Consider the following 108,467-nt stretch of genomic DNA (forward strand, 5'->3'; position numbering starts at 1 on the left):
TTCCTTGAACAGGTTAAGACAGACATATGTCTAAACAAAACATGTTCAATACATTTGTTAAATAATGATATTTTATTCTAGCCAGTTTTGCCTATATGAGCTGTTTTAGGGCGTCTTCTCACTTTAAATCCAAACAAGCTGCTGCTGGCCACGCCCCCAACTTGACGTTTACAGCCACACGTGAAAATGGCTGCAGACAAATGCACAATTATACAACCGTAAATCTTCGAAAAGCAGAAGTGGAGCCTCCTGCACAACCAACAAGAATTTAGCAAGTGGTTTATGAATGGTAAGTCCACTAAAAACTTAATCTCTTTTCCAGCAGCCATTGTACAGCGAATACAGCAGTAAAACCAGGTGACCAAACGTGCTGGAGCTGTGCTGGGGTTGCTATGTAACGGCACTTTGCTTGCTGAATGTGACTTAACAATGGAAATGGCTCATTTTCCAGACAAAAAGCAGCTGGGTGTAGTTTTTTTAAGTGCTTGAGTTGTTTCTAGAAGCAGTTGAGACCCAAATGAAAGTACAAAACAAGCAAAATTTGAATTTTGCATAATAGGTCCCGTTTAAATTATCTAAATTTAACCTAAATAAAATATTCCACATTAAAAATAAATGCACCCTCACTGCTTTTGTGGGACTTGAAGGACGGAAAGTGGTTTGTTAGCTTGGTGCTACAGTACATATAAGCATCAGTTTGTAGAAGAAAACAAAACAAACAAAACAGAAAAAGCACGGACCTATAATTAAAACTTAATAAATGTGAAAAAGATACTTTAATGACCCCATCTGTCATTCTGCTTTGCAAAGTAGCCTGGAGTATATCCAGTCTTTACAGATTAAAAATGAAATCCTTACAAATAATCATTTTGAATCGATTGATGAGAAAGTAAAAGATTTCCACCCCTATTAACAATAAAGCCATTAAATGCATAAAGACAGATGATTTTTAAATTCATAAACAAGATTTATTTTTGCTTTGATTTTGCAGATTGTTTCAAGTTAAAACATTCAGCGATATTTTAAAACGTAGAAAGTACCTACATCTGTTTGGAAGTTTTGTGCTAATAGAGCAGTGGACGTTTTGTTAATAACCGACTAGAAAACTGCAGATTTTAACTTGGTAAAGACCAGATCACTTATTTTATACCCTGACATTTAAAATAAAAATTTAATTTTTACCATGACTCTACGGTGAAATAAAGCCTCGCTCTTTAAAAAACACCTTCCTACTTTCTGACACGCAGACATGTTCCTCAAACGTCACATAGGAAGCTAAAATCTGAATCCTCTCACCTTTCAACCTGAACAAAAACAACCGAATGCGCCCTCTGCTTTGCGATTGTTCTAGTTAATAAATCTGAAATTTGCTGCCATAAAGACCCTCTTATGTTCACTGAGATGAGGTTTAGTTAGATTGTGTTGCTGTGGTTGTGTTTGGATGGATGTAAATCAAGGAGCACCAGCCGGCGTGTTTACAGGTCATCAGCTCTTCATCCTCTCCTTTCTTTCCGTGTGAAATCTGTGTGAATCCTCCGACATGGACTTCAACCACTCCCTGCTCCTCCTTTGCGGCCTCAGCTCCGACTCCCGTCGTCCCTCCTCCTCTCAGGCTGCCCTTCCCGAGGAGAGAGGACAGAAATGGGAAACGGGCTGCTGGACAACCTGAGGACAGAGAGACGCAGGACATTTAATATGTGTTTTCAAAAAGCTTTTCATCGTAGAACAGGGATTAAAAAAAGAAGTGGGAAACATAAATTTTCTACAGAGTGAATTTCAACACTAACAGGAAGAGGGCGCTGTTCACCTGTTAAAATAAATCCAAAGTACTAAGGGAATTTTCCCTTTTCCTTGGGAGTTTAGGGCAGAATAAATAAAACAAACACATGAAACAATTCAAGTTTTTTTGACTTGTCTTAGATTCTAAAAGTTTAAATTATATTTGCTGCTCAATTCTTTACAGTAAGAGTGTTCAAACTGAAGCCCGGGGGCTTTTGCAGCCAATCGATTGATCTTGTGATGCCCCTTAAAATTGGCCATTGCCTTTCCATAGTATTCTGATTATCATCTCCCTTCTTCTCCGACTTGGCTTTCTCCCACTGAAACGGATTCCTCCAGCACAATTTCCATCAGGCCAATCAGCAAACAGAAGGAAAAGTCGTGAAAGATGTTGATTTTCTGTTTTGGAATTGTAATCTGCCCGTAGTTTTAGCAAGAGCAGCGTTCAGTCCGTGTTAACCACGCTTCCAAATATTGAATTAATATTTACTAGCCATCTTGTTCGGATCAACTCTTCTCTCTAGAGGAGGTTGGTTGTTTACAGCGCAGGCAATTTGGTTTGTTAGACAGAGTGCAATCTGATAGCGAACTGAAAATGCAACAAATGTTACAATTTTGCTGTGCAACCGAACCAAATCTATCGGACTACCAGGTCCAATACATTTGTTAAATAATGATATTTTATTCTAGCCAGTTTTGCCTATATGAGCTGTTTTAGGGCGTCTTGTCACTTTAAATCCAAACAAGCTGCTGCTGGCCACGCCCCCCAACTTGACTTTTACAGCCGCACGTGAAAATGGCTGCAGACAAATGCACAATTATACAACCATAAATCTTTGAAAAGATTTAAAGAATTGGTTCAAAGTTTCACAAAGTTTTCGGACTTCTGAGAGCAAATATCTTCCACAACTTACGTTTGATTACGTTTAGGAAATGCAAAAACATGGTGGAAAAGCTTTAGGGTTTTGTTTTTCTAATGGTATAAGTTCAGACTAGAGATGCACTGATCCACTTTTTTCACTTCAGATACCAATATCTGAGGTTTAGTATAGGCCAATACTGATTCGATTAGCACATTACATTTTAAAAAAAGACCTAAATGTATTGAATTACAAATTTATCTGATAACTTTACACCAGTACGGCACACTTAAATATATCAATAGTGTTACAGGTTTGACCAAACCTGTAAAAACAACTTTAATTTATTCAGTTTTTTTTTTTTAAATGTAAAATAAACAAAGAATGGAAACTGACAAAACAGTAGGTTGCCTACCTTGGTCAAACATGTCCAAAATAAACTAACAAAAATTGAAATAGACCAGAAAGTGCAATTAGTTACTCTAAATATAATGTGAAATAAATAATACAGCAAAGGCTGTATATTGCAATAACCAATACATCAATTAATTGCATGATAAATTAAAATGAGCACAATAAATTTTATTTGCATGATTTATCACTTTTCTCTCTATCAAAAACTGGATGATAAAAGTCTTCAGTCTGTTATTTTGGTCCCAACCAGCCAATTTTTCTTCCAGAGACTTAATGATTCCTTTTCTTTGTTGTTTTGTTTATTGGTTTTTGGTATTTAAAATGTTCGTTAGAATTTAAAGTTAATTGATCTTTGAGAATGTTTTCTGGCGTTATTATGACATTATTACAATTATATTACTTGAAAATGGTCTCAAAACAACATTATAGTTTATCGCAAAGACTTCTGGGACAATTTATCATCCAGAAAAATTCTTATTGTGGCAAGTCTAATAAAGCATTACGTTATTAAGAGCATAACGCATAGAATTAGACTGAACAGATCTGCCCTTATGGATCAGGCACATTGTCTACCCAGTCTAGAATTGTTTTCAATATTGGGACCGATACAAATATTAATATTGGATCAGTGCATCTCTAGTCCAGACAGACAGGTGTAACCTTACCTGTCCATTACACTCCTTAGGGCTCGCTCTATGTTCATTCTGTGTCCTACTCTTGTCACCCCCAGATCCAGATAGTCTTCCTTGGTCAAAGAGGGTAAATGGGTGCCATCTATCTCGTTATCAAGAAACCGTTCTCTATGCTCGCCAAGGTTGAGGTACGCCAGCCAGTCTGCAACATCATACTTGGTCCAGTAGGGCAGCGGCTTGGAAGCGAAAGGCTTTGTGGGGGAAGGCGGCGGTAAGTGGGGGTAACTCAGGCAGGTAGGCGGCGGGTGGGGGTGCAGGGGTGGAGATGACGTCCCGGACAGAAAATGAGTTGGAGAAAGGGATCGTGACACTACTAAGGTGGAGTTTGGAGGTGGAGGAGCTCCAGAGGGGGCAAAAAGGGGAGGAGAGGGTGAGAAGTAAGGGTCTCCAAGAGGATTCCCAGGTGACGGTGGGGTGATTGAACCGCGGAGGTCATAGATGGCACTGTACAGGGGTGAAGTGGGGAGAAGGGGAAGTGACGACGGGCGGGGCGGGGCCACTTTGGGCCTCTCTGATTGGGAGATGAGCGGACTCGGAGCTCGTCGGCGCTGGAGTATGTGTGATTCTGCTTTGCGAGACTCTCGACTGGGGATGAACTGGAATTCCAGAGCTTTGGTCCGGTACACGGGTCTGTGCTTGGGAGACGTAGGGTAAGGGGAGTACGACGTCGGGGACAAGGGAGAATGTGAGCGCGGAGGTTGAGATGTGGCTGGAGGCTGAGGAGATGGGGAACGTCCCCAGTTTGGGTATTGGGAAGCCGGGGTTGGGGACGGCGATAAGGACGGCTGCGATAAAGAGATTGGAGACAGAGACTGGGAGCGGACTGAGGGCGGGCTCAGAGCGGAGGCGGAGTCTTCAGAAAATCTGTGAACAGAATCAGAAAAAAAGATAACACAAAACTACACCAGAGATCAGACAGAAGCGAGATGAATTCCAGAAAATGTACATTATTAAAGGTGTTGGAAAGGTACCACAGCCGCCCGCCAATAGCTAAAATCCACAAATAGTTGAGATCCCTTCTAAAATTGCTCATAATTGCCTGTTTTAAAAGTTCAAACACCAAATATACATTAATAAACACAATGGAGACTATTTGGGAGTTACAGCCAATCAGGCCAAAGGAAAGAAAATGGCGCTCCTGGATTGGCTGCTTTGCAAATGTCAGTCAATATATTATCAAGTAGCATGGTGCCAAGACATTTTAACTTCCCAAGATGCATTTTTTATGACATCACATACCTGCCAAAAACCGGAGGAATGTACAAAGGAATTACAACAGTGCATTTATTGACTGGGGGAGGTGTGTATTACCATTAGCCATGCTACAGTCGAAGGCTCACGAATTAGCGGCTATGTGGCGCTCTCTCAATTAATACACGAGCCTCTGTAATTGCTTAATACAGTGTGAGATTCTGTAAGGAATGTGATGTCACAATTTTACATCACATATTCTAGATATACCTAAGATATACCAATTATCTACCCAAAAGGAGAATCTCTAGAAATCCGAAGAAGCACTGATGATGCTAACAGTAACGTGATATGACAACGTTTCCAACCTGTGTCTGCTCAGTGGTCTGTGGCTGCTCCAGCTGTCTTTACTTCTTTGCTGCAATTTGCTGCTCAGCTCAGTGATAATGCTTGGCTTCATACTGGATGCAGGGGGGTAAATCTTCTTCCCCTCTAAAAGTGACCCCGACTGGCTTCCCATATCGCCGCTCATCTGGCTGTCGCCCCATAGGGGTCTCATCTCAGGAGTGCGTGGCCTATCAAAGTACGGTGACGTGGGACGGCCCAAATTCTGCATATCTCTCATCCCGTACCCGTCTTGACCACTCTCATCATCTCCAAGTCCTTCCTCTATGTCATCCTCTACCTGCCCATCTCTTTGCCTGTGGGAGTGGTAGGCTGCAGGGGCGGTGCTGGTCTGTCGATGCGAGTCACCAGCGCGGCTACCTTCTCTAAACCTGCTGGTTTTTGGGTAGGTGGATGCTGCCACCGTCGCATTCTGCATCTCAAAGGTTTGCCCATCCAGGTAGCTCATGTATGACTCTAGAAAGTCCGCTCCTCCTCGTTCTGTTTCTCCCGCACCTCCTCCCATTCGCCTTGGACCTCCAGCTCCGAGTCTCTCTCCCCGATCCAGTCTGTCTCCTCGGACACCAGCCCCACTTAGGCCCAAAATACTGTCCAGGTGATGGTCGCTGCTACTTCGGCTATCCAGTTCCTCAATCCCAGAGTCCACAACCGTTTCCTGGGACTCTCCTTTTTTGGCAGTGGGATGAGGACGATGGTGCTCGCCTGTCCGTCCTGTGATGGTAGTGGAGTATGTCGAATGAGCAGGGTGTGTTCGCTCTTGATGGAGCTGAGTGGAGGCGCTTGTTGTGGCAGCAGTGGTGGTTGTAGCAGCACAGCTAGCGGTCGTTGCGTGGGAGGCGGTGCCCCTATGTGGGACGGACGTGGCAGCAGTGGAGGATGGAGCTGGGGGACCTCGGTAAGCTGGAGGTGGTGCGACTGCATGTTGGGAAAGTGTTGGTGAGGATCGCCCGGATGCATGAGTGCTGTTGTAAAGGTGGTGAGACATTGAAAAGGGTCTGTGGTAGAAACCGGCTCCAGGGGGAGGTGGGGGTGAGACTGCAGGGGGAGGAGGAAGACCCATGGCTGGCTGAAGGGTTGAGGGTGAGGAAGGGGGTGGAGGATTTGGTGATGTCTGTGAAGGGGAAGGAGCAGACTGAGTCAGATTTGCCACTTCGCTGTCATACGACGTGAGGCTGGATGCAGTGGAGTCACCTGCCTGGGGAGAGGGCAGAGGTGTATGGGCAGGAAAGCTACTTATATAATGCTCTTTCTGAGGAGGGGGAGGAGGTGGTGGGGGCGGTGGAGGCGGTGGAGGAGGCGGTGGGGGAGGGACTTGCTGTTGTCGATGGATCAGGCTGTTGGAAAGCATTGCGTGTTGCGAGTATCCCAATCCCGCTCTGTCGAAGCTGTTTGCAAACTCTAACGGAGGAGGAAGGGGGTCTGCATAAACAAATTCATCGTCCGCGTCAACTGAAGGGGCAGGAGGAGGAAGGACCATCATACCACTCCCTGTGCTTCCAGAAGCCTGCTGGATAATGTTTGGTGGAGGAGAGGGAGGGGTGAGAGACAGCATATAGGCATCGGCTTGACTTTCCATCCTGAGAAAAGAGGGTCTTCGAGGTTGAGGGGCCACACTCTCAGCTGCCTGCTCTGCCCTCCTCATGTCCCTCTCCCTCGAGTGGTCTCTCTCCCGTTCCCGCGACCTCTCCCGCTCTTTGTAAGACGGCTGATATGGCTGAGACTGATAGTGGTGTGTGTGGACAGTTTTGTCCTCCGAGAACCGCACTCTAAGACCCTCGCGAGTGCCTCCCCCATCACGCTCCCGCTCCCCACCTTCTTCCCCCCAAGTACTCCCTACTCCTCGGAGGATTCTGGGCGAGGGTGGGCGACCGACTGTGGGTGTGGTAGCTGCCAGAGAAGAGGAGGTCACCAGGTAAGAGCTTGAAGACTGTGTCGTGTGGGACGAAACCGGCTGAGAGGTGACAGCAGACGAAGGGAACACGACGCTCGACATCTGGCGGGTGAAGAGGTGCTCCGTTCCCCTCCTTATCCTGCTGTCATCCCTCAGAGCACGCTCCCTGGCAGCCAGGGCGAGGCCCAGAGGTGATGTGGGGTCAAGCGCCTTCCCAGTAAGAGGATGAATAAAAGTGGTGTTGGCGGAGGGCGCTGGCTGTCGACCTGCTGCTGTGTACAGATCAGCAGGCACAGATTTGGGCTGATAGTCCAGGGCCGTAGAGGAGTACTCCGGTAGGCCGAAGGCTGGAGGCATACTCCGGGTGTGTTGGATAAAGGTGTCTGCAGAAAACATGCCCTCATCAATTGACTTGGAAGGGCGCAATCGTGTTGACGAGCTTTCAGGCTGAGTGTTTAACTGCTGCTGAGACACCTGAGTTCTTGATACTCCTCCTAGCGCTTCGCTCATCCCAAGACTCAGATCCTCCTCAGCAGACATGAACAAGGAGGCACTCTTTCGTCGGGCTTCGAGGAATCTCTCCCTGTCTCGGCGAGCCGCGCCAACAATGGCGGCCCCGAACTGGCTAGTAAAGTCCAGATTATCCTGGGCTCGAATAGAAGGCAAAGATGGAGGTGGTGGTGCAGGAATGGAGGGTGGAGCAGGTGGCTGTGGAGCAGGAGTGGACGGAGGAGGGCCGTGAGGCGTTTTTGTGTCACCCGTCTCCCCTGACGCGGGGACATCAGCCTCCACGCTGCTGCCCTGGCTGCTCCGTCCACTGCTGCTGGTTGAGGGAGCCTTGACAATGATGGTGGGGATAGGAATGGAGCTTTTCTCCACCGAGTCTTTGCTCCCTAAGCTTCCCTGGCCTAGACGCAGCTCCTCTATCTTGGATTGCTTCACCAGAGGGCCCTTGCCTCTCCTGGCCCCTCCTTTAGGGCCACCTGCTCCAGCTGTGCTCCGGTCTGCCCGCTGGGGTTGACTCTGGGTAGTCTGTTGTTGCTGGGGCATTACAGTAGCAATGCTGGACGGGGGTACGGCTGTGCTGTAGCCTCTCCTCAGGCCTGCTGGTTTAGCGCCTGCGCCAGCCCCAATCCCAGCTCCAACAGGCTCCCCAGTATAGGCAACCTTTCGCGACGCAGTCCTGCTCTGAGCTGTATGGGCAGATGCGTGAACGTACGGTGTCGTGTGGTCTGCTGCTGGGCCAGCAGTGGGCCCACCTGCCCTCTCCCTGCCGCCCTGGCTCAGGTGCCCCGGCTGGGAGAAGGGCTGGTAGTGCGCAGAGCTGGATGTTGACTGGGACACGGAGACAGAGGGCTGCTGGGACAACTTTGTTCTCCAACCAAGTGGTGGAGCGGAGGAGAACGGGGGCTCCGGTGGAGCCGTTGTGGGAGGAGGAGGGATATCGTCCGGACCAGGCACCGACAGACTCCGGGCAAACTTCATCGCAGGAGGATGCAGGAACTGCTTCTCCTCCTCAGGCACACCTGCAGTGCAGGATTCACAAACAACAATCCAGAAAAATTAACAACTATTAAATAAAAAAGTGTTGGATAAGTAAAGTTGTGAGTGTCTGTCTGAATCTCCCTGCCCAAGAAAGTCTGTCCTCAGTTCCTCAGAAGCATGTAAATCAATCAGTGATACTTATTCCTCAACAAAAAGTGAGTCAACACTGGGCCTGTTGCAATAAACAGCATATCAATAATTTGCATGGTAAATTCAAACGGGCTCAATCATTTTCATTTGCATTATTTATCAATTTTCTCTCTACCGGTTCTTTAGTTTGGTGCGTTTTTCGAAAGACAAGTTTGCTTACAGAGGCTTCAGAATTAATTTTATTTGTCGTTTTGTTTATTTGTTTTGGATATTTAAAATGTTCTCCAGTTCCACTGTTAAATGTTTGCTAAAATTTAAAGTTTATTGATCTTTGAGAATGTCTTCCTGCATTATTATGCCATTACCTTTATATCACATAAAAATCGTCTTAAAAAAACAACATTCGCAATAACCTCTGGGACAATTAATGATCCAGCAAAATCTGTTATCGTGCCAGGCCTAAACAACAGCGTTAAATGGTAAAATATGATTTGTTGTTCACATGGAAACATACAACTACAGTGCGTTCCTGTGATATTTACTATTTTATTATGTCATAGCCACAAACTTCAATGCATTTATTCTGATTTTATGACACACAAAAAAATAAAATAGGGCATAATTGTGAAGTGGAAAACAGGAGGTTTGTAGGTTTCACCAACTAAAATTTAAGATTTTTAAAGATTACTTTTTGAAAGAAACTGTGTGTCTCAAAATGCTTGGAAAGTACTTTTCATTTCACTTATAAATGGTCAGGGCAAATTATCACCATAACTCGAAACAACCAAGCCTTATATTGATTATTCTAACATCGCATCACTTTTCCATGAATAAGTCGTTGATGTTGTGCTTTATTTTATTGATGCTGAATGTATATTGTTGCTTACAACTACAAATATCAAACATCACACGAAAAAAAACGGTCACATTTTGGCAGAGGTGGGCAGAGTACCCAAAAAATGTACTCAAGTAAAAGTAGAACTACTTCAGCATGTTTTTACTCAAGTAAAAGTACAAGTCCAACCAGATATTACCTGTCTGAAAGGCTACTCAAGTACAGAGTAACGGATCAGAACATCTGATTTAAAAATTATGTACCGGTAATCAGACAGAGAAAAAATTTATGTCCAAATTGTAGCAGTTTAAACACTAACAGGGAAACAATACAAATAAATATAACAAAAAATAACTGATTCAGGAAGCAAAATAAACAATTAAACTAATACTTACAGGCAGTAATGAAGTTACTCAGAGTAGGTAGATTATCCAGAAATGTTACTCAAGTAAGATGCTTTATAGAAATATTACTAAAGTAAAAATAAAACGTACTGTAGTAAAAATACTCCTAAAAGTTTTTGTTTTTTTTCAAAAAGTTACTAAAGTAACTAAGTAAATGTAACTAGTTACTACCCATCTCTGCATTTTGGGTATATAGGAGAACGCAGCACTGCTAAAGATGAGATAAAATATTGTGAAGTGAAGTTTATCTGCAACCTGCTGGGTTTTTTCAGTGATGTGTGATTTCCTGAGTCTTCAAGCTGCATCTCCCTGAATCTTCTGCATATCACATGTTGACTACTTGTAAATAATCCGCACACACAAACAGAACTGGGAAACAGAAGAGATAAAGTACAACGACTAAAGCATTTTGTACAGTGTACAGATACAGGTGAAGTACATACTGTGAGCCACAGACAAGACACGGGTCAGAGAGTCAGAGTCTACTGGACCAGAGGACGGACAGACAGGCGGACGAGGGGCAGACGGAAGAAACAGACAACCTCACCGATGGATTTCTGCCGCATAATACCGTGCGGAGGGCCGTGACCCGGGCCGTACTGGCCTCGCTCGTAGCCCAGTCCCAGACCCGACATCATCCCCATCCCAGGCTGGTCCGCGTAGCTCGGCTGCAAAGACACGACACGAGTTGGGGCGTTTCCGCTAGCAACCACTAGCATTTGCTAGAACAGCTAGAAACCACTAAAAAACACCAGGAAACACTGAAAACGGCTAGTGATCTCTAACGGCTGCTAGAAGTCATTAGTAACCAGGTTTAAGATTTAAGGCAATGAATGAAGCTTTACTTAAAACAAATATCGATCCAACGTTCCATTTATTAATTAATTCATCCATCCATCCATACATGCAGACTCACCCTAAATCTGCTACTCCTAAATTGTGATTTCTTTTTAGTTGCATTTTTCCTTTGTCATTTTACAATCGTCTCATTCTTTTGTGACTTGCTTTGAAATTTAAGTCTGGAAAGCAGCAGACGTGCTTATTGAATTAGGGATTCATTTCAGAAACACAAATTACAATCAAAGTTTTTTTTCTCTACTTCATCTGAAAAAGTGCAAACATTTCAGATGACTTTCATAAGTAAAGTTTTTCAGTTTAGTCTCAAAGAGTAGCAATTTCCTTTTTTTAAATCGATGTCTCGATGCAAACCTCGTTGCCATAGAAACTTCTTCCCCGGTCCCTCTTCGGCCCGTGTCCCCTTGTCCCGGACGCCTCGTTGGTGCTGATTGTCTGCTGAGCCGCTGCAAGAATTTCATCGAGTTTATCTGAGAGGGAAAAAGGAGGAAAGAGGCAAAAAAAGAGACACAGAAGAGACAAACGGAGATGAAACGGAAAAACGGACAGCTATAAAACAGATAGAAACGTGGAGGAAAAGACGACAAAACGGATGACGGGAGAAGAATCCTTACTCAAAGCCATCTGATAGACTGTCCTCTTCTTCTCTGAAACTTGTGAGGATTCGAACTCTAGGAGAGGGGAAGGAAACGAGGCCGGTGAGAGTGCTGAGTCATTTTGGACAGATAAAGAGGCGTCATCGTTAACCGGGGGAAGGCACCGGAGCGTACCTGATTTTTTTTTCCAAGGGGTAGCAGCTGGAAGGAGGACAAAAGGAGACTTAAGTATTGGCAGGAGTGAAAGTGCGTCGTTACAGCGCATACTAATCATATTCCCCAGAGCCGAACGGACTGAGTCACCCCGTGAAAAACGCACACTCACACCCACGCAGCACAAGCATGCACACTCATGTTACAGTAAATAGGCTGCAGACGCATATGCTGCGCGTTCACAGCGGTACGGATTCCCACCTCTCTCCACTGTCAGACGGTTACGATCCCATCGGCGCGCGGCGGCGAGGGAGAGAAAAAAAACAGAGTTAGTGGTTAACCCAGTGAACAGAACCAGAGGGAAGTTGGACACCACAGGTTCTTCAAATTAAACTAAGTTTCTATGAAACTTTTGTGGAGCTGAAATTTCATTAAAATGTTTCATAAGGTCATCAAAGGTAAACCAGCTTGTCCACAAATACAAAACCAGATGGAATATGGTGTCAACTGTTTGTGATGTTATAAAAATAAAAACAATTAAAAAAAAAAGACAATTAAAAAAATTACCTTTAAAATAAACATATTTTAAAGATTTTTTAGATGTTTGCTGAGGTCAAACATCAACCAGCCTGTCCACATTTACAAAATCAAATGAAATAGTTGATATAATTTTTAAGATAAAAAAAATTCACCTTCCCGTACCACATAAAAGCTGCAGTATTTAACTTTTATAAAATTATTTTATTTATTTATGAGACTATCACTATATTGTGACAGTATGAGATAGATAATCTATGGGAACAAAAATCAAACTCCTTTGTCTTCTCTCAGTGCTATCTAGAAACAACCAATCAAAGTCAGGAGGCGGGTCTTAGCGCTGTCAATCATCCCTCTGTGTCCCTCTTACTCTGCTAGCATAGCCAGTAGTGTAGTTAGCATAGCCACCGATGACGGCGAATAAACGGTTTTCCTGTATCTGTAAGTTATTTCTCTACCATTAGCACATTTAGCAGCAAGTACATGAGGTTGACAGACAGTGCTAAGACCCGCCTCCTGGCTCTGATTGGTTGTTTTTGATCGACAGCGGTTCATTTCTTCAGATGGCAATAGCAGCTCATGGAGAAGGAGGAGAAAATAGATTTTTTCACAGGTTAATCTGTGAAAAAAGGTGACCAGTTTTGTCACCAGTTCGAACAAATATGTAAAAACCTTTTTTAAAGTAAAAGTTACATGCTGTACCCTGCACAGAAACCAAAATTGATTTGTGTGCTAAAATATTTGTAGCACAGTTGATTGACGCCAAATTTTCTTCATTTTGTAAATCTGGACAGGCTGGTTGGCCTTAGACGACCTCTGGAAACATTTATTAGTACCTTTAAAGTGAGAGCGGCACAAAGAAAAATCTTTAACTTGAATTAGGTGGATTGGTGCCAACTTCACTCTGGTGTGAAAAGAGGAGTGCAGAAAGGAGTGGAGAGGAAGAATTTGAGGTGACCCTCACATTCACGGGTGTGACAGCGGTTTGGTTTTCACGTTTTATTGCTACTCTAAACAACATTGTTCTAGAAACTACAGCCGGTTTGGAGATGCTGCAGGATCATCTCCATTTTAATGTTCTTGTTCTCTTGCTGCATGACTTACAGGTGAACTGGGACACTGCAGCAATCACAGAGGTGAGAAAGTTGAACAACTAAATGAATTCATTAGCATCAGAATCAGCATATGGCAGCGGCTGACGGGGTTCATCACACAGCCTGCTCTTTTCACCTAGATTCAAGGAAAAAAACAAGCCTCACTTTGTCTCGCAAATTAGGCTCAATTATTTGAAATGAATACATATATTTAATATTTTATAAAAAAATGTACTTTTTAGTGTTTTGCAAAATTAAACCTATACACTGATATATTTTTTTCCTCAACTACAAACCTTATTGAATAAGAATTTTGTGTTTTGGACCAAGACAAAGCAGCGCACAACAATTATTTTAGTAATCGATTATTCTGTTATTTAATCAATTAATCTGATAAAAAAATGATCACATTCTGCAGATTTTTCACTTAACCACTTAAGTCTTTTTAATACAATATCAAAAATACATTAAAAGTGCAAATAAACACTTAAATTCCCCTATTTAATGAGAAGATAAAATAAAATATTTGCAGTCTTGCAGCTGAAGATCCTTTGCTACAAACACTTCTAACATCAACATGTGAAAAGTTTATTAATACAGTTCAGGGCTGATCTGTTGATTGGTTTTTGATCAACTGATTAATAATAGGAGAGCAAAAAATCTTACTAAGTATTTTTTTGTTCTGTTTCCAGAGCAGATATCTTAGTAAACTTGAAATGAGACAAAACTAACCTACAAACTTTTGGTCAAATGGGCCAAAATTGTCAAGTGAAAATGATTCAAGGGTAAACAAAATAAATGTTCTTTTACCAACATGTAGTACTTCAATTAAACAAATAAAGTACTCAGATTTGTTATTGGAAAGGGATTATAGATTCAAAACTTTAAAAAGTTTTTGAGTTTGGACTCATGTTGCAATTTCTTCAGGTGTTGACTGGAAAAACATTAACAAATTTTAGTCAATTTTGAGCAATAAAGTCAGGATTTAGGTCACTCCTTAAAGGTTTCAGATTATATAATACACTGCAGTTATATTTATTTTATATTATGATTTCATATGAATCTTCGGTTAGCATACGAAACAAAAAAGTATTGTTTACATTAAAACTGGACGGATAATTACTGAAAAAGCAGACTAAGTCCAAATACAAACTTTTTGTCAGAAGCTTGCGAGCAGGACTTTGTACTGAACCTGTGAATAATTTAAGTGGAAATTTCAGGGAGTTCGTGGTGAGAACGGGGTTTGGTGGAGCTCAGGAAACCTGTGGCTGTGCTCATGCTTAGCTGCAGGTCAGGTGAGGTCACGACACCAAGAGAAGGCAGGTAAGACAAAAACAATTAGGTCAAAGGTTCATCTTAAAGCGGCAGCGCTGGATTTCTGAAGCAAGGTTCTGTTGAAGGGTTAGTAGTAGTTAATATCTTACCTGCGGAACATAACTGGATATTTTTATTTAACATAAATTAACATTATTTTGTACAAAAGGAGTCTTCTAATAAACTTGAACCTCAAGAAACCCTCTGATTTATGAACTTTTAAAAGATTTAAATAATTATTTTTATTATTGTTAGATAGTTACAGTTAAAAGCTCTGATTTCAGTGCATGCTTCATTAATGACTAATGATACATTTAATATAATTAACCTTTTGCTTCTTTGTACATAGATGTATAAGATAATTTGCCGTTTCTTTATAGTTTTTTATTGAAAAACACATTTAAATGTTTTTCAATAATTTCAGTAAATCCACAAATGTAGTTTTTTAATTATTTATAATTTATAAAAGAAAAAAAGGTTATGGTACCACACACCTCCTGTTAAATCATGAATTAACTGTAATTAATATTGTTAGTAGGTGGGACACCTCTGCAGACCCCACACATCCTGGACACAGAGTTTACCTTCAGTGTTATTTTCTTAAACCGTTTTATAAAATATCTGATTGAGGTGAAGGTGCATAAACTGAAAAAAGGGACATTTATGTTCAAAAACGTTTCCATTGTGACTAAAAAAATTCTGCAAAGAAAATTACTTTTTTCCCTTACCATAATTTAATTTCCCTAATTAAAAAGTTTTTTGCATCTGCTTGGGTTATTTTTTTCTGTTTTCAAATTTTGTTGTAGGTAAGATGCTAGATAGGGTCGGGATTTTAACGCACAGTAAAAATGTTCACATGATTAATCACCTTTTTCTTTTTTTTTTGACAAAGGTCCCAAACCGGAACCTTTGTTTCCTTTGATCCTTTTGTTTCTGGTACGACCGTAAATCTGACGCACAAGCTACATTAGCAAACAGGAAAAAGATGCCTCTCTTTCCCCAGAGGGGATTAATTTTTGCTTTAATTTTGGATGCTAGAAAAGACTATTGTTGTGTTCAAGCAGTGCTAAAAGGAGTTAGCATACCAGCGAAGATATTTAAGGCTAAAATAGCATCTCAACGCTAAACATATAGCAGTTAGCACAGACGCTAATGCTAATGTCAGTATCAGCAGTCCACATACCTAAAAAAGTCCCTAAAACACTTGGAAATCTGAATGTGTTTACTAGCACTCTGCTCCAATCTGATGGCTGAATGACCTAAATAATAATAAATATCTTTGTTGAGCTCATATGCATATTTATTCAACAATTAAGCAGGAGAAAAGGGTTTTTTAATTGAAAATGTTGTTTATATATTTAATTGTTCACAACCTTTTAACAGAAACTCGCATTCAAAAAGTCTTTAACTACCCCTTTAAGATTTAATGTCAGGAGTTGTGAAAAGCCAGCTGACTGACTCCAGCATCTCTGTTTATCACTGTTCTCCTGTTAATCATCAGGCGCTCACTGAGCATGCTCAGAACCACCCAGCAGAAGCGGTAAACACCAGAAGATTCAAGCGATCCACAATTAAAACATTGGCAGACATTATGATCTGCGAGTGGGGGCGTTGACCCCTCGCTTTGCACTCTCCTCCCACAATTTTTGCCTCAAATAGAGATACTGCTGTTACCATAGGAACAGACCAGGAGCAAAGTTAAATTACTCATCTCAATAATTTTATTCTTGGTGGGATTTCTTCCTGAGGAATTAACAAACATGTTCAACATAAGATTATAATAAAAAGGAGGAATTTGGACACTTAATGCACTGCAAAAACACAAAATCGTATCCAGTATTTTGTCTAATTCGTAGTGCAAATATCTCAGTACACTTGAAATAAGGCAAAACTAACTTACAAGTAACTTTTCAGCAACATATAGGAGCTTGTTTTAAGTCAATAATTCCTTAATACTGATGAAAAAATGCTAATTATAAGAAGGGCAGCAAGTAACAATTATTTTAGTTATCAGTTAATTGATTATTCTGACGATTAATCTATTAATCAGATAAATAAAAATTGGCACACTGCAGATTTTGTACTTAAGCCTTTTTGCATAATATTAGAAATAAATTAAAAGATTAATTTAAGCTTCTTTTTAAAGTAAGAAAATAAAAATGTCATCCTAAGCTGCAACAACATAAAGGTCTTGATTATTAGCAGCAAAAGATGCATCTGTAGTTCATAAAACGCTTTTACCATCAATGTGCTTAACATCAACACAGTGATCTGTTGACTTTTTATTGATAAACCAATTAATAATTGAATAGCAAAAGGTGCTTCATTGGAGAGGTTTTTTTTCAGATTTTGAATCAGGTGAAGCTAAAATTATCAGAAGATATCTACAGTTAAATTTTTTAAATCGTAAATCCAAAAAGTACAGTTTTTGCTTAATTGCAGCTCAGTATGTGTTGTTCTTTCAGCAAATTTCCTTTTTTGAGTCTCTTTACTCCAGTTAACAATTAATCGATTACTAAATTGGTTGACAATTATTTCAATAATCGATTAATAATGATTAATCCAATTAATCAATTTAGCACGAATTATAGGAAAAGATTATGAAATAATCTGCCAGTGGAACTTATAATTAGGATATGAAAATTTGGGCCAATATCAATATCCGATATTAATATTGTTGTTTTGGCCGATAACCAATATTTACCAATATTGTATGTATTTCTAAACTGTTTTGACATCTTTGGGAAAGAAAACAACCAGAAACAGACAGCAACAAGATTAAAACTAATATCGATTGTTAATATCGGCTCAATAACAATATGTTAAAAATGACTAATATTGGCCGATACTGATACTGGTACCAATATATCGTGCATTCCTACTTATAATATGGAACAAATGCCACATAAAACAAGTTCCTACATGTTGTTTTAAGCAGAGTTGAGTAGTAATTAGTTACATTTACTTGAGTACGTTTTTGAAAAGATTTTTTTTTTATTACACTGTACTTGTTACTTTTACCTGAATAATTTTATTATGAAGTATCTCTTCTCTTATTTGAGTAAAATCTTTGGATTTTCTACCCGCTGAATGAAAAACAAACGTGTTTTAACCAAAATTTCACCAGACACAGACACACACCTGCACTTTCTGTTAAAGTTTAATAAGTTTTTTATTGAAATAAACTGATTTAGAAACATTTTATTTTGCCTGATTTTACTACTTTTCTATTACTTATATGAATTATTGTAATTTCAGTCTTTAAAATACCAAAACGTCAACTTAAATTTATATTTTGGTCCATCTGATTATGTAATTTTTTTGAAATTATTACCCGAGTAGACTTTTTTACCAAATGCTTTTTTACTCTTACTTGAGTAATTTCTTGAATGGGTACTTTTTACTTTTACTTGAGTAAAATTTTTTTTGGGCGTGCCGTGGCGGCGTAGGGCGTAGCGCAACCCGTATTTGGAGGCCTTGAGTCCTCGATGCGGCCGTCGCAGGTTCGACTCCCGGACCCGACGACATTTGCCGCATGTCTTCCCCCCTCTCCTTCCCTGTTTCCTGTCAGCCCACTATCACATAAGGGACACTAGAGCCCACAAAAGACCCCCTGGAGGGGTAAAAAGTCAAAAAAAATTTTTTGATTCTTTATTCAACTCTGCTTATTTCAAGTGTATTGAGATATTTACACTAGAAATTAAACCAAAATACTTGGTGATATTTTGTGTTTTTGCAATGTGGCGCCTCTCCTCAGGTGTGTGTTTGTGACTGTTTGGTCGTCCTCAGACGTTAAAGGGCCGCGGAGGAGCAGGAGGTGCAGGAGGTTAAAGGTTAAAAGAAGCAGGGGGTGAGAGGGGGTCACACATGGTGGAAAGCGACATGTTTCTGGGTGGGGTTACCTGTAGCGGGAGTGCTGGCAGTGACATTGTGGCACCTCTGAAAACACAGCGAAATGCATTGAGACCATCATCCGACGCCAGCCTTCTCCGTCTTGTTCCTGCAACTAAATAACTGGCGTCTAAATTTATCCCTCGCTCAAGTTCTCTTCACACTCCCAGCATCTACGTCTTCACACTGCCTCCATCCCTCCTCATTACCTGAGTCTGTTTCTAACCAGCAAAGCTCCTGTCTTCTTCCTCTACATCTCCATAGCAATATGTTCCTCCATCCTCCTGCTTTCTTCTGCCAAAAAAATAAAAAAGAAGCTAATTTGGGCCTGTTTCTTACCCATCTCCTCCAGCTCTGAAGTCATTGATTTGGAGCGCAGGGCGATGGCTGGAGTGCTCAGCCTCTTGCTCTGCTGAGGGACTGGAAAGAGGAGAAGGCAGCCGTGGTTGGTCGAGCCGCTCCAGATGAGCTGTCGGTTATTGTGAGTGATTGCAGTAGCTCTTACTTTTCTTCCGCGCGCCTTCCTCCATGTCGGGGTTGCGGGTTACCATGACAACCTTCACCATGAGGCTGTTGCCACCCTGCCGGATCATGTTGACGACCTGCCGGTGGCCGACCTTCACGACGTTCTGACCGTTGACCTGAGGCGCAGACAGAGCGAAGTTTTTATGAAGATCAAAATTATTCTTCAACCCTCTATTCAGTCACTTTGACTAGGCCAAAGTTAAACTTAAAGGTGACCTAGCATACTTCCTTGTACAGGTTAGAACAGCTACTGTTTTTGCACAAAATCATTCTTAGACAATGAGATTTCAGTCTGATAAGTTCAGAATGAGCTGTTTTAGGGCCTCTTGTCACTTTAAATTAAACTACTATTGCTTTTGATAGTTAAATTTTTATTAACCGTTTTTACTGTTTTATGCTTTGATGCTTTTAAAACTAAACAAATGGATTTCTCTGATTGAATGTCAAAGTTGATATTTGTAAACGGTGCTGCTATCTTGCCAGGTCCCTCTTAAAAAGATATTATAGATCTCAGCAAGGTTTATTATATGGTTAAGTAAAAGGTTATTATTATTATGATAAATCCAAATGAGCTGCTACTGGCTACGCACCTGAAAATGGTTGCTAACAGACGTACAATTATACAGTCATACATGTGAGCAGAAGTGGAGCCTCCTGCACAACCAATAAGAATGCAGCAAGTGGTTTCTGGATGGTAAGTCAACAACAAACCACTTGTGTTTTTCCAGCAGCCGTTGTACAGCACATACACTGCGATAAAACCAGCTGACCAAATATGCTGGAACTCGGCTGAGGTTGCTAGGTAACTGGCGGAACTCTGCTGGAGTTGTTAGGTAACAGGCTGGGCTTCACTGGAGCTGGTAGCTGAGGGACAGCTACTGCTGATTTGTGACGTTATGATCGAGAGGTTTTTGAAACGGCTCATTTTCCAGACACCAAAAAACATTAACTTATTGCCCAAAAACATTTGAGTAGATTTTAAAATGCTGGGCTGTTTTTACATAGAAATCCAAATGGAAGTACAAAAATATGCAAAATGTGAATTTTTCCTTTTTAAAGAAAGGAACTCTTTTCTGGATCTTCTCCTTCAGGATTCTCTAGTAAAGAGCAGATTTCATTGGTTCATTAATAACAAAATAGGCCGATTAGCTTAAAATTCTTTAACTTAATCCAAAATCAACAGCTGAATTGTTGAAACTTTGACACAGTTGGGTTTTCCAACAAGACAACATCAGAACTGGACCAACCAGGCTAACATTAAACTCCCTGAATGGCCTTCTCAAAGCCTGTATCTCATCTATTAAAAATGTATGCCACATATGCTTAAAAGTTGGGCTCCTGCCAGGAAGCCAATCAGTTCAAATGAGTCCTACTAATTCTGCCAGTCAGAGTGGCCCAACATCCAGCCAGAATTATAACTTCACAGAAATATTAAGGTGCAACTTGCTTCAGACAAATGTTGGTGACAGAGTTTGTCCTTACACCCGTTTCATAATTGAAAGAGCCATTTTGCCCTCAGTCCAGCTAAAGAAAACTAAAAGGCTGCAAAAGTTACATCATCTTTTAAAAGAAAAAAAAATACTTGCAGAGTTGTTTTGCAATAAAATGTTTGAAAACATTTTCTATGGGATGTTGATATTTGTGGAAAATGTAAAAATAAAAAATTCTTTCATTTCTCTAATGTTCATATATTCATATCGAATGTCTGTAATGCTTGAAATCAAACTCAAAACTGTGGTTTCAGTGGGTTCTTTATTACATTCTGCCAAGGCTTTTGTGGAAGGTGCAAGGAGACGTAATGAAGTAACTAATGAAAAATTCACATTTCACACGTTTTTATCCTTCCATTTTGGTTTCTACTGCTTATAAAAACAACCCAAGCACTTAAAAAAACAGTTAGTTTTTGGCAATAGTTTCATGATTTTTGATGCCTGGTAAATGAGTTTCAAAAACCTCCGGGATGTAGCGTCACAAATCAGCAGGTACTTCCCGTTACCTAGCAACCCCAGTGGAGTTTCGCCCGTTTCCTAGCAACCTCAGTTGAGCTCCAGTGCATTTAGCCAGCTGGTTTTACTGCTGTATGCGCTGTACAATGGCTGCTGCAAAAGACCAGTGTTTTGTTGTTGACTTACCATTCAGATGCAACTTGTTGCATTCTTGTTGGTTGTGCAGGAGGCTCTACTTCTGCTTTTCAAACATGTGCGAATGCATTATTGCGCATCTGTTTGAAGCCATTTTGACAAGTGAGCGTAAACGTGGAGGTGGGGGGGGGGCGTGGCCAGCAGCAGCTTTAAATATTTAAAGAGACACGAGGCTCTAAAACAGCTCATTCTGAACTGAGCAGAGTGAAATAATTTTGTACAATAAATATAAAAACATGTTTTGTATCTCTCATAGACCCAGGCTAACCTGTTTACGGAAGCATAACGGGTTACCTTTAATCTTCCCATGTTGATTGTATTTATTGAATGTTCTAAATCATTGCTGTACCTCGATGAGGAAGTCCCCCATCCTGAGACCGGCTCTCCACGCCACGCCGCCCTCGTCCACCGATTCCAAATACTGCAGGGCCGGGAAGGCCGGAGTGGGAGTAAACTCTTCAATGGGAGTTTGAGCTGGGGACACCATGAAATATTAAGATCAGGTCGTTAAACGACTTTATTGCAGAGCATGAATCAGTGTGACAACTCCGAGTTCATCTCAGATTTCTTACCTTTGGCCCCTCGCAGCACAAAGCCGAATCCCTCGCTGTCTTTTTTCTGCAGAAGCACCGTCTTCTCCTTGATTATGTAGTCGCTATAGCAGAGAGAGGAGATGAGTCAGACGGTTAGAAATGTTACAAAACAGAAAATAAAGGGAATGCAGAATTAGAAAGTTCTTCAAGTTCAAGTTCCAAGTAAAAAGCAGATTTTTAATGGATGCCTTTGCTTCTTTCCACCAAAACATTGAGAGGAAAAGCAGCGTCTGTACTGTTTTTATTGAACTATTAAACTTCTAACAGCTTTGTGATGGAAAATATTTAGCTTTGATTTCAATGAAACCATTTAGGGAAAATGTTGAGTCTTTTAGAAATGCAGTGCCAGAGTTACTTCATCTAGTAAAACACAGAACTCTGAATTAATCCAGTCACAACATATTATAATAGCTATATATAATAAATATATAATAAAAAATTTATAATAATATATATAATAGCAAAATAAACCAATTTAGCAGTTGGTAAAATATAATGTAAAGAAGCCTGGGTGATTGGATTTAATATGAAAAAACCTCCAACAGAACCCAACTATGCGAGGACAAACGAGGGTTAAAAACAGACGTGTCCCAAATGAGGTCCAAGGAACTATTTGTGGCCCTTGAAAGGATTTTGTGTGGCCCCCAACTTGAGTTCAATGCAGATGGAGACTTACCAGTAAATGTCTTAAAGTTGAAAAAGTTAAGCACAACAAAAAGTGTTCATCTTTATACAATCAAGCTTTTATAACCAGTAGAAACACATCTTTTTGTTAAAATTTCCCAGAACTATTAGAGATATGAAAACTAGATAAACAGTAGAAAGTAAACTGAAGCATGATGCATCTCCAGGTCTTCTAAAATCTGACAATAACTTAAAAAAAAAAACACTTGTATTATGATTTAAAACATTGCTATTTATATGTTTGCATTTCTCTTTATGCGTTTGTTACTCATTCTAGTCATCTGACAAACCAAAGACAGCATTGTGAAAACAACAATAACTCAGTTTGATTCAGCCTAAACTACATCAACAAGCTGCAGCTTTAAGACTGAAAGAAAAACTGTAAAACATGTTGATGCTTTCCTGAATGCCAGTTTTTTTTTTTTTTAACAGAATCGACGGCAGGAAATGCTATATACAGTACAGCTTGTTGCCGCAGCAACAGCTAGAACTGGACACGGGGAAAGTTGGGCAGGTCCTGAGCCGAGCCAAGAGATGTCCTGGTGAACTATTAGTCACCGACAGCAGACCAGAGCTGCAGGCTTACAGGTGGAGCCAACCGAACGACTGAGCTAAACGACTGGTTCCTGTTAAACCAGGAAGAGTCACCGGCGTAAGGATATGGGAATTTATTCAACAGAAACAATGCTAATGTTCTTCAGCAAAAGGAAAAATAAAATGCCTCCTCCAGAGGTCGCACCATACAAGCTCCTGATGTCTGGAGTGAATCTTTGTGCTGAGGACAATCACCTCTGTAGAAATGGGATACACTCTGGACCGGAATGGAATTTTTTCTCCTTAATGTACGACTTTTGGAAATCAGAAAATATTCCAGTTTTTCTTGCAAACATGCAAAATTAATGCCAAAATCTCTGAGTTGTTTGGTGGAAATTTTCTCCTTGGTTGCCATGCAGGGGTTGCTCAACAGTATTATAAGCCTGGCGGGCTGCTAGGCTTATAATACTGTTGAGGAATATTATAATATTCGTTTGTGTATTTATTTTAGGTTTTTTCAATGTTTTCCCTTTTTTAAGGCTTTATAGTTGGTGGTTAGATATTGTTAATAATGTCTTCCTACAACACATAATGACCTAAACTGCATTCACACTGCAACCTGAAGTGACACAAATCCGTTTTTTTTCTTTTTTTTGCTTTAATGCGACCTATACTTGATCTTTTCATGACAGTCTGAACAACACAGATCAGATTTTTTCCTCACTTGGAAATCTGATACGTATCCAATCTTTCCAATGTGACCTGAACGTCATTGATATTCAACAAACCTCACTAATCTAGGGGGAAGAAAAGTAATAACCATGGCGAACGACAATGAGGATTAAGTTGTTAGAGTGCTGGCTCCGGTTGGACAACAACCTCAGAATCATAAAATATACTCCACCGTTAGCATCCACATTTACTTATGCAAACACTGAGGACTACTTCTTCTTCTTCTAGTTTTTTACGGCGGTTGGTAAACACTGAGTACACTCTCTGTGTGTGATGTTACTGCGCCCTCTACTGCGCATGCGGGAGACTTTCAGGTCGTTTGCAGTTCACACTGGAGAACACATACAGCATATATTGGAAACATGCAAAAATAAAACATCTGATTTCACAAAAAATCATAATTGGGTCACTTTAGGCTGCGGTGTGAACGTAGCCTTAGTGATATTTTCAAACTTCCTGTCAACTTTAAATGTTTTTTAACTAAAAAACACAGCAGGACGCTGGATGACTGCTGCAGCGCCCCGACCAACCACCAGGGGAAACTATGACATGTTTTTTCTAATCTGTAAAGAACCTCAATCAATATATCAGACATTAAGTTTTGGCTTTATTTGTAGTAACTTTAATAAATAACAGCTCCTATCATCCTCTTATTGAAACTTAATATAATAGAGTTTTCATTGACTTTACAGTTACATGTCAGCATCTCTAGCATGTCAGCATCTGCTGTGCTTCTCTTGTTATGAATGAACAACATATAAATCAGTAAGTGACTTTATATATATATATATATATATATATATATATATATATGTATCAGCTATACCATACTGTAACCACATGCCGATAATCCCATCATGCACCAAAATAGTCCCAGCCCACTCCATCTGTTCAGGCCGCTCGTTTCCTCGTTTCCATCCAGGCTGCTCCTCCGTCCTGATCCCTCTCTGATCAGTTAGTTTTCCCTCCTAATCACATTTCCTCCTCTGAGATCTTTTTCATTCACTCTATTAAGTGTGTGATTCTGTCTATGAGCTGAGAGAGACACTCTGTCTCTGCCATAGCTGCGTTATTCTTGCCCCCTTTTTGTCCATTTCTGCTGCAGCGGCTCAAATCTGAAACTCTCTCAAGCAGCGACTGAATTTATTTCATGTTCTCAGTGAAACGTTTAATTTTCATTCTAAAAATGTAATTGGAAGAAGGATTAAGTTCATTATTGAGCTGAGGTCAAACCACACTGCAAAAACACAATCTTATCAAGTAACTTTTTGTCTATTTCTAGTGCAAATATCTTATTAAAATAGCAAAATTAACTTACAAATATTTTTTCAGCAAGAAATAGGAGCTTGTTTTATGTAAATAATTCCTTAATATTGGTGAAAAAGTACAAATTCCACTGGCAAAATTATAGATGAAATAATCTATATGTAATCTGCCAGTGGAACTAAAACGTCTTTATTAATATTAAGGAATTATTTGCTTAAATCAGGATCCTATTTTTTGCTGAAAAGTTACTTTTAAGTTAGATTTGTCTTATTTTAAGTAAATCTTTGTTTGAAACCAGTTTGTACTTTATTCAGAAATTTTACTCAAGTAAGAGTAGTAAAAAGTAGAGGATAGTAAAAATATTTCTTTCCAAAATGTTACTCAAGTAAATGTAACTAGTTACTACCCAACTCTGGTTCTGACTTTTAATTTTCTATTTGAACAAATAAATTAGTTTTTAACTGAATTCAATTTGAATTAAAACCAGAATACTGAGGAAAACAGTCAGAATATTCCAAAAAATATTAATAATATAAATTCAGACGAATGTGATTATTAAATTATTTAAGTATATTTTAAAAAATGAATCAATATGGATGAATGCTGCTTTACTCAACACTACTGTGTCTGTCTGTAAGCTAATTAACTTGTTTCACATTTGGAACATTAAACCAATAACTTTGATGTATTTTATTGGAATTTTAAGTGATAAATATAACTCTTGAAAAAAAGGCTTGCAACTGCATTACCTTCTATTCAATCAGATACCCTTAAATAAAACCCGGTACAATGAACTGTTTTCAGAAGTCAGAAAAAGGCACTTCTGCCGATTGCCGATCTTTTAAAAAGCCTAACCTGCCAATTTTGTTTTTGTCTGAAATGTTGCTCAATGTAGGAAGAAAGCTGCTGAACTGGCCACACTGGGGTGACTATTGTTATCTGTAAACGTGCAGACATGATGTGGTGGGCCGGTCTGTCAGTCTCACAGGAGAGCAGAGGACTGTGGCTGATTTTTAGACCTTTGCCAAGGTGGATAATATCGGCTTTGCATGTAAAAATCAGCAGATCACCGATCTCCCAAAATTAAGGAAATCGGCATCGATAAATCAGCTGGCCAATAAATCGGTGCACCCCTAAAAGCATAACATCCTGTGTCGTTTTCCTTCCACTTTTCACACCAAAATGTGCTGATCCCAATAAAACTCCCAATAAATCCCAATAAAACACTGACAAAGTAAAGCAAAAACAATCCTTTTAAATAATCTGACTGAAAAACAACAAAAACTACATGATGCGTCCCTGACTGACAGAATGAGAACACAAACTAATCCGTTGTGTTTTCTTACTGACCAGCAGACCTCCATCTGCATCATACGTTATTCAGCAAGATGACACAATGAAGCAGATCTGTGTGTTGATGCATTCGGTGCTTGGTGAGTGTAACTCACAGGCTGCCACGTGCCTCACAGTGTGAACAAACACTGACAGAAACAGCTTCCGAATATACAACGAGCTGGCCGCTGCAAGGGGAATGTTGCACTTATAATCAGTCTGTTTGTTTTAGCGGCTGCATCACATCCAAACGGCGTAACTCTGACTCAGCCTCTGCTGCTGTCGTCGGCACCGAGTGGCATCAGCTGATCCAACCAACTGGATAAGTCTTCTCGACCAAACGGGAGTTTAAAAAAAGTCTGTGTCACTTTGCTAAACAGATCTTTCAGTCCCAGGGCTGCTGAGTTTCCACTGGGTTTCTGGTAGGGACAGGAATCGAGAACCAGAAGTTGTTCTCAGTAGTTCTTGCTTAATGATTCCGCTTATCGGTTCCCGTAATGCGTGACATAGTTCCATGACGACGTACACGCTCCGTATTTTTGCTTTTGAAAATACCCAATATGGCGTCGCGGCAGAAGCGTTCCAAAATATGTTTGTATTTCACAAAAAAGATGAAACTAGAGTCGGCTGGAACATGCTCAGAACTTTAATCACAATAAAAGCAGGAAATACCTCCAACTTCCTCAAATCGGTTGCACAGCCTGCAACTGATTTGTACGAATGTAAAGTGTTTGATAAGTTGCTTAGCAACACGGTGACTCTGGAGGGGGCGGAGCTTCGAGTGCCGCTGCTGTGAATGTCCCGGTTAGCGGTCAACTCCTCCACATCCTGGTTATTATGTTAATGTTAGTACTGAATGAATAATCTCCATCTTATATTAACATTTACAGTCATATTCAGTAAATTAGAATATATTTTCACACGAGTGTTTATTAAATTAAAATCACACTGTTGATGTGCAGAAAGTTGCAATTCCTGTTAAAATGTTAATTTTATGGAAGGATTTTCATTGTTTAAACAAGTTTTAATTTAGTTTGAATTAAAGAGTTTATTTCCTAACTCAATGAAAATCGATAACAGAAGGAAACAAGCGCACCAAGTACAACACTTTCATCCTATTGGCTGAGAGGTTGCTAGGCGACGGTGTATTTTTTGTTCCAGAAGCAAGCAGAGACTAAGTGTGAGCGTGAGAAGTTTTGAGTACAAGCATTACAAAAGTTTTGAGAAGAAAGACATAAAGTCCTGCTTTCAAAATAAAAATGTAAGCAAAAGTATTAAAAGTTTTTAGAACAAAAGACATAAAATCCTGCTTTCAGACTGAAAATGTGTGCTCTTGGATTATGGCAGAAAAATTCCCCCATAGACAAGCAATTGCCCCACAATACGGTGGATTGGAGGAACTTTAGCAAGGAAAATATTATCAAGACTCGTATCAACGAAGACTGAACCAAAGCTGCTTCAACAATGACTTTTAAAAAGAGTGGGAAAATGTTTGAGAACCACTTCCTGCTCTAAATGGATTGTTTTTTATTAAGTTTAATTTTCTGAAGCTCTCAAGTCAAACACAACCTCAGCTACACTCCATGTTTGAAAAAGTTTTAGCTTCAAAAATTGGGGAATAGCAAACAAATCCACATCTGTCTTTACATTTAGAAGACACAACCACTGACCAGGGAGTAGAATCACAAAAACACTCTACTCAAGAGTAGAGCTAATTCAATATATTGTTAATTAAGTAAAAGTTAAAAGTAGCCATCCAAGAAATCACTTGAGTAAAAAAGTATTTGGTGAAAAGTCTACTCAATTACTGAGTAACTGGTTGAAACATTAATCATTTAATATTTAAAAATTACATCATCAAAATATAAAGTTACATGGAAAGTTTGGTAATTTGGAGACCAAAATGAAAATAATTCATATAAATTATGAAACAACAAATTCAGGCAAAAGAAACATTTTTCCAAGTCAGTTTCTTTCGATATAAAACGTATAAAACTACAACAAAAACTGCAGGTGTGTGTCTGTGTCTGGTGATTTTTTTTTGGTTAAACTTGTTTGTTACTCAATGTATCCAGAATTTTATGCAAGAGTAGCTATACAGCATAATAAAATTACTCGTGTAAAGGAAAACTTTACATTCCAGGCCAAAAAGTATTTTGAGTGGTTTCTAGTGCAAATATCTTACTAAACTTGAAATGAGACAAAACTAATTTATAAGTAACGTATGCAAAATACAAGAGCTTTGTTTTAAGTCAATAATTTAACATTGATGAAAAAGTACTAGTTCCATTTGCAAATTATTCCACTTAGATTATTTCCATATTGTAAGTGAAAAAAATCTACCAATGCAACTAGTACTTTTTCATCAATATCAAGGAATTATTGACACAAAAGAAGTTCCTATATTACACAGAAATAAGTTAGTTTTGTAATACTTCAAAAAAAAAAGAGAAGATAATTGCAGTACAAACAAGATAAAAAGAACTTGGTATTATTTTGTATTTTTGCAGTGTAGTAATTTTTTTTTTTTTTTAATTCCAAAAAGTTACTCAAGTAAAAGTAACTAGTTAGTACCAAACTCTCAACGGGACATAATGTTTTAATTTTGTAAAAGCAAACAAAGATTGGACAGTTTTGGCCTGAGCAGGCTTCCATAGAGAAGTCAGAAAGATGCTGGAACTTGTCACGCATGCCGCATCGCTAAAACTCCCTCACTGAAAGCTGGAGACGTCACACACACACACACGAAAACAACACACCACGCATCAAACCAGACCCAAGTTTCAGGTGTTGCATGTTCCTCTGTGACATGAGAGCAGCTGGAGAAATTACCTTAAAATTTCTTTTTAAAAAATCATCTTTTTTATTTTTTTTTGCAGGATGGTAGCAAATGCGGCACACACACTTTGGTTCAGCACTGACATAAACAAACACGCAATCAGGCAGCACATCAGTAACAGCAGCAGGCATCAGCCAGTGCAGCACCGCCAGAGGACATTTGTTCAGAGCGGCGCGCGAGAAACGCGACACACTCTCACATGTTGGCGGAGCGAATCACACGGAACGGCCGGATCAAACATCTGTCTGCGCGCACGCTCTGCAACATCTGCCGATCCGGTCGATGTTGCACCGCCGCCGTTTCTACATGCATGCATCCCCCCTCTTCCTCTTCCTCTTCCTCCAGCTGCTGGAGGAAGAGGAAGAGGAGGCATGAAAAGCCATGGCAGGTACCTGTAAATGAACCAGACGCTCCTGTTCACAGGGCCCAGCGACGGCCAGGAAGAAGAGAGGGAGAGGGAGAGGGAGACATCCTCCTCGCCGCATGCCCCCATCGCCATTTCCTCCCCTCCCTCTCCTCCTCCTCCTTCTCCTGGTCCTTCTCCTTCTCGTCTTCCAGCGAGACAGCGGCGAGCGCGAGCGGTGAGAGAGGAGGAGGAGGACGAGAGGAGGAAGAGGAGAAGAGAGAGACAGAGGAAGGGAAAGGGAGAGGGCCAAGCTCTCCCAGCCCCTTCATACTTAAGACGGAGAGGAGGAGGAGGAATCGGAGAGACTGAGGGATTGAGATGGTTAGCTGCGACTGCGGCACAGAGAGAGAGGAAAGAGGAGGAGAAAGAGGAGGAGAGGAAGACGGTGGCTTAAAGAAGTAGAAGAGATACAGAGATGGTTCAGAGGGGTTTCCAGCACCACTCATTCAGAGCACACCTCAGCCTCCTCTTTTTCAAGCTCACAAACAATTTGACGTGATTTCCAATTCACTGGAGATCCATCATCCATCGGCTTCTACACCCAGAGGTGGAGTTAGGGCTGGACCTCATCGTATACCATTACGTCTGTCGCCATAATTGTTTTTAGAAGTTATTCTGATGAAAGATTGTTGCTTTAAGGCCATTTTAAAGTAATATAAAATTGCTTTAAATTTTATATTAAAAATTTTATATAATTTTTCTTTTATGTTCTTTTAATGACATAAAAGATCAAATTCTGAAAGGTAAATAAACTTTAAATTCTAATTAACATTTAACACTGGTGCTTTTATCATCCAGTTTTTGGTAGAAAGATAAATAAATTTTTATCCTGTGATTAATTGGTGAACTGTTTGTTCTGTTAGGTCTACATGTCACTTGATTTATCGCGATAGTCTCTCATCAGAATAATAATTTTGATTAAACATCATCACTATAATTCCAATTAATGATGTCAAAAGTCCCCAAAACTGTCCGTATTCTCAGGATTGTTAGCTTTGCTATTTTATCCACTGTTTTCAATGACAGTATCAATAAATAGAAAAATAAACGTGGAACTTAGGGAGACAAATCACTTCTTTATGAGGCTGGTAGTACAAATGGGAATGTTTTTTTAGAATTGCTGTCATGCAGCCACAGTCATATGGTTATACAAAAAAGAAGCAGCAAATATCGGCATGTTTACTGTTATCGTGATAAAACTTTAAGTCCATATTCCCCAACCCTAATGTCACCAGCGACACCTACTGGTAATTTATTGGGACTGTATTAATCGTAACTAAACCCCAAATCAGCTGTCTTTTGCTGTCTTTGCTTATTTAGGGATCTATTAGGGCTAGACAACATGGCTGAAAAACGTGTCAAGATATCAGCGTTTCATATCAGTTGATGGATAATTATTGATTAGTTTTTTGTTTTTAGATATCTGTTTTATCCACAGTTTTCACTCCACGCCGTTGTTTTTTTTATTTTTAAGCAGTCATGAGGAAGTGGAGAAACCGTAAACTGCTGCTGTGCAAGTTACTCAACAGGTCGTTGCTAGGTAACCAAAGAATGACTGAGTTGCTAGGTAACTAAAAGAGAGCGGGTGAGTTGGTTGATTCCACCAACCTAGCTTAGCAAGCAGTGAGAGAGTCGGCTAAAGTCTTTCCTCTGAAATATGCTATACAAATAAAATTTAATTGATTGATTGAGTGATTGAATTAGCAAAACAAATGATCATTAGCTGCAGCCCTAGCTTCCACCAGACAGCTGAAGATGAAGTCAGGTTTTATTGAAAGGATTATTTGAACACTACGGATGAGAGACGTTCACATAATCACAGAAATTTGGAGAATTTTTTAAAGCTAATAGAAAAAAGCTAAAGAAAAATAGATTGAACAAAGTTTTAAAGAACAGTTTTTGGTTGGTAACCTCTAATCTCTTTGTTGTACTCAAACAACATGAACTACTTCCTGCTGCCTGATGTAAACAAAGCATGAGTGAGGCACTGCAGAGGCTTTGGATGCAGATGGGAGACGAGTGGCACTCACATCATCTCTCCGTCGCTTCCTTCCACGTACGTTTAACCCGTCCTCCGTCAACTCACCCTCCCTCCCTCCATTTTCCCTCCGTTCCTGTCATCCTCTCGCTTCCCTCCTGTCTTCAACCGCGGCTCTCGCCCGCTCTCCTCTCACGCCTCTGCCGTTTTGTTTTCCTCCACACTCGGCGCCGCTGTGATTGAGCGAAATGGGGAAAGCTGGGCTGGGTGGAGCGAATGTTGACAGAAGGTCCACAGGATCACATGTTTGTGTTCGCACATGGTGTTCGCTAAACGGATCCGTTGTAAGAGGATCCAGTCTTTAACCATTTACACACAACAGTCCAGAAAGATTAATCTTTCATTGTCAGGACTGCTTTTAAACATCCATTATAAAAGTATGAAGTCCTGAATTTAGTCCAGAACTGTCCAGGAACCACAGATGATTTAGTTTTATACAGTTTGAGCTGAACTTCCTGTAAAGGTTTTGCCTTCAGAGGTCTGCAGGTTGAAATGAATCTCTGCAGAATGAAATACTAAAGTTCACAATGAACTTATAGTAGATATTACTGCAACGGCCAGGCTTTGAATATAGAACCTGGGAGGAAGGGAAAAACTTATGGGACAGACAGACGGACGGACGGATGGATGGACAAACTTATGGATGGATGGATGGATGGATGGATGGATGGATGGACGGACAAACTTATGGATGGATGGATGGATGGATGGATGGATGGATGGACGGACGGACGGACGGATGGATGGACGAACGGATGGATGGATGAAGGGATGATGGATGGACACATGGACGGACGGACGGATGAACTTATGGACAGATGGACGGACGGATGGATGGATGGACAGAAGGAGTTTCTAGATGTCTAGTCAAATCCTTCCATCAGAACAAACTGAGGTTCAGAACCGAAACGATTTTTTTCACTCATCAATATTTTCCCGACAGCAACTCCAGCCTCCACAGAGAAACTTTCCTGAAAATAATCCCAATCCCCAAAAGCCACAGTCTGCTTCAATCCCAGCTCCTCTCTCTCCTCTGCCTCTCGATCGCCCTCCGCTGTCTGACCTCCAGATGGAGACACCGCAGGCGAAGCGAGGGTGATAGAAAGAAAATTAAAAAGTGCAAGGGGGTTCGGAGTGCAGCGATGACTAGAGCGCGAGGGCGGGAAGCAGAAACGGTCCGGAGATTCAGCCAAACATGAACGGATGAACGGATGAAAAGAAAGATAGGTGAAACGATAAAAGTGGGCGGATCTGAGTCAGCCTTAAAGTCCAAAAGAACTCCATCGATGAATGTGTGAATGACGCGTGCGTTCAAACATACATGTGTAAATCTGCAGGTTGTTGATGTTAATATATTAGAGTTTTAAAGTGAGTGATAGGAGGAAAATAACAGCTGAATGATGAAAATATGAATAATACATAAAGTATGATCAGTAATTACAGGATTTCTGCTCAGTGATTAATTGCATGTTGACAACACAAGATAAATTCAATCAGGTCACAACAGCAGGACATAATTATGAAAAGCGGCAAAACTACGGTGCAACTCATAAATCAGGGGTGTCCAAAGTGTGGCCCGGGGACCATTTGTGGCCCTCTGAAGGATTTTGTACAACTCCCAACCATAATCAGGGTTTCTGTATGTTTCACCGAGTCAAATTAAAAGGAGACCTAATGTGAAAAATTCACATTTTGTATGTTTTTCCATGCGAGTCTAAACTACTTTTAAAAACAGCAAAATCACCCGATGGATGGACAAATAATCAGCCGGCTGATTATTTGTCCATCAGAAAACACCCGGCTCTTTTGTAGTGTTGTTTCAAAAACCTCCTCATTGTTAAGTCACATTTGATGGCCCGTCGCCTAGCAACTCAAACTGAGCTCCAGCATGTTTGGTCAGCTGGTTTTACTGCTATATGCAATGTACAATGGCTGCTGGAAAAGACAAGTGTTTTGTTGTTGACTTACCATCAAGAAACCACTTGCCGCAATCTTGTTCATTGTGCATTAGGCTCCACTTTTGCTTTTCAGAGCTGCACGGTTGTATAATTGCACATCTGTTGGCCAGGTGTGGCCAGCAACAGCTTATTCTGATGTGAAGTGACAAGACGCCCTAAAACAGCTCATTCTGAACTGATCAAACTAAAATCTCATTATTTAAGAATAATTTTGTGCAAATAATGTCATGAACAGGTTTTGGTTAGCAAAAATGATTTTTCAAGTTGTGAATTTGGACCTCATGGCAAACAGTTTGGACACCACTGACTTAAATGCTTTTAACCTGATCATCCTGGATATTAGTTTCAGAAATAGGCAACAGATTCTAGATTAGAAACTCATTTTTTGATGAAAGAGAAGATGGAATAGTTAAAATGATTTTATATACAGAGTTTTTTTCATACCGTTGTGATATCACATGTGATTGTAAAACATAAAACCTACAAAAAAATAAATAAATAAATATTCGAATTACCTAACCAGGTTTTCATAAACATTGGTCTTGAGCAAAATTTGATTTATTTTCCTCTTGATTAGAAGACAAAATATATCCATGCAAATCAACAAAAAGCAAGCAATCAAATTATATTTTCTCTTTAACAAAGTACTGAAAATACTCTAGACAGTCATCCTTGACTTTCAGCGGCAACTGAAACTTAATTTTCTGGAAAAGCAGCTTCCGTAATACGGCAGTTTTCAATTATTTTTACAGACATGAAGGAGAAAAACAGCTTTTTGTTCCTACCTTGGAGCATCAAAGCTGTCATATGATCCCACAGTGTAATGGCGGAACAACCTTTTGGCTCGTTCTCCACGACTCTCTGAAACATAAAATGATTTGATTAAAAAAAAAATCTAAACACCTGCTTTCAGCGGGGGGTATTTTTTTTGATTTATCTAATTTACTAAATAGCTTCAAGTCATATATTTAGTTTGAATCTAATGCTAACCAAGAAATTAGCCTTGGCTTCGAGCAAAATATTTAGCTTAAATCCATTATCTTGAAGCTAAAAAGCTTGTTTGCTAACTAAATATTAAGCTTTGCCTAAATGTTTAGCTTGAAATAAAAAATTTGCTTTACATATTTAGGTTTAAGGCTAAATATCTAGCATCAAGCTAAATATTTAGCTAGAAAAAATAAAAAGTCTAAAACACTAAAGCCTCTGCAGGGAATCTTTACCATCAGATTTCAGAATGGGACAATTTTATTTTAGCCATAGCTAATTTACCAATTAGCTCCAAGCGAGATGTTCAACTAGCTTGAAGCAAAATATTTAGCTTGAATCTAATTACCTTGTAGCTAAAAAGTTTGTTTTTTAATTACATAATTAGCAATAAGCTAAATATTTAGCTTGAATGTAGTTATTTTGTTAAGCTAAATTAGCATAAACTGGCTAACAAAGCTAATTTAGCTTTATTAAGCTAAATTAGCCATAGCTAGCATAAATTGTTTTGTTTAAATAAAACAATTTAAAAGACAGCTGTAATTGTGAAATTAATCTAATCAAACATTTCTCTTAGTGTTGGGCTAAACAATATTCAATATTTTTACTCGTGTTTGTTCACCTGATCGGTTGTCCTGACTTCGAAGCACCACTTCCTCCACACAGTCGGAGGGGAACCATCCCGTGCGACCTCTGACTGTCCCCTCCCAGTAGCCGCCCTCGCCGACACTCAACACTAGGAGGAAAAAAGTCAGCAGGTCAAATACAGAAAACCCAACAGACACAAACTAGTCTCTAGCTAGTCTCCCACACAGAAAACAAGAACAGAAATGAAAAGACATCCAGGGTTATGCAGACAGAAAATTAAAAAACACACAGACGGACATGCAAACTCCCTACATACTCACCAAGACATACATACCTGGCGACACTTTAGACTCACTGACAAACACACAAATATTCATACCTGCAGACATTAGATATAAACATATATGGAGACCTTACACTCTCATTAAAGACTGTTCAACAAACTCATGTTTACCCAGAAAACAGGACATATTCCCCCTAAATTAGCTTAGTTGAATCAAAACTCCTTTATCGCTCTCCCTTTCCTCCATTGCCAGCAAAAGTATTCCCACCCTTTTCGCTTTTGGCTACATTAAAGGTAAAGCTGCAAACATTAGGGCTACTAGCTTCTTATATTTAGAGACATTTTCCTTTATGAAATAGCTTCATACTGAGATTTGCTAAATATTTATCTTGAAATTAAAGAAATGTTTGCTAACTAAATATTTAACTTGAATCTATTTATCTTGAAGCTAAAAAGTTTTGTTTCCTAACTGAATATTTATTTTGAATGTATTTGTCTTGATGCAAAAAATTTTGTTTGCCAACTAAATATTTAGCTGTCAGCTAAAAATGTATTTTGCCAATATTTAGCTTCAATCTATTTGTCTTGATGCTAAAAATGTTGAAGTTAAAATTTTATTTGCTAACTAAATATTTATAAAATTTGTTTGATAACTAAATATTTAGCTTCAATCTATGTGTCTTTATGCTAAACATTTTGTTTAACAAAATCTGTAGTTTATAGCTAACTATTTATTTTGAAGATAAAAAAATTATTTGCTAACTAAATATTTAGCTTCAAGCTAAACAAATGTTTGCTAACCTTTTCGTTTCAGTCCAAATTTTTAAAATTTGTATTCATAAAAATAATATGGTGCTAGTGTCACTTATTAAAATTAATAAGTAAAACTCGATGTCAGTGATTGTGACGAAGTAAAATTCAGAGGGTGTGAATATTTCTTCAAGGCATTGTAGCCGCTTCATTCCTACCTTTTTAATCCCACATCCCTGCCCTCTTCAGTGAATTTGTGATCATAACAGACGAGATGCAAAACCACAAACTCCAAAATGGAGGTTCGTGATCAGGAAGTGATGTCACACTGTGGAAGAGCTTCACCTTTGACCCTGTCTCCTTTACTGAAGCTTATCTCGCGCTCGCCCTGAGCGGAGTGGGACCGCGTTGCTACAAAGACTCGTCCTGGGACGGCGCTGTAGAGGCGTCTGCGCTGGCCTGCGGTTTGTATGGTGGTGGTGGAGGTTGGGGGAGGCCTAGTCAAAGTCAGGAGAGGATTAAGGGGAGGTTTAACAAACATACAGGTGTTTAAATGTATCACTTAAACTGGTTTGGTTTAAACAAATAAGAATCTGTAGTAAACTTTACTTGAGCATTTTAAGAGTTTATACGTCTTATTTTATTCGCTAATATCTAAATTGTTACTACATTTGTCCAACTCTATCAAATAACTTCTTTTTGAACAGCAAAAACACAAAATCTGACCAAGTATTTTTTATAGTTTCTACTGCAAATATCTTAGTACACTTTAATTAAGACAAAACTAACTTACAATTAACTTTTCAGCAACATATAAGAATGTTTTTTAAGTAAATAATCTTTAATATTGATAATCTGCCAGATTATTTCACTTATAATACAGAAATATGTTTTGTTATAAGCAAACTAATCTGACAGTGGAACTAGTACATTGTTCATCAATATTAAGAAATTATTGACTTAAATATGTTCTTATATGTTGTTGAAAAGTTACTAGTAAGTTATTATTTTGTCTTATTTAGGAGTGTTTGATGAATGTTTGGTTTAAACAAGCTTATTTTTCATTTAGTTAAGTTACTCAGTGAGTATTCAGAACTTTTACTCCAGTAAGAGTAGCAATACTTTAGAAAAATATTACTCAAGTGCAAGTGAAAAGTACAGTAAAGTAAAAATACTCCTAAAAGTACAGTGTTTTTGTCAATATTTACGAATTATTGACTTGAAAAAGCTCCAATATTTTGCTGAAAAGTAACTTGTGCCTCCTTCATCTCTCATCCTCCATTCTTTCCTTCTCTAAAATTCATCTCTAACTTCCTAAAACCGAACCGTCACTTTTGAGTTTTTATCTCAGTTTGGACTCCCAATAAAACTTCATCAATCTCCTGCAGTTTCCAATATTCTCCTCCATAAATCTTTTCACTCAAGTCATCGTCGGTACAAATCAGAGTCAGGTTTAGTTTCCTGCTCGTCCTCAGCAGGACAGTTTTCAGCTCACCCCCGTCTCTGGCTCTGCCGGCTCCGGTCCTCCTTGTCTCCGATCCGTCCGCGGGACGGGGACCGCGTCCTCGCTCCTCTGGGGCTGCTGGAGCTCCGCAGGGTTCCTGTGTGTTTATACCCCTGAGACAAACAGCAAAATGAAAGGGAAGGAAAGAAAAAGGGGGTAAATATAATTAATATGCTTACTCTTAATATAGATCTATGTTTTACTATTACTGAAGCAAATATTTTCTAAATCTGCCTGAATTTATGTTATTTAGATCTACAAATATTCAATTTCTTTAGATTTTTCTACTTTCTCATCTTTATTTTCTTTGCAATGTTTCAAAAAACATTGCATATTACAGATTACAAACATCAAGCAACCCAGTGTTGTACATTAATGAGGTCTAGTTATTTTTTATTTTTTACTTTCTCTTTTTCTGTACGTATGTCGGTTATAGTGATTTAAATGTTTAAAAAAAGAAATTGGAGAAGTTATGTAAGTTTTGCAAAATGCATGTATTGTGAATAACTATAATCTCCTGATAAACAAATAATAATAATAATAATAATAAAAAAAAGAGATCTAAAGTTGAACTTATTGCTCGACTAATGATGAATTTGTCGATCAATAAGTGGCCGTTTCCTCAAAAAACTGAGTTTTCTCTTGTTTCAAGATGGCCGACCATATTTCCATAACATAAAGGGCAAAAAAATTTAAATATGGAGATTCTACAAGGAGAAACACATCAATGTATCTTAATTTTTGTCAGTGTGAAATAATGACTGAATAATAATTAAAAAAAACATTGTAGTTTTGTCACATTATCAAATTTAGCCATATTTTTAAAAAATGTGATAAAAGAGGAAGCTTGTAGGTTGCTGAATAGAAAAATAACTAATAAATAAAAATAATAAAATATGTGAATCGATTTCAAAAATTTAAAATCTTCGATTTCTAAATGTCATAAATTTCAGTGTTTTCTTCTAGAAAATCTCTTAATCTCAAAATTTCTTAGTTTTTCGGCAGAAATTTACTTTTTTCTTCTAAAATATTTCTGAGATTAATGTCAAACTGAGTTTTTCATCAGAAATACTCTTTTTTATTTTTGTAATGTGCCATTGTAGCGTAGGCGCTGAATCTCCCTGATCAGCGATCGATACCTGCACAGAAACGATGTTGGTGCTCGGCGCGTTGGGAACAGCCATCCAGTCCGGCAGATTCATGCTGCTGTCGCTGTTGGCCCGCAGAAACGGGTGGGGGTGGGGCACAGCCAGCGTCCGGGTGCTCTCTCTCCTCTGGGGGGCGTACTTTGGAGACTCCACAAAGGGAACTAGGAGATAAACATCCAGCAGATCGTCACTCTCATGATCCACAGATTTCTGCAGTTACGGTGATGATCGATCGAAGGATGAATTTCTTTCTTTAAGTCAGAACTTCTTTCCTAACATTTTTGTTCTCCATTTATTTGCTGCACAATCAGATGAGTTCAACAAGATGAAGGACAGAACAAAATCTAAGAGGAAAAACAGACAAAATCCAAAACACCACAACCAAAAACCTTCAAAACATGCGAGGAAGATCATAAAGTAGAATATTACAATAAAGTCTTGCTGCATGGAAGCAAATTAAAGATTTCATCATCATAAACAGATGTTATGCAGCACTTACCCACGTCTGTATCCCGGTGGTTTTTTATAATCTCCCCCAATTCAAAATGCCCGGACACAACAGCCACCTGACCAAAGCAATAAGCAAATAAAACATGACGTATGTAAAAAAAACAAACAAAAACAAAACATTTTTACTGCCAAACTGTCAGAAAACAAATGCATTTTGAAAACATTAAACTCAGAACAGCAGTTGACCCTGATTATCCACAGTTTCAAATAATTTTTTTTAATTTGATTTTTGAAATAAAATGCAGTTTGATAAGGTGAAATATTTTTTCTGCATCGCTGCTCAACACACGACTGTCTGGCGTTTTCTAATCAGCCAATCAGGTAGCACCATTTATTTCCTTGTTGACTTTAAACTTTAGATAATTTATTGATAACATTTTATTATTATTATTTAGGACAGAAATTAAAATTAGATATAACTGAGCTAATATTTTATCATTATTATCAGCCAGGAATATTAAGGTAAATAAAAACATGGATTTCCTCCAAAAAATACATCTGTAGATATTTATTTAATTGGTAATTTAAATAAAACTGTGAAGAAAAAAACACTGAATAATTTTTTTATATACTTATTTTAATGTGCCAGTAATGTATCAGAAACACACACATTTAAATGTTAAATGAATAAATAACACTGACAATTATTAAGTGGTAAAATTAAATATTTCAAGCTTAATTACTTAATGTTTCCAGTTTCTCTGTTCATCATAAAACAATTTAAACTGTTCATAAGGCTCATCAAATACACCCTAAACTCCACTTAAATATCTTACATACATTTATTATGATGTAATGTTTGCATTTCCAGATTTATTTAAATTAGCCTTTATGTATGTGAATATTATTTAGAATTATTTATTATGTTAAACTGATTTATCATGAAAAAATAAAAACATCATGCTTGATACAGACATAATGAATAACAAATGAATCTATTATTTAAGTTTATTTAATGAACTGCAGTAATATTTAGAATAAATATGCATAACAAAAATTTTTTTTAATTAAAGCAAACTATAACCAAACTAAACTGATTGGGAATCATTGGATTTTTTTGTTTATCTCTTTTTTCCTTTTCTGCATTAATAGATTTGTTGGTCAGATATCACCCAGCACCTTCATGTCACATAATGGTTAAAAGTTAATATAGGAACTTTTCCCGGTTTTAAACCTTCCTGCTAATGAACAGTTCATTAGCTGGTGAACTGTTCATTCATTTCCAGTTCACCTGGAACGGAGTCTGGCCGCTGTTGTTCTTCATGTCTTTACTGGCTCCACGGTACAGCAGGATTCGTGCACAGCTTTCCTAAAACAAACATGGCAGGTCTGATTAAAATTCAGGCTGAGAAATACATTTATAATTCACAAAAAGAACAAGGAATAAAACATTCAGGAACATTTAAATGAAATTTGTTTAATTTTTCACACAAATAACATGAAATTTGTCTATATACTAAACAGCTTCATATGTTGCTTTGTTTCTGAACTGAACACTTTTATTTCTTTTAACTGAACACTATTTTATTTTCTTAATCGAATGTTTATTTTAAACCTGAATACCGTTTTGTTTTTTTACATTAAACCCTGTTTTGTATTTTTTTTACCTCAACATTGTTTTTTGTTTATTTTACCTGAACACTGTTTTGTGTTTTTACCTGAGCAGTTTTGTGTTTTTACTGAGTACCTTGTTGTATAAAGCACAGATGTGCAAGGCAGTGTTTCCAGAAGCGTTCTGGGAGGAGGAATCCGCCCCGTAGAAGAGCAGGTGCTCCAGATGCTGCGAGTTCCCGTTTTGGCAGGCCTGCCCGTCGTCAGGATCGGGAAACAGAACCAGAGGAAACACCAAGAGGAGGAAGTCAAAAACACAGAAAACAGGAACAGTTGTAATCTGCATGTTGGAGTATCTTTATGTTAGTTCTGATTTGTTCATTTTACAAACTATTTATTTTTGGACAATAATTTCCAGCTGGAAGGAATTTTCTCTTTTGTATTGTTTTACATTCAGTCTGATATGACGAGTAACCGTGTTAATGAGGCGTTGATTTCACACAAACAGACATTTGAGGAGGAGCGGCAAAAGCAAAGGAGGAGGATTAGCAGAGCTTGCTAATAGTTGATGGTGTCATCCAGGAGACGTCAATGTAGAATACTGAGCTGTTAAAATGTCATGATGGTCGTGAATGACCTGTACATCAGTCTGCAGGCAGAAGCCTTTTCAGATTCACTGTGGGACTGACTGCTACTGGAGATTCTTCTCAACCAAAAACAACAACATCCAGAACGAGTCTCTGGAGAAACGAGTAAGAATGACAGATAGGTTCCCAGACGGATGGAAGGATGAGTGAACGAATGGATGGATGAACTTATGAACGAACGGATGGATGAACTTATGAATGAATGGACGAACGAACGAACGAACTATTGAAGTTAAGAACAAGTGAGTGGATGGATGTATGAATGAGCAAAATAGAACTGAGGAACACTTACACTTTGAGGAATGAACTTATGAAAGAATGGATAGAAGGATGAGTGGACAAATGAATGGATGAACCGGAGTGGATAGATGAACTTACAGATGGATGGATGAATGGATGGATGGATGAATGAATTTATGAACATATGGATAATGATGAGGACGATGCTGATGAAGATGGCGTCTACCTTTCTGCCTCTGCTTCCTGTCGTTCCCTGATCAGTGCGGACGGATGGTTGGAATGAAGGATGAAGGTGGAGGAAAGATGGAGACAAACTGGAACACAGAGCAGATCTGAACTCAAACGTCTCAGTTTCCTTCCAGACTCCAAATGGAGCCGATAAACTCCTTCTGTTCTGGTCCGGGTCGCCTGACCGCACCTGATGCGTCTCGTCCCAGCCGTTTTCGTCCCTGATGCCCAGCTTGGCGCGGTGGTACAGCAGCGTTTCACAGCAGGAGGTGTCGCCCCCTGTTAGCACAGTGTGGTAGAGCGGGGTCAGCCCCCGCCGGTCCTTGTAGTCTGGAGATGCACCCAGAGAGAGCAGGACCTGCAGGAAGAGACGAGGGAGCTCATGATGATGATGTAACACGACGCTTGGAAAAAGATAAAAACAAGAGCATGTAGCTTCAGTTTGGGTCTAAAAGGTTCTTAAAAACAGGCAACTTGATTCTGAATCATGTGGGCAAGTGTGGATTTTTATCATGAGGAACAAATGAGGATAAATCTTGTTTCTGACGCTTTGGAAGTGAAAACTTGTCTCTTCTGTTTGGGGTGAAATTTGTAAAGTTACACTGTAACAAATTAACAGCAGTATTATGAATTATTTAGCCTGAAAAAACAAGTGTTCATATTTTCATCATGTTATTCATACATTTATAATGTCAGAGCTCCAAATTACAAAACTTAGTTCACAAGATAAATATTAAACTTGTAAACTAAAACCTTAGTTCCCATCCAAATGTTTGAAAATAAAATGTTTAGTTTGGAAATTATGTTTATTTTGCAAACTAAATATTTAGCAAAAAAACAAGTATTTAGCTTGCTAACTAAATATTTAAGCTGCTAGCTAAATATTTAGGTAGCAAAGTTAATACTTACCTTCTGTGGTAAATATTAAGCTGGGAAGCTAAATATTTGGTATGAAAAATAAATAGTTTGTTTTGCAAACTATTTAGTTCCAAAGTAAATTATTATTTTCCAAATTAATTTATTTAATTTTCAAACCAAATATTTAGCAAGCAAGCCAAATATTTAGCTTGCTAACAAACAGTTAGCAAATAAGCTATATATTTTGTTTGTGAACTAGAACTGAAAGCTAAATATAGTTTTCAAACCAAATATTTAGCTTTCACATTAAATATTTAGTCAGTAAGCTAAATAGTTAGCTAACAACCTGAGTAAGCTATATATTTAGCTTAATTGCTAAGTATATTGTTAAATAGCAAAATGATTTAGCTTTCTAACTAAATATTTAATTTATTTATATGTTTTGTTTATTTTAAGCATTTAATTAAATGCTTAGTTCTTAAATATTTAGGATGTGAATTAAATATTTAGTCTGGAACGCTAACAGTTCTAAATGCATGAATAACATGTTGACAATAAATCAGAATTGTTTTTATTTTTTACAGTGTAACTGCACCATGCCTCTGTGACGTGGCCGTTTGCTGAGAGCAGGATGGAGACGTTGTGAGTGTTTACCAGCAGGGCTGTATGGCGGTGGCCTCGAACAGCCTTGTGAAGCGGCGTGAGTCCGTCTTTGGCACGGAAGTCGATGTGAGCGCCTCCGTCCACCAGGACCCGGATGGCCTCTCCTCCACCTGGCTCGCACTGCACTGCCAGCGACAGAGGAGTCTCTGAACACAACACAGGAGGCGCATCCAGTCACAGGAGCCGAATCAACCTGTTGGCTTAAACTTTAAGGATTTCAATCAGGATGATCTAAACATGCTGCCAAGAAGCAGGATAAAAGTAAGTTGTACTGTCCTGTAAAGGCAATAAATGTTTCTATTCTTTCTCCCTTTTTGTTTTTCTTTTCCTTTTTCACAGCAATAAATGTCGAACTTTAATAGGAGGACGAATCGATCACATTCATTCATTAACAAACAGGCCAGCAGCAGAAGCAGATGGCTGAAACCTGATTTTCTGAGTTTGTTGTTCAACAGGAATGACTGGTGATGGATGGACGGATATATGGATGGATGGATGGATGGATGAAATAATAATGAATGGATGGATGAACTTATTTAATGACGGATAGATGGATGGACATATGAACGGATGGATAGATTGATATATTTTACAGGAACACTTACACTTTGAGGAACAAAAACATTTAAAGTACTTCCAGCAGAAATGTGGTTGTCATGGTAACAGTAAGTTTCAAGTGTTGCTATCAGGTAAGCAGGAAAATTCTGAATCTTTGTCTTTGCTCATCTTCTGTGGATCTCGGGTAAAAATCTAATAGCTGGCGTGTATTAACTAGACTTCTTCAGGTGTTTCTCCTTCAGAACATTTTCTTCTTCTTCTTCTTCCCTTCGATGGAAATGAGGCGCCTCCACCACCAACCAGACTGAAACCGACAGAAATTAATTATCTCTAATTAAAGACTCTCATTCTGTGGCATCTGGATGTCACGAGTAGGTAGAGTAAAACATTTTTATCCGTCAGTCCCTCACTAAGCTCCGTGCTGGACTTTAAGAACAGCTCTGAATCGCTTCATTATGACTCTCTGCTGCCCCCACGTGTCCAGCAGCGGCAGCACGTCTCACACCCCTGATTACAGGCTTTGACTCCCGTTCCTGGAGCGACTCCGAGCAACACGCCTCGGCTGTAAATGAGCCGTCTGCCGCGGCCCTTAAACACCAGCAGGATCCGGGAAAAGCCACCAGTTTGCGAACCGGCCTGGCTCTGATGTCCAACTAACTGTGGGGACAACAGCCGACAGAGACGAGGGCAGAAAACAGGAGGTTTTATTTCTGCTTGGAAACACTCTAAAGGTTGAGATTTAACAGCTGAGGCGTCAGGTCACATAGGTGCTTAAATCTATTCGCAGCTTTAAGACATTTTGAATTTTTAAAAAGGTACAACTGCAGCTTGTGGCTCTCAAAAATGTAAAATTTTTATGTTAAAACATCCCACATTAGGTATCATTAAGTCATCATTAATGAGTTAATCTAAAGTTAATTACTCTTAGCAATCAACTATTAACTAATAAGCGTAATTTTCTTAAAAACCTTAAGTTTTCTCTTTTCATATGCTGCATTAAAAAAACACTTTAAATTTGAACATTTCTGTGTGTCGACTGAGTGAAATACTGAGTAAATAAATAGAAAATTATGGTTTTCTCACCTTTTTAAACTTAACCAGTCCTCTAAATTAGTCGTGCTTAATGGCGTCTTAATGCAAATGTCTTTTTATATCATGTTACCATATTTCTGAGTTATCCACTCCGCTTTTCTGTCATCACATCCTCCCGCGCTATGAAGGTGATAACTTAAAGAGCTTGTCGAGTGTTTTAATTCACAAAAGAACCGCAAAAGTTCTTTTTTTAATTAAAAAGGATTCGGTTTGGACCGTTACACTTTGCTACACAGAGAAGGCTCCGCCATCTTTGTTTCTGTAGCTCCGGTAAAGGAAGACTACCATCGGCGCCATCTGCTGGACGGAGGCCAAACTACAACATTGAAAGAAGGTTTTAATGACTGTTATTAGTTAATCGATTGGAACTAATTTCAATCTAATAAACCATTAATCGACAATAAATCATATTCCAAATGTATCCTGTACAATTAAATTAAAAGTGAAACAACTGTGAACACAATAAATATTTTTAAAAAGTGGAATAATCAGGTTGAATAACAACTAATCCTTCATTGAAGCAGCTTTCTATTTAACTTCAGAACTCAGCCTCTTTTGGCAGGAGCTCAAAATGTTTCCTGCCACCACGTTTCACTTTGGGTGCGGTGTTTTATTGTTGCGTCTGTGGTAAGCCTACTTTTTGAAAATGCAGCACAAAACAACTATTTTTTTTGTTTTGTCTGATTGTAAACATTTTCTCCCACAAGGTGAATGATCTGGGTGCTTCATTTAAAAAATTGCTTCAGTTTGCAGACTATAGCTTCCAAACAGAAGCAGATTACTAAAAAATGTTACTTCCCGGATGCAATATTTTGAAGGGCAGACTATTTACAGCACCATGCATTAAATTACTGCTTTCCAATAATAAATCTGGGTACTTGGGATGCCACAACTGATAATTCAGGGTTTCTGTAGGTCTTACCAACTCAAATTTAACTCTGTTAAACCATTATAAATGACATTTAATATCTGCTTCACGACAAAAATGCACAAAAAGAAACAACGCCAAATAGCGGCTAATTAAGTATGACAGCAGCTAGTTAGCAGTAGCCTCAACCGCCAAAAAACACAGAAACCAAAGAAGATGGTGACTCAAACTTTTGTCTGAAAAAACTCCTGTGAGGAAAGAAAAAAACAAAAAACTGACGATCCAGGATTGAATAGTCCTGCCAAACCATTAAAAACCCCTTTGGTTAACGTGTTTAAGGCTAACTTTCATTCTGTTAAATGAATTCAAGACATTTTAAGGCCTTATTTAGATATATGAATTTAAAACATTTTAAGGAAGAATTGTGGACACATTATGATTAAAAGTAAAAAAAAATAATGGTTAGAAAAATTGTAAATATGTCGCCTCTGCCACATTAAACACTCTTGGCGGCTAACCCCACCTCTTTCTCTCTAGATCGGCTGTCGCTACATCCAGTGTAACTGTTAGAAAGACGAAGTAAACATCTGCTGTGCAGCTCTCCTCACCACCAGTGTCAGGATCCTGGTAGTTTGGATCCAGGCCCTTGTCTATGAACTTGGCCATCTTGTCCACAGCGCTGGTTTGGATGTAATCCATGAATTTCTTCAGACTCGCCTGAATTAGCAGAGGGAGTGTTAAAACTGTCAGATCTGATGTCCGGTTCTGATATCAGAGGTGAGAAATAAAGGATTTCTTACCTTGGTGTGCAGCTTGGCCAGTTGCTTCTCATCCAGATTGGTCTGTTTGTAAACCCTGGTTTTATAGCGGAACTAAACCGGCGACAGAAACAGAAAAAAAAGCAAACAGGAGAGCCTCTGTTAGCATTAGCATTTTTACCACTGTCCAACTTTTGATACACAAAAATGGGGAGCACAAACTTATTGTAAAGCCAATTTTTTAATTTATTGCCTATGTAAGATAAAAAATATAAAAGAAACTGCCTCCACTGTGCATAATGTAAATATCAGAACATTTGAATAGTTCAGCTCTACTTATTTATAAAGTCAGTATTCAAATTACATTTTGAATGATACAAATCAAAACTAGCCCCAAAGACAACTGCAGTCACTGTTTTTCAGATGTGCTCAGATGAACAACATGAAGCATTATTGATACAAAATGAAAGAATAAATTATAATTTGCTTGGGGATTTCACAGTTTTTAAAGAAGTTCACGATAAATATTTATTTATTCATCTTAAAATATAAAATCTATCAGTTTTTCTCAAGTCACTTCAACAAACTGATATAAAGTTTTTTGTTGGGATGTTATTATATCTAGTTTTCCTTTTTTGGCGAGGAGGAAATTAAAATCAGAAAAGTGTGGCATGCATTTATATTAATGTAAAATACACTCATCAAACAAGATGGCTGCCCAGGGTGCGATAATGTCACTCTGAACTTTGGAAAGATAGGGAGAGCATTCTTAGAAAAAAATCCAGATTTTCCAAAAATTGAATCTTCAAAAACAAAAAATTTGATTTATTGGCCAGCTCTATAACAAACTGTGGAAAAAGTTTAAAGATGGAGGCATCTTATGTATTTCTTAAGCAGATAATTGTAGCTTCAACAGAGAAACTCTTAACTGGTTAAGAATATGCCTCATATTATGATCTTGTGTGGCAGCTCATCCTCTCCCCCGCTTGTTTGTCTGATACACTGCTGCTAGCATAGCGTGTTGTGAATGCTAGGCTACTTAGCATAGCCACTGATAGTGACAGATAAATGGTTTTTCTGTAATGGTTAGTTGTTTCTCTGCCATTAGCTCATTTATCAGCAAGTATATGAGGTTGATTGACAGCGCTAAGACCGTCCTCCTGGCTCTGATTGGTTGTTTTTGAACGGGAGCGGTTCATTTCTTCTGATGATAATAGCAGCTCCTGGAGGAAGTGGGGGAAATCAATCTTTTCAGATGTTATCTCTCTCATATTCCTCTGTCATGACATGGTGACAGTTTTAACAAACACTCCTTATATAAGCTACATACTGCAGCTTTAATCCAATCTGTTTTTGCTGTACTAAAGAACAGCAGTGACATCTTCAGGAAGCACAGCGTACGGCACATCAGGGAGAAGAAGTACCTCCAAATATGGCACCCCTTTCTCAAAGGATTGTGGGTACTCTCTGAGCGGCCTCTCCTCCTCCAGGAACTTGGCGTCGTGTCCGTCTGTGGCAGGCTGGAAGAGGCCGTAGTTCAGCACGTCTCGCAGCGATTCGGTCAGAGAGCAAAGCACCTGCTGCTTGGCCTTCCACACAGTGGCGTCGGGGTTGAACCGCAGACATTTCTGCAGGATAAACACATGAACTCAGCGTTTAAACAGAAATGTGTTTACTATCCTGATTAATCAAGACAGTGATCAATAGTTCTGCTTAATGGAAAACAATGTAGCATTGTTTTATGAATGGAAAAACTTTGAATTAATAACAAATGCATTTTATTTTAAACCTGAATCTAAACCCGACACATTTAGGATTAAATGATCTGTGAAAAAATTCTTTCCTTTCCTTACTGATAAAAGTATAACTTCACAAGATGCTCACCATTCCTCATTTTAATTTTTATATTTTTTTGTGTTGACGTTCTTGTTAAATTACTACTTCATTCTTCCATTATGATCTTATTCTTGTAATAATAAAAGAAAAATCACAGTCTGGCCCTTATAATTGGTTGTATAAAGTCAAATAAATAGAAATTAAATGTCCAAAAACCAAACATTTGATTAGCTATAGTTGTTACTATGTTGATGTTTTTATATTAAACTTTGTCACACTTACTTAGTTCCGTACAACTGAGTATTAGAAAGAATAAAGAAATAAAATTACAAGAATAAAGCCGTAATATAAAGTCAAAATAATATAAGAGTGAAATATTATGAAAATAAAGTCAAAATAATATGAGAATAAAAAATATTACAGCTTTACTTCTGTGTCCTAATAAAGTAAAGTCGGAGCGTTACGTGAATAAAGTAGTAATATGATTTATCCTTGTAATGCTACGACTTTATTCTTACATTATTTTGATCTTATTCTCGTAATTTCACAACTATTTTTGTAATTTTATGACTTGTAATGTCATTTATTTTTATTGTTTTCTCAGTGTGGCCCTAAAACTCCATTGTAGTTTCGTTCTTTGAGCTCAAGCTAAGATGTCATGCAGTTCATAAACGCAGTGACTGCAGGTTTGGTTCCAGACATCCAAAACGCCCAGCGGTTCTGGAGTTCAGTCAGCAAAATGCAGCTGAAGAGCCGCAGCTTGGTGGGCTCAGGCAGGTTCTGGACCTGCAGCCCGGCCGGTTGAGTTCTGTGTTCTGAACCGTCTCTCCCGGTCCGGTCCGGTCCAGTCCGGTCCGCCTCTGACCTTCAGGCGGCAGCGAGACGAATCTGGCCCACGCAGAGTGCAGCCAGATGCTGGGATCGCACTTTCTTCTCTCACGCAATGCTCATTTAGTGTCATTTGTCTCAACATCACACACACTCTCACGCACATGCCCACCCACCCACCCACCCACCCACACACACACACACACGCCCCGACACGTATCACACAGGGGGCGGGGGAAGGGAATGCTCCCAGTTTATTATTCGTTTCTTTTTTTTCTGTGCATCTCCTCGACTCCGATTGAGCACAGCCGACACGGTCGCCACAGCAACCGGTTCATTAGCGGAGCAGGATGCTTGTTGCCATAGAAACCTCCCTGTGTTCCCTGGGATGTGGTACGGCGATGGTGCGCCTGTGTGAGCACGTGCATGGGTTTTATTGTGTGAATGCGTGTGTGTGTTTCTTTCCTCTTTTTTTTTTTACGATTTACAGTACCGCAGGTTTAATCCTAATGTTTGTATTACACTAGGTTTTCATCAAACACACACACAGGCGTATTTACAGTAGCATCAAAGAAGCTGGAGTGAGTCAGTCCCAGCAGGAGGGGATGAATACTGAGGATTCAGCTGTCACACTGGGACGCTACTCAAGCTAATACAAGCTAATAGCGGCGCCTGAAAGTTGAGATTTCTGCACTTAATGAAGCATCAAACTTTCTGGTGAACATACCTCCAGGAAAACTTAAGTTATTCTGCGGCTAAATTGGATTTTTCTCACACTACAGCCCGTTTTGTAGCTGCCACACAAGCTCTTAATTAAGCAGTTCGAGCGCCCTCTGGTGGACCGACAAGGTAATGCTCCTCTGCAACAATCAGAACCGAGATTGTTTGATGCGATTTCTCTTATCTATGAGATAAAATTTCAACTTTAATGTTTTCACAAATTAAAAACACGAGAAGAACAGATGAGTTCAATAAGATTATAGTATTTTAGATGCAAATTATTCAGGTTTTCTGAGCTAAACCAAAGAGGTTGAAGCACAACTTTAATTGAATGTAAATTTACATATTCTAGAGCTGAAGCAATTAATCGTGATTAATCAATTATTTAAGTAATCGTCAGCTAGTTTAGTAATCAATTAATCACTAACTTGCATATACAGACTAAATAAAACCCATTTGTTGAAATAACAACATATTCAGAGCAGAAATTAAGCCAATAATGTTGTATTTAAGATAAAAAATAAAATCGTTATCACTAAATATGTTCTACCCAGAACTCCTCAAGTGGGATCGTTTCAACTTCAAATTTTGCAAAATTCTCATTTTAAGCACCTTTTGCATCCATCATTAATCAGTTAATCAAAACAAATACCGTCACATGTCGATGTTAAATATTATTTTAGCTGCAGATGCATCCCTTGCTACTAACCATTAAGCATACACTAAATGAATGCCATGTTGTTGCATTTTAGGCAATAAAAGATTTATTTTATTATTTAAAAAACAAATTAGCTCATAATTTTAAGCAATGATGTGCATATTTTAATGTATTTCTATTGTATAAGTGGTTAACTGAAATTTTAGGCAAGGCGATTGTCAGAATATCAATTAAACGTCAGAATAACTTATAATCAATTACTAAAATAGTCATTAGTTGAAGTGCTAGAATATAATTCATATATTTATACATCATTTTTATCACTTTAATTAAATCTATAAAGTTTTTAAAAAATGATTCCAGTGTTGAATCCTGTGAGGCAGGTGCTACTAAATTAGACCGAAGTAAGTATGATGAGTTGCATTTATAGAAGAAATCCTACATTAAAACTCACACATTCCACTGTGCATAATGCTTTCAGCATTTGTGTAAAAAATTTCATATGATTTCTAGCTTCACATTAACAGCTTGATGCTGCATTAATCCCAGTTCTTTTCCCCCCGGTGGGTTTTTAATATCACTCAGATGTGAAATCCTGTCTTGCCTCCTGAAGCCGTGATCACAGTTTCCCACTCACAAACGCCCACTCTCTCTGTCCGTGCTGCTCTTCATCTTCCCCTGCCTGTCTCCGTCTCAGACTCTGTCTTCCTTCCCGGAGAGGCTCCGGCGCTTATCTGTGCTGAAATAAAGAGTCGCCCCTTTCTGCCACCGTCTCCATCCCCATGGTCCGTTTTCCTGCAGGTCGAGTGCAGGGGGACGGGAAGCCTTTAATGAGCTCTGCTGGGAAATGCATTCCTGTCAAATACACCAAGAAATTAGGGCTGGAATCACCATTATTTTAGTAATCGATTATTAGATTATTCTGACGATTAATCAATTTAAAAAAACAACCAAACTCTGCAATTATTTGATTGTACCGATGATTAATCGATTTAAAAACAGTCACATTCTGCAGACATTTTATTTAGGTCTTTTTAAAATCTAATATTAGAATCATATTAGAAGACAGGAAATTATGCTTCAACTAACCATTATTTTAGTAATTGATTATTTGATTATTCTGACGATTAATCAATTTAAAAAAACAACCAAACTGCAATTATTTGATTATATGGATGATTTATTGATTTACAAAAACAGTCACATTCTGCAGGTCTCTCATTTAAGCCTTTTAAAAATACATTATTAGAATCATATTAAAAGGAAATTATGCTTCAACTCACCATTATTGATTATTCTGACGATTAATCAATTAATTGGGTTTAAAAATTTACACATTCTGCAGATTTTTCATGTAACCACTTCATAAATTAAAATATGCAAATGAAATAATCATTTAATTCCTTTTCTAAGTGAGAAAATAAATACTTTGTTGCCAAAAATGCAATAAAATAGCATTCATTTAGTGAACGCTTGATCATCTGCAGTAGGGGCGGGTATTCACAGAATATCATTTATCGTGATAAATCTCCTGTCATGATAATAATTTTGATTCATTGTTGTCATGATAAATTCCAATTAATGATATTCAAAGCCCATAAAACTGTCTATGGTGTTGAGATCACTAGTTTTACTACTTTCTCCACTGAAACTATCTATATATATTAATACATTTCAAAACTTGGTTAAATGCAGTTTTAATTTGCAGTTTGATTACATAAATTATAAATATTCCTGTAACTGGATCCTAAATATGCATACTACAAATGGGAATGTTTTTCCAAGAGCGGTATTTGTGTTTGTGGGGATATAATTGCTGTAACACACAGTGCAACCATACAGTTATCTAAATATTTCGTAATGAATAGTTCTCATTGTGACTTATTATTACCACAAAATATTGTTATACATTTTTAAGTCCATTTTACCTCCTGTAGATAATTGGATAACTAAAGTTTATTAGTTATTAAGCTTTTTTAATTTTTTACAGAATTTGAACCAGGTGAAGCTAAAAGTGTGACAAGTGAGTTTTGGGTAGAACATATTAACAGATAAAGAAGGTTTTTATCTTAAATGCTAAATATATATTTTTTGTATTGTTTTGGCTTAATTACTACTCTGAATGTGTTGTTGTTTTTTTTAGCAAATGGCCTTTTTCAAGTCTGTATACTCCAGATAGTTCATTGGTTAGTAGTTGTTGAGTTAATGAGTATTTCAATAATCGATTAATCACGATTAATTCGATTAAATATATAAGAAATCATAACATTTGCTTCTTTTTTTCTTTTCCACATCCTAGTTGTTGTATCTTTCTCCATCAAATTCTGACATAGCTCCTTTTTCTTTGTTCAGAAATCCATTTCTACCGTCTGTTTTTACTGACCTACAATACTTCCCCTTTCATTCACAAAGAACCTCTGCTCTGGTGTGTCCTGCAGTGCCAAGAGGTTCACGTTTCTCACTCAAGAATCCATTTTTAGGGGATAGGTTTGTTGTTTTCAGGGCACAAATTGTGGCTGGAAGCTTCTACAACTACGTACTGCAAAGACTTCATCTCTAGTCACACAGAAAAGAAAAACCCATTTGCTTCATGCTGTTTAATACACTCAGAAGCCAAATGCCGACTCTGCTGCGTCTTCGTGACTTTGACAATCTAATAAACCTGCAGCCAGTTTGGCGTTTACCCCCCGCTGAGGTGGGAGAGTCATGCGAACCAAAGTTGCAACACACACAAACGTTTGCCTGTCGCTGTGCAAACAAGTGAGTCAATGGACCGTTGGCTTTTTACATGAACAACCAGTTGAAGAGGAGGGACTGGTGCTGAGCATCAAGGCCCACAAACCCAGCAAAGCCATGATTATGCATGTCAGTGTCATCAGCTACGGACTGATGTAACACCAGAGTCATGCCTCTCTACAGTCTCACAGGCGTTGCAGTAAAGATGCATGAGTATCTAAGTTGTTTTGCCAGAATGCATCTGCAACAGAGAGCTGAACACAAAAATGGTTCAGAAATGGCGACTGGATGATCTTCATGCTGGTTATATGAGTTAGCATAAAAAACAACCAGAAAACAAATAACTTCTAAATTATTTACTAGTTAGACCAGACTTCAAACCATTTTTGGATATAACAAAACTTTTACTGAGCTACAAGGTGGCACAGCTGATAGCACTGCAGCCTTGCTGCCCTGGAGTCTTTCTGGGTCATCCGACTGGATGGATGGACGGATGGATGGATGGATGGACGAACGGACGGATGGATGGACTTATGCTTGTTTGTGCTTCATTATTAGAGCTTAATTACATAAAAAGTTACATATTTTCAAAAAGCGTCACTGTATTTTTGCAATATATTTCTCTACAATACATTTTATATATAGTTCATATTTTACATTTTCTTATATATATTTAACATAACATAACATACTGTACGTGGCTCAGTGAATGAAGTATTTTCACGGGCAATTTAGCATTGCACGATTTTTCTTAAAATCAATTTTAAAAACAATTATGATTTATCTTTCCCATTTTTCTGAGTTTTCCAACAATCAAAAATAATAACTCAAGATAATAACTCAGAATGGTGGGTCTGTAGATGTTAATGTTCCCATTTCCTCCTGATCAGTGGTGAAATAGGAAATTACACAAATCCGCTACCGATTCCAAGTAACCACAAAGGAGGTTCTGCTCCGTTAAATTGGGAAGTTTTACCTTGAAAGGGGTTTTGTCTAAAGATTGAAGATGTTTTTTCTGGGTTTAGAGGGTTAGCATAGAGCCCTGATTCTCAGATCCATTCTAACATGACTGTCAGTGCAAAATGATGTCCTTCATAAAACCCTGACCTCCAGGTCTCTTTCCCATCCTCCTCTCTTCTCGAACAGCTTTACTAGCAGCGTGTTGAAGCACTGAAGGCAAATGTACTTTTATGAGGACAGATGCAGCTCTGGATATTTGAGATTACTCATGAAAATCCCTGAAATCCACATAAAAAATACAACTCGCTTGAAAAATGCTGCAGTTGAATTTTAACAGTTTTTTTAACTTAATAAATGAGGAAATGATTAATTGGATTAATCGTGATTAATCAGTTACTGAAATAATCGTCAACTAATTTAGTAATTGAGTAATCGTTAACTGGAGCATACAAACTCAAAATAAATTATATTTGATGATTAAAATAAAATATTCAGTAATTAAACCAAAACTGTACAAAATATATGTAGCATCCAGTAAATTTTATATTATATTAATATAATATATTATATATATTTATATATTTTGTATCCAAGATAAAAACACTTGTCTGCAGATGTATTTCACAAAACTCCCCAACAGGCATGGTTTTAGCTCCATCTGATTCAAATTCACTAAATGGCAATAAAATATAATTTTATTGCATTTTAGTAAATTAAATATTAATTTCTTACTTTGTATTTTAATATATTTCTAATATTGTTAACGATTTTTATGCATTTCTGATATTGTATAAAAAAGGCTTAATTGGTAAAATGAAAAATATGTAGAAAGTGCCAGTTTTTTATCCGACTAATCGATTAATCGATAACAGAAATAATCTTTAGTTGCAGCCCTAAAACAAAAACATAACTAATTATCCTCTGAATCTGAAGCTTTCTGTCGCTCCACGTCTTCCTCCCTCAATTCATAACATCTGCAGTCGCTCCCTGGTCTCATTACTACACAATTAGGCAGCAATTAGATTTTATTGAGGGTGAATTAGCTGACATGTAGAACAGAGCAAATATACTGGGAGGATGATGGCATATTAGCAGACATTAAAGAGCAACTGAAGGAAAGCAGGAGGAGGACGAGAAACGGTGCAGGTTTAGAGAGAAAAGAGGGAAAAATCAGACAAAGTAGTCAGAACGTAAACATCAGGGGATCTGGTTTTAACTCCCATTATACCGGAGAGAAAGGGAAATAGTTTGATTACCTCATATTCAAAGTAAGAAAGACAAGGAAACATGCTGTTAGATTATTTAGCTGGGTCTGATAAGCAGGTGTTTTAATGTACCACTAGAGCTGAAACAAATGATTATTTTATTCATCGATTAATCGATTATTGTGGCGATTAATTGATTAATCAGATAAAAAAAATGTAAACACATTCCGCAGATTTTTTAATGAATCCTTTTTATACAATATTAGAAATGCATTAACAGATGCAAATAGACGATTTACTTTCATTTTTAAATATTAAAATAAATATTTTATTTCCTGAAATGCAACAACAGAGAATTCCTTTAGTGAACGTTTGATGACTGTAGCAAAGGATGCATCTGCAGCTAAAAAATACTTCTACAAAATGTGAAAAGCCCTTTCTGCTTATCAGAATTACACTGTAGGGCTGCTAATTTTGGATTAACTGATGAATAACTAGTTAGCAAAAGATGCTCAATAAGAGATTTTTTTAAATTATTGAATCAGGTGACAGTAAAATTGCTACTTGAGTTTTGTACCAAACATTTATACAGATAATTTTTCTGTATTTTAATTGCAAAATGAATATTTTTTGTAAATTTTAGGCATCTTTACTCATCTGAGAATTATATTCTTTCAGCAATTTGTCGTTTTTAGAGTTTGTATACTCCAGTTAACGATTAATCAAGTACTTAAATTAGTTGACAATTATCAATTATTTCAATAATCGATTCATCACAATTAATCCGATTAATTGTTTCAGCCCTACTTAGCATAATGGACTCTTTTAAAAACATCTTGCATAAAAGAAAATAAAGAACATTTTGACAAAATATTTTAATTGAAAATCTTATGGAATCAGAAAACGTCTGACAGAAAACTAAAAAAAAAAGTGTAATCGCTGGGTCATTTATCAGAGTAATAATCCAAAATATGTGACCAAACCAATGCATTTCTTGCTTGCTATGCTAGCTTGAGAAACGTAAATAACATTTAAATAAATTATTTTAACTTTTTTAAAATTTTATTATTATTATTATGAAAATGTTAAGATTAAAAAGTGTATGGGATTAAATTTTTGCCGGTTCTTTCCAAATTCTTGGGAAATTAGGGACCTCAACTTCCTGCGGCCCCAGGTAGGGCCTCAGGTAGGGCCTCCAGGGGGCCCTACCTGGGGCCGCAGCCCACACTTAGGAAAACACCAACTTAAAATACACCGCAAAAACACAAATCTCACCAAGTATTTTTTGTCTAGTTTCTAGTGCGAATATCTCAGTACACTTGAAAAAAGACAAAAACTAACTTACAAGTAACTTTTCAGCAAGAAATAGGAGCTGAAATTAATATTAAGTCAATAATTAATATATATTGATCAAAACTACTAGTTCTATTGGCAAGTTAGGCCACTCATGGGAAACATGTCTTCTCATCAATATTAGGGAATTATTTACTTAAAACAAACTCCTATTTCTTGCTGAAAAGTTACTTGTAAGTTAGTTTTGTCTTATTTTAACTGTACTAAGATATTTCTACTATAAACTAGACCAAAATTACATGGTACGGTTCATGTCTTTGCAGGGAACCTCCTGAATGAACCGTAATTAAAGAGATATTTATTACTTCAGTCTTTTTAGGACTTTTATCTCCGTCTTTTACGCCATCTGCTTCCATCCATCTTTGCCTGCAGCTCGTTGTTTGTGACAGTTCATCTGATTTCTGGAGTTCAACCCCGAGCCAAAGCTCACATCTTGGACTTAACCTCACATTTATGACTTAAATTTAAAGCCGATTTGTTACAATAAACAGAGAAAGGTGAATTATTTATGGCTGGGTTTAAATACGTTGAGCACACACACAACTAGCCAGGCACTGCTGCAAGCATCCAGCGATCAGATCAATAATAAATCACACAGCAGCCAGAGGAAAGAGGTGCTCAGTGAGGCATTTATGATGCACCGGGATGGTAAATCTAAAATATGCTTTTGCTTCTTTGTAAGTTAGCTGATGAACACATCCCAGAGGAACGTAACCTTCAGCTCGTCAAACTCAAAGGTGGTCAGCTTTCATCTACAGATGAGCAACACTTTTCTTTCTTTCTCCACAATTCTCAGCACTCCGTGATTCAATTATGAGCGGAGGTTAGCCTCCAGCCATAATTCAGCGGAAAGAAATCCCTCATCATCAGAGAGACGAGAGCAGTGGGGAAATGCAGGAAGCGTTTGTTTGTGAACATGGAGGCAGATGCATCTCCAACTTGCTCCGCCGTGACGTCAGGCCTCTGAAAGCCAGTCGCTCCCCGAAAAGAAGGGCTTTTCACTGCAACGTTTAAAAAGCTCTTTGGCAACATCGACCAAGTGGCTACACTTCCTCTCCTTCACCCTCTTCTCTCTCGTTTTTTACTCCTTCCTAATCCCCTACTGCTACAGTTTTAGGATCAACTTCCTCCCATCCAGATGGCTCTTTTAAACATTTCATCTTCTCTTTCCTGAAGCTAGGTCACCTTGAAAAGTCTTTTATGTGTTTTAGCAGCTGCTGATGGAATAATCCAAAAATGTTCCCTCAGACTTTGAGTTTTTCTTTGCACATTTGATGGAATACAGTAACTTTAGGGTGCATTCACACCAGCCCTGTTTAGTCTGCTTTAATCCAACTGCAGTTTGTTTGTCTAGAAAGTCATCTTGGTTTGGGGAGGTGTGAAGTCGCAATCGAACTCTGGTCTGCCTACTAACCTAGGTTTCAGTTGATGTAGGGCTGAGCAATACAGCTGAAAAACGTATCAGCGTTTCATATCCATTGATATCAATAATTATTGATTAGGTTTTTGTTTTAAATATCTGAAATACTGTCAAACTGGTGCCTTGCCTTTCCTGTTTTATCCAGTTTTCACTCTATGTAAATGTAAATGTAAAAAAAAAAAATCTTAAGCAGTTATCAGACAAAGTGACAGAACTTTAAACTGCTGCTGTGCCAGTTACTCAGTAGGCTGTTGCTAGGTAACCAAAGAACGAGTGAGTTGCTAGGTAACCAAAAGAGTGAGTGAATTCCACCAACCTTTCTTAGGTTGAGCAGCTAAAGTATTTCCTCTGTCTACATTTCCCCGAATGCTGTGCAGTTCTGGGTTTGAGTTAAGAGAAATTATTGAATATTCAGTCAGATGTGTTGTCTATTGATATTGATCACATGTCTATCGCAATGTGTATTCGTATTGATTTATTGTCGAGCACTGGGTTGAAGTGAACTCTGGTGTGGTTCGAATAAAAAGCGGAGACTGCTCCAAAAGCAGGAAGTGGCCTACAGTGCAGGGCATTCTGGGTAAATGCAACCAGTTTTGGTTGTGAGAAATGGCTCATGGTCTTTTACTGATAAAGACAGATAATCTATGAAAAGATCAATCTTCTCCACTTCCTCCTTGAGATACTGTTGGCGTCTGAATAAAAGTACAGCTCCCGACCAAAAACAACCAATCGGAGCGAGGAAGCGCATCTTTGCGCCGTCAATCAACCTCACGCACTTGCTGCTAAATGTATTAAACAACTGACCTTAAGAGGAAAACCGTCTATCCACCATCCCCAGTGGCTATGCTAACTAGCCTGATTAGCAGCCCCACACAGAGAGTGATTGACAGTGCTAAATCCCACCTACTGGCTCTGATTGGTTGTTTCTATTTAGCACTGGGAAGACAGAGGAGCTCGATTTTTTTCCAGATTGTCTCTCATACCATTCTGTCATGACATTGTGACAGTTCCAACAAATATGCAAAGAAATACTTGTTGCAGCTTTAAGAAGATTTCCAACATTTTGATTGTGTGTATCTCCTTTCTGAGCTGAAGAAGTGATAATAAACTGATGTTATTAGTTATTGTATGACTTGGGACGCCATCTTGGTTTTGAGTGCTCCTGTTCTGTGTGTGGACTGAACTGACCGTTTGCTTTATGTCTGGGATGCCGATGCGAAACACCATCATGGCGATGTGGGTGTCTTCAGATGGCACTGAGTTGGCAGTGCGCTCCTTCAGCCTCCTCTGCTGCTGATTGGCTGCTGCTTGGTGCGTGGGTCCGGGATTGGCCGAGTACGGGTTGGCGGCGTGTCCCGGGTTTCCTGGCCTCATCTGTCGATCCCCGCCGGGTCGTCCCGCCGGTTTGCCCGACTGTCTGTGTCCCTCGCCTCTCCCGATCCGAGGGATGCCTCCTCGCCTGACCTCCTCCACCATCTCCTCGTCATCATCGTCTTCCTCTCCTTCCAGCTCGCCATTCTCCTCTTCCTCCCCGTCCTCGTCGCGTTCGTCCTCTTCCATCTCTTCTTCTTCCTCTTCCTCCTCCTCCTCCTCGTCTTCTGCCCCAGGATAGAGATGTCTGCTGTTTCCCAGCATCCTTTGTTGCTCCTCGTCGCTGGACAGGGGGCTGAATGGCATCGTCATGGCGACAAAGACGGTGGTTCCAGTGGCAACACCATCATTCCCAGAGAGACACTGATGGGGAAAAGAAAGAAAGAAAAGTTTATTTGTGTTTCTCAGATGGAAAAAAGAAGAGTGAGAGATGACGACTTAAGGTTTGAGTGAGGAATTATTCTGAAAGGTTTCCACCAACAAGCCAGTCACTACGGAGCTAAATTGGGGCCAAAATGTTTGCTCAACAAAATTCTCTTGAAACTCAAAAAATATATATTTCAGACTGAAAAATAATTTTGAAGCAAAAACAATTTTAAAACTGGAAAAAATAAATTGAAACTGAAAAATAATTTTGAAACTGAAAGAAAGCATAAATGCTATACGAGCTCTAAAATGATATGACTCTAAAAATTGTGTATATTTAAAATAGGGATAAATGAAATATCAGCATTAACATTAATCCCTATTGACCAATTTTAGCCGGACATTTCTGTATCAGTCTCTATTTTATATTCAATCCTGTTTACTCAAATCCTTCAAACACGTGCGCAGCTCGTTGCTACTATTTGTGCCTAAACCGTGTATTGAATTCACCTTTATTTAATGTATTCTCAGTATAAATCCAGCTGTTTTGTTAAAGTCTGAGAGATTCAAACTAATGGTAACCGTGGAGGAGCTGCACAGATTCACAGCTCAGGTGGGAGAGTCATAAGTCTATTTTTATGGCAGATGGAAGTCAGTTTTACAAATTACCAAAGGAAACACACATTTCACTTTTTGACAACAAACTTTTCAGATTTTCATCCTGTTTCACTTTCCTTCCATGTCACATTTATGCACTTCTTTGTGTTTATAAACCACATAAAATCTCATAAAAATACATTTAGGTTTGTGGCTGTAACCCCAGGTATAAGCCAGTGTCTACACATTAAAAAAGACAATTTGTTCCCTTTTCTTTCACCGGAACTATAAAAATCCAACAAAGCATTTTAACAGACAGATAAAATGATTGGAAATGCAGCAGATGAGCAGCTGACGGAAGCTGAATCACTTCAGTCTCTGTCAGGCCGGAGGAGGTGTTGAAATAAATGCTTTTCATCTGCTTTAGACAGTTGTTCTGTTTTCTGGTTTCCTTTTCCTTCCCATTTTGAGAACACAAACAAGACAATATGCTGTCATTGTCACAGAAACAAAACTGAGCTGGAAATTAGTGAGGAAGCAGCTGGAAGGCAAAGACTTGGAACGCATCAAAGTAACAGGCAGTCGAGTGCAACGGCGTATTAGAGACATTATGGCCAGAAAAAAATGAATTTAATTTCTACAAAGTTTGAGATTAATCTCAGATATTCTCTAGAAAAAAACAAGTACATTTGCAGCCTCCAAAAATAGAGCATTTGCTATTAAAAAGATTCAAATGAATCTCAGAAATATTCCAGAAAAAATTGGTAAATTTCTGAGTTTGAAAAAAAAAAATGCTAGCAAAATTTCAGATGTTGAGCTTTTTTCTCAGAAATTTTCTAAATGGAAATTTTAAATTTCTGAGTTTGAAAAGTCAAACATTTGCTTGAAAAACTACTTTTCTTAGATTGATCTCAAAAAATTCTAGAAGTTTGAGAACAACTTCTTCTAGAAACACTTCTAGAAGTTTTTTCAAGAAAAAAATTCTAGAAAAACAAATTTCTAGAAAATTTTCTAATTCAAATGTGAAATTTCAAATAAATTTGAAAATTCAAAGATTTGATGGAAAAATCTAAATTTTTGTAAAAAAAATTGGTAAGTTTGTGAGTTGTAAAAGTAAAAACTTTAATTTTATTACTTCAATCTCAGAATTTTTCTAGAAAACACTTAAAAATTTAGTAAAGTTTAAAAAATTATTTTTTGATGTAAAATAAAATCTAATACTTGAATCTCCTAAATTTTCTAGAAAAACATAGGGAAGTTTCTGAGTTGTAAAAGTCAAAATTTTACTAGAAAAAAACGTAATTTTTTTTTAGATTAATCTCAGAAAATGTCTAGAAAAATATTCAGTTTCAAAAGTTTAACATTTAAAAAAAAATTTTTCTTCTCTGAATTATTATTTTTTTTCTAGACAATATCTGAAATTAATCTCAAAATTTGAATCTCTAGGTGGAAATTAACTACGACTTTTTATTTTCTTGATTGCCTGTTACTTTCATGCTGTTAAATCAACATTTCCCCCCGAAGGACAATAAAGGATTTCTTTCTTCCATCTTCCGAAAGCCTTTAGTGATGCAGATAACCACCAGACCAGAGCAGAAACTCTGGTCTCCATGTGAACAGACAACCCTGCCAACCCTCACAACATAATAACACACTATTCACACTTCATATGTATAGATGAACCTTTTTGTGCCGCTAATTCTCACCTTCAAGGCCCCAGACATGCAGAATCCCCTCCAGCACTGTGGAGAATGAACCGTCAGACCACTTTTCTAGCCAAAAATCAGCTCAAAAGAAGGTTTTCCTTCAGTAGTAGCTAAATCCTTGGTTCTAACAACAAAAAGAATTGCATTGGCACAATTTCATGTTTCAAAACGGCTCATCAAAAGTCCATTTCAATTTAAAATCTCCTCATTATTGCTCACAATGAGGAAGCTGAATGTTTAAGTAAGGAACCGTCATGTCTCAGTTCCAGATCAGTGATGAAACATTTTTACATCTGCATGGAAAATGCAAAGCTGCAAAGTGGTTTGTAATTACAGCTACTTGAATAAATTTGTGTAATTACATCAAATTAGAGGCTTCCTCGTTTACGTTTTCAGTTTTCCTCTGCAGATATTTCTGACATCTCGTTTCTGATTGGTCGATCCTCCGTGAAGGATTGAGACTGTTTGTTATTCAGCTGTTCGGTTCTGAGGATCCTGATGCGCTGCACCGAGCCAAGAAGAGGCCTTCAGGGACTGATCGGTAGTCTGCCTCACTCTGAAGTGACTTTTTGGCTCTGAGGGGGCCAGAGTGGATGATTTATTTTATTTTTTTAAAGGAAGAGACGTTATATCTACTCTGCACACATGCAGGGAAATGTTACTTCCTTTTCAGAAGTTTGCTAGGGTTACTTCAGATTATTTCTGGTCTCTATTTTGTTTTAGATAACGCATTTACATCATGTTGGATAAATCCTAGAGCATGTTTTCATGTATTTTAAATATTGAATAAAAAAATCCAAGTTGGTTAAATGAAAAATCCACAGAATATGCCAACTTTTTAATCCAATCAATCGATTAATCAATAAAATTAATTAGTTGCAGGCCTAGTTAGGTGATTTTCTGGAGTTTCGAGCATATTAAGGGTATACAATTCACACAATAGAAGCACCTAATTGCAGGAATTAAGTAAAACATAAACATAAGTGTCAGCCATTACATTACAAGTCGTCAGGACTTTAATATGAAGCAAAGCTAACGAGCCCTCCAGTATCAAGCTGTTTCTGAGAAATACCACCAGAGGAATGTAAGAAAACTCAATAAAAATCAAAGCAAGCCTGTAAAACATAACAGAGAAGAGATAACAGGGGAGGAGAGACAGAACAGAGAGATTAAATGAATGAAGGAGACGGGAGCAGTCAGAGCAAACTGAAGGGGATGTGGGGGGAAGCCGGGAGGTTTCTGCAGACCTGTCAGAAATCTGACCAACCAGAAAACAGTGCACACACAAGAGATGATTATAATGCGAAGAAGCCAGCGCTTTGCATAGTGCTGAGTAATCAGAGATAGGCAGAGGCTTTGGAGGAAGCGGCGGGGTGCGGGATGCAGAAGGTGAGCAGCAGAACGAAGCCAGCCGACGGAGTAAAGCAGAAACTAGTGAGGAGAGTCAGTCCCAGACTTGAAGGACAAACAATGAGAGAGACTGCACAGGGATCAAAACAACAAACTGCATTATTGAGCATATGCTGAGTTAATCCTGGGAGGTTAATTAGAGCTGTGACAGCTAATGCATTTGATTAGGAATTAAATAAAGTCATTTAACTTAACTTAGTTATTGATTAATCAACTATTCTGATGATTAATCGATTTAAAAAACTGTCACATTCTCCAGATCTTTTATTTAAGCCTTTATAAAATACATTGTTAGAATCAAATTAAAAGAAAGGAAATTATGCTTCAACTAACTATTTTAGTAATCAATTATTCTATTGATTATTCTGACAATTAATCGATTAATCAAATTTTTAAAAATTGTCAAATTATGTAGATTTTTAATTTAACCACAAGCCTTCTAATATACAATATTAGAAAAACATTTAAAGAAGCAAATAAAACAATTATCCTAATAATTTCTTAAATAGAAAAATAAACACTTTCTTGTCTAAAATGCTGCAAATGATAAATCTGAAATTTAAAAAAATTACTCACTGATTTTTCTGTTAGGCGGCCGTTTGTAAACAACCCACAGATGCTGTTTAATATTCAAAAATATTTCAGAGTTTGACTGAAGAACAGACAGACGGGCCTGCAGTCATGCTGCTTGTGGCTAAAAATAAAAGTTAAAGGGAAGTAGCAGAATGTTCCAAAGAAAAGACAATGACTAAATGCCATAAATGGAAAGAAATCAACAGCAAATGCATTGGAGTAAAAAGAGACGAAAAAGAATCAGACACGAGTAGGGAAGTCATAGTTTGGCAGAAAATAGAAGTCTATCACAGAGCCATGCACAATCAGGCAAATTTAGAAACTACTTCAACAAAAAGTCAAGTTTTGGGCTCTGAGAGGAAGCCGGAGTAACCAGAGAGAACCTCTGGATGAAAACTCCATGTAGAGAGACGCCAGACCGGGAATTTAACCAAGAACCTACTTGATGTCACTGCTAATAAATGCTCCACCATTCAGGCCTTAGAAGAAAAAAATAAACAGCAATAATTTGTGTTTTTTCGCCTGTCATAAGAAAAAAAATAAAAAGTTACTTAATTCTTTCAAAGTCATATTTTCAACATGTTATTCATTAATTTATAAATGTAAGTTTCAAATTAAATATTTAATTAGCAGGTTAAATATTAAGCTTACAAACTAATGATTTAGTTCAAAACTAAATATTTAGTTAGCAACCTAAAGCTTCAGTTTTAAAATACTTAGCTAGTGAGAGAAATATTAAGTTTTAAGATAAATAGTTGTGGAATTTAATATTTCAGCTTCAATCTAAATATTTAGTTAGCAAATTAAATATTTAGCTCTAAGCTCAACATTTAATTAGCAGGTTGAATATTTAGTTAGTAAACCAAATATTTTAGCTTCAAACTAAATATTTAATTAGGGATCTAAAAAAAAATCACGCCAAAGCAAAATATTAACATCTAGCTTCATGCTGATTACTGAGTAATGAAACTTAAATTAAATATTTAGTTCACTAACTAAGTATTTAGTTTGGAGCTAAATATTTAGCTTGTGAGTTAATATTTCATCATTAAACTAAATATTTTGGTAGCAAGCTAAGAAATTTGGTTGAAGCTAAATATTAACATTTAGCTCCATGTTGATTACTTAGTTATCAAACTTGATATTTAGTTTTAAACTATTTAGCTCACTATCTAAAGTTTAGTTTAGATCTAAATATCTAATCAGCAATCCCGTTTTTAGTTTATAGCTAAATATTTACCTTGCTAATTAAATATTTAGTTGAAACTGTTAAATTTATAATGAATAAATTACAGGTGAAAATAGAACTTTGAAAAATGTAACGTTAACTTCTTTCTTATGAGAGGCTAAATAAGTAAAATTATTTCTGTTATTTTTGAGTGTAGCTTTACAAACAGAACTCTACGTGTTTTTACAGAGTGAAATCCACTCACATCCACACCGATTAGATCATCACGCTCGGAAAAAAATAATCCCCTGAAAGGTGCTGGCGTGACAGTCCTGTCTGTCAAGCCTTTTTGGCTCCTTATTCACATCTTCATGGCAGATATTAGTCTGATCCCAGGGGATGTAACAGAGAAAATGAAGGTGCCGCTAAAAGGCCTAAAAAGTAAACTTAGAAGAGATTCCACTCATCGTTCGTTAAGCCGGAACAGGTCAGAAAATTAGAGTGATAATCAGTTCCCAAGAGAAAAGTGGTGAGCCATGCATGAAAGACCTTCATTTCACGTGAGAGCTTTTGTGTGCCTCTTGGAGTGATGATGAAGAGGGTGATGAAGCGATTAGACACTGCCTCTCACCAACAAATGATAATCATCTGCTCATCTTTACATCTGAGTAGGGGAATAAAAGCGCGACTACTCCCCTTGGAGAACGGCTTCTGCTCCAGGTCACATCATTAACCTGTTCAGTCTTCTTACCAGCTTCAAACTGCATTAACCCGGCTAACCTTCACCTCACTGAGCAACCAGAGAGATGAGCTTCGCACGGAGACTAAGAGCATCACAGGCCAGCTTGACTAAATTACATTTCAAATTAAAAGCGGTCACAAAGGAGGGAATGTTTTATGGTTTAAAATGCAACACCAAAATGAAAACTGGACTGTTAATGCTTCTGCCTTAACAGGCATTGTTTAGCTGAAATAAAACAACATGAATTGTTGGTTTATAAGCTAATGCTAAACTAAACCTCAACTGAAAGTGTGACGTTTTCATGTAAAGTCATATCTCTGAGAACTCTGTAGCCGACAGCCATCTTGATAGGTATCTACAACTAACCGTCATGACAGTTGCTATGACAACAATAAACAAGCCACGTTTTCTGTCTCATACAGATCGATCCAGACATCAGCATTTTTGTTGATATAAATGTATCTTGTTGGTCAATATGGTTTCTTTTTATTGGTCTCAAAGTCACGTTTTTTCTGTGCTTTGCATTTGCCTACCAAGATGGCGGTTCAGTGGTGCAAATCACTTCAGGTTCAGGCTTATGGGAACTATGTGTTAACATAAAACAAACATTGTTACCAAGGTAACTGCTGCTCATATTAGAGCAGAAATTAAAAGCATTAAATAAGCAAGATAATACTTTATTAGTTTTTTATTAGACAAGATGTCGGAGACCGCCACCGATTAAGAGAAATGAAAAACAAACGAATAAAAAAACAGTAGTGTAGAAAAAAAACACTATAAAAACTAAACTAGAAGCATAAATATGAAAATATCAATACATGTGCACAAAAAATGCAGATATGTATTTAGAAATAAATATACACACAAATATCTCCAAACACAAGCAAAAAAAAAGTAAAAACCACAAAACTAACAGCATGACAGTAAATGATGGTGTCAGATTTATAATTCTAGTGATTAAATCAAGAAATAAGAAGGAATAAAAACAGTGAAATAAGAAAAAAGCTCAGAAATGAGCAGAGCTGTTGCAACCAGCTGCCACTCACTGGGGGTGCCATGGCAACCATCTGAGCTAATGCTACGAAGTAACATTAGCTAAGACTACAACTTTTTATTTCCTAAGAATCTTTCTAGAAAGTCAAGAGGGAAGTATATATTTACTGGTCTGATTAGGAGTTTGTACACTTTTTGAAATTGTAAATGCAAAAAAAGGTTTATTAGTTATTAAATTCCAGTACTTATAATATAGTCCGTCAATAATTTAAAGTCAAAGGATTTCTGATTTTAAACTGGTTTAAAATCTGTTTCTAATTTCAACTGAAACACCTTTTCCTACTTCAGGCAAGATCTTATTGGTTCCTCCTTTCACTACTTTCCTACTTTTCACTTTTCATTAGTAATGTCAGTTCATGAGCATCTAAAACGGGGTTATGAGGCAGCATTCAAGCCTTTTCTTGAGACAGAAGTGAGCGGTAACTTTTCTGGGTTCCTTCCAGAGTCTTGACCCGGTTCCACTGATCTTCAGTCACAGTGAAGTCTGTGTGATGCCATCAACACAGATTTTAAAAAATAAATAAAAAATGCAACCAGCACAGCGACATTCAACCTTCCTCCACGCTCATCTTTTTATCTCTCCCGAACACACGCGAATCTCCGTATGCTCCGTCTCTCTGCTTCACCCTCTCCTTTATGTAGGACATAGCGTGTATATAGACGGATATTTTCAGTGTCTCGGTCCCCAGGAAATTTCACTGGGAAACTTCCAAAGAACACACCGCCCCAGTTTTGTGCCACGAAACTGGAACGGCCGATTTCCCTTCCCTCCTTGTTTGACATCGACTCACAAATGGACACAAATCGTCCCATCGCTCTTTCTGCTAATGCACACAAAGACTCTGAGGCTCAACAGCTGTCCCTCAGGAAAGAATCAACACAAGCAGATTAAAAACAGAAACTTCTCTGGATGAAATCCGATCCAACGGTCGGCGGATCCGCACATCAGCAGGACCCGAGACAGCCGAGCGAAGGACTACAAAACCACCTGATCTACACATGTTCTTACATAACCAGCCTTTGTGCTATTAAACTAGAATGAGGGCCAGTGGAGGAGCGCAGTTTGAAATGGTTAAATAATGTGATGTTTCAAAAGAAAATAGGTTTGAACACAGAACACAGCTACAATGCTAACAGCTTTTCTGGTAGCTACATGTCACAATCATCAATTCAAATGAAGATTTTAAAGGAAATACAGTCTTAATTTCAGGCTATTACCTAAAGCCAATGCAACACTGCAAAAAAACTAAATTGGACCAAGTACTTTTAGTCTAAAAACGTTTTCCATGTTATAAGTGAAACAATCTGTCAGTCGAACTAGTACTTTTTCATTAATATTAAAGAATAATTAACTTAAAAAGCTGCTATATCTTGCTAGAAAATCTTTGCATGTCAAAATGTTGTTTCCACGTATCATCTCCGCTGGACTTCAACTGTTTGGGATTCCCCTCCATAATTTCCCCTCAGAAAGCACAGAGGGGAATCCGCGCTTTCTGATTGGCTACCCGTCACATTCAACGGGCTGTGTTAACGCGCCCAGTCGGGGAAAACCCCTGATTTGGATCGAAGCAGCATCGACGATCTACCGTAACACACTACAGGATGATCGGTTCTAAAATCGCAAGCGACAATCTTAGAGAACGGCCGATGTTCTAAGATTGTCGTAAGGGGAAAAAAAAATCGTGTAGTGTGAACTATTGCATCAGGTAGTCGGATGTGCTCATCTTCTCTATTTAAATATAATTATTACTGAAGGGCAACATAGTATACAGACTTCATAACTCTTTTGGTTGAATGTAGTATTTATTTCCACTTTGGTTTTATATTTAGTTTTTATTCAAGTGGGGTTTTTTTTAATGGAGACTAAGTGTTCTTTTGAAAATAAAGTGTATCTATCTTTGGCAGGAAATCGCATGCATTATTACGCAATTTCCATTACATCAGTGTACAAAGGTCTTCAAACAATATTATCGTTTATCGCAATAATTTTTGAGACAATTAATCGCCCAGCAAAATTTGTTATTGTGACAGGCCTAGTTGTAAGTTAGTTTTGTCTTATTTCAAGTGAACTAAGATATTTGCACTAAAAATTAGACCAAATTTACTTGGTAAGATTTTGTGTTTTTGCAGTGTTTGCTAAAGTTCGTCTTTTCTCTACAGAACAGAAGAGGAAAATCAATCATCTGGGGAACAGCAGCGAACAGAGAACACATTCAAATAGTCTGCTAATTAATGAGCTTTTTTCATCATCAAATCTCTGCGGGCCGAAACAGAACCCGCTCTGCTGCTCCGCTCGCAGAGAAACATCCTGAATCACACTCAGACCCGTCGGTCTCGACCGGCGGAGCGGCTGAAGTGGCAGAACCAGAAGAGGCTGCATCAAGGCCAAGCTGGGGCAAACAGTTGGCAGCACGTGGAGAGATTTATGAATAAATGAACCACAATGGGAGACGCTGCAGGGTGGAGACTGGCTGAACATATGACAAGCTGTGAAATATTGAGAGTGGATGCTGCTCCATCGCTCTGGGCAGCAAAAAAGAAGCTCAACACCAAATATACAACGGCGTGTTATGGCCACTGTGGATGGAAAAGAGGAGTAAATTTAGGCCAAAAAAACTCAGTAATTTTGAGATTAATTACAGAAATTTTCCAGGAAAAAAAACTTTCAAATTTCTGAGTTTTAAATGTCAAAAATTTGCTTGAAAAAACAAAATTTTTTAGATGAATCTCAGAATTTTTTTTAGAAAACACAAGGAAATTTCGGATTTAGAAAAGTCAAAAAATAAAAAATTTTCTAGCAATTTTTTTTCTGGAATTTTCTAAAAAAAAAAAAAACATTTAAAAAATGTTTATTTGAAAAGCTGAAAATTTGCTAGAAAAAGGCAGAAAATTTCTGAGCTCCAAAAGTAACAAATTTGCAAAAAAAACACAAAAACCTAAAGAATTATAATATTTATCTCAGAGATTTTCTATAAAAAAGTTAGGAATGGAGTTTCAAAAGAAACAAATGTTGACTTTTGAAACTCAGAAATTTTCAAGTTTTTTTTCTAAATGTTTTAGCTTCATATAAAACTGAGTTTTTCCTAGAATTTCTTTTACTTTTAGAGCTCAGAAATTTCATTGGTTGCTCTAGGGAATTTCTGAAAATAATCTCAACATTTTTCTTTGCAAAAATTTTGTCCTCTTTTTTTCTATCCACAGTGGCCCTAATACACGGTGGTATCCATCCCCCCCGGTAACCGTTTTTTGTTTTACAGCCTCATTGAAAGCCAACTTTACACGGATTTTACTTCACCTTGGTCGCTTTAAAGCCTCGTCAGAATTCAGCAGGTTGTGATCCCACCTTCAGGGAGCTGATTAAAGCAGAGCTCAGGAGACGGTTTATAGAGCGGGTGAGTCACAACGCAGGAGACGGATCCATACTCACTTTATAGGATCCCAGAATGAGGGCAAAGGTCAGGCAGAGCTGTCACAGAGAGAGTAAGTCTTGTCTTAAGAAGTGAAGGAGGTCTGACCTCGTTGTGGTCTCAATCAGGAGCTTTTCTCAAAGAACGTCAAGACTTTAAATTTAAAGAAACAGCTGTTTCTGTGACAGCATTTTAGGTAGCTGTAAATTTCTGCCAATTTTTTTTTCTATCTACATTGATCCTAATACACCGTTGCTCTTTCTCCTCCATAACATCTAATATGCCCCAAAGGGTTTTCTGTAGTATGTGTTTAAAATAACATATGCAAATCTAATTTAGTTTTTCTCTATTTCGATAATCTTGGTACCAAAATAAAGCTAACAGTTGGGAGATGATATCACTTCAGAGAATGTAAAGATGAAACATTGAATGATTGTAATTTTTTTTTGCATTTTATACTTTATAAGCCTTTTAGAAATATAAATAAGGCTACACATTTTGATTTGACACAAAAAAAAACAAGCAGAGTTACGCTATACAGGATTTTAGCTAGAAAGCAAAACAAAAACAGATTTTTTTAAAACCTTTTTCTGTTTTCTGCAAATTAAGTGGCTAGAGAAAGGCATATTGGCGACAAATGAGCAGCTAAAAGACTTCAGTGCAGAGAATGAGAACTAAAACTAAAGCAGTGAGAGAAATCTATCACATGTCTGCAATGTAGGCCAATCGATACGACTTCAAGCAGCTCCCACAAGCTGCATCAATGTGCTCCTCTCTCCACCAACCCTCCTCCGATAGGGTCTAAACATCAGCAAAAGACCTTGTGACTTCAGTCATTTTTGTCATTATTTCAAGGATGTGGGTTAAAGTTGATTGGACAGTGTAATGTCCGGCCGAGCTGCCAGGTTGCAGGATGCATCACCTCCCATTCATGCTGCTGTGGCTATAAATACAGCCAGCTGTGTTTCCATTATTAATGCAGAACGACACCCCAAACCTTTTTCTCTGGCCCTGAACACTGCTGACTCATCATCTCCCATGCACTTTCAAACACCCACTGCTGCCTACTGCTGGTGCACACCGACATCATGCAGAACGGTGCAAAGCTTTCCAGCTTCTTTGTACTCTGCATCCAAGGAAACAGAGTATGATGAAATTAAGAAACTATAAGAAAACAAGACAAAAGATTAAAGAAAAACTGCAGAAATGGGTCAAGACTTTAGCACAATATGAACATGAAAAACTCATCGCTAAATGTTTAATTTGCTGGAGGAGGTTTGTAAAAGGTAAATAAACTAAAAATGTAAATATCTTATTTTTAAAACATAACAGCTTATTAATGAGTTTCTGTTATCTGTCACTGAGAGGCATAAAAACTAAAATGCTTAATGATAAACCAATAGATGAACAAATTATTAATTTAAAACATATTTAATAGGATCCAAGATTAGTTGTAACAACAGATTTAACATTTATTTCAGGTGTAAAATGAATACTGTAAAAATACTGTAGGCTGTTTAGTTTTTATAAACTTAAGTAAAATATTGCCACACGGACGTCGCCCTGTTGTTTATGCTGCAATGCATTCTGGGTAGATTACGTTTCTACGCTACCGCGATAGCTTCGTCTAGCCAGAACCATTATTTTTACACAATAAGTAACGTTCAGCGCTTTCAATTTGACCAGTAGCGTCACAGTCAAAATATTTTCTGAAAAATATTATATTGTTGAGTTCCTAAAACTTAAAAATGCTGTACTGTCACTTTAAACATCCATTTATTATCTTCCTATTTGTTTTGATTTCGTATTAGCTTCGGCTAATGGCGCTAGCTCCTGCTAATATACTAAAACAGTAGGAAACAAGCGGATTACGTTTGTTTGTTTTAACAAATATCTCGTGTATGATGCCACATGAAAACTTTACGGCAGTTTACCTAAATTCAGATGTTTTATGTCCATAATAATAACCTACCCGTGTTATGAGCTGCAGGTGGAAAGAATGGCGATCTCCGTAGTTTTTGCAGTAAATGAGTTTTTAGGCGTCCTAATCAGCAACTTTTAGAGTAATGGGAAAATTACAACATATTTAGGCCAATATGTTTGTTTCTCCAGTAATGCATTTTACAGTTTCTGATAAAACTTCATCCAAAACAAAAAATATGTTTAAGAAAATACAAAGTGAAAGGAAAATGGAACCATAGTTTTATTTATATTAATAAGTAAAAAGAAATCGACTTTTGAACTTCCCGTAATACTACTAATACTAACCGTAATATTTATGTATTAAAAGTAGTTACTCTCTCATTTTCTTTGTAAAAAAAAAATACTTTTCAATAATTTAGTCCTCATTGTCCTGAAAGAGAAATACCAGACTCCCAGTCCAAGTAATTTCTGTGGTTAAATACCAACAAAAAATGTAAATAAAATAAGGTTACTTAAATTTAAATTAGGCAGAAACACACTGAGATAAGAAAGCTGTTTAAAGAGGTCATAAGAAGGAGCAACGATTAGTTTTTGTGGTGTCAAAGCTAATCACTGGACTGGAAAATGAAGAGTGAACAGGCCAGAGCCTGTGAACGTGAACACAGCTATTCCACTGTGACAGGAACAAAACGAAGCAGCTCAAACACCTTTCAATCACCACAAGCAAACCTGACACCAGGTGAAATCTGCACAAAACACCATGTCACTCAGAGTGACAACGTCATCGACAGAAACTCTCCCTGCACTAAACACGAGTGTCCGACTAGACGTACAACTGAAATTATAACTGAAACTCAATCATATTAGCCACTTAGCAATAAGAGGACATGAAGCTGCTGCTGTTGTTGGATAGAACAAGAACAACGAGGGGCTACACTCAATGTTTGGTGAGGAAATAGCAATAAGGAAACTAGAAAATTTCGGAAGAAATTTAGCCGGGGCCTGCCAAGGCGCGCCCGTGGGGTTTGGGCCCGGCGTCGTCATGCTACAAATTGGCATCGACGCTAAAGAACGCCGCAACATAATCAATGGCACGCGGAGAACCACAAGAACGTTAAGTAAGGCGGACGTGCACCATTCAGTACGATTTAAAATTTTTGTCAAGGCTTTTATTTTGGAAGTTTAGTTAAACTTCATTTCAAAGGGCCAACCTAATCCCATGAATAACAGTCATTGGATAAAATCAGTTATATAGTGCTCAAAACAGCAATAATCTCATGTAAAAATTCTCAAGGCTTTTATTTTGAAATTTTCAGTATGCTCCATTTTAAAGTTCTGAACGAATCCCATGTGTAACAGTGCTTTGGATAAAAAAGTCACATAAAGCCAAAAAGCGCAATTACCTGATGTAAAAATATGCAAGGCTTTTATTTTGAAATTATTATTATGCTCCATTTTAAAGTTCCGAACTAATCCCATGTGTAACAGTGCTTTGGATGAAAAAGTCACATAAAGCCAAAAAGCGCAATTACCTGATGTAAAAATATTCAAGGCTTTTATTTTGAAATTATTATTATGCTCCATTTTAAAGTTCCGAACTAATCCCATGTGTAACAGTGCTTTGGATGAAACAGTCATATACGGCCAAAAAGAGCAATTACATGATGTAAAAATATTCAAGGCTTTTATTTTGAAATTTTCAGTATGCTTCATTTCAGAGGGCCAAACTATTCCATTGTGTAACAGTGCTTTGGATGAAAAAGTCACATAAAGCCAAAAAGCGCAATTACCTGATGTAAAAATATTCAAGGCTTTTATTTTGAAATTATTATTATGCTCCATTTTAAAGTTCCGAACAAATCCCATGTGTAACATTGCTTTGGATGAAAAAGTCATATACGGCCAAAAAGAGCAATTACATGACGTAAAAATATTCAAGGCTTTTATTTTGAAATTTTCAGTATGCTTCATTTCAGAGGGCCAAACTATTCCATTGTGTAACAGTGCTTTGGATAAAAAAGTCACATAAAGCCAAAAAGAGCAATTACCTGATGTAAAAATATTCAAGGCTTTTATTTTGAAATTTTCAGTATGCTTCATTTTAAAGTTCTGAACTAATACCAGGTGTAAGAGTGCTTTGGATGAAAAAGTCAAATAAAGGCAAAAAGAGCAATTACGTCATGTAAAAATATTCAAGGCTTTTATTTTGAAATTTTCATTATGCTTCATTTCAAAGGGCCAAACTAATACCATGTGTAACAGTGCTTTGGATGAAAAAGTCAAATAAAGCCAAAAAGAGCAATTACATGATGTAAAAATATTCAAGGCTTTTATTTTGAAATTATTATTATGCTCCATTTTAAAGTTCCGAACTAATCCCATGTGTAACAGTGCTTTGGATGAAAAAGTCATACAAAGCCAAAAACAGCAATTACATGATGTAAAAATATTCAAGGCTTTTATTTTGAAATTATTATTATGCTCCATTTTAAAGTTCCGAACTAATCCCATGTGTAACAGTGCTTTGGATGAAAAAGTCATACAAAGCCAAAAACAGCAATTACATGATGTAAAAATATTCAAGGCTTTTATTTTGAAATTTTCAGTATGCTTCATTTCAGAGGGCCAAACTAATACCACGTGTAACAGTGCTTTGGATGAAAAAGTCACATAAAGCCAAAAACAGCAATTACCTGATGTAAAAATATTCAAGGCTTTTATTTTGAAATTATTATTATGCTCCATTTTAAAGTTCCGAACTAATCCCATGTGTAACATTGCTTTGGATGAAAAAGTCATACAAAGCCAAAAAGAGCAATTACATGATGTAACAATATTCAAGGCTTTTATTTTGAAATTTTCAGTATGCTTAATTTTAATGTTCCAAACTAATCCCATGTGTAACAGTTACTGAGTTAAATCAGTTATATACAGCCCATAGCAGCAGGTAGTTCTAAAGGCCAGATCTCAGTCCTGATCTGTTTCAACTGAGGGTAGATAGAACTACAGTGATGCGTATTCGTAGTCCTAACCAGCAGCCAATAGCCTCTTGAGATCCGTTGCTATGGTAAATAATGGTCTCAGCAGGGTGTGAGCTCTGAGCTCTGAGCTCTCAAACACACAATTGTGTGTTTGAGCAAACACGTTTTACTGACAAAAAAGCATTGGAAACAAATCCTTCTTGTTCGGGAACCGTAATACATATTCGAAAAGCGTTTCGAGCGTATGAGAGGGCAATGTGTCTTCTGCGATAGTCCCGAGATTCATATCTGTACCTCACTCAGAGCATTTACAGCGATGAGAGAAAGAAATGTTGTGCCCAGATCTGAACCTAGATCGGCTGTCACTCTAATTTGAGCAAAAATGAGAAACTTTGGGTCGCTTGTAACATTGCTTTGGATGAAAAAGTCATATACGGCCAAAAAGAGCAATTACATGACGTAAAAATATTCAAGGCTTTTATTTTGAAATTATTATTATGCTCCATTTTAAAGTTCCGAACTAATCCCATGTGTAACATTGCTTTGGATGAAAAAGTCATACAAAGCCAAAAAGAGCAATTACATGATGTAACAATATTCAAGGCTTTTATTTTGAAATTTTCAGTATGCTTCATTTCAGAGGGCCAAACTAATACCACGTGTAACAGTGCTTTGGATGAAAAAGTCACATAAAGCCAAAAACAGCAATTACCTGATGTAAAAATATTCAAGGCTTTTATTTTGAAATTATTATTATGCTCCATTTTAAAGTTCCGAACTAATCCCATGTGTAACATTGCTTTGGATGAAAAAGTCATACAAAGCCAAAAAGAGCAATTACATGATGTAACAATATTCAAGGCTTTTATTTTGAAATTTTCAGTATGCTTAATTTTAATGTTCCAAACTAATCCCATGTGTAACAGTTACTGAGTTAAATCAGTTATATACAGCCCATAGCAGCAGGTAGTTCTAAAGGCCAGATCTCAGTCCTGATCTGTTTCAACTGAGGGTAGATAGAACTACAGTGATGCGTATTCGTAGTCCTAACCAGCAGCCAATAGCCTCTTGAGATCCGTTGCTATGGTAAATAATGGTCTCAGCAGGGTGTGAGCTCTGAGCTCTGAGCTCTCAAACACACAATTGTGTGTTTGAGCAAACACGTTTTACTGACAAAAAAGCATTGGAAACAAATCCTTCTTGTTCGGGAACCGTAATACATATTCGAAAAGCGTTTCGAGCGTATGAGAGGGCAATGTGTCTTCTGCGATAGTCCCGAGATTCATATCTGTACCTCACTCAGAGCATTTACAGCGATGAGAGAAAGAAATGTTGTGCCCAGATCTGAACCTAGATCGGCTGTCACTCTAATTTGAGCAAAAATGAGAAACTTTGGGTCGCTTAGAGGCAAATTGTGGACAAACCATAACTGGTATCGACGAGCCGTCTTCACTTTCGAAGAGATCACAGACGTATCTACAAAATGAAATTTGAATGGCATTTCTAGGTGAATTTGTGACGACACAGCAAATCCTCAAAAATAGGGTATTTCTAGGATTTTTCCCATTGACTTATAATGGGTTTTTTTTCGTAGTTTTTTGCGAATTATGTCGCCACGTTAAGCCCAAATCCCACCAGAAGTAATAGCTCCAATGGTGTGAATTTTCTGCACGTTTTGATACCTCATTTGTAGGTGTGCACCCAGCGGTACGAGCCGCATTAACGGTTACGGAAGAAAAATAAAGATTAAAGAGACGCTTCTCTCCGACAATAGTAATAGGTTCCTGCCATTGCTTTGCATGGCAGGCCCCAATAAATATGTTTGAACCTCAAGTGTTTATCCATTCTACTTCTCTATGAGCGTCGTCTGGTGTCCTTCATCCAGACCTTTCTTGGGTACACCAGTTCAATTACTTGCTACAATAAATAATGAATTGGCCAATAACAGATCAGTGCATTTGGGCATTCGGACGTGGTGAGAAGTTGTTCTCCGACTTCCTCAGAAAAAGTGAAAGTATTGAGCTGCAGATATACAATAAAACACCTTGTTGAAAGTCAGGGGAGAATAAGCAGACCAGTTCTGAGATTAAAGAAATGCAACAGTAGCTCAAATAATCCCCTGTAGTGCATAGAAGACCATCTCTTCGTGCCAAGCACATCAATTCTCAAGCTTGCAGGTGATATCATGCCAGTTGAACACTAAGAGCCCCACCTGTCAGCCAAAAGCAGGAAAGTGAGGACGCGTTAACACCAGCCATGTTTAGTACACTTTCATCCAACTGTAGTTTGTTTGTTGAAAGTCTGGTTCACTTGGGAAGATGTGAATGTGTAATTAAACACTGGTGTGGACCACGCCAAGCGGACCAGAGACACCTCCAAAACCAGGAAGTGGACTACAGTGCAGGGCATTCTGGGTAAACACAACCAAAACAAACGTGAGTCCAGCTAGTGGGAGAAATGGTTCATGGTCTTTTACCAAAGACAAAACACAAATCCTACAAACACTTAAAATCTAAAACCACTCCATTTTTGTATGCATTTTGTGAATGAGGAAGTTGTGCTCATGTCTTCTTCAGAGGTTTTTGTGTTGTTTCCTTTAGTAGGTCTTGCTGCAGCGCCCCCACAGGTGAGGAGGGGGATTCCCTCAGGGGAAACGCTGAATGGTCTGAAGGCGTCATATTGACTTTTCTCTGTCACCGTCTTCAGAATGGTCCACTCTGCCATGAGGGACATCAAAATAACCTAAGCACAAATTTACTCCTGTAAATCTTTTAAGAAAAACAGGCAGCTGGCAGCCTAATATCTTTTTATTTAGCTGATTTAATTGTACAAATCGTCATTGGATGCTGTACAAACAGAAAAGGATGCAAACCAAACGCCGTCAGACGTAAGGACTGGCAGTCCTCAGTGTAGCCGCAAATTTGCAGCGAACACTTTTTACAAGGTAAGAAGATTAATGTTGATTAAAATTAGTAAGATGCACTTAAATATTGCATTATAGAGAAGGCATGCGTCTAATCTTTGGTTACAATGGAGAAAACGCTCCACCATCAACTAGACTAGCATGTAGGAAAAACATTGGTTAGCATCTAGACTTTTACGTGTGCTCTGCTGTAAGGGAAAACGCTGTGGTATAAATTATGTGGTCAACACATCAGGTGGGAGGAGGTGAGTTGTTTTCTATGTCCAACTTTTGAAAATACCACCATCTATGAGGCAGAACTAGGTGTGCTACTTCCACAGACAAATTAGCTTGACTCTAACAAGTAGAAAACGTGTACTGGCAAAACAACTTGGGAAAACAATGACAGTTTCTCCATTCGGTACTTACATTCCTCACTTCTGACGTCCATCATGGTGATCAAGTGCAAAGAGTCAATACTGCTCTGCCTTTGAAACTAATTGGCATCCCTTAAACTTAGCCAGAAATGGACAGTCTAGCTAAATTCATGGATGAATGGACGGAGAACCAAACTAACTCTGTATTAATGAGATTCAAAACTACAAATTCATTCATTAAAAGTGTTAAAGGTTAACATGTATTTTTAAGTTATGCTGCTGTTGGATAGATAACACCTGAATGCACTATTAGACCTTCCTGCTGCCTCAAATAGAACCAGGTTGCACCCCATCCGACCCTCCCATCATGGCCACCCTGTGTCGGTGCCGCTCCACCGCTGCCGTGCATTTGCGTCTAAAAATAGACCCCACTCTGATGACGATGCGCTGGAACCCCCCCCATCCCCATGCACCTCTCTGTGGCACATTTAGCCCTAATAAACTTAGAAAGAATCCCTGATGCATGGAGGAGTTTGGCCAAAGCTCCACTACCTTCCCTCTCTGCACTCCACTCCCTGCGATTACCATCAGCGGACAGTTTTAATGGGATAAATGGGATTTGGTTTGGAGAGCAAGTAAGAGTGTTACTGAGTATGTTGCAGTGCCTGAAGACACAGAATCACACTCCGAACAGTCTTTGTGCTGATCAAATGTTGGCTTGAGGCAAACCGCTGGTGCTGAAACTTTTATAACCACATAAAATGCTGCGATTCCTCGTTGGCATGGTTTTAGCCGGAGAGAGAGAGAGAGAGAGAGCTGATAGGTGTTGCACTTAGAAAATAATGATAGATCTGTTCCCTACACATGTTTAATGGTAAACAATACAAAAATACTTCACTTTATTAAACTGCAGCACTTTGGCCAACGTCTCTTGGTTTTATGTGCTGCATAAATAAATTTACATTAACAAAATGTGAGTCAAGATTAGCCATAATTCATCTGAATGGATCGATATTACAAATCAACTTCCAAAAATGTCAATACTTAATTAAATACACAGCAAAAGTATTCAAATCCCTTTTCCACATTCTGTCACCTAAAATGAGTCACCAAGAGGTTTAAAGGACCCAAAGCATCACTAATCAACACAGAAATGGTTCAGTAGAGAGAAAATCAACTTTCAAGGTAATCTCAACTCTGCAGAAAAAATGCTGAAAAAATGAAACATGAAATGATTTAAAAACAGTGAGCACAAAAGGCTGCCCTTTTGAAATGTTTTAGGACAAAATGTAGCGCCATTTTAATGGAAATCGGGATTTAAGACGGCCATTCAATTATGCTATAAAAGTTTCCAGTTTTCTCTTATTTCACTTTCTATTCTTACTGACACTGACTCCGACACCTTCTTATCTCAGATAACCAAGTATTAACCAACAATTTGGAAGCGCCAACTGGACAAATGTCTCAGAAGAGACACCAAACCAATGTGTGATTTCCTTCCTCGCTGACACCAAGAGTTTTGTCCCAAAAATCTCAGAACCATCGTGCTTCAAGGCTTCAATTTCAACCATTTCTTTTCTACCGGAAGTAAATGGTATCACCTGTGTCTGCAAAACACTCCAACAGCCCATTAATGCCAGACAGGACCATCGCTCAGATGTGACGAAGAACCCACAGACGGTGACATGATTAACAGTTGCTGTCGCTCAAAGACAGGTGGCTGCAGGTGAGCGACAGAGGGGAAGGAAATCAGAAGAAACAAGAGAGAGAGGACAGGGCTGAAGTAGGACAAAGCGCAGGGGAGGTCTGTCTGTCCCAGTTCAGAGGCTTACCACCAGTAAGAGCCAGAGAAGAAGTGAGAGAGAGGAAAAAAACTGAAAGGAGTGAGAGATGGAGAAGCCTAAATCTGGAGGTATGAACTGCATCACCCCGAGCTGTGCTGCAGGAAGAAAGCCGAGCTAAACTCCCATGCAGTTGAGCAAATAAACCAAGAGGGAGGCTGAAAATAATAAACCTTAGAGAAAGTCGAACTCTGGCAATGTTTCAACACTAAAGCAACCGAGCAGATGGACGACCAATCCGAAAGAAACAGTTCATTTTCCATACAAACCTGCCCTTCTTTAATTATTTTACTAGAATAATCATGTCTGTAAATCCTTTTTTGTGCTCTTAGGCCCTCTTTGAGTCGTACTCACCAGACCTGAACTAGCGTGTTCTGCAGAGATTGTGGGCCCCTGATCCCCACGGAGGGATCTGCACGGCTGGAAACGCTGATTCGCTGCAGAGTCCTCTCATTCCGGCCTAAACTTCGCTGACCCAGATGATATTAATGGGACTCGAATGTCAATTCCAACTACTGGCACCGAGCGTGGGCTGTTTGCTGGAGTTTGGCGCTGTCTCTTTGCCAAATAATGCTTGAAGCAAAGATGACATGGCAGTCAGCTGTCAGCTGCAGCTAAATTGGTTTGCTGAACCAGATCAGCGCGACTTCCCTGGGCTAAATTATCTCCCATGGAATGAAAGCATAAATTAGGACTGTAAAACTTTAGGAAGACATTGAATAAAGACGTTACAGCAACGACTCACCCAGACATGAAGCTAGAACTCTATAATAAAGTAACGCCACTTATAAGTACGTTTCATGTTTGAAATAAAGTTATTGTGGAAAAAAAATAAAGTAAGAGAATGCGAGGGGAGGAAACTGAACTGCTGCATAAACAATGTGGGATTTATCCAGAAAAAATAATTTAGGGGAAGAAAGGTGAGCTAAAGGTTTTCAAAGTTAGCTGAAGCGCCAAGCAAAAAAATTACCTGCTCTGATGTCTAGCCATCACAATTTGACCCTTGTCAATCTAATTAAGCTTAAGTTGAAATCCAAAAACTTGCTCATTTTTCCTGCTTCTTATTCATGAACAGAAAACACATCAGTCCTTATGTTATGGCTAATTGGTGTAAGTCGGATGCGTGTTGGTGTTGCATGACATTTGCAAATCGCTGCATGTCAGACGTTCATGTACCTGAACTACGGAGTAAATCGGCTCAAACATCACATCTTCTTCCACATTGGAGAATTTGCACAATAACCCACTTAGCTTGATGCATACCCACAATGCATCACTATAAAACTGTCACTTCGATAAACCTTTGATGCCACCACTCAAGATGCCTCCTTTCAAACTCATTAATTCACCTTTAGGTTTGAACTGAACCGCTCCTTCTTGCTTTAGCCAGATACTTTAGTTTTATTTCAAATTTCTTGATTTTATTTCAGTCGTTTAAAGTGGTTTTGTTTAATATCTTTCCAGGCTTTTTGAAAATCTGTCAAAGTTTTTCTTCAAACTTTGGCTGCATTTTTGCTGATTTGTGTCCCAATATCTGCCAAGACTAGCAGATAAATAATCTGGGAAAGTCACATCTTTAAGAAACAGGCAAAAAGTTCATCCATCATTCAGTTTAACTTTCACTATATATCTCACTGAGAATTACTTTGCTGGTGATAAAAATCCATTTTATGTTCACATCTTTGGTATTTTTTATAGATTCAGCTAAAGAAATTGGGTCAAATTGTGTTTTACCCCTTGACTTCTGTGTAAATGGTCAGGCAGAACAGCCAAATAATAGGAAACTTTATAAAAAGACAATCAGAAAGCCAGAAAAAATAAAATTACCTTAAAAAAATACAGCTGAACCTAGGTTATCATAGGAGTTAGTCAACACAACCAAACAGGTAATATGTGAGAATACTTGAGACGCCCTTTAAAATATTTAGAAATGGCTATTTTGATAGTTCAAATACTAAATATACATTAATATGCAATAATATCCAAAATGGAAACCGTCTTAGCACAACTTTAAAAGCTCAAATCTACAGTCTTCCTTATTTCTGTTCTTCAGCAGCAAGGAAAAAGAATGGTGCTCCTTGATTGGCTTCCAAGTTGCAATTTCATTTCAATATTTTAGATAATCTCTATGAAAAAACTGCAAATAGATAAACTTTCCATGTATAATTTGGATTTATGTTCCACAAAAAATCCTTTAATAGGCCGCAGTCAATGTATCTCTATTCCCTATTTTTAAGTAGTTCTTCTTCTCTCTTCTAAGATTTACAGGATAAATATGCAACATTTTTGGTAGTTAGTTTCATTTTGAAGAGGATTTCAAACTTCACACTTGCCGATTGCTAACCCCCTAGTTGGAGCCTGAACTCGACTTTAGGGACCACAGTTAATACGAGAATACTGGGAGTCCATTGTTCCAAAAAGAGTTGCTGCCCTTCCTGACAAAAAGGCAGAGCACCAGTTTAACCACCAACAGGGAATGGTTCCAGTTTGGAAGTAATTTGTTACACCTGCAGACCTGTAAGCGACCTGTTGAGTAAGGATGGTACATCTAGAAAAGGTAAGTAGGATGGAATTGGTTGCAGTGCACTCCCAACATAACCACCATGCTTTCAATTGCACATCGTTATTCCTTGAGGGTTCATTCACTCCAGCCCATTTTCAAAAATGTACTTTCAACATGTTTTCACACCTAATAGTCTGGGCCACTCGGTTCAGTTGGGAACCAAAACTATAACATTTGTTAAATTTTCAGCTGCTGTTCTCTTTCACACTGCATTGTGTCAAACGAACCAAATCCTTTGAGCAACCTGTTCCCCTCCTCGCCTATGGGGGCGCTGCACCAAGAGCTACTGAAGGAAACGACACAAAAACCACTAAAGAAGACGCAAAGTGCGACTTCCTTCTTCACAAAATGTAAACAAAAATGGATTGGCGTCAGATTTTAGTAGTTGGAGGATTTCACGACACATTTTTCCCACTAGTATTAGATTCACATTTGTTTAGGTTTTATTACCCAGAATGCCTTGCACTGTAGCCCACTTCCTGCTTTTGATTTAACACGTAATTAAATTCTGATGCGGACCAAAAAAGCGAACTCTGGTCCACCTACAAACCTTGTTCTCGGTTCGGTTGAAGTGAACTTTGGCGCGATCTGAATGGCTACGTGAACACCAATCAAACCAAAAGCAGGAAGTGGACTGCAGCGCAGGGCATGCTGGGTAAATACAACCCAAACAAACCTGAGTGTCTAGCGCTAGCGGGAGAAATGACTTCTGGTTTTTTACCAAAGACAAAGGAGAAATCCTACAATCCCTAAAATCTGACGCTACTCCCTGTTAGTTTACATTTTATTAAGAATGGAAGTTACGCTCAATGTCTTCCTCAAAGGTTTCTGTGTCGTTTCCTTCAATGGTTATTGGTTTAGCACCCCCACAGGCGAGGAGGGGAACAGGTTTTTCAAAGGGATTGGTTCATTTGACACAGTGCAGTGTGAAAGCTGTTTTCGAGTCTACCCGACTATCAGGTGTGAAAACATACTAAGTTCTTCAGATCTCCAAATTTGACTTTTCTTGGTGCCCAACCGTTAATCAGTTTATGTGTTTTGCTTTTGTTCTCTCTGAGATTTTCCAAGTTCTCCAGCTTCCTCCCACTTTCCAAACAAACCTACGTTAGTAATGCATTTAGTTTGTGTGCTGCTGAGCTGGGTTAGACGGTACATCATAAGAAAGCCTGGCTCTCTTGAGGCCAAATGTAAAGCAATTTGAGTTGGTATGCAACTCTGCCTGGAGTGTAACGACTGCTTGACATCAATGAGTGGAAAGAGTTTTTGAACTCTCTCTTATCTCCACTCCACGGCGACATCAGCTCTCCATCAGCTCTCCATCAGCTCTCCATCGCCTAATGGTGTCTCCACATCAGCGTGTGGCTGGAAGTTCACAGTTTCACTGCTGTAAATTGAGCTGGATGCTCTGCAGTTTGAGGAAGCGCTCCTCTGTCATTACCCTCCTCACATTCAGAGCCTGGAAAGCAGGTGTTGGCGTGGGTGATGTCCCTGCATTGTCGTTATTCTGCGAAAACTCAACTCAACTCCCAGTCACGTTTGAAACACCTACAAGTCCTGCCAAACCTGCTCTAGTGTGTAATTATATACACCTTCAGCAGAGACAATGGCATCTATACACTGCAAAAACACAAAATCCCACCAAGTATTTTTGGTCTAGTTGTAGTGCAAACACTTTAATACACATGAAATAATTCAAAACTAACTTGCAGGTAACTTTTCAGCAATATAAGAGCTTGTTTTAAGAAAATAATTTATTAACATTGATTTAAAAAGTACTAGTTACAAGTGAAATAATCTACCAGTGGAACAAGACATTTTTCCAATATTATAAGTAAAAAAGTCTTGTTCCACTAGCAGATTATTTCACTTATAACTACGATAACAAATATTGCTGGACGATAAATTGTCTCAGAAGTTATTGCAATGTACAATAAATATTGTTCTAAGACAATTTTCAAGTAACATAATGGCAATAATGGTGTAATAATGCAAAAACACACTCAAAGATTAATAAACTTTAAATTTAATGGTAGAACTGGAAGATATTTTAAATATCCAAAATGAATAAACAAAACAACAAATAAAATGATTTTAAAAGTCTCTAAACAAAATTATCCACCAGTAAAACCAAAGCACCAGACTGAAGACATGATAAATCATGCAAATTATTGAGCTTTGCAATTAATTGATTCATTGATTTTTGCAAGTCTTTTTCTACCAAGAAATTAAGAAATTATTAACTTACAAAAAGCTCCTATATCTTGCTGAAAAGTTACTTGTGAGTTAGTTTTGTCTTAGAAACTAGACAAAAGTTTCTGCAGTAGAAACTAGACAAAAATACAAAAGATTTTGTGTTTTTACAGTGCAGAGGCGGAGATCATGTCGGAACATTGTGCAGGAATGAAGCCGTTGAAGTGAGAAACATCCTCAGCAGAAACTCCTGCTACATCTCATATTTCCTCCCATGTATCCGTGTTCATGTTCATTCATGCTTATCCTGCCTCCGTCTGCATGTCAGGGGAATCTCCGTGTGATTCAGGGTGATTTTGTGCACCGCTTGGTGTTTTAACGTGAACAATGAGACGCTCTGTGCCGCACATCCTTTGACAGGCATGCAAATGTATGTGGGTGGGATTATCAGATTGTCACAACGGTAAATCTGCGTTATGATTTTTATTTTTTTTTATCTGGTGCACAAACATTTTCTTTCCCCTTGCAGATGTGGGAAAATATTCTGCATCCTCAGCAGATCCACGATTGCATTTCCTGCATGTATACGTCCTGCATGCACAGAGAGGCAATGTTTTCTATCATTGCAGTTAACTTGAACATTCACGTCCCCCCCCCCTTTCTCTCTCTCTCTCTTGAGGTCCTGCTGCACACAGACAGACCCCCTACTGACTCCCTCATCAAAAACCAAGCTTCCTCTGTCTCCATGCAACTCAGAGATGAAGAACACATTAAAAAAAAGACAGGAAAGAGTCTTACTTTCTTTTATAATTCCTGGTGAAAATGGAGAATTCCCTCTGGAAGAAAGAAAGTGGGGATAAGTGAGGAAGAGGAGGAAGAGGAGGAGGGGAACCCAGTGGCTTCCAGTTGCAGAGAAATGAGGAGCAGCAGGAAGATGCAACAATAAAAACCTTCCTCCTTCAACAACGACCGCGGCGTTGAAGAGGTCACGGTCAGTCCCGGGTGCTGCTGGACGCAGAGGAGCGGAGCAGCAGCAGCATCTTCATCACCAGCTCCTCCTCGCCTCTCCTCCTCCTGCAGCAGCAGCAGCAGCTCTGTAGTAACACTTCTATCTGTTCAGTCCGACACACTCCCCATCCTTCGCCGCACGGCCCTCCCCTTCTCCAGCTCTCCTCGTCCTGATTGGCTGTCCCGCTCCTCTCCCCCGTTACCCGGATACAGGGCTCACCCCTCCCTCCTTCAGTCAGCATACCCCACTCCTGGGTTGCCAGGTTGGGTGGGTTTCCACCCAGTTTGGCTGCTTTTGAACACATTGGGCAGGAAGAAACTGATCTGAGCGGGTTGTTAAAAGTTTGGGGTTTTTATAAAGCGTTCATAATCAAAGTACTGTAATCGTGCGACAGAGAATTAGGGCCATGCCAACAAAAACAAACAAAAATAAAATAAAATTACAAGAATAAAATCAAAATACGAGAATAAAACTGCAATACTGACAGGAATGTCATAATATTCTGAGAATAAAGTCAAAATTATTTCAGTAAAGTTATAATATGAGAAGAAAATTGTAATAATGCGACAATAAAATCATAATAATGATATTCATATTATTACGAGAAGTCGTAATAATACGAGAATAAAATTGTGATTATTTTTTAGAAGTATTATGAAAATAAAGTCATTCAAGTCAAAATAATATCAGAATAAAGTCATAATATTATCAGAAGAAAGTCAAAATACGAGAATAAAATCCTAATAATGTCAATAAAGTCAGTATTACAATAATGTCATTATTACGATTAAAGTATTACCTAGCAGTATTAGAGAAGTATTACGAGAATAAAGTTGAAATATTACGAGGATACAGTCAGAATATTTCTAGAAGTCATAATAACACAAGAATCGAGTCAGAATTATTATTTTGAATTTCGTCTTGACATGCATCATAATAGTGTTGAAAAATAAAAGTTTTCCAACTCCCCCTGAGAAACTTTCCCCTGGTTTCTTCAGCTTTTCTCTTCAGTGACCGCTTCTTAAGCCACTCATCCATTATTATTTCCTTTGGTAAGCTAACTGTAGCGCTGCATTTTGAGCTGACGTAACGGTAATTAAACGGTGGTTTACTCGCAGTACTTGGCGGACCTCCAGTGGTCCAGGGACCACAGCTTGAGAAAGGTCCGGTTAGACAGCTTGGTTTAATCTCATGTTATTAGCTAATCGATTTGATTTGGACGGGTTTCACGTTGCGTTTTGGGCTGGAAACCCTCAGTCAGATCTGGCAACCCGCACCCCCCCACCTCTATCTTTCTCTCTCTGTATCTTTGATGTTTGGGAGTTCAGTCTCTCAGCTGTAAAAAGAATATTATGTTTTCTCATCTTTTACAAGAACAGAGAGGGATCCACCCAACCTTTCAGATACATCAAATAATCCTGTAATCACCGTGTAAAACAACCACAACACAAAGACCTTCCCCACACAATCAACCAGAATCGAAGCACAATGTGCAGGAAAAGCAGGGAACTCACACAGAAATATGAATTAGAAATGAAAAGATGTGGATAAGAGGATGATGAGGGAAGCCGCCGCTGCTGCTGCAACGCTTATTATCATACAGAGAGGAAGACGGAGGAGAGGAGCTCTGTGGGAGGAGAAGGAGCTTCCTACAGACGAGCTGAACTGAATAGCAAAGAGATATTAACTCCATTATTCCATCAGTGGCCACAGTCGCTTTGATGAGCTAACCTTCGCTTTCATAGCTGAAAACTGGGGCGAGCGAGGAGAGTTAGGACGACTGTGTGCAGGAAATCCACCTTCAAACATTAAAACAGATGTTTTTTCAGTCACATCATCGTGATGGGGGAATAAAAGGTTCTGCATTTCTCTTTTCTGAGAAGCTCTTGTTATTTCTCCCTATAATGCTTCCTTGAACAGGTTAGGATCGGTCTGTGGCTGAAACAAAACATGTTTATAAACATTTTTTTGGCCAAAATAATTTTTAAATAATGAGATTTCAGTCTGATCACTTCAGAATGAGCTGTTTTAGGGCTGCTGTCACTTTAAATCCAAATAACCTGCTGCTGGCCACGCCCCGCAACTCAAAACAGAAAAAGAAATGCAATTAAAGCTGCAAGCAGCCTCGGGCGGCCCTCGCAGCAAGCGCCGCTCCGGCCTATTGGCCACCGCGGGGGTTCCAGCCACCGCAGAAGCTCTCGCACGATTTCCAGAGCCGCAGCCCGCTCCCCACCGCAGAAGCTCTGCCGCAGTTTCCAGCACCGCCGCCCGCTAGCCGCCGCAGAAGCTGTCGCGCATTTTCCACGCCCGTCCACCGGGCGACACGCGTGAATGCGTTCGGCGGCGCTCCCCGACGACTGTCAAAAAATCTGGTGCAGATCGGTCGATGCGTCGAGGAGATACAGCCGATGTATTAACTTAGGGGGCGCAGTGGAGCCAAATTACATCTCAATCCCGTTGGGCTCTTTAGAGGTGAACAAAGGTCATACATATCCAGTTTGGAGCCAATCGGATGATCCATGCTTGAATTAGAGCCAAACGTATGAATATGGCGAGGGACTGATATTCGCCATTTGGCCACGCCCACACGGTTCAGCCCGCAGCGAGCAATGACAGAGCTCATCATCCGAATCATCTTGATTAGGTCAAGAGAGCCATAAACGGAGCTTTCCAAGGAAAAAAACGGCACTTCCGGTTCCGAGGGGGCGGGGCTTAGATGACGTCATAATGTGATGACGTAGGATCGACGGGCAAGCCTCCAGGATCACTCAGGCCAAGTTTGATGCAGCTCGGTCAAAATATGTGGAATGTAGAGGCAAACGTATACGAACGGCGTTGCCGCCATTGAAAACTCTTGGCACTTTAAAGCAAGCGAGACCAACTTCCTATCTGTCATCCAACACAGAATCACCTTGATTAGGTCAAGAGAGCCATAAACAGAGCTTTCCAAGGAAAAAAACGGCACTTCCGGTTCCGAGGGGGCGGGGCTTAGATGACGTCATAATCTGATGACATAGAATTTTCAGACATCACACCAGCATCACTCAAGCCAAGTTTGGTGCAGCTCGGTCGAAACATGTGGAATCTAGAAGCAAACGTATGGCATCGGCGTTACAGGTCACTTCGCCACGCCGCCACACCCAGCTGCTTCATCGCAGCTGGTCAGGGCTTGGATCCACAACACACCAACATATCTTCTGTCTCTGGACACAGTTTCATGTTGATTAGGTCAAAGGGCTAAGATAGCGACCGTTCACAGTAAAACATGACACTTCCTGTTCTCAGGGGGCGTGGCCTAAGTGATGTCATCATTTCACCACAGGGTATTTTAGGACACCCGATGACGACCAATCACTGAAAGTTTGGTGTCTCTGTGAGTTTCTGTGCAGGATATATAAGAGTTTGGTGTTTCATGGCGAGTAGGTGAACTTTGACCCCTGGTAACCCCCCTTCAGCAAGCTCATACAGTCACCAATTTGATAACTTTAAATCAAACATGCCTTATGATCAGACTGACCGAGTTTGAAGCCGATCAATCGAAATCCCTAGGAGGAGTTCGATCAAATACGAAGGCTGTAAACGTCAAACTCGAGGTCCAAAATGGACCTTCAACACAAAATGGCCGACTTCCTGTTGGGTTTCGACCATGGCTCTAAGAGACTTTTTTGTACGTCCTGACAAGATACACATATGTACCAAGTTTCGTAATTCTAGGTTAAAGCATGGCTTGGGGCTGTTCATTTAAAATACTCTAGGGGGCGCAATAGATAAATTAGGCCACGCCCACCAAATTTTGTTATGAATTCCTGTCGGTGGGTGGATAAGGATCCATCCTAGTGAGTTTGGAGCAGCTGGGCCCGAAATTGTGGAATTCAGAGCCAAACGAAATTCGACGGCGTTCGCAACGCCGCCACGCCCACCTGCTTCATCGCAGCCGGTCGGGGTTGGAATCCACAACACACCAACATGTCTTCTGTCTCTGGACACAGTTTCATGTTGATTAGGTCAAAGGGCTAAGATAGCGACCGTTCACAGTAAAACATGACACTTCCTGTTCTCAGGGGGCGTGGCCTAAGTGATGTCATCATTTGACCATAGGGTATTGTAGGGCACCCGATGACGATCAATCACTGAAAGTTTGGTCCCTCTATGTGTTTTTATATAGGAAATATAAGAGTTTCGTGTTTCATGGCGAGTAGGTGAACTTTGACCCCTGCTAACCCCCCTTCAACATGCTCCAAAACTCACCAATTTGATAACTTTAAATCAAACATGCCTTATGATCAGACTGACCGAGTTTGAAGTCGATCAATCGAAATCCCTAGGAGGAGTTCGATCAAATACGAAGGCTGTAAACGTCAAAATCGAGGAAAAAAATGGACGTTCAAGACAAAATGGCTGACTTCCTGTGATAGTTGGCTAATAACATTAAATGTAAGTTCTGAGTCTTTTGGTGAGCTCTACAAGTGTGCCAAATTTCATGTCTCTACGATGAAGTACGTTCATACCATTGTGTTAACAGAAAATTGCTAGTTGCCGCCGTTGAGCAATTTTTTTTGCGATTTTTGCAACAACCTTAAAATTCAAAATTTTTAATTTTTCTAGTTGCGACCGCCAAGTTTGGTGAGTTTTTGAATATGATAAAGCCCCCAAAAAGGCACACGAAGAGGTGGGAAGAATAATAATTAAAGCTGCAAGCAGCCTCGGGCGGCCCTCGCAGCAAGCGCCGCTCCGGCCTATTGGCCACCGCGGGGGTTCCGGCCACCGCAGAAGCTCTCGCGCGTTTTCCAGAGCCGCAGCCCGCTCCCCACCGCAGAAGCTCTGCCGCAGTTTCCAGCACTGCCGCCCACTAGCCGCTGCAGAAGCTGTCGCGCATTTTCCCCAAATTACATCTCAAACCCGTTGGGCTCTTTAGAGCAGAACAAAGGTCATACATATCCAGTTTGGCGCCAATCGGATGATCCATGTGTGAATTAGAGCCAAACGTATGTATATGGCGAGGGACTGATATTCGCCATTTGGCCACGCCCACACGGTTCAGCCAGCAGTGAGCATTGACAGAGTTTATCATCCGAATCATCTTGATTAGGTCAAGAGAGCCATAAACAGAGCTTTCCAAGGAAAAAAACGGCACTTCCTGTTCCGAGGGGGCGGGGCTTAGATGACGTCATAATATGATGACGTAGGATCGACGGGCAAGCCTCCAGGATCACTCAGGCCAAGTTTGATGCAGCTCGGTCAAAATATGTGGAATGTAGAGGCAAACGTATACGAACGGCGTTGCCGCCATTGAAAACTCTTGGCACTTTAAAGCAAGCGAGACCAACTTCCTATCTGTCATCCAACACAGAATCACCTTGATTAGGTCAAGAGAGCCATAAACAGAGCTTTCCAAGGAAAAAAAGGCACTTCCGGTTCCGAGGGGGCGGGGCTTAGATGACGTCACAATGTGATGACGTAGGATCGACGGGCAAGCCTCCAGGATCACTCAGGCCAAGTTTGATGCAGCTCGGTCAAAATATGTGGAATGTAGAGGCAAACGTATACGAACGGCGTTGCCGCCATTGAAAACTCTTGGCACTTTAAAGCAAGCGAGACCAACTTCCTATCTGTCATCCAACACAGAATCACCTTGATTAGGTCAAGAGAGCCATAGATGAAAGTTTCCAAGGAAAAAAATAGCACTTCCTGTTCTGAGGGGGCGGGGCTTAGATGACGTCATAATCTGATGACATAGAATTTTCAGACATCACACCAGCATCACTCAAGCCAAGTTTGGTGCAGCTCGATCGAAACATGTGGAATCTAGAAGCAAAAGTATGGCATCGGCGTTACAGGTCACTTCGCCACGCCGCCACGCCCAGCTGCTATCTCAAAGCCGGTCAGGGTTGGAAACCTCAACACACCAACATGTCTTCTGTCTCTGGACACAGGTTCATGTTGATTAGGTCAAAGGGCTAAGAGAGCGACCGTTCACAGTAAAACATGACACTTCCTGTTCTCAGGGGGCGTGGCCTACGTGATGTCATCATTTGACCATATGGTATTGTAGGCCACCTGATGACGATCAATCACTGAAAGTTTGGAGTCTCTGTGAGTTTTTGTGTTAGAAATACCAATTTTTCATTTTTTCCTGTGTATTACAAAATCGAAGAATTTCATCTGCAGGGCAATGCTGCCCTCTGGTGTCGAATTACTGAAATAATGAAACTATTTCAGTGGCCAGCAGAGGGCAGCATTGCCCTACAAACGACGAACATGTACTGTTTATTATGTAATTACACAGAAGATCTCTCTAATTCATTCTGAGGGGGCGGGGCTTAGATGACGTCATAATATGATGACATAGCATTGTCAGGCATCACAACAGCATCACTGAGGCCAAGTTTGGTGCAGCTCGGTCGAAACATGTGGAATCTAGAAGCAAACGTATGGCATCGGCGTTACAGGTCACTTCGCCACGCCGCCACACCCAGCTGCTTCATCGCAGCCGGTCAGGGCTTGAATCCACAACACACCAACATGTCTTCTGTCTCTGGACACAGTTTCATGTTGATTAGGTCAAAGGGCTAAGATAGCGACCGTTCACAGTAAAACATGACACTTCCTGTTCTCAGGGGGCGTGGCCTAAGCGATGTCATAATTTCACCACAGGGTATTTTAGGACACCTATTGTTGATCAATAACTGAAAATTTGGTGTCTCTGTGAGTTTCTGTGCAGGATATATAAGAGTTTCGTGTTTCATGGCGAGTAGGTGAACTTTGACCCCTGGTAACCCCCCTTCAGCAATCTCAGACAGTCACCAATTTGATAACTTTAAATCAGACATGCCTTATGATCAGACTGACCGAGTTTGAAGCCAATCAATCGAAATCCCTAGGAGGAGTTCGATCAAATACGAATGCTGTGAACGTCAAAATCGAGGTCAAATGAAATTCAATCTAAAATGGCCGACTTCCTGTTGGGTTTAGAGCATGGCTCTAAGAGACTTTTTTGTACGTCCCGACAAGATACACATGTGTACCAAGTTTCGTAATTCTAGGTTTAAGCATGGCTTGGGGCTGTTCATTTAAAATACTCTAGGGGTCGCTATAGAGAAATTAGGCCACGCCCACCAAATTTTGTTATGAATTCTTGTCGGGGGGTGGATAAGGATCCATCCTAGTGAGTTTGGAGCAGCTGGGCCCGAAATTGTGGAATTCAGAGCCAAACGTATGGCAACGGCGTTACAGGTCACTTCGCCACGCCGCCACGCCCACCTGCTATGTCAAAGCCAGTCAGGGTTGGAATCCTCAACACACCAACATGTCTTCTGTCTCTGGACACAGTTTCATGTTGATTAGGTCAAAGGGCTAAGAGAGCGACCGCTCACAGTAAAACATGACACTTCCTGTTCTCAGGGGGCGTGGCTTAAGTGATGTCATCATTTCACCACAGGGTATTTTAGGACATCCGATGCCGATCAATCACTGAAAGTTTGGTCCCTCTATGTGTTTTTTTATAGGAAATATAAGAGTTTCGTGTTTCATGGCGAGTAGGTGAACTTTGACCCCTGCTAACCCCCCTTCAACATACTCCAAAACTCACCAATTTGATAACTTTAAATCAAACATGCCTTATGATCAGACTGACCGAGTTTGAAGTCGATCAATCGAAATCCCTAGGAGGAGTTCGATCAAATACGAAGGCTGTAAACGTCAAAATCGAGGAAAAAAATGGACGTTCAATACAAAATGGCCGACTTCCTGTGATAGTTGGCTAATAACATTAAATGTAAGTTCTGAGTCTTTTGGTGAGCTCTACAAGTGTACCAAATTTCATGTCTCTACGATGAAGTACGTTCATACCATTGTGTCAACAGAAAATTGCTAGTTGCCGCCGTTGAGCAATTTTTTTTGCGATTTTTGCGACAACCTTAAAATTCAAAATTTTGAATTTTTCTAGTCGCGACCGCCAAGTTTGGTGAGTTTTTGAATATGATAAAGCCCCCAAAAAGGCAATTCATTTGGGTGGAAGAATAATAAGAATAATTAAAGCTGCAAGCAGCCTCGGGCGGCCCTCGCAGCAAGCGCCGCTCCGGCCTATTGGCCACCGCGGGGGTTCCGGCCAGCGCAGAAGCTCTCGCACGTTTTCCAGAGCCGCAGCCCGCTCCCCACCGCAGAAGCTCTGCCGCAGTTTCCAGCATCGCCGCCCGCTAGCCGCCGCAGAAGCTGTCGCGCGTTTTCCCCGCCCGTCCACCGGGCGACAGGCGTGAATGCGTTCGGCGGCGCTCCCCGACGACTGTCGAAAAATCTGGCGCAGATCGGTCGATGCGTCGAGGAGATACAACCCATGTATTAACTTAGGGGGCGCAGTGGAGCCAAATTACATTTCAAACCCGTTGGGCTCTTTAGAGGTGAACAAAGGTCATACATATCCAGTTTGGCGCCAATCGGATGATCCATGCCTGAATAAGAGCCAAACGTATGCATATGGCGAGGGACTGATATTCGCCATTTGGCCACGCCCACACGGTTCAGCCAGCAGCGAGCATTGACAGAGTTTATCATCCGAATCATCTTGATTAGGTCAAGAGAGCCATAAACGGAGCTTTCCAAGTAAAAAAACGGCACTTCCTGTTCTGAGGGGGCGGGGCTTAGATGACGTCATAATATGATGACATAGGGTCGTCAAGGATCCCACCAGGGTCACTCGTGCAAAGTTTGGTGCAGAAGCTATCGACCGTTCACAGTAAAATACAAGACTTCCTGTTGTCAGAGGGCGTGGCCTACGTGATGTCATCATTTAACCATTGGATATTATTCTACACCCGAGGATGATCAATAACTCAAACTTTGGTGTCTCTGTCAGTTTTTGTGTTAGAATTACAAATTATTTAATTTTTTCCTCTATAATTCAACATTGAACTGTCATTCCGTAGGGCAATGCTGCCCTCTGGTGTCGAATTACTGAAATTACTGAAATAGTTTCATTATTTCAGTAATTCGACACCAGAGGGCAGCATTGCCCTACACATGACAAAGCCCTTTGTATTACACAGTCGATCACAGGGGAACTTTGAGCCTTGCTAACCCCCCTTCAACATGCTCCAAAACTCACCAATTTGATAACTTTAAATCAGACATGCCTTATGATCAGACTGACCAAGTTTGAAGTCGATCAATCGAAATCCCTAGGAGGAGTTTGATCAAATACGAAGGCTGTAAACGTCAAAATCGAGGTCAAATGAACTTCAATCTAAAATGGCCGACTTCCTGTTGGGTTTAGAGCATGGCTCCAAGAGACTTTTTTGTACGTCCTGACAAGATACACATGTGTACCAAGTTTCGTAATTCTAAGCTAAAGCATGGCTTGGGGCTGATTTTTTGAAATATTCTAGGGGGCGATATAGAGAAATTAGGCCACGCCCACCAAATTTTGTTATGAATTCCTGTTGGCGGGTCAATAAGGATCCATCCTAGTGAGTTTGGAGCAGCTCACCCCGAAACTGTGGAATTCAGAGCCAAACGAAATTTGACGGCGTTCGCAACGCCGCCACGCCCACCTGCTTCATCGCAGCCGGTCGGGGTTGGAATCCACAACACACCAACATGTCTTCTGTCTCTGGACACAGTTTCATGTTGATTAGGTCAAAGGGCTAAGATAGCGACCGTTCACAGTAAAACATGACACTTCCTGTTCTCAGGGGGCGTGGCCTACGTAAAAAAATAATTTCACCACAGGGTATTTTAGGACACGCGATGACGATCAATCCCAGAAAGTTTGGTCCCTCTATGTGTTTTTGTATAGGAAATATAAGAGTTTCGTGTTTCATGGCGAGTAGGTGAACTTTGACCCCTGGTAACCCCCCTTCAGCAAGCTCATACAGTCACCAATTTGATAACTTTAAATCAGACATGCCTTATGATCAGACTGACCAAGTTTGAAGCCGATCAATCGAAATCCCTAGGAGGAGTTCGATCAAATGCAAAGGCTGTAAACGTCAAACTCGAGGTCCAAAATGGACCTTCAATACAAAATGGCCGACTTCCTGTTGGGTTTAGAGCATGGCTCCAAGAGACTTTTTTGTACGTCCTGACAAGATACACATGTGTACCAAGTTTCGTAATTCTAGGATAAAGCATGGCATGGGGCTGTTCATTTAAAATACTCTAGGGGTCGCTATAGAGAAATTAGGCCACGCCCACCAAATTTTGTTATGAATTCCTGTCGGTGGGTGGATAAGGATCCATCCTAGTGAGTTAGGAGGAGCGGGGCCCGAAATTGTGGAATTCAGAGCCAAACGAAATTCGACGGCGTTCACAACGCCGCCACGCCCACCTGCTTCATCGCAGCCGGTCGGGGTTGGATTACTCAACACACCAACATGTCTTCTGTCTCTGGACACAGTTTCATGTTGATTAGGTCAAAGGGCTAAGATAGCGGCCGTTCACAGTAAAACATGACACTTCCTGTTCTCAGGGGGCGTGGCCTACTTAAAAAAATAATTTCACCACAGGGTATTTTAGGACACCCGATGACAATCAATCAATGAAAGTTTGGTCCCTCTCTGTGTTTTTGTATAGGAACTATAAGAGTTTCGTGTTTCATGGCGAGTAGGTGAACTTTGACCCCTGCTAACCCCCCTTCAACATGCTCCAAAACTCACCAATTTGATAACTTTAAATCAGACATGCCTTATGATCAGACTGACCGAGTTTGAAGCCGATCAATCAAAATCCCTAGGAGGAGTTCGATCAAATACGAAGGCTGTAAACGTCAAAATCGAGGTAAAAAATGGACTTTCAATACAAAATGGCCGACTTCCTGTGATAGTTGGCTTATAACATTAAATGTAAGTTCTGAGTCTTTTGGTGAGCTCTACAAGTGTACCAAATTTCATATCTCTACGATGAAGTACGTTCATACCATTGTGTCAACAGAAAATTGCTAGTTGCCGCCGTTGAGCAATTTTTTTTGCGATTTTTGTGACAACCTTAAAATTCAAAATTTTGAATTTTTCTAGTCGCGACCGCCAAGTTTGGTGAGTTTTTGAATATGATAAAGCCCCCAAAAAGGCAATTCATTTGGGTGGAAGAATAATAAGAATAATTAAAGCTGCGAGCAGCCTCGGGCGGCCCTCGCAGCAAGCGCCGCTCCGGCCTATTGGCCACCGCGGGGGTTCCAGCCACCGCAGAAGCTCTCGCACGATTTCCAGAGCCGCAGCCAACTCCCCACCACAGAAGCTCTGCCGCAGTTTCCAGCACCGCCGCCCACTAGCCACCGCAGAGGCTGTCGCGCATTTTCCACGCCCGTCCACCAGGCGACATGCGTGAATGCGTTCGGCAGCGCTCCCCGACCACTGTCAAAAAATCTGGTGCAGATCGGTCGATGCATCGAGGAGACACAGCCGATGTATTAACTTAGGGGGCGCAGTGGAGCCAAATTACATCTCAAACTCGTTGGGCTCTTTAGAGGTGAACAAAGATCATACATATCCAGTTTGGCGCCAATCGGATGATCCGTGTGTGATTTAGAGCCAAACGTATGCATATGGCGAGGGACTGATGTTCGCCATTTGGCCACGCCCACACGGTTCAGCCAGCAGCGAGCATTGACAGAGTTTATCATCCGAATCATCTTGATTAGGTCAAGAGAGCCATAAACAGAGCTTTCCAAGGAAAAAAATGGCACTTCCTGTTCCGAGGGGGCGGGGCTTAGATGACGTCATAATGTGATGACGTAGGATTGACGGGCAAGCCTCCAGGATCACTCAGGCCAAGTTTGATGCAGCTCGGTCAAAATATGTGGAATGTAGAGGCAAACGTATACGAACGGCGTTGCCGCCATTGAAAACTCTTGGCACTTTAAAGCAAGCGAGACCAACTTCCTATCTGTCATCCAACACAGAATCACCTTGATTAGGTCAAGAGAGCCATAAACAGAGCTTTCCAAGGAAAAAAAGGCACTTCCGGTTCCGAGGGGGCGGGGCTTAGATGACGTCACAATGTGATGACGTAGGATCGACGGGCAAGCCTCCAGGATCACTCAGGCCAAGTTTGATGCAGCTCGGTCAAAATATGTGGAATGTAGAGGCAAACGTATACGAACGGCGTTGCCGCCATTGAAAACTCTTGGCACTTTAAAGCAAGCGAGACCAACTTCCTATCTGTCATCCAACACAGAATCACCTTGATTAGGTCAAGAGAGCCATAGATGAAAGTTTCCAAGGAAAAAAATAGCACTTCCTGTTCTGAGGGGGCGGGGCTTAGATGACGTCATAATCTGATGACATAGAATTTTCAGACATCACACCAGCATCACTCAAGCCAAGTTTGGTGCAGCTCGATCGAAACATGTGGAATCTAGAAGCAAAAGTATGGCATCGGCGTTACAGGTCACTTCGCCACGCCGCCACGCCCAGCTGCTATCTCAAAGCCGGTCAGGGTTGGAAACCTCAACACACCAACATGTCTTCTGTCTCTGGACACAGGTTCATGTTGATTAGGTCAAAGGGCTAAGAGAGCGACCGTTCACAGTAAAACATGACACTTCCTGTTCTCAGGGGGCGTGGCCTACGTGATGTCATCATTTGACCATATGGTATTGTAGGCCACCTGATGACGATCAATCACTGAAAGTTTGGAGTCTCTGTGAGTTTTTGTGTTAGAAATACCAATTTTTCATTTTTTCCTGTGTATTACAAAATCGAAGAATTTCATCTGCAGGGCAATGCTGCCCTCTGGTGTCGAATTACTGAAATAATGAAACTATTTCAGTGGCCAGCAGAGGGCAGCATTGCCCTACAAACGACGAACATGTACTGTTTATTATGTAATTACACAGAAGATCTCTCTAATTCATTCTGAGGGGGCGGGGCTTAGATGACGTCATAATATGATGACATAGCATTGTCAGGCATCACAACAGCATCACTGAGGCCAAGTTTGGTGCAGCTCGGTCGAAACATGTGGAATCTAGAAGCAAACGTATGGCATCGGCGTTACAGGTCACTTCGCCACGCCGCCACACCCAGCTGCTTCATCGCAGCCGGTCAGGGCTTGAATCCACAACACACCAACATGTCTTCTGTCTCTGGACACAGTTTCATGTTGATTAGGTCAAAGGGCTAAGATAGCGACCGTTCACAGTAAAACATGACACTTCCTGTTCTCAGGGGGCGTGGCCTAAGCGATGTCATAATTTCACCACAGGGTATTTTAGGACACCTATTGTTGATCAATAACTGAAAATTTGGTGTCTCTGTGAGTTTCTGTGCAGGATATATAAGAGTTTCGTGTTTCATGGCGAGTAGGTGAACTTTGACCCCTGGTAACCCCCCTTCAGCAATCTCAGACAGTCACCAATTTGATAACTTTAAATCAGACATGCCTTATGATCAGACTGACCGAGTTTGAAGCCAATCAATCGAAATCCCTAGGAGGAGTTCGATCAAATACGAATGCTGTGAACGTCAAAATCGAGGTCAAATGAAATTCAATCTAAAATGGCCGACTTCCTGTTGGGTTTAGAGCATGGCTCTAAGAGACTTTTTTGTACGTCCCGACAAGATACACATGTGTACCAAGTTTCGTAATTCTAGGTTTAAGCATGGCTTGGGGCTGTTCATTTAAAATACTCTAGGGGTCGCTATAGAGAAATTAGGCCACGCCCACCAAATTTTGTTATGAATTCTTGTCGGGGGGTGGATAAGGATCCATCCTAGTGAGTTTGGAGCAGCTGGGCCCGAAATTGTGGAATTCAGAGCCAAACGTATGGCAACGGCGTTACAGGTCACTTCGCCACGCCGCCACGCCCACCTGCTATGTCAAAGCCAGTCAGGGTTGGAATCCTCAACACACCAACATGTCTTCTGTCTCTGGACACAGTTTCATGTTGATTAGGTCAAAGGGCTAAGAGAGCGACCGCTCACAGTAAAACATGACACTTCCTGTTCTCAGGGGGCGTGGCTTAAGTGATGTCATCATTTCACCACAGGGTATTTTAGGACATCCGATGCCGATCAATCACTGAAAGTTTGGTCCCTCTATGTGTTTTTTTATAGGAAATATAAGAGTTTCGTGTTTCATGGCGAGTAGGTGAACTTTGACCCCTGCTAACCCCCCTTCAACATACTCCAAAACTCACCAATTTGATAACTTTAAATCAAACATGCCTTATGATCAGACTGACCGAGTTTGAAGTCGATCAATCGAAATCCCTAGGAGGAGTTCGATCAAATACGAAGGCTGTAAACGTCAAAATCGAGGAAAAAAATGGACGTTCAATACAAAATGGCCGACTTCCTGTGATAGTTGGCTAATAACATTAAATGTAAGTTCTGAGTCTTTTGGTGAGCTCTACAAGTGTACCAAATTTCATGTCTCTACGATGAAGTACGTTCATACCATTGTGTCAACAGAAAATTGCTAGTTGCCGCCGTTGAGCAATTTTTTTTGCGATTTTTGCGACAACCTTAAAATTCAAAATTTTGAATTTTTCTAGTCGCGACCGCCAAGTTTGGTGAGTTTTTGAATATGATAAAGCCCCCAAAAAGGCAATTCATTTGGGTGGAAGAATAATAAGAATAATTAAAGCTGCAAGCAGCCTCGGGCGGCCCTCGCAGCAAGCGCCGCTCCGGCCTATTGGCCACCGCGGGGGTTCCGGCCAGCGCAGAAGCTCTCGCACGTTTTCCAGAGCCGCAGCCCGCTCCCCACCGCAGAAGCTCTGCCGCAGTTTCCAGCATCGCCGCCCGCTAGCCGCCGCAGAAGCTGTCGCGCGTTTTCCCCGCCCGTCCACCGGGCGACAGGCGTGAATGCGTTCGGCGGCGCTCCCCGACGACTGTCGAAAAATCTGGCGCAGATCGGTCGATGCGTCGAGGAGATACAACCCATGTATTAACTTAGGGGGCGCAGTGGAGCCAAATTACATTTCAAACCCGTTGGGCTCTTTAGAGGTGAACAAAGGTCATACATATCCAGTTTGGCGCCAATCGGATGATCCATGCCTGAATAAGAGCCAAACGTATGCATATGGCGAGGGACTGATATTCGCCATTTGGCCACGCCCACACGGTTCAGCCAGCAGCGAGCATTGACAGAGTTTATCATCCGAATCATCTTGATTAGGTCAAGAGAGCCATAAACGGAGCTTTCCAAGTAAAAAAACGGCACTTCCTGTTCTGAGGGGGCGGGGCTTAGATGACGTCATAATATGATGACATAGGGTCGTCAAGGATCCCACCAGGGTCACTCGTGCAAAGTTTGGTGCAGAAGCTATCGACCGTTCACAGTAAAATACAAGACTTCCTGTTGTCAGAGGGCGTGGCCTACGTGATGTCATCATTTAACCATTGGATATTATTCTACACCCGAGGATGATCAATAACTCAAACTTTGGTGTCTCTGTCAGTTTTTGTGTTAGAATTACAAATTATTTAATTTTTTCCTCTATAATTCAACATTGAACTGTCATTCCGTAGGGCAATGCTGCCCTCTGGTGTCGAATTACTGAAATTACTGAAATAGTTTCATTATTTCAGTAATTCGACACCAGAGGGCAGCATTGCCCTACACATGACAAAGCCCTTTGTATTACACAGTCGATCACAGGGGAACTTTGAGCCTTGCTAACCCCCCTTCAACATGCTCCAAAACTCACCAATTTGATAACTTTAAATCAGACATGCCTTATGATCAGACTGACCAAGTTTGAAGTCGATCAATCGAAATCCCTAGGAGGAGTTTGATCAAATACGAAGGCTGTAAACGTCAAAATCGAGGTCAAATGAACTTCAATCTAAAATGGCCGACTTCCTGTTGGGTTTAGAGCATGGCTCCAAGAGACTTTTTTGTACGTCCTGACAAGATACACATGTGTACCAAGTTTCGTAATTCTAAGCTAAAGCATGGCTTGGGGCTGATTTTTTGAAATATTCTAGGGGGCGATATAGAGAAATTAGGCCACGCCCACCAAATTTTGTTATGAATTCCTGTTGGCGGGTCAATAAGGATCCATCCTAGTGAGTTTGGAGCAGCTCACCCCGAAACTGTGGAATTCAGAGCCAAACGAAATTTGACGGCGTTCGCAACGCCGCCACGCCCACCTGCTTCATCGCAGCCGGTCGGGGTTGGAATCCACAACACACCAACATGTCTTCTGTCTCTGGACACAGTTTCATGTTGATTAGGTCAAAGGGCTAAGATAGCGACCGTTCACAGTAAAACATGACACTTCCTGTTCTCAGGGGGCGTGGCCTACGTAAAAAAATAATTTCACCACAGGGTATTTTAGGACACGCGATGACGATCAATCCCAGAAAGTTTGGTCCCTCTATGTGTTTTTGTATAGGAAATATAAGAGTTTCGTGTTTCATGGCGAGTAGGTGAACTTTGACCCCTGGTAACCCCCCTTCAGCAAGCTCATACAGTCACCAATTTGATAACTTTAAATCAGACATGCCTTATGATCAGACTGACCAAGTTTGAAGCCGATCAATCGAAATCCCTAGGAGGAGTTCGATCAAATGCAAAGGCTGTAAACGTCAAACTCGAGGTCCAAAATGGACCTTCAATACAAAATGGCCGACTTCCTGTTGGGTTTAGAGCATGGCTCCAAGAGACTTTTTTGTACGTCCTGACAAGATACACATGTGTACCAAGTTTCGTAATTCTAGGATAAAGCATGGCATGGGGCTGTTCATTTAAAATACTCTAGGGGTCGCTATAGAGAAATTAGGCCACGCCCACCAAATTTTGTTATGAATTCCTGTCGGTGGGTGGATAAGGATCCATCCTAGTGAGTTAGGAGGAGCGGGGCCCGAAATTGTGGAATTCAGAGCCAAACGAAATTCGACGGCGTTCACAACGCCGCCACGCCCACCTGCTTCATCGCAGCCGGTCGGGGTTGGATTACTCAACACACCAACATGTCTTCTGTCTCTGGACACAGTTTCATGTTGATTAGGTCAAAGGGCTAAGATAGCGGCCGTTCACAGTAAAACATGACACTTCCTGTTCTCAGGGGGCGTGGCCTACTTAAAAAAATAATTTCACCACAGGGTATTTTAGGACACCCGATGACAATCAATCAATGAAAGTTTGGTCCCTCTCTGTGTTTTTGTATAGGAACTATAAGAGTTTCGTGTTTCATGGCGAGTAGGTGAACTTTGACCCCTGCTAACCCCCCTTCAACATGCTCCAAAACTCACCAATTTGATAACTTTAAATCAGACATGCCTTATGATCAGACTGACCGAGTTTGAAGCCGATCAATCAAAATCCCTAGGAGGAGTTCGATCAAATACGAAGGCTGTAAACGTCAAAATCGAGGTAAAAAATGGACTTTCAATACAAAATGGCCGACTTCCTGTGATAGTTGGCTTATAACATTAAATGTAAGTTCTGAGTCTTTTGGTGAGCTCTACAAGTGTACCAAATTTCATATCTCTACGATGAAGTACGTTCATACCATTGTGTCAACAGAAAATTGCTAGTTGCCGCCGTTGAGCAATTTTTTTTGCGATTTTTGTGACAACCTTAAAATTCAAAATTTTGAATTTTTCTAGTCGCGACCGCCAAGTTTGGTGAGTTTTTGAATATGATAAAGCCCCCAAAAAGGCAATTCATTTGGGTGGAAGAATAATAAGAATAATTAAAGCTGCGAGCAGCCTCGGGCGGCCCTCGCAGCAAGCGCCGCTCCGGCCTATTGGCCACCGCGGGGGTTCCAGCCACCGCAGAAGCTCTCGCACGATTTCCAGAGCCGCAGCCAACTCCCCACCACAGAAGCTCTGCCGCAGTTTCCAGCACCGCCGCCCACTAGCCACCGCAGAGGCTGTCGCGCATTTTCCACGCCCGTCCACCAGGCGACATGCGTGAATGCGTTCGGCAGCGCTCCCCGACCACTGTCAAAAAATCTGGTGCAGATCGGTCGATGCATCGAGGAGACACAGCCGATGTATTAACTTAGGGGGCGCAGTGGAGCCAAATTACATCTCAAACTCGTTGGGCTCTTTAGAGGTGAACAAAGATCATACATATCCAGTTTGGCGCCAATCGGATGATCCGTGTGTGATTTAGAGCCAAACGTATGCATATGGCGAGGGACTGATGTTCGCCATTTGGCCACGCCCACACGGTTCAGCCAGCAGCGAGCATTGACAGAGTTTATCATCCGAATCATCTTGATTAGGTCAAGAGAGCCATAAACAGAGCTTTCCAAGGAAAAAAATGGCACTTCCTGTTCCGAGGGGGCGGGGCTTAGATGACGTCATAATGTGATGACGTAGGATTGACGGGCAAGCCTCCAGGATCACTCAGGCCAAGTTTGATGCAGCTCGGTCAAAATATGTGGAATGTAGAGGCAAACGTATACGAATGGCGTTGCCGCCATTGAAAACTCTTGGCACTTTAAAGCAAGCGAGATCAACTTCCTATCTGTCATCCAACACAGAATCACCTTGGTTAGGTCAAGAGAGCCATAGATGAAAGTTTCCAAGGAAAAATATAGCACTTCCTGTTCTGAGGGGGCGGGGCTTAGATGACGTCATAATCTGATGACATAGAATTTTCAGACATCACACCAGCATCACTCAAGCCAAGTTTGGTGCAGCTCGGTCGAAACATGTGGAATCTAGAAGCAAAAGTATGGCATCGGCGTTACAGGTCACTTCGCCACGCCGCCACGCCCAGCTGCTATCTCAAAGCCGGTCAGGGTTGGAAACCTCAACACACCAACATGTCTTCTGTCTCTGGACACAGGTTCATGTTGATTAGGTCAAAGGGCTAAGAGAGCGACCGTTCACAGTAAAACATGACACTTCCTGTTCTCAGGGGGCGTGGCCTACGTGATGTCATCATTTGACCATATGGTATTGTAGGCCACCTGATGACGATCAATCACTGAAAGTTTGGAGTCTCTGTGAGTTTTTGTGTTAGAAATACCAATTTTTCATTTTTTCCTGTGTATTACAAAATCGAAGAATTTCATCTGCAGGGCAATGCTGCCCTCTGGTGTCGAATTACTGAAATAATGAAACTATTTCAGTGGCCAGCAGAGGGCAGCATTGCCCTACAAACGACGAACATGTACTGTTTATTATGTAATTACACAGAAGATCTCTCTAATTCATTCTGAGGGGGCGGGGCTTAGATGACGTCATAATATGATGACATAGCATTGTCAGGCATCACAACAGCATCACTGAGGCCAAGTTTGGTGCAGCTCGGTCGAAACATGTGGAATCTAGAAGCAAACGTATGGCATCGGCGTTACAGGTCACTTCGCCACGCCGCCACACCCAGCTGCTTCATCGCAGCCGGTCAGGGCTTGAATCCACAACACACCAACATGTCTTCTGTCTCTGGACACAGTTTCATGTTGATTAGGTCAAAGGGCTAAGATAGCGACCGTTCACAGTAAAACATGACACTTCCTGTTCTCAGGGGGCGTGGCCTAAGCGATGTCATAATTTCACCACAGGGTATTTTAGGACACCTATTGTTGATCAATAACTGAAAATTTGGTGTCTCTGTGAGTTTCTGTGCAGGATATATAAGAGTTTCGTGTTTCATGGCGAGTAGGTGAACTTTGACCCCTGGTAACCCCCCTTCAGCAATCTCAGACAGTCACCAATTTGATAACTTTAAATCAGACATGCCTTATGATCAGACTGACCGAGTTTGAAGCCGATCAATCGAAATCCCTAGGAGGAGTTCGATCAAATGCAAAGGCTGTAAACGTCAAAATCGAGGTCAAATGAACTTCAATCTAAAATGGCCGACTTCCTGTTGGGTTTCGACCATGGCTGTAATAGACTTTTTTGTACGTCCTGACAAGATACACATGTGTACCAAGTTTCGTAATTCTAGGTTAAAGCATGGCTTAGGGCTGTTCATTTAAAATACTCTAGGGGTCGCTATAGAGAAATTAGGCCACGCCCACCAAATTTTGTTATGAATTCCTGTCGGTGGGTGGATAAGGATCCATCCTAGTGAGTTTGGAGCAGCTGGGCCCGAAATTGTGGAATTCAGAGCCAAACGTATGGCAACGGCGTTACAGGTCACTTCGCCACGCCTCCACGCCCACCTGCTATGTCAAAGCCGGTCAGGGTTGGAATCCTCAACACACCAAGATGTCTTCTGTCTCTGGACACAGTTTCATGTTGATTAGGTCAAAGGGCTAAGATAGCGACCGTTCACAGTAAAACATGACACTTCCTGTTCTCAGGGGGCGTGGCCTAAGTGATGTCATCATTTGACCATAGGGTAGTGTAGGGCACCCGATGACGATCAATCACTGAAAGTTTGGTCCCTCTATGTGTTTTTGTATAGGAAATATAAGAGTTTCGTGTTTCATGGCGAGTAGGTGAACTTTGACCCCTGCTAACCCCCCTTCAACATGCTCCAAAACTCACCAATTTGATAACTTTAAATCAAACATGCCTTATGATCAGACTGACCGAGTTTGAAGCCGATCAATCGAAATCCCTAGGAGGAGTTCGATCAAATACGAAGGCTGTAAACGTCAAAATCGAGGAAAAAAATGGACGTTCAATACAAAATGGCCGACTTTCTGTGATAGTTGGCTTATAACATTAAATGTAAGTTCTGAGTCTTTTGGTGAGCTCTACAAGTGTACCAAATTTCATGTCTCTACGATGAAGTACGTTCATACCATTGTGTCAACAGAAAATTGCTAGTTGCTGCCGTTCAGCAATTTTTTTTGCGATTTTTGCGACAACCTTAAAATTCAAAATTTTTAAATTTTCTAGTCGCGACCGCCAAGTTTGGTGAGTTTTTGAATATGATAAAGCCCCCAAAAAGGCACACGAAGAGGTGGGAAGAATCGTAATAATAATAATAATAAACAGTACAGATACAATAGGCCTTCGCAGCGCTTTGCTGCTCGGGCCTAATAATAATAATAATAATTAAAGCTGCAAGCAGCCTCGGGCGGCCCTCGCAGCAAGCGCCGCTCCGGCCTATTGGCCACCGCGGGGGTTCCGGCCAGCGCAGAAGCTCTCGCGCGTTTTCCAGAGCCGCAGCCCGCTCCCCACCGCAGAAGCTCTGCCGCAGTTTCCAGCATCGCCGCCCGCTAGCCGCCGCAGAAGCTGTCGCGCGTTTTCCCCGCCTGTCCACCGGGCGACAGGCGTGAATGCGTTCGGCGGCGCTCCCCGACGACTGTCGAAAAATCTGGCGCAGATCGGTCGATGCGTCGAGGAGATACGGCCCATGTATTAACTTAGGGGGCGCAGTGGAGCCAAATTACATTTCAAACCCGTTGGGCTCTTTAGAGGTGAACAAAGGTCATACATATCCAGTTTGGCGCCAATCGGATGATCCATGCCTGAATAAGAGCCAAACGTATGCATATGGCGAGGGACTGATATTCGCCATTTGGCCACGCCCACACGGTTCAGCCAGCAGCGAGCATTGACAGAGTTTATCATCCGAATCATCTTGATTAGGTCAAGAGAGCCATAAACGGAGCTTTCCAAGTAAAAAAACGGCACTTCCTGTTCTGAGGGGGCGGGGCTTAGATGACGTCATAATATGATGACATAGGGTCGTCAAGGATCCCACCAGGGTCACTCGTGCAAAGTTTGGTGCAGAAGCTATCGACCGTTCACAGTAAAATACAAGACTTCCTGTTGTCAGAGGGCGTGGCCTACGTGATGTCATCATTTGACCATTGGATATTATTCTACACCCGAGGATGATCAATAACTCAAACTTTGGTGTCTCTGTCAGTTTTTGTGTTAGAATTACA

The 108,467-nt window shown here is 39.8% G+C and overlaps 1 protein-coding gene across 3 annotated transcripts; it reads right to left on the reverse strand.

Moving 5' to 3' along the window:
* Positions 1–787: 787 nt before the first annotated feature.
* shank1 (SH3 and multiple ankyrin repeat domains 1) lies at positions 788–86,823 on the reverse strand. 3 transcript variants are annotated; one of them, XM_032586787.1, is made up of 27 exons: positions 86,509–86,823; positions 59,729–60,274; positions 48,249–48,452; positions 46,867–46,938; positions 46,675–46,783; positions 43,540–43,694; positions 42,218–42,385; positions 41,049–41,165; positions 40,593–40,670; positions 39,351–39,417; positions 38,843–39,012; positions 37,695–37,816; positions 36,545–36,696; positions 35,201–35,314; positions 34,380–34,455; positions 21,785–21,867; positions 21,562–21,686; positions 19,052–19,187; positions 18,886–18,966; positions 11,972–11,980; positions 11,732–11,758; positions 11,576–11,632; positions 11,316–11,407; positions 10,654–10,774; positions 5,305–8,758; positions 3,719–4,609; positions 788–1,665 (listed from the first exon to the last, which is right to left on the reverse strand). In XM_032586787.1, exons 2-27 carry the CDS (start codon positions 60,221–60,223, stop codon positions 1,578–1,580), a joined length of 7,263 nt encoding a protein of 2,420 aa, XP_032442678.1. In that variant the 5' UTR covers positions 60,224–60,274; positions 86,509–86,823; the 3' UTR covers positions 788–1,577. The 3 variants fall into 3 exon arrangements, with proteins under 3 accessions (XP_032442678.1, XP_032442677.1, XP_032442676.1); XM_032586786.1 differs by having other exon boundaries at positions 10,678–10,774; positions 11,316–11,431; XM_032586785.1 differs by having other exon boundaries at positions 11,316–11,431.
* Between the last annotated feature and the right edge of the window lie 21,644 nt (positions 86,824–108,467).

The sequence above is a fragment of the Xiphophorus hellerii genome, chromosome 16 (genome assembly GCF_003331165.1).
Source record: "Xiphophorus hellerii strain 12219 chromosome 16, Xiphophorus_hellerii-4.1, whole genome shotgun sequence".
Taxonomy (NCBI): Eukaryota; Metazoa; Chordata; class Actinopteri; order Cyprinodontiformes; family Poeciliidae; genus Xiphophorus; species Xiphophorus hellerii.

Excerpts from the sequence above, each read along its gene's own strand:
- shank1 (XM_032586785.1), bottom strand. The coding sequence starts at position 60,223 with ATGACGATGCCATTCAGCCCCCTGTCCAGCGACGAGGAGCAACAAAGG. Across the intron at positions 42,386-43,539 it reads ACCGCCATACAGCCCTGCTG|GTCCTGCTCTCTCTGGGTGC; the intron begins GTAAACACTCAC and ends CTCTTCCTGCAG. Across the intron at positions 1,666-3,718 it reads CTAAGGAGTGTAATGGACAG|GTTGTCCAGCAGCCCGTTTC; the intron begins GTAAGGTTACAC and ends CTCTGTCCTCAG.